Genomic DNA, 144,179 nt, shown 5'->3' with positions numbered 1-144,179 from the left:
TTTCATTTACTAAAACCCCAAGTAATTAAACCTCAGGAAGAAAATTCTGCTTCTAGAAATAAGAACTCATCACAGAAAGAAGCAAATGAAATAATGCAAACCACAATGCACTCATTTCTAACTATGCATTTAGGATATCAACAGAGGATGAAGATCCAGCTGGCTGGGGTCCAAAGCGTTGGCGGGGGGAGTAGGAAAGGGAGTTAAAGGGACACAGTTTAAAGTAAGGAAAATATTGTCTTTCTTTATCCTGTTGCACCTTCCAGTGGATTTGATCACCAAGTACAACATATTTTTGTTCTGCCCTCAGGGGCAGATGGGGGATGGAGAGAAACACTCTGACATGATTTCAGATGAACCAAAATGGTTTGGATGTGACTGGTGTTTTCCAGTCTTGCCGCAGCTAGTTCAGGCTCTTCAGTCTTTCTGTTTGGAGCTCAGTTTCTTCTGCTCATGAAATCTCTAGCTGCAGTCCTTACAAATGGGGAATGGAGCTGGGATGGGTTACACCCTGCTGCCTCACTTAGGGAGCAAAATTTTCCTGCACCAAAGCAGGACCGTCACAAGATTTTTCAGGAAACGATAGGGGAAGGCAGGCAGCATGCTGTAGCTGCACAATTTCAAACACACAAAAACTCTTCACATGAGCTGTGGTTAAGCAGAGCCAGACACACATAGCTGCACTGCATTCCAAAATACATCCTCACTCCCCAATTTGCCTATCTTTAAATAAATGCCACTTCTTTAAAGCACATTAAGTCCCCTGTGTTATAATTTTCAAGTCCTCTAGAGCACAGCTTTGTGGGGGGATGGATGGGGACAAGGTGGGGATGGTTCTACCATTTTTATGAAAATGTTGTATAGTTTCTAGCTTGAAAAGCCACTGTCAGACAAAATAAACACTCCCTCGCATGTTATTTTGGGTCATATGTTCTGCCTTCTGCTATATGGGTGTTTAAAATCCCGTTTGAGGACAGTCAGTGGGTGAAGTCACAATACAACAGCTATAATCCTCTGCTTGGTGCAATATGTATGTACGATTTTCCTTGTGCTATAACATCATGTCTGATGTATTTATTTCACTACAATAATAGTTTATAAATCAGTCTGAAAGCAGAGAGTCCAAACAAAGTCTTGGGATTAAATCTTCAACACACATCTTTTAAGGTTTTATACTTTATAGTATATTGACTCAGGCCGTATAGTATTGTAAAAAGTAGAAAAAAAACACTTCATAAATACTAACATTTTGTCAGCATTAGAAGTAGTCAGCATCTATACACTCAAGTTTTAATGACTTTTAAAATTCAAGTTATGAAAATACTTCACTGCTTTGCCTTTGGTAAATTTAATCTATTGTGTTGAATCGTGTTTTATGCGATATAGAACAAACTGAGGAGGAATTAAGAGTCATAGCACAAAACAAAGTACAAGCATCTGCAGGGATGGGCTGAGTTAATAACAGCGTAGATAGTCACCATGTGAGGGAGCACTTAGTGTCAATTTGTCAACTCCTTTTAACTGCAGTAGGCAGTAGCAATTTTCTTTTTTTTTCCTTCTACCAATCAATAACTGTAAAAAGACACTCAGTAGTCAATGCTTTGCAGGTGTTCTTTTGTAACATGATAATATTAATTAGGTATTTAAATCCCTAATTGATGTTTATTTATTTGACTTTCTGCATCAACAATTTTTTATTGCTTTCCCTTTGCAGACTTTTTACTGCTTTCTAAGCCATCTTTCTTTCTCACTTGACTGCCTCTTTTCTGTCCTTCCCTGTGTATGTGGTTAATTTTTCCACTCACTTATTCAAACTCAATGTCACTGAATTTAGGCTGTGAAAATATACATATTTTTACCACAGTATTATTTGAGATGGTTAATGTATTTGTTTATTAGTGCACTCACAGAATTATCATGTTCTGTTTGATTTCATGCTGATTTGAAAATCAGCCTAGGAACTCTGAGAAACCAGAAGAGAGTATATAGGCAGAGGCTGTTTCAAATAGGAATTAGGAAGGTACTAAAATATGCTTTAAAAATCATTCACCCACAAATATTGAAGATAGTCGGCATGTTTACCACAACATTCTCATCATGTTTAGTCATCTGGTAAAACACAGCATGGAGTGAGGCACATACAAGCACAAGCAAGAATTTCACCAATACCAATTGGATTTTTCAGCTTTAGGATGGAAAAAGGTACCATAGGGAGTGCATATCACCAAGGAGATAATTAGATTTGTGTTTTTAAAAACCTCATCTTTCACTCTTCATGTACCTCAGCACTTGCTGCTTATTCTACAAAAGGCTCAGGTAACAGAGAAAAAGAGTGACTGAAAAGACCATCAGGAAGGCTACCAGCAGCAGAATTCTTGCCACTGGCTCCAGAGGAGCAGGAAACAGCACTAGCAGAAGTCTGAGCTCCAATGGCACCTCCCACTGACTCAGGGATCGGGTGAAGCAGTGATGACAGGAACTACACCTGGCAATACCTGATTTAAGGATGATTTAGGGTCTGCCTGGTAGGAGTAGAGATCAGCATCTTCTCCACAGCATATCAGTTACCTTAAGGGCCACTTCACATGCTATGCCCAAACTAGTAGCTCAAAACAACAGAAAAATATCTTGCTTAACTATCACTTGTGAGATTTGCTACTACAGCGACTACCAGTTGCCCCTTCTTGGGCTGGCCATACTGTAACACTGGATTAGAGACACAATGACATGACAGGGGAACTCCTATGCTAATAGAAACTGGGACCCAAAGGTTGCTGGAGAGATCAAAAATAATCTGCTCCCACTTCCACCACTCTCTTTATGTCAAGACTACATAGACCCAGCTGGCAGTATGTCTATGTTAGCTGTATGGAAGTACTGTAATCAGAAACAAGATCCACCTTAGATTAGCAGTTAATTGTTTCCTTGTCACTGCAGAAACGATAACATGTTTCAGGTGAGTACCATAGCATTTTGCAGCAATCTTTGAATAGCAAATTCTGTTTTCTTCTCATCTTGTCTGTTGCTCATGACACATATGTCATCAGAAAAAGATTTTTTAACAATCTTTGCCTTCTCAGGCTAGCTATTTAAGGTCTTAAAAAAAAAAAAAAAAAAAGTATATATACTTTGAAGATACGTTGGTCATTCTACATGTAGAACAAACACATATCTGTACGTGGCTCAAACTACAAACTACATACCTATGCCAATCACATGCCACTATTCTTCCCCTGCTGCAGTAACTGATAATGTGCCAAAGACGACTGTCTAGCAGCTTTGACTTCCAAGTTTGCTATATTTCTAAGATTAATATTCCTAATCCTTAAATCCTGTGACCCTCTACTTTAATGTCATTCCGTCTTAAACAGATGACTCTAATCAACTGCGTCTCAGCACACTTCTAATCATATCAATTTTGCCCATTAAGTCACTAGATGCATTTCCTTCCATAGACCTGCTATAGCATTGTCAGCTGGTGACTCCTAAAGATCCTTTTGTCACTGTGACTCATGGCCTTATTTCCCAGCACACTGATTCTTGCCTTCTCCATCATTTCGTTTAGCTATAGGTTTCCAGCTCTCCTTGATGTCAGAACTTGTTAAGGGAACGTTTTACCAATTTTAAGACCCCTCCTGCTTAACAAATGAGTTACATTCAATGAGGTGTACAAAGGAGTATAACATTATAAATATGTCAGCTGGTGGGACAAGATTTCTAAGCCAAAACACAGCTTAGTATTCCCACAAGTCTGAGAAGCAGCATAAGCATCCTACTGCTTTTTAAGTTTTCCTGTTGTCTCAGTGAAGCCCTGCTGCCTCTCTTAATTTTTACACTTTTAAAATATCAGAAATAGCACATGGCATTTTTTGTTTTCAAGGACACACTAAGGCCTGCATTATTCTTTATTTTGAGACTAAATCTTAAGTAATTTTACAGAGGAAAAAGAATACTGTAATGAACTTTTTTCTTTACCAGCCTGAATCCTGCATTACTCACACTGGCCACAGCCACCTACTGCTGGCTCTGAAGTCTCTCAAAGCTTCTGTTAGACACCCCTTTCTCTCTGATAGTCTTGAGTTGTGTGGTGATGCTGGTAGCCACATCAGGTCTTGAGCAGTTTCAAATGTCCTCATAGTCAGCTAAGCACACACATCTGCAGCTCCAGTCATTTGCCCGGCTCCGTTGACAGCTCTGAAATGCAAACCAGAAGCAATAGTTGCATGAAAATTTATGTCAGTCAACAGCAACTGGAGTCAGAACAGTAGACTTATTTTCACTGTGCCTCTGGGAACAAGGCGAACAGCACTGAAGCAATCGCTTCTGATCCGTATTAAAATATTTTGGTCATCCTATCCTGAACCATGACCCTGCTACTGGAGACAAGGCCATGAGCCCTTCCTTCTCAGCTTCTGCTCCATGCACAAAAGGGCATCTTCCAGAGTCCTACACCGCATCTTGTACTTGTGGCTCAGCAGGCAGCGAAGAACAAAACAAAGTGTGGAAGGGCTGACACTGAGTAAAGAAGAGATGTAATGCATATTCAGAAATGTGCAATGAAAACAAATGCACAAGAAATATGAGCTGGAGAGCGGATTGGTTTAATTCCTTGGCATTTTCTGCATAACTGGAAATTTATTGCGCATACGCAGGATGGTCGTATTCCATCCCCCATCCACCCCAGCTTATCAAGCCTGGTCAGGCAGCCCTTGCAAGTCTGAAGTCAGATCAGAAAGAATCAAGAAATCATAAGTTATCTGTCCTAATTGCTTGAGCAACAGAGATTCAGGACTGGAGATAGGGATTAATAAAAACAGGAAAGGCACTTTACTGGTGAATTTATGTTAATTACAGGCAAAGGAGTTAAGGATACAATTTTCAGGTCACTGCATCTTGGCTATTCCCATGGCTGTAGGGACTTAATCCTCATCTATCTTGACTGCATATTGTGTGGGTTAATTGGAATTTCTGCATAAACTATAAGATATGAAGTGTGCTAATAAATTATGAGTCCTTAAAAAGTACTAACTGCTTAGAAAATTAGTAATGTATGAATAACTTAGTTCTGAAAGTCATACTACATTTAAGCATTTACTTTAAATCACTTCAAATTTCAGCAATAAACACCTACAAATCACTCCTTCTGAGAATCGGCAAAAAGACAGGCTAGAAGCTAAGGAGGATTAACTGTTGGAGAAAAAAATAATTGCCTTGCCGCTCCATTATGCTTCAGGCTCCTAAGACTGGGATTTACTCTGAGAAAAATCTGTTTAACACTGCTTTTGAATTCTTTGTCTTCTGATGCCATAACCTGGGTGAGAGCAGGTTGTGGCTCAGTGGGTGGCTGGGACGGACAGAAATGATCTCCTGATTGACTTCCACCTGGTGCTGTGGCGGGGGTGCCCAGTGCCCCATGGCAGGGGTGGCCCTGGTGGAGCACCCAGTAAGATGGTTCCATGTGGGGCTGCCCACACTGCCACGTCCTCCCGGCTACACCTGGGCTCCCGTGGGTGCCACCTGGTTGCCTCCCACGCTAATGGCAGATATGCCAGCAGGGGCAAGGTGTGAGGCCCACTTGCTTTTGCAACTGATGACAAAAGAGGAATACGGCAATTAGATGTAAACATTTAGTCACACCCTTCCCAAGAAAAACTGCAGACTGCAATGCCGCTTGTGCGAGCATGCCAGGAGGGAAACCTGCCACGGGGATGAGCAAGGGCTGCAGCCCACGTGCTGCCACCCTGCCCCGTGGTTCTGGAAGGCACAATGGGAGCGTCCCACGGTCATTCACTTGGGTGGGCTCTCGGAGGTGTCATTACACGGGTGAGTACTTTTCTGAGACAGATTCCCCAGGGAAGAAGCTGTTTTACTCCAACTGCTTTGCATACATTCATGTAGCAAAGACACAATCTTCTCCTGGGGCATTCATTCCTCCTGGTTTCACTCTAGCAGACAATTTACTAAGGAATGTGCAACATCTACCATATGTTAAACTTAACCCAAGGGCCAGATGTCTAGGAGTGTATTATGCAAAATCGAGGCCACAATTTAAAAAAAGTCTAACCATCAACCCTAGGGAGTCTGGTGACCATGTTCTGGAAGGAAGGTAGCGGGTTGGAAATGAATCCTTGACATTGTGTAACTCCCTGGAAGTCTGAGTGATGTGGCCCCACCTGTGAGACAAACTCTTGCTCTTTGGAAATCTGGCCTCCTTGTGCACATGCTGTGTGGAAACTAGGTGCTACAAATAGTCAGCTTTCTGGCATGCAAGAGTTTCAGGCAGTGGCACATGCTGGCAGCCAGATCATATCCATCTTGCCAGGCTGGGAACTGGGAGAAAGGGATACCCCACTGTGAAAAATCTTTCAGCTCACTTGGCAGCTGTTATCCTTATGTACCCTGTGGCTGTGCTTACTCCACTGAGACTCTGCTAGAGAAAGCTTTAATTTAACATGCACTGTTTACTAACACCTTTTCAAATCCTACTGTAAACCAAACTGTTAAATGTTTACTGTCATGAGCTGGTTAAAATTAACCCTAGCATAAAGCTCAGGGTCTAGCTTGAGTAGCTAACAGGTGACAAACCACAGACTGAGATTGCACAGAACAAAGGCAGTTACTGGGTGACTTCACCATTTAAATGCCACATTAGTAATAATTATATCTGGATGAAGTGTACTTGTTTTTAAATAACTGCTTTATTTTGAAATACTATTGTAAGAAGAGCAATTTTCATTCTGATGTGCTTTAATCTGAGACATCCGAAACACAAATGGTTTCAAACTACTTCCTTCTACCCTCATCTAAACTTCTCCTCACTAAAATGGACTGTCTCTGCATCCTGCCCTTGTACCAGATACAAAGTAATCTTCCTGTGGAAAAAAAGCAAAGATACCACAAAAATTCAAGCACCTACAGCCAGAAGACACTTCCCTTTGACGAGGTTTTACAGAGGCCTCTCCTGTTTGAGGCTTCAAGACATTTACTGCACAACAAATCCTTCTTTGCTGGGAGAACCTCCTGTAATCTTTATGCCCACTGTACTACGGGGTGTGTAGAAGGACAGAGCAGAGGCTCTGGATCAGAGCTGATGACTGCAGGAGGCTGATGGGACATAGGTTGAGTCAGACCGGCTGAAAATCCAGCCCAGAGGTTTTGGGGCAGGTACAGCCTTCGCGGGTGGCCTGGGAGGAGGCTCTGCAGCTCTTCTCCTGACACAGTGCAGGTCATAGCAAGCAGGATTTGAAGGAGAGTTCCAGCCTTGTAAATTCATGTCTGAAATTCATCATCAGGTACATGCCACTTTAGTATTTTGCTTCACAGTAAATGGATTGTTAATGCATTTGAGGCAATTAATATATTTGCAAAAGGTAAGATCAAGAACTTAATATTTTGATGTGTCCCAGAACAAACCAAGAACTTGGCAGCTGAATCAGACCTAGGATTCAATTTATCTGTCAGCAGTCACAACAAGGTATTTGAGAAGAATATGTAAGATTTCTGCAGATGGCAGATGAGGGAAACATTGTGTCTTCCACCCTGCCCCTACACATGCTTTAGATTTCTCCCCATCTTGTGGAGATTTTGTGAATCCCCCCGAAGTATCTTTCAGATACCTTTGTCCAAAATGGTAACTCTGGATGCTTGTCATCCAGTGCCACTCCAACTATCATTTGTCAGCCTTCATCATTTTCCTCATGCGGGTGAATACAAAGGTTATATTAGATGTCCAGTATAGAGCCTCATTACCTTTGCATGCCTATCCTTTAACTTAACTGAATTTTGCCTTGTTCTTGTCTATAAAAGTAGTGCAGACAGAAAGCTTCAAGCTAGTTCATCATATTATTTTTATCTATCATGCTCTTATTTATCTCCTCATTAAGCAAACCTTGTCTTTTTCATTTGTCTCCATGGGAGAGTTTTTCCCATTTCCTTGATTGATCATCTTTTTCTGATTCACTTCTTCTCTTGAAACCACTCTAATTAGTCCTGTGGTATCCTTTTTTGTCATGGAGTTACCAAAACCATGCAGCTGATGCTGCAGTGTCAACATAAACAATGACAGATTTTTTTTTCCATCACACTGTATCTGACACTCTTTTCTTTCCCTTTAATGACTTCTTTGCTCTTTTGGCCACAGATGCCCATCGAGAAACCTTCAGTGATGCTTCATTTTAAGTTTTAAATTAGTTTGGACTCCTATGAGACATCTGATTAGTTTAATTTTTCCCTTCTAATCTACAGTAGATTGCATATCTCAGCACTGAAAAATCTGTCCTATCTAATTTGGGGAGCTTCAAAGAGACCATTTTTAAAAATTCCCCTCTCTCTTCATAAACTGTGCTTTCAGCTCCTTTCCTACTACGGAAGTAAACTGGGATGATAAAAAGCAAACATCAGTTTCTTTAATACTTCTCTATTCACCTTTATGCTACATCTTCATGGTATGAAAAGTGCAAGGAAATTATGAGTTTGGGGAGATTTTTGGATAGGTTTTTAAAGCTATTTTAATGCAGACTTTTCCAGTAACTATGGAACAAACCTGTTTACTATAAGTTTTGTAAAACCTTCTTTTAGAATTCATTTAGGGACCCCAGCAACTCAATTATATTCGATTAAGTGAAGGTACGTCAACTTTTCTTTAAAAGCATGTGGCAAATAACTCTTTAATAGTTACCTAAATTAAACATATCGAGTCACTTTATTAATATATTAATGGGAAGATTCTGATGATTTCAGTACCACCAGATCATCTATGTATACCCTCCTTGTTTGATACTTCCTGTACACATCAGCCATGGCAAGTCTTCAGTAACTCATGTGTGAACAATCTGATCAAAAATTTCTTTGAGGTTGAGAATTAAGTGCTTTACACAGAATGGACCATTTGGCAGCACTTCTCATCACAAATACTCTATGAAATACTTTTGCGAAACAGCATTAGCAGGGCTGCCTAACAACTGGCCACATAAATACTTGTATCAGAAGAGTGAGTTCCTTCTTTATGTTAATTTTGGTTTTAAAAACATGACTTTGTTTTTTATTTCAGGTATATTCCACTGGTGTCCCAAAGATTAGCAAGCCCCTTAAATGCTTGCACCCATTTATTGCTGCGTCAGGAGGAAAATCTGAAAAAACATAGAAAGACGGTCACTTGATTAAGGTCTGAGAGTAAGAATGAGGACCAGAACTAGCTTGAGAGCCAAGGAATAAGAATTCATATCCTCATGTCTGTGAAAGAAACATGACATGGCCTTAGGCAAATCATTTCACATTGCTATAGTTCTGCTTCCTCTCCAGCTGTTAAACACAGATAATTTTAGTCTGCAGGACAGGAAAAAATCGTGCAAATATAGTAATTTCCACAATAAATAGATGGTGTGGTAGTGTATAGTATTACAAAACTGGCAGAGTCCTTCAATTAATTGTCATCAGGATTCTTGATAATTAGGCCTGAACTTTGGATCCCATGTGCATCCAAACCATCTTGGTCAGGGCAGAGTTCGGGAACCGTTTCTAGCTCTCTGGCATTTTCAGAGGAGACAGGACCTGGCAGCTCAGCTCTTCCGTGTTCTTAAACCACACCTGGAACCTGACAGGATGGCCCTTGGACATCTTTCTCTGGCAAGGTGCCTGATAGGTTTGACTTCCTGCAATATGAGCCCCATGTAGTAACTTGTAACCCTCAGTCATACCAGATTCATGGATTATGGAGAATAGTGGCTCCCTGGGATACTTGATAGAAGCACCATGACACCAAATGGAATTGATTCAAATAAAGCCCCCACGCTCCTCCAGAAGCACATACTCCAATCAGTCTGCGCTTACCTTTCTTGTGAGCTGGATCTACTGATTGTCTCAGATGAGCAAACTTCTGATACTGCCCAGCAGCAATTAGCTACTGAGAAGAAACATATCTTTGAGAATGTATCCTTATGCAAGACAGTTATCAACTGCTCTACACCAGCTAAAAAAAATAAGTTTTAGCTTCTTGCAGCCTAATTTAGCACATTTGTGCATGTCTAAGTGCTCAGACCAAGGGTGAAATAAAAACAGCTGCGATTCTGAGTACCTCAGTGAACTTATGTAGTCAGCAGTAGCAATGGGGACCATGAAAATACTATGGGGGTTCTCACTTCCCTGTGCTTCTATTGCACAGTTTTAGGGGAGAAGAGGGGAGCTCTGCAGAGATCTCTAGAAAGGTGGCATTGGTCCTGCTGCCACTGCTGAGTATTCCAGGTGTGCAGCACATTCCTCTCTGCCAGTTGATGCTTGTTGGGACTCACACCAAACAAAGTGAGTTTGAATCAAAAATAATTCCTTCAGAAGGAGCAGTTTCACATCTTTCCCTTTTTTCTTTTTCACAGTCTTCCTACAGCAGCTGCAGGCAATGTAGTTGTTGGTGTTGCTGCCAAAAGTCACTCAGGAGCCTATTCACTAATTTGCAAAACTGATGCTGTTTGACTGTAAGATGTCAAATACTCATCAACAAGCTGCAGCTTGTCTGCAGTGATCAGCACTGTGACTTGGAGCACCATTCATGCTGGCTGTGGTGTTTAAATGGTATTATTGAATTAAAAAGAAGGGTAACAGGATGTCAATGAAAGAGTTGCTTTTTATAAGCTTGACCACTGACTTCAGGGTTTGGGAATATGCAATAACTTCCTACAGTATTGACTTAACTAATAGGAAGACAATTCCTCCTATAAGGAAGCAATATTTTCTATAGTAATATGGAGGGGCTGGATGTATGCAATCAACTACAACATAACTACAGTTTGTTGCAAACGATAGTCTTTCAAACCAGCAGCCTCCCAGAATCAGCTTCTTTCTGGACACTGATGAGAGCAGGGAAGATTGCCCTTCAACGTGCGGAATGTATCTCTGAAAGCTGGACTGCCAAAGAAAGAAAAAAACACATGAAACCACATCTGGCTGATGATACTTATTTTCTTTAAAGCTTTCTTGCTTGTCTTATATTATTCTCCTTTTTAAAATGCATTAATACAGGGAAATCTAAAGTTTGACTTTGAATTCCACTTGCCACACTGTCTTTGGGTCCTGCACCCGTGGTATACCACTCGCTGACAGAAGTGACTTCTTTACCACTAATGTGTTGATACTTTATCACTAAGTGTGTTGATACCAACTTTATAGCTATTTATACTATTTTCCAAGTATCCTAGCAGGAAGCAACACCAACATTTTTGCAACCTATTAACATGAGAAACCAATCATAGTTAGGTTTTCCTTCCTTGATACACTAGAGGACAAATATACTTGAGGTGATTTTTAATATCCCTTCAACTTCTTGTTTGTTCATTTGGTCTGTTTATTTGTATGAAGAGTGCTTGCTTTTCATGTAATAAAACTGTCTCAGGTTTGATCATCATGTTGAAAAGTCAGGAACTCCAGAGATACAATACCAGTCCCAGATGCATTTTTTGATCGTCAGGAATTTGAGAGAAAACTGTTATTAAAATCAAGACTTGGGTACCAACTGATAAGATGGTGTATCAGCCCATATCCCTGTGTTTCCATGTAATGCTTTATGGTGACCTGGACACTTCCTCATAAGTCACAGCACAGAAGACATGTGGGCACTAATAATTTAGGATTCTTTTAGCTTTTTTCACCCAGACACAATGTGCTGCAAATATTAATTAGGTCCCACTGTACTCTTTTAGGATAGCTCAGTACTATGAAATCAGTTCCTATGTACCATAAGAGATGTTTATAAAGAAGTATCTTCAGCCACTATGGTTTTAATATTTTGTTGTAACCATCAGTTAGCACTTACTCTCTGAAGTATTTGTCCATTGACATGCATCCAGTTATACTAATGCGTATACATCAAGGTGAACATAGACTCTGAAATTAAAACTGAATAGTTAACTTTGAATACTTGAGGTGGACACCCTCCATATTTTCTGATGTGTGAATTTCTCCTATTTACTGACAGGTTCTTAGAAATTTATTTTACTGACCATGTTACAATGCATATTCAGGGTCCTTTTAAAATGCACATTACTGACAATCCAATTCAGTAGCCCATGTGCTTTATTACATATATCTATCTTTCCCAAGAGCTAGGGAGGATGTCTATGCTCTTATGGATGAATATAAATGTTCTTTTGGAGCTGACATAGGTACTTTCATTTGTAACCAATTAGAGATGCTGAACTGCCATATTGGTCATACAGTTCATGTATAAATATGTACCAAGGACACCTGTGTTGATTCATGTGTGCACTAAAAGCTGTATTTTTCTGATGACAGAAACATATTGTCATCTTTAGTAGATGCAAGATTGAGCCTTATTATTTATGCGTTAAAAACCTAATGGTTTTTGGTTTTGCTGAATACATATCTGAGTAAGAGATTGAACTTAATGTTATTTGGGTCAAATGAAAAAGATCTCTCACCAACTTGAATGTTCAAGGTTACTCTGTCCTACAAAGGCAAACTGCTATTTAAGGAAAATTGCTCTGTTTTTCCCCAGTATAAAATAAGATCATTGATCTCAATATAGATCTATAGCCTGAATATGCATTTGATTGGACATACTGTTGGGAAATTCTCTATATTCTCTCTTCTGTGGCACTGCGATATTTGTTCTATATTCAATGCTTAATATTTTTAATTAGGATCTAATTTCACCAGGATAGATCCTAATCCAGATATGAAATGAAGCATACTTCTGGGAAGAGCTAGTAAAACCACAGAAATGTGAATGGTGCTGCCTCATAGCTGTGGGTGAGTTCCTCTTGTATCTACCCTGCCAAATCAGTTTTCACAATGAGTACCTTCTAAATGGTGCTGAGAGCCCACATGCACATGGAAAAGGAACTTACACCTTGTTACAAGCACCTGGTTATCCTGAAGGAACAGAATCTTCCACTATATTTGAGATGGAACCTACAACATGACATGTTTGACTTCACCCATTTATAAAAGGTTTTGGGGAGGAGATTTTCTATTCTTTTCACATTCAACTCTTACTGCTTGCGAGGTCTGACCTGTGGGCAGCGGCAATACTTGCATTTGGCCGTCAATCTGGAATGTCTGTGTTTACCTTAGTCTCTTTCTAGCAAATAACTTTGAGCATAGCAGGTACCAAACTGCACTCTTCCTCCCACCAAATACTGTCTTCATATAGGAGGACTTGATGACTTACATCTCAAAGACTGAAGTACATGGGAAGTTAACGATGCATTTGAACAGACCTTTCCTGGGACCTGGCACTTTCTGGACACCTTAGGAACAGAGAGTGAGGTATCAGCTAGTTTCCCTCTATTTTGTAGTGGAAGAAGACTGTGTAAGAGACTAAGACATCTTGTAACCCTCTGTTTTCTTTCATGGAAATCAAGACACAATAAACCACTGATTATTTTCTGTAATAGACACATTTTCTAATACAGAAATATCTTCTTGCCAAGACACAGAATTTGACTTTTTCAAAAATAATGTTCTAATCTTATTGATACAAACTGCTACATAACACCAACTTTACACAATAGAATCAACAGGACAGGGACAGAGAGGAGGCTATTTTTATTTCTTTAGCTGCTGATGTGCTGCTGTTACTGACTATCAAGAATTAGTTGCCTTTTCTTTTCTTGGTGCCACTATACAGTTTCAAAAGTCACCACTAAGATGCTTATATACCAAGACATATGGAATTCCTGAAAAATGTAGAGAAAGAAATCAGCAGATTTCACCTCTCTTGGTTGGAGCAGAGCTTTGAAAACAAGGTGGGAAAGAGATGAGAGGGCAGATGATCGCAGGCTGGGCTGCCAAGGAGAACTAGCAATAGAGGTGGCTAAATCATCTTTAGTGAAGTGTACTTTTACATCTCACTGGGAAGTTTCTTGGAGATCTGTACTTCACTAAATTAGTAATAACAAGTAAATAACAGTCCTGCACCTTCTATGCTCTGTCAGATAGTTTCACATCACATGCTCTAAAGGAGGAGTTCTTGCAAATACTTCTTTACATAATAATTAAGGAGAATTTGGAAATCCGCCACAAAACACTGCATGCTGCTCTTACTTAAATTTACTCGCTGTGAACTCTGTTTTCAGCTATAGTTTGTGCATGAGATGGAGACTTCAGTTCCTCTAAAAATAATTTTAAAATCCTCAAGAAATCTGCATTCAGATACACTGTCTCTTGGTTTTGGGGTTCTTTCAGACAAATCTGTTCCTCTACACTGACTAGGTATTGGTTCAAGCTGTTGTCTCAAATATGGAGGACAGCATTTTCTGCAGTCTCTCTGTCTTTACATGGTTATTATCCAACATTTGCTGAACTAGGATGACCTTTTCTATTGGTATTGAGGAATATAAAGTGGATAATCATAGCAGGAGGGAGACAGAAAAAATCCATTCTCCCTTAAGGACAGACTGCAGTCCCAGTGATGGATGTATCAGATTAAATTGTCCCTACAATTTGATTTTGCCAAGCATCTGCAAAAAATTATTTATTTACTTAAGGCAGAGCTTCGAGTGTGGAAAGGGGAGTTAACAACTCTCAAAAAAAAACAGCTCTCTTAAATTCTTTTCTCTTGTGGATGTTTTCATTTTTCCCTGAAACTGTTAAAATATTTTAATTATTCGTGGAAGTACAGAGGTTCAATGTCTTTGTATAGCCACAATAATAAGTACCCAGTTAAGAGCAGGAAGACAAAATAAGAGATAGAAATGACAGTTAATCAAGGCATAGATAATTAAGAATCCAGCAGCACTGCTCTAACTTCTAGGCTGGTTGATCACTTTTCACTACGAGGGAAGAGAAAAAATTACATCTTTTACATTTGAATGATGTTTTCTAGGAAAAACAAAAGCTCATTTAATCTGTGAATTCATTACCAGAGACATAAAGACTGATCAAAGCATGGAAAAGGAGGACATTTGAGACAGAGTGGAAAAGCGTACCACTGTCTCCTTGGCATGTTACCGTGGATCAAATAGGACCAAATAGGTTAAAACAGCCAAAAGATTACCCAAGCAATCACATGGGTGATGATGTTAACGGCCAGGAAATAAGTGATTTGCAGTATGTGATGGCTGCATCAGTTGGTGAAGTACCTGCTATTATATAATTCAAGAAAAATATTCATTGAATTTTCCCTCTGTGATTTCAAAGACCATGCATTAAAAAAATCTGTATGTTTTTCACGTAGGAAATCTTGTGATAAAGTACCTTCTCCACTGCACCAAGAACCAATATCTTGCCAGTGTCCAAATAAGAGATCTTATTGATTGAAGATTTGTCTCAGTTTTGTGCTGCTATTCCTTTGAGACCACTGCTTTTAACTGCATAGAGCCATCATCTGAACACAGAGATGGGAATCACTCTTCAGCTCCAGTCTCAGCATTAACTCTGTAAATTTTACCACTTTCATAGAATGGTCTGGGTTGGAAGGGACCTTAAAGATCATCCAGTCCCAGCCCCCCTGCCACGGGCAGGGACCCCTTCCACCAGATCAGGCTGCTCAAAGCCCCGTCCAACCTGGCCTTGAGCCCTTCCAGGGAGGGGGAAGCCACAGCTTCTCTGGGCAGCCTGTGCCAGTGCCTCACCACCCTCACAGGAAAGAATTTCTTCCTTATATCTCATCTAAATCTACCCTCTTTCAGTTTAAAACCGTTACCCCTTGTCCTATCACTGCACTCCCTGATAAAGAGTCCCTCCCCACCTCTCCTGTAGCCCCTTTTAAGTACTGGAAGGCCACTATAAGGTCTCCCTGGAGCCTTCCCTTCTCCAGGCTGAACAACCCCAACTTTCTCAGCCTGTCCTCATAAGGGAAGTGCTCCAGCCCCCCTGATCATCTTCGTGGCCTCCTCTGGACCTGCTCCAACAAGTCCATGTCCTTCTTATGTTGGGGGCCCCAGAGCTAGTCACAGTACTCCAAATGCGGTCTCAAGAGAGCAGAGTAGAAAGGGACAATCACCTCCTTCAGCTTGCTGGCCACACTGCTCTTGATGCAGCCCAGGATATGGTTGGCTTTCTGGGCTGTGAGTGCACATTGCTGGCTCATAGTTGGTTTTCAATTCACTACTACCCCCGAGTCTTTCTCTGCAGGGCTGCTCTCAACCCACTCATCGCACGGCCTGTATTTGTGCTTGGGATTGCCTTGACCCATGTGCAGGACCTTGCACTTGGCCATGTTGAACTTCATGAGGTTTGCACAGGCACACCTCTCACGCCTGTCCAGGTCCCTCGGGATGGCATCCCACTACACAGCTCGGTCTCATCCGCAAACTTGCTGAGGGTGCACTTGATCCCACTGTCCATGTCTCCAACAAAGACCTTAAATAGCACTGGTCCCAATACTGACCCCTGAAGAATGTCAGTCATCACTTTATTTTTAGTCAGAGCCTGGAGAACTCCCTGAAGAAAACAAGTATTCCACAAAGGTTGTAATAAAGTATGATAGGAGTTTTGAACTGCTGTAATAGGGTTGGTAGAATACAAGAAGGAGTGTTAGTGTGTTTTGCAGAAAAAGACCAGGATCAAACACCAATTTAAAAAAAAAAAAAATATTCAATATGGGATTCTGAAATGCAATCTGAAAGTACTTCGATAGTCAAGAGATTGGGTAGATTCTTCTTTTCCTTACATGCAGCTGTAGAGGCTTATTAAAACTGCAGTGCTTATGAAAAGTACTGTGGTATATCCGATCACCAAATAGACTACAGCATCCTTTTTAAAATTCAATTTTATGGAAGTCAGAAGGAGAAGTGTCTACCCTACTGCCTGTTTCTTTGTGTTCCTTAGCCACTCTGTCATTGCGCTTCCATAAATTCCTTCTCATATTTCAACATCCAAATGTAAAGTTCCTACATAAAATTGCTTTACTGGATACCTTTATCCATAAAATATAAATATTACATACTTAGAAATTTAATTTAATACATCAAGTTCATACAAGCAATTATTTCTCCAGTACCGTAGAGAAAAGGTCAGGAAAAATGACGGAGATCAACCCTTACACCCTTGATTGCCTGAAAGAGTGGAGAAGGAGGGAGGGAACTACCTGCCTGAGTTTCCAGGAGTTCTGTCTCCACTGCTGTGGAGGTCAGGCAGGTGACAGCCATCTGACTGTCACCTTCAGCCTTCCTCTAAGGAATCAGTTGATTGGCTCCCAATGCTTTGATTTTCACTGCAGAGGTAAAATGAGAATTGGTCTTAAAAGTATTAGTCTGTGAGAAGAATAGCTGGAAAAGACTTGTGACATGATAGATTTCAGGTGAGGGGAGCATCTCAAGGCATTTGGGTGCCATCTGAACCAAAGATGACTAGACTGCGGTTTGGAAGGGGTAAGAGGCTGGGGAGATACAAATACCTAAGTGGCAGTGGGGGGAAGGGGTGTTTAGGCAGCAAGAATCAGGTCTCAGGATTTTAATGGGAAATTCAATAGCTGAAAGCTTGACTGTCGCTGTACAGGAAATAGAGAGGTTAGAAAAGTGCAACTAGAACTATTAATTGAGTTAGAGAGCATTATGCTGTTACCTGGGTGTTGAGAAGGGGAATTACATTGCTGCTGAAGAAGGAACATGTGCATCTTGTATAAGAATCTCACTCTGGTATCACACTTTGAGCTGGTGTGATCCTATTTTAAAATAACTGTGTTATGCAGAGCAGTGTCCATCCCCACAATTACATTGTTTGCCTTGCCAAACAGGGCCAGTGCTGGTCAGGGACAAAAGAATTGGCTCAGGACTTGACACAGAACCTGGGATTCCTTCCATAAATTCCTGGGACATTCCACCCCAAGAAACTGTATTCCAAAACCAAAATGCAGAAAAATGGCAAGAGACAGGTTTTAGATAACCTTGGTGGAAGTTACAATAATGCTGATTAAAATAAATACTTTACAGTTTTGGAAAATGAAGTGATTTCCAATTTATCTTCCTTCTCATACTCCCTCCAAGACTTAAATCATGATAATGATGATTGGAACAGAAAAGGAAGTCTTTCTTCTTTTTAAATTTTATGGCAGTCACTTAAGTTGCCTTAATGACACTGCAGAAATTACCTTGTTGATTCTAAGATTTGTTGCATATGATAACTATGTCAAGGCACTTCTTAGAGTAAAAGCTGTAAACAGACTTAAAATATACACTACAATGAAAAACTGGGGACATGATTGTCAGAGTTGGCATTTCATTAAAAGTTGATGCTTCATTCTCAGCTCCTATTTCAATAGTCTATCACTTCAAGTGTTACATGGTCCACAATTTCTGCTTTCTTATAGAGGATTTTATTAAGTCACTTAATAATGAAGTAGATGATATAAATTTCAGCTCCATCATCCTAATTTAATTAGTTGCTTTGCCAAAGGACTGTTGGTACAACCGGAGAAAATCACAGCCCTGCTCTGTTCCATAGCACCAGGCTGGCAGACTTTCCTGCTCATGGCAGCACCTGGTGCACTGCTGACACCCCTGTCTCAAAGAGACTGAACAAGTTGCCTCTAGGCAAGGGCATTCAGTGGGACCAAAATCCAGCCTCCCCATGCCCTAAGCAGTAGCTCCCACGGCCATTGGCATATCTCAGCAAGTACCATAGGACAGTGATAATGGAAGGGCCTATTTTTTTTTGTTAATCTGTTTTATATTTGTCTCACTTGCCTGTGCCTCAGCTTCCCCACAAAGGCAGGAGGAGTGGGCTCTTCTGGGAAGACCCAGGTCTCTGTTTTCCAGCCCTCTGCACTCTGGGGAGTGTTTGAAGACTGAGAGTAGGCTCTAGACTGGGGTATCCTTTTGAAGGGAAAATCAAAGAATTAGATATAGTTTAAACAAATCACTCTTCATGCCAAATACTGTATTTGAAGGAAGATAAACCGTGGAAGGATTTATGTTTTTGGTATGCCAGCATGATAGTTGGGTGGCTTTTTTTACACTTCCGAAGAGCTGTGCAAAACAACTATTTAATCCTCCAAAGTACATGTTAGGAACAGAAGCTGATAGGTTAATTCCAGTAACTTGCAACTTCTCTGAGTGCCTTCACATTAATAATCCATCTGGTTTTGCACTTCTCTTACAAAGAGTTTTGGTTACTGCACTGTATACCAACCAAATTATGTTGCACATTCATTATGCATGCACATATTGTCCTGGGTTGAGTGAGCAGTGGGGTTTTTTTTGGTGGCAGGGGAGGGGGCTATAGGGGTGGCCCCCTGTGAGAAGCTTCTCGAAGCTCCCCCAGCTCCAAGTCAGCTCCACCTCTGCACCAAAACTGAGCCAATCAGCTGCGCCTCTGCGATAACGTATTTAAGAAGGGATGTGGTGACGAACAGTGGGACTTGTGAGGAGTTGCTGCAGCTGCGTGAACACCAAGGTCAGTGGAGGAACGGAGGAAGAAAGGAGCGGGGAGGTGTGCTGGAGGAGAGACACCCCTGTTTCCTGTGGTGAGACGGCAGGGCGGCCCCCCCTGCCACCCATGAAGATCTACAGTGGAGCAGACATTGCTTTATGGCCTGTGCTTTTCGCCTGGATGATCAAGGTGCTGCGCCTGAAGAAGGCCGAGGTCTTGTGGGAAAAGGCAGCCCTGCTGCTGTAATTCAGCGCTGGGAGGATGGGGATGTCCCACGCTGGAGCAGCTCGGGAAGGGCTGCAGCCGTGGGAGGGAATCCAGTTGGAGAGAGTTAGTGACCCATGACGGAGCAGTGTGGGGAACGCTGTGGCCCATGGGAGGAACTCATGTTGGAGACAGTTTGTGGAGGACTGTCTCCTGTGAGAGGGGGACCACGATGGAGGAGGGGAAACAAGTTCCAGAAGCTCCCCCCACTGAAGACGTAAGAAGCGGGAGCACTGACTGCACCCACCCCCCCCCCATTCCCTGCCCCTGTGCTGCTGGAGGGAGGAGGTAGAGATACTGGGAGCAGAGCTGAGCCCGGGAAGAAGGGAGGGGTGGGGGGAAGGTGTTCTCAAGATGTGGCAATGCTTCTCACTGTCCTACTCTGTTACGTGTTAGTGTCTGTAACAAATGTATGTTCTTTTTTTCTTCCCCTAACAAGTCTGCCTTTTGCTCGTGCCCATAAAGGGTGATTTTTTCCCCATCCCAGTCCTATCTCAAACCCCAAGCCTGGCTCTCTGTCCCTTCTTATTGATGGAAGAGACGGGAGAGAGAGTGGCTGCGTGGTGGTTGGCTGCCGACCAGGCTCAAACCACAACACATATACACCAGGGAATAAAGCTGGTGCAGACGAATACTTTGACAACTTTCTTGAACAAGTAAATCTTCAGCAATTTTCTCTCCCCCATTCTCTCTCCCTGTCCATTTGAATACAGACTTTTATAAGACTTGTTTAAAAGACATGTAAAATTTAGATGTCCTTTCTGATTAAAGGAAAATATTTTAGATGGTAGTTCTCAGTACTCAGATTCTGCTGTTAATCTCTAACTTTTTTTTTTTTAAAGACAAAGAAAAGACAAGGAAACATAGCTTAAGAAACAGGTAACATGGTGAGAATACGATAAAGAGTATAAATAAATAAAACAGCAGTGGACTGAATACACATTGGGAAAAACATTACGTTGACACACAATTTCTGGCCGCCCTTCCCATCTCACCTGGTCATATTCCAGAGCTAGGAAGAGCCAGGTACAGCTGTAAATTGTCTGGATCCCCATGTGTGATGAAAATTTTGAAAAATTTCACCTTAATTACAGAAATGACCACTGAATTTTTCAGTTTGATCATGATTAAGCACAACAACATAACTAGTACAAAATGTTAACCTGCACCAGCTTCTCTTCAAATGTTACAGCACTTGCAAGGTCCTGTTTCTAAACCTTAGAGCTTTGTTAGATGTGACAGACCCATGTCGAGGAGCACCACTTCTCACTTGACTGTGGGTCCCACCAGCAGTCCCTGTCCTTTGCAAAGCTGAACTCCCAATGGACAAAACTGAGTTAAAACAAAAGCCGTAGGGCTGTCAGGGCCTTGAGTGCATGACCAGGCAATGTGCTCTTGCAGAGGTTTCACTGCCTGTGCTCATGGCCTGCTCCGATACAGTGTGGCTCGGTGACCTGGACCAGCCTGCTGTGGAGAGCTGCTAGGGGCCTCTGGTCCTCAGCTTGGAGACTGCGTCTAACCTCAGGCCCTTGCCTAAGATGCAGAGCTGCCTGTGCCAGACTTTGTCTAACTCCACGCTGTGGCCTGGGCTTCCTAACTCAACCTTGGACCTGCCCTGTCCCTACAGACTCGCCTGGTGGTCTCTGGACTGTCACCGACCCTGGCTGCCATCCCTGGGCCTGCCCCCCTCGCCTGACTCAGGTCCTGCCAGGATGCCCCATGCTCGGTGCGGCCACTGGCCCTGCTGCCTCGCTGGCACCTGCGGCTCCCGGCTCACCCGCCCTCGCAGGGCAGCCCAGCCCTCGCTGCTCCCTGATAGATACAGCTTGTACACAGTTGCCTTCTAGAAAGCTCCGAGTCTGGGAATACAGCCAATGGTAAAACCAAACACAAGATGTATTCTCCCTCTCAGGCAACTAACTGCATGTGTGCTTGCCCCCCTGGTCTGTGATGAATCCCAGAAATAGCCCATGAGGGAAAGTAATCAAGGTATATGGAAGAGTAAGGAGTGTTATCATAAAGATGTGGTGGGGTAAAGATGAGAGATCATATATTCTATAGAGTGCCAATACTGTTGGAGAGAATAAATGAGTGCATGAACACATGGACTTTCTTCAGTCCTAGAACAGAATCACTAAACCTCAGGCAAAATACAGGTAGGGAGCAACTACTGAGAGTTTAAAACCTTTAAACAAGTTGAGGAAAAAGGGTAATTGGGACTTTGACCTGTGAGGCACAGATGTCTGACAGCAAGGAGGGAGGCAGAGAAGCTGTCAGGGCTGTAGGATGTAGAGAGTCAGCGGCTCTGGAACAACACCAGGCACAGTATGGCAAAACTTATCTGTACTGAATTTATTAATTTTAATAGGTAGTGAGACTATGTTCTGCTCTTCCTAGACTCATCTCTGGAAAGCAGCCTGGGATGAGACTGAGAGGCCAGTGCTGCAGTGGCTGTTCCCTAAAAACATTCTCTTGAAGGCAAGGGGTGTTTCTGTCCTTGCCAGCTGTCCCTAGTTCTGACCTGCACCCATCTCCAAGCTTACTGCTTCTGCTTCAGAACTGAAGAACTGGTGACCTAAAAACTTTCTTCTTCATTCCCCCAACAGCATCAATTAGAATGATAAGAGATTACTCCCTCCCACAAACTTGTTTCTGAGAGCATAAACATATGCCTTTAAGCTATAGTCTAACAAAACGTCTCTGACTCTGAACAGACGATAAGTAGCAGAAGGATGTACACATCCACCTGCTAAAAATAATTCAAGCTTCTGCAAATTGCTTAGATAGCTGAACTTATAAGCAATGAGTAGGCAAGAGTGGGAATTAAAAATTAACCTATGAATTTAGAAACTGATGGTCCATTTGCTTCTGATTATAGTGTACCTGGTCCTGTCACCTGGCTGAATGAGTGGCAGCCGCTTTGAAATCAGTTTGTCTCCTTGCAGTTTGGGGCTGCTGCTAAATGATGCTTGGTGGCATTCTCTGCAGAGAGACTGGAGACTGATGGGGTGGTGGAGTCAGAGACCATGTTGATTCTGCAGCTGGAGGGAGCCTGTCTGTCTGCCTGCGGTATTGTTCTTCTTCCATTAAGCAAGTGGTTCTAGCATCCAGGCTAGTCCGCTTGGCAACTTTCAAGAGCATAATGTTAAAAATACTTTAAAACTTGAGAAAACATAGGCTCTTTCTGTTACGAAATCTCTCATTTGAAAGTAGTAGTTCTTTCGGTTTGTCTGGCTTGCCTCTGCAAGTGATATAAACTTCTAATTCATCAAGAGAGTGGAAATGCCACCTGAACCTTGCTGAGGAATATGAGATCAGCGGAAATACAAATCAATACAGGTTACTTTCCTGATTCATAATGCGTGTGTCAGGTTGCAATTCCCCTGGCTGAAGGCAGCCTGCCTGATATATTTATCTAGCACTTGAATCAGTGCCCAGCTCTGCAGAATCTAAGATTTCCATTTAAAAGTATTAGTGAGTTTTGAACCCTGAGGCTTGTTCAGAGATCTCACATTGTTATTGGGGTGCATAGCTGTTTAAATATGGTTGGATACGAGCCCTAAGAAAACAGTCCTAATGGTGATGGGGATTGAGCAGCACTATTTCTAGCTCTGGGTCCACCACAGTCAGCAGGGGCAGTTTCTTGAAGGATTTTATCATTCATATGCTGATGCTTCACTTGTACTGATGGCAATGAACCTTAGGCACTAGGGCTGAGTCTTGCTTGTCTTGTGGGTAACCTTTATGTTCGCTGCAAATATAACTGGCAAATCTTTTGTTTGTTTGTTTTTAAAATCTGAAATATTGGTCAGATGGGGGTAAAAAACATTTAAACTGATTTAAATTCTTCCCCCTGCATTTGGACTAGTTCATATACCAGTGCTTCACAGAAGTTACACTGTTGGATAAATACATTGCCAGAATTTCTAAGCATTTTTGAAGAGGACTAGTATTATCTGCAGTGCAAATGGTAATTTAAGCAAACAAAACCAAACCTATTTTTTTCATATCAAGAGAAAATCTTGTCTAAGCCCAGAGTAGTTAATTTACTTTCCAGACCAGAATCTAAGGCACTAATCAAAACTATAAGTCTTTATTATTTGATTTAAGACATTTGGCACACAAGATCTGAATCTAAAAAGTAAACATCTTTTCTAATTTCTGTCTCTCTATGTATGCTGTTGTTTAATGTTTCAATACAGCATTCATATAGTGAATTCTATCAGAGAATATCAATAAATATGCACACAATTAGTGTGAAAATAAACCTTTTCTATTGCTTGCTTTATTAAAAATAGTAGCATTTTATTGCAGCAGCAGAAGTATGTCTTGCAAATGTTATAACTCCTACATATTTTGAGTTTACATATTGTACTGTTTCAAGCAGTGAAAAACACTCTTATATAACTTTAGAAGTGCAACAAGGAGACAACATAAACTTGTTCCTTTAAGGGAAAGACAAGAAAAAGCCCTTCATGTATTGTTGCTTGGTGTGAGTCTTGGGAGAATTAACAAAAAACTACTTGTACTTTATTCCTTGTCTGACAATGCAGCAGAGGAAGTATTAATTTCCTTTCCCATTATTAAAGGCTACCATGTTTCTGCCTATTAGAGAAAAACTATCAGATATAAAAGCAAGTACAAAACCTGCTTGGTCTTCCTTCACCATGGTATTAATAGATTCTTGGAATACATTCAGATATCTGTTTGCTAAAAAGCTTGTAGCAGAGAAAGGAGTTCCTGCCCTTCAGTTGAGGTGGTGTAAATGACCATAGGAAAGTCCTTAGCTGATTTTAGTGCTTCAACTTTCTTTCTGGATGGCATTTAAAAATATATGAGTATTTTTAAAGTTTCCATGTGATAAATGGGGCCTACTTAGATGGCTTACAACTTAAAAATGTCAGTGATTCCCAGTTGAAATATTACTGCCACTGTTGATATGGAAAATTCATTTGTTCTCCTTGTTTTATATTAGAGGATTTAGTGGTCTTGACTCAGTTCTGCAGCAAACCATCACTCTTACATCTCATTCTGTACATATCTGATCTCCATCCTTTCTAGGAGCTGGGTAAGGTACAATATGTTCCTCTTACTGTCTCTGGCTGGAGATGACCTTATCTGTCATCACTGATATCTGTGATGACTTATTTCCATTTTTGTCTTTTTTCAAAGAGGCACCTATTCCTAGATACTCACCACCTTTGTTATTTGAGGTTTTCTATTTCTTTATAGGTTTGCACATCCCATCTTTTCTTCTGCCTCCAAATTCTTCCATTATTAGTACTTTAGTTTGGAGTTTTTTATCAAAAACATCCGCAGGTTACCAACATTCATTGTTTGAACTGTTAAATTATACTTTGCATTATTAAATAATTGAATATGGCATCAATGAAACTGAATCTGACACTGTTTCACTACAATCCCTTTCAGTATGGATGGTATTACTTTAAAATGGATTAAGGGAAAAAGACAACCAACTTTATTGTGACCTCCTCACACTTGTGCCATGTAAACTGCAACCTAGAATATTTATCTAGCTAAACAAGTTTGACTTTGTCAATAAGCTGCTTAGTTGAGATACTCCTTTTGCATCCGTTCCAGCAAATTCAGAATATTAAATTATATATTTTTGCCATCAACATAAACAAATCTATGAAAGATTTTACCCATGCTTTTTTTTTTTTTTTTTTTGTCAACAGGACATACTCTTTTGTCTCCACTGAAGTTGTGTCCATGACATATCACAAGCCTCCACAGTTAATCTGATATCACAGAAGCTAAAATGAGGCCAATATAAAATTTTAATAACTCTTTTGTTTGCTTTTTAAATCCACACATAGCCTGTAATTTTTATTACATTTTTCTCTAACATCTTAAAGATCAGTGCTCTGCTGTCTTTTTAAAAAAAAGTTGACAGAGAGGTGAGGTCATGCTCCAGAATTGGTAAGTGGTGCTTGGCACTTCCTGACCCAACCTGTGCTAATGGTCTTAGCTTTGAAGGCTCTGCTCTTCAGATATGTTTTTGGCAATCACAGTCCACATTTTGTTCAAATCAGTATCTGGTTATTTTTTTGATCTAACCATTATTTATCTGCCTGCCTTTCACTTTTGCTCACTCACAGAAGCAAAGGCTTTCATGGCATTTCTTTGGTTTCTGTGTATTAGGTATTGCCCTCATTTGTGCTGCTGTTGTTAGAATCACCTGCAGGTTTTCCCAGATTTTGATCTCTGCTACCCTTCTCCCCTCAGGGTTGTGCTGGTTCTCAGTCCCACATGGAACATCAGGGTGTTTTCCACCCTCTACAGATGTCTCCCTAGAGTGGACAACTTCAGTTGTCTCAGCATGTCAGCAGGCTAGCCAAGATTTTGGACTACTGCAAGACTGGGAATGAAGATTTTGTTCACAGTTCCATCCACAACCCAATCTGCTGTAGGAAACCAAAGCAAGTTCCTAAAGGCACACAGCTTAGACAGGTTGCATATTCCCTTATAGTTCCACTTTCCTTTGGTTAAAAGACATTGCACTCATACATTTCAAATATATGTGTAGCTCATTGCTCAAGTCTTTGTAACACAACTTTGTAGTAAACTTATTTTAAGTAAACAGTATCTGATGTGCATGATGTGTTAAAGAGTTTTTAGTTACTATAGGAAATGAGGTGATACTCCAAGAGTAACTCCTGTTGTCTTCTGTACTGTCAGATATTCAGTTGTCCCAGAGCTTCCAGCTGCCCCATTCTTCCCATCAAATACTATTCTTGCCTTTTGGTTGTTACCCAGCAATATTCTCCCTATGTCCTACACATCCCAGTGAGCTGTGACTGCTCCCCTTGCTTGTGGCATCCTCCTCCCATACACCTCTCTCTGGTGCCACTCAAAGATCACTTCCCAGAACTACACCACTTCAGCTGATGCTTTTTGTAAGTGGTATGACCTGTACCGGTGCTTTCATATCAGCACTATGCCACGTGTCGGTGTAATCACTGGTAAGACAGAGCTGTGCCTAGGCTAGGACTTGTTTACCAACAGAGAGAAAACTGTGCTTTACTGGCACCACTTCCAAATGTGTTTTCCTCTATATTGGCAAAATTAGGCTTGTATATTACTACAATAAGCACACTTACATAAGCACAGCAAACAGAACTAGTAAAAGGGTGGTTTCTGCTGCTACAACTAGTTTTGTAGATGCAATCATACTGTCCAGATTAGTGGCTCGGAGCTCTGACTTTGCTGTATTTGCAGAGGATGCGTTACAGGCTGTAACAGCAAAACCTGCTTATACCTGGGTATAATATATTTCTTGGCACGTTATGCCTAGTGGTATATTCTACTAAAGGTAGGGCTTTTATGGATACAGCATCTGTGAACAACGATGTCTGCTTGGGGTGTTTTGTTTGTTTTAATGATATGCCAGTAAAACTTAAAAAAAGGTTGTGCCTAAACAGCCTAATTTCTGTTTTTTTGTCTACTAAAAGCACAGTGTTGATGAATTTAGGTTGCTGTCATTCATGGATAAATTAGATTTTAAAAGAAATCATAAAACCAATAACGGATGCATTAGAAAACAATGTTGTTTATATCGCTACATTTAAAGCCTCCTCTTCAATTACACAAATGGTGCGAGACACAAAGCAATTGTTAAAGACCTTTTAAAGAAGACTAAAATTTAAACATTTGAGTCAACAAATGTTTAATACTGGGAACATTCAAGGAGATTATTACTGTACGTTCTAGCTTTTCTTACAGATAGGAGAGAAAGTAATTAGAGTGTTTATGAATTTTAAAGCACTTCATTGTTCTGAGGAAGAGAGATTTTTCTTTAGATTTGAGTTCTATTTTTAATTCCTTTACTGGCATTTTAATCTTCCTAGAGTGGAGACTACTCATTTGTTGCCGGATTTTTGTTTCAGACATTATTCCATAGCTTGTCTTGGCATCAGGAAGCTTTGTAAGCTTTAATAAATAGGAAACGATGACAACTTCTGACCTCTCCCCTTTGGGTAGATCACCATGTTTCAGCACTTTATTAGAGTAGAGGGAATTAGAGCAATAGTCAGTTTTCTGAATCCAAATCTGAAGCTATTCTGACAGTATTTTTGCTCTGCTCCGTGACTCTGGAAATTAATGGTGGGTATGGCAACCACTCCCAAAAGAAACACTCAAGACTTTTTGATGCTAAGCCCACGTTGCAGGGCTGTGAGCACACCAGCTGGATTTGCAACCTCTTTCCCAACTCTTAGGTGTTTCACTGTCTGTACTCAAGACCAGCTCAGACATGGTACTGCTCTGTAACCTCCGATCAGGGTGCTGTGAAAACAGCCAAGTTACAAGAAAGAGCTATGAGAAGCCATGCCTGGGTCCTCTGCTGTGTTCGAGCTCAGGACCTTGCCTGTGGTCCTTGCCTCAGCTATGCTGTACCTATGCTTCGTCCTTGCCTGAGCCTACTATGCTGTGGTAGTGCTCACTCTTGTACCCTGCTGATCCTGACCTTGCCTTGCGGCCTGGGCTTCCTAACTCAACCTTGGACCTGCCCTGTCCCTACAGACTCGCCTGGTGGTCTCTGGACTGTCACCGACCCTGGCTGCCATCCCTGAGCCTGCCCCCCTCGCCTGACTCAGGTCCTGCCAGGATGCCCCATGCTCGGTGCGGCCACTGGCCCTGCTGCCTCGCTGGCACCTGCGGCTCCCGGCTCACTCGCCCTCGCAGGGCAGCCCAGCCCTCGCTGCTCCCTGACATGGCTTGCTCAAGCAGGAGCTCTTCATTAAACAGCTTGCTTTCTCAAGAATGACCTAGGTTGAGGAGCTCTGCCAGTCCCGTGAAAGCAGAACAAGCTGCCCTGAGAGATAGGAGCCGGAGCATTTTATAATGCTCAAGCTGGACTGAGAATCTTGTTGAATTATTTGAGGGGAAATTTAGCCAGCAGCTCTGGACAGTTTAATTTCTCATTTGCAAATCATAATGCTGTGAAAAAAGCATAAAATATGAGCAAGGTTTATTTTGTTTTAACTGCCATTTTGATTTCCCAGAAAGCGCTGCCCATAAGACCCCAGGTTTTCCGTCACAAAAAAAAATTTTGGAAATTTTAAATGTAATCACGAATTTTTGTTTAATGGTTTGGTTTCATATACAGTCACACTTACGACATTTAGATTAAAAAATTATTTCAGCTTACATCCCCAAAACTAAAAGGAAAACATTTTAAAGTGTTTCAATCCCAAGAACTCAAGCACTTTATAAACATTGATGAATTGTTTGTAACTTTCCAGTAAAGTATGAACCATTCCTTCCATGATCCTATAAATAGAAAACGAGGAAAGGCTAGGGTAATTTACTGAGATGATGAATAGTCTTTTATAATTAAGGCATTTGCTTTGGACTTAGCATGATTTCATGACCATCTAACAAAGCTAAAACTGTGCTCCTGCTTAAATGGCGGCATAACCCATTCCCCGCTATTGACAACATTTTTTCTCATGTCTCTCCTGTTTATCCTCACTATCACTTGTTTGGCTGCCCAGTGAACTAGCTAACGTTTTCAGCTGAACCAAATCAAGAATTAGCTGTCAGACAGATTAGGTCCCTGATCTTGCTGAGAGGCTGTGTGAAATCCCATCTTCAGAAGATATATGTTATATTCCCAGTTTTTCTACAGACTTCTATGACCTTTAGCAAATCCCTTAAAATTTCTGTTTCCAGTTGTGAAATCAAGATAATTATATTCTCCAACCTTTTGGTATGTGAAGATTAATTTATTAATATGCATGAGATGTTCATATGTAACAGCAACGAAAGCCATGGAAGTTCCTAGATCAACTCTTTTATATGTTTGAGTTTTATCCATTCACAGCTACACAGTTCATTCTTGCTAAAAGCCTCAGTAAGCCAGACACCTCCACAACATCTTAAGGATATTAAACTGGAGTTCAAAAGCAACAATAATCTTTAGTCCATTGTCATCTTCATGGTGACTGTGTTAAATTCATTCAAATCATCACAGTGGAAATTATGATTCCTGCAGGTTCCAAAAGGCATTTGTTGCAAATACAATAATGGCTCGTGTGTCCATATTCTGAATACACGCACAGTTCTGAATTCTGAATGTTTTAAATGTATAATTGAAGAGGGTCCCAATACGGAGAGTGGCCCGAGTAACGACAATCACCCCGATGCGGCTACATGTCATCCCCCTTTATTGCCCGAATCGCTGGGTTATATCCTTTGCACAGCAAGCACCCGCTGTTCACGCGCCCCATACCCCTGGATTATTGGTCATAAGCAACTTATCACGCACCCAAAGGCAAACTGTGATAGGCAAGCATCTTGCAGTTTGCTGCATACTTGTGCTTAGCTTGGCCAGATACATAGCTGAGAAAATTCCTCATTAACAGATACAGTTCCTCACAACACAGCCCTTCAAGGTCATCCTCGTAACACAGGTGTTGTTAGCAGTCTGATCTCAGGCCTGGATTGTCCAAACCCTGCAACAAAATATCGTGGCCATTCTCTGTCAGAAATTCTACTACATATCCCCCTTTTTCTTTTTGGGTAATCCAGGCCTGTTCTATTAAGCGCAACATTGCTTTCTTAACACAAGATAATAAACATCCCAACACTAAACATACTACTATTATTAATATCAAGAGGGATAGAGCCTTTTCAGTTAACACTTTCAGCCACCCTGTTCTGCCAAACTGACTGAGCCAGTCCCCAATGGGATCATCTGTTTCTTTAAGGTTATGCAACTTGTCCTTTAACACAGTCAGTTTTCTATGAATTGATTCAGAGTGGTCTGACAAGTTCATGCAACACATACCTTCAAAGTCCTCACAGCCATGTCCCTGTGCAAGTACTAAAAGTCAATGGCAGCACAGTTTTGAAGGACTGCGTGATTAACACTACTTACATCCTGTGATAATTCATCTAAAATTTGACTAGTGGTATTTAACTCATCCTTGGCCCAACATGCCAGTTTTTTAAGGGTGGTCATGGCTTTGGCAGCTGAGGCTCCTGGGAGAAAAAGGGAGGCAAAACCTATTTGTGTCCTGGTCCAAAATTCTGGGTCTCCTATATCCTTACAATTTAACTCGTGGATATTCCTTTTACTTCGGTTTGTATTCTCTTTCCAATGTAAAAGTGATGTTAAATTTGGGTGAAACAATGCTAACTTCCTGAGATAACATGGTCCTCCATGAGGATTTGCAGGGACACCATTCCAGGCCCTATCCCCACATATCAAAAAGATACCTGGTGGTAGTTTTCAGGCCGGTATTCCAGTCTGGTTGCACCGAGTATAGGTTTCCATCGAGACATCCTCTATCTTGAGGCTAGACTCTAAAGTTGCCCACCCTTTCCTATTTTGATTTAACTGAGAAAGACTGGGAGGTTCAAACGTGACCCATCCAGATCAACTTCTCACAGCTGAGGCGTTAAGGCACCCTAATAGATCTAACTCCTCCGGAGGGGATGTTAAGGTTACATTTAAATTTTCTATAATGCGTGCCTGCCACCCTCCATCCCGCTGCGACAGTCAGACCTGTCATCAGAGTTGCACTGGCTGTTGCGAAATTCAATATTGATACATTTTTGACATATCCCATAAATTCTCCGGGATGCCACACTGGGGTTCCAATTAGACATGTACGAAATGGGTCGCTGATTTAAATCAAGTGTTAGAAACACATCATATCCTGTTGACCCAAAACCTGTGTCTCCTCGAATGTCGGAAGGACCATTCAGAACTGATTGATGCAAGGGATGTTTTGACTCTAAAGCAACAATTTGAGCAATTTTACTACCTTTTGAAACGGTTACCAGTGGTTGTAATGCATATGCCATAATTTGGATTTGACCTGTTTAATCTGCATCAATGACACCAGGGAGCACAACAACGTCCTGCTTTCCCGTGGACAATCGACCAATTAATAACCCACCCACTGGGAAACTTCTAGAAAACAAAGGTCCATATGCTGTGGTTGGTATAAGCGTCACAGAAGTACTGGTTAATGTGGTCTCTACTGCTGTTGTCACATCCACTCCGAGGCTTCCTGGGGTTGCTGGTGTGTGGTCGAGTAGGAAACCTGGGGGGTTGAGACCTGGACTTGTGTTGTCGTGCGAGGTCCCTTCACGCTGCGCCTGTCACTTCCTGACTTTCTGCAGGCCATAGTTGCATGAGTATCTGTATTGCAGGTATGGCACCAAACAGGCTTGGTGCATCTGTGTTTCCAATGACCTGTCTCACCACAACGATAGCATGCACCCGTGGTCTGACTACTTTTATCCAGCTGCCTCTTTGGCTGTCCTCCACTACTTCTCAACGCAGCAGCCATTGCCGTAAATGGTTGATGAAAAGTTTCCTTCATGGCTGCTGAGAAAGCTGCAGCTTGGTTCAATTGGTCAGCCCGAGATGTTAACAGCAACATGTCATCTACCCCCGATCCTTGCGGCAGTGTGGCTATTAGGCGCTTGGTGGTTGCATTACTATTGTCAAAAGCTAGTGCGCAGAACAACTGTGTCTGCATGCCCTCAGTGAGTTCCAGAGCATCTTTCAACGCCCCATGGAGTCGGTCGACGAATTGGCTAAATAGTCCAGTGGTCTCCTGTTGCACCGTTACATATGATGGTGCTTTCTTCTTATCTGGTACCACTAACAATGCATGATGAACCAATGATTGTGACTGCTGGTGGACCGGAGTCGGCAGAGCTAATTGGGCAGCTGTTGTCAAATATTGTCCGTCCCCAATTAGCATCTGAGCTGTCACTCCATATAGTGCATCTCCCTGTTGTCGGGGAATACTGGTTTCTGGTACCGCTAGTCTCTTCCAGTCTTTCCCACAACAAAAATTGTGATGATGATAGAAGTAGTGATGCTATCTGCTTACTGTCATTTGGACATAAAACATCGGCTGTAAAAATGAACTGTATAATGTTTCTTGCTGCCTCAGATCGTAGCCCATAAGTGGTCACAGTTTGTTTGGCCTGGTTCAAGATCTTCCAATCATGAGGTTCCCAATTAGGACCCCCATTCGTTGTCACTACTGGGCAGGCCAACGCTCCAGCAGCATACCAGTCCCCTTCTAACAAGGCATCACGAATCACGCCACTCCATCGGGACTGAGCTAAAAGCAGAGCTGGTTCTAGTAAGGGTGACGGGAGTGGGTGTGGTGGGGCTGACAGCAGCTCTTCCTTTTCTTGTAATTGTAAATGCAGAGTTCTGTTCTGTAGCTTAACTTCTGTCATTTTCTTTCAAGTTGTTGGACGTTGTCACTGTCCTTTACTGATGTTTGACTCTCTTGCTTTAATTCGGACATAGCCGCTGTCTCACTCTCTGAGCCAGACGCTGCACCGCATTCCGCGGGCACTCCCCCCTGTTCTCCTGCGCCGCCTGATTTCTCTGCCGTTTCTTGCGCGGTGGAGCAAACAGGAATACTTGGTGACATGCCCTTAATAGAGTAGAGCTGTTGATTAACCCCGAAGAAGGTGGCTAATCGTGACGGACGATTGGTTTCGGCAGGGACCGGTGGGGATGGTATAGCACCGATAGCCTCCGTAGCAGCAGCAGCTACTTTCTTTTCTGCTTGCATCTCCCCCAGAGCTTTTACGATCATTCGCCAGACCACCCCTTGCTGTCCTGCTTCACTGCCTTTATTGCCTCCAGTGATAGTCTCATCCCACAATAAATCACCTACTTCGCGCCACTCCTGTTGGCTAAATATTAGCGAGGGGTCACTCATTCTGACCCATTTTCTAGCCCACTTAACCAGATCGTGGACATCTCCTTCTTTTTCACCTCTCTTAGAGAACATACTAAGAAGCAGTCTTATTGCCGCGTCTGTTTCCATCGCGGTCTTACCTCCTGGCAAGGGTCAGTCGGCCAGCTGACTCGGTTGCTCACGTCTCCTTTTTGCAGCAACTCACTTGCTCACCACTCTCCGGCTCCCAAATCGAAAGTTCATTCGATGCTGCGGAGTCTTCGATCCGTATTTAAACGTCCGACTTCAGATGCTATACAGCATCCTAGTCAATCTGAGGGTCCCTGTTCGGGTGCCAAATGAAGAGGGTCCCAATACGGAGAGTGGCCCGAGTAACAACAATCACCCCGATGCGGCTACATGTCATCCCCCTTTATTGCCCGAATCGCTGGGTTATATCCTTTGCACAGCAAGCACCCGCTGTTCACGCGCCCCATACCCCTGGATTATTGGTCATAAGCAACTTATCACGCACCCAAAGGCAAACTGTGATAGGCAAGCATCTTGCAGTTTGCTGCATACTTGTGCTTAGCTTGGCCAGATACATAGCTGAGAAAATTCCTCATTAACAGATACAGTTCCTCACAACACAGCCCTTCAAGGTCATCCTCGTAACACAGGTGTTGTTAGCAGTCTGATCTCAGGCCTGGATTGTCCAAACCCTGCAACAAAATATCGTGGCCATTCTCTGTCAGAAATTCTACTACATATAATCATTGGTGTTCTATCACAATTGAGATAATGAGCCACTGGTGCTTATGGTGCTGGAATGAACTAGTCATTTTTAAGCTGGTGATTTTCAAGTTCTGGCTGGCTTAGTAGCAAGATCAAGTTGACTGTAAAATGCATTCTCGTGGTTTCATCCGAAAAACTGGATGGGGAGGATGTGAAGACTTACCTACCTTAACAGTGGTTCCTACCATGCAATGCTAGCCGTGACACTGAGGAACGAGCTCTGTCAGGACTGAGGCTGCATCTGCTCTCCAGCTCTGCAGAGCAGCTCACATAGGCTCTATTATTTTAAGTGACGTCTTCAATATGCCTGTCAGGGCCCCTTGCATTCAGAGTGGTTGAGACAAAGATGTGAGGATTTCCTGCATATGTGGCCTGAAAAATATGATGGACAAATAGGAAAATACTTAAGAAAAAGGTTTGGTGTTCACATGAAAGAGAACAGTACTTCATTCTGTTTCTAATAGAAACAGTCACTAATCACAGTGGCCTGTACTGAGGCACTGACTGTACCTACCAGAAAGGCAACGGAAGTTTCTATTGCAAGGACCAGTAACAGCTTGGGGAGTGACATATGAAGAAATAATTAAAAGGCCCGTTTGATTATATATGGTTACTGGTTCAGCAATCATTAATGGTTACTGGTTCAGCAATCATTAATATCCAGAGCACAAAATCTTCCTATCTGAGTTTAAGGAGTAAATTTGCTGAGTGGAACAGCTTGCAAAGGTTTACAAGGGCGGGGGGGTGGGAATCAAAAAGACAAAGGCATCAAGGCCTTCAACCTAGGAAAAAAATGGAAGTGGTTTATTTTGTAAGGTCACTATGCTCTGATAGCCATTAACTTCAGTGAGAGTTAGTAAGAACACAGCTGACAATGACGTCTGAATCAAAGATTTTTCCAGTGTATTAAGATGCTTTCTGTAACGTGAATTGTCAAGAAGATTCTCATGTCTTCTGTGTGAGCAGAAACTAACCCAAGCTGCAAGCTTTGATGAAAGCAAGCATTCTAGTGATAATAATGGGCATGTTACCTATTTAACTATGCATTCACTAGAACAGAAAGGGAGGTTGAAAGCATTTAGTCTACTCCCATCAGCACCAGCTGCTGTTGTGTCAGCCTTCGTATCTCATGATGTTGTTTAAAGCACAGCCGTCCCTCACTGCTACTGAATTAGAGGCTTTCAAACTTTATGTACATAATTGCAGAGAGCTGTGCTATACCAGGTGATGGTCATAACTTCAATATTAGGCCATTTTTGGGGAGAGATGATGGGTTTAGTTTACTTGTTTCTCTGAAGTAGTAGAGATAGTTCCTTCTCCCTCTGGTTTAGTCTATGCTAGGTTATATGGCTGTTTAGGTTGCATGTGCTGCCTTTCTACTCAGAAAAAAAGGAGTGGGTGGATGGTATCCCTTGTGCATGCTACTAATGTATGTACCATTGTTTATGAACTCCAGTCCTCCTGCTTGTCTTTGACTTTATATAGGTATGTTTATGTTTAAAGCTAATTAATTGCTCTGAAATGTTATTGTAAGCACCAGTGTTATTCTTGTCTAAATCCTTCAAAACTAGAAATGAAGTCTGAGTTATTTTGCTCTAAACTTTCTCCACCCCCCATCTGCAGAGGGTACTGCTGGGGACTGTTGAAAGATCTGAGTATTGGCATAACTCTTCTCCGATGGTGGCCTGCAGGTTTTAAATATTGCCAGTTTTGATTGTAGTCTGGCCATGTAAAGCCTTTTTCCACTTTGGAATCAATCATTTGGCGATTGGACACAGTGACCCAGAAAATCTCTTGGGAGTTCTATGTCTTCACAAAGTAGGACAGGCCAAACCATGTTCGGACAGGACCATTTTGAACAGTCTTCAATCCGGAGAATATTGATTTTAAGTGAGCCCTAGCTCCTTCTCTGGAATCTACAAAATCTGCAGATTGCTATTCTTTTCAGTGTCTGAAAAGTCTTGTGGAAGAACGAGTGCCTGAAACGCTTCCAACAGCAAAGCCCTTCAATACTGCAGGGCTCTCCTCCTCCTCCGTCCCCAGCAGGGGATCTGCTCCCAAAGGCAGCTTGGCCTACCCGCACCGACCAACCGCTTCAAGGTCTTGCTGTTGCTTTCTTTTCTATTATCTTATCCGCCTCTGAGGCTCTGATATTTTTCTTGAGTTGTACCCTGAACGCACGGAACATTTCCCACAGCTCCCACTGTTTTTAAAATTGCTATGCTGGAAAGTTCTTCCTGCAAAAGCTGCTCATTTCAACAAACTGCACAGTACAGGTACACTCCAGAAATTCCCTAAGTTGTAGGATTAGTGGGACAAAAATTACTATAATGGTATCAGATGTAAACCAGCAGTTTAGAGATATGGCAGGATCATCACAGAAATTCATGGCTTAGGAACTAAAAACACCCCCTGCCCCCCTGCTACCACCCACAACTGAGTACAGATGGAAAAGTTGGCTGTTTTCCATCAATAGTGAGTAACCCATTTTTCTGCGCTGATTGATTTGGCCTGTGATGTTGCTGTATTACTCATTTTTTTTCATGCTATTGCTGGCAGAAAGGTCTTCTCTACTAACAACAAGTTTGTCTAGTCTTGGTGTTAAGCTTAATATTGAATGACAATTTAATACTTCCTCCTCTAAGTCTTGCTGACCTTTAGTTTTGTAGCAGATAATTTCTAATGTGTGTGTATGAAAATATTTTAATTACCTAGCTTTTAAAAACAAGATTGAGAGGATTCATTATTTTAGCACAAAAATGTGCAATATTTTTTTCTATTATTAAGGGTCTCTATACTGAGCTTAACTATTGCATATGAGAAAGTGGAAGTCTAGTGTACCAGTGATTCTGTATTTGCAAGTTGCTGATCCATCTTCTGATGAAATGTTAAGCAACAGTGAAGAGTTTATACTTTCCTCAGCTTTCTCAGCAACACAGAAGTAACTAGCTTTCTTTTTTTTTTGGAGTAACTTTTTATCAACTTTAAGTCTTCACTGAATAAGCTACACAAAAGTTTAGTTAGTAAAAGAGGGTTATCCTGAACCTAACTAGGACTGAATAAAGTATCCAACAGGTTTTGTTATGTGTATCTTTTTGACTTTAAATTACACTTTATCATACTTCCTAACAATTTATGAGATTCAGTTATGCTTTTAACCAGTGCTGACTATGAAAGTTTTCCTGCTCATATATTTTAATTATTAGTTCTAGTTACCTTAAATTCCTGCTGTAGTAGGAAGTGAGATTTTAAAATCTATGGAAATCTTTTCCTACTCCTCTAACAGATCTCCATAAATCTTAAAATACAAAGAATTCAAAGTCGGAGTGAGACTATAGACGGCACAAAGAGCTATTTTCTAAATTATCTCATAGCAAATAAAATCCTGCTATTATACAGACACTGACACTACTACAAGGGTGAAAAGGAACAAAATAATTCTGTACTAGCATTAACAGCAGTTTCATGGAGCAACAGAATTTTACATCTCATGTAATGGGAAGCAGTAGAAATGTTTAATTATGATTCTTATTTGTTTAGACCACTTGGTTCTGGTTAGCCATGGGGAACATTTCTAAATTGTGCAGAGTCCTTCTCAGTGGCAGGAGGTCAGGCAGCGTCCACGCTGAGGTGATGCAACGCAGCTCCGCTGCTCTCCCTGGAAAAGGCCAGCTCGTGTGAGGCGGCGACTGCACCACTTTGCAAGACCGCAGCCCTCATGACTGATGAAAACAGATGCTTTTTTTCGCATCCTCAAATTTAAATACAACTGGTCTCGCAGCAGCAGAGCTCTCGGCAGTCAGCCTTGGACGCTGGAGAGCAGTGCTCCAGGGATGCCGGTGTGCTTGTGTGACCGGCCTGGCAGGTGTGCTCCCACACGCCCGCCGGGCGAGGGGGCTTCCCGCCGCCCAGCCTGGGGGTCTGCCGGCACACGCTCAGCCCGCCGCCCACGGCAGGACCTCGCAGGGCTTCCAGCCGCGGAGAGCCGCCCACGGAGCCGGGGGGGTGAAGGCGCAGGAAAGATGGCCGGAGCCGCAGCCCGCCAGCAGGCAGGTTACGAGGCGCCGGGGAACGCGGCGAGCCCCCAGGGTGAGCGGGGCCGCCCCCGCCGGGCAGCCCGCGCTTCCCCTCAAGCGGAGGCGCGAAGGGAGGGCGGGGGCGGGGGGTGCGACCACCGCGCTCTGCCGGCGCCGCGCACCGAGACGGGCCGGGGGGCCGCCGGGCCCTGCCGCCGCGCTCCCTCTCCCCTCAGCGGTGCGGGGCGAGCGGCCGGGGCCGGCGGCGGCGCCCGCCTCTGCCTCCTCCCCCTCGGTGCCCTGCCTCCTCCCTCCGCCGGGCGGCCGGCTGCGCGGGGAGGGAGGGAGGGCGGGAGCGGAGCCGAAAGGTGTTGCTGGAAGGGAAGTTTGAAGAAGGTCGTCGGGTGCCTGGGTGCTCTGGCAGCATCATGGCGGAGCAGGGCGAGTCGCCGGTCCACGTCCAGCCCACCCAGCCGGCGCCCGCGCCCGCCGCCCCGGCTGTCGGCTGGCCCATCTGCAGGGACGCCTACGAGCTGCAGGAGGTTATCGGTCAGTGGAGCGGGGGAGCGGGGAGGGGGGCGGAGGGTGCTGCGAGGCGGAGGTAGGGGATGCCGCGGCGGCCAACCGGCCGGCCGGCTCCGGGCCTACCGGCGTTCATCCTCCCGCAGGCTGGGGCTCGCTCACTGCGGCGGATGCGCCCAGCACTGCAGTGGCGCCGCCGCCGGCTGCTGCAAACTTTATCCGCCCGGCAGCGGGCGGGCGGCGCGGCCCCGGGGGGCGGCGGCTCCTTCTAGAACCCGCCGCGCCCCTCCCGGTGCGGCCCGGCCCGGCCCGGCCCGGCCCAAGCTGCCGCCGCCCCCCGCGCCCCTGCCGCTGCCTCGTCATCCCCGGCACCGGCGTCCTGACCCGCTGGTTTGCGCTGGGACCTTGGCAACTCTGCATACGCGCTCTCTGGGCTTTGTGTGCCTGTAGACCTGTGTGTCAGTGGATGCACACATGTGCATGCATCCGCTCACATTACTCTGCATTTTTCCGGCGGTTTCATGGGGAAGGCAAATCTCACCCTAGATCCGCTACTATTGTAGTGACTTCCTTTTATTTATTTATTTTTTTAAAGTACATATATTTAAATCCCCACATCTTCTCCCTCACTGTTTAATCTTGCCCCCATCTTCTCATACCCCTCGGCGCAGCTCCCCGTGCCAGTCGGTGGCACATACGGCTGGTGGGGGATTACAGCTTTATTTCACCCCAGCCAACCTGCTTTTGTGCCGGTTTGCCATGTGAGGTTTAACCCATCTGCCGTTCCCCTCCCCACGTCCCTGTGGGGAGGGGGCTTTCTGGTAGTGCGCTTCAGTGCTTCGTTCATGTGTCCAGCTAATGAAGATCAGATGTGTTCAGTCTCCATCCCCTATATTTGGATTGGATTATTTTGAATTTCACTGTGTGAAAAGGTGACTGTTGTTAACAGCGTGGGTGATGGAAAGTTTTTGTCTCCTGACCTAGATGTTGCTTGTTGCTAATGAATTACTTTGGGAAGACTTGCTTTTATTTGTATCCAACATTTTACAATACTGCAGATGGCAAAGGCCAACTTCAAGACTGGGATTGCTATTCCTTATGAACGAGGCCACTTAAATCAAGAAAATCCAGTAGTTTTGTCTGCTGATACTGCTTGCTATCTTCAGTATTACACAGCAATTGCTAATTGTTGTCAGGCTGATGATAGCCTGAACTTCGTGTTATTGATCTGGGTTGTAAATTGTGTGTACTCTGCTTTGTCATTAAGCTTTTTATTTTCCATAGGCAGAAACAAAATAGTACTACTTCCTTAAAATGGGATGGCTTTCTGTTGACCCAGGTGGTGCCTTTGTGTTTTTGTTTGCACTTCCTAGGCTGTGAAAAGGGACTATGGAGGGATGAGGGTTCAGGTCCCTGGAGGTGGCTGGCTTGAACCAGACTGGTGCTCAGCATCAAGCAAGTGCTGCTGGAGGAGGCCCCACCATGGGCGTGAGTTTACTGGCCAGAGGACTTTGTCTTACTCAGTCTGGGGAATAGAACTAAATTAGCCAAATGAAAGCAATTCTACTAGCATAAGATGTATCTTTGCTGAGGAGTAAATCCCTCTTCTAAGGTAAAAAAGGCCTTGAAGGTGTTGGATTAATCCATATCTAGGGTGTGACATGAGTCACATGAGTTATTTGAATAGTAGTTCTTTTATGTTGCAGTATCTGTAGAATGCCTGGGTGAGAGTTTAATTTAGAAAATCCTTTCCACTTTTTTCTTTCCACTTAAAAGGTTATCTTTTGATACATAAAATATATTTATAAATATTGATATATAAGCATACATCCACTGTACAGGTGGATGCTAAATTGGAGTAGCAAATGACCTATCTGTAGAGAAACGTTATTGCTAGTTAACTACTGGTGCTATTAAGTGTTGATATTATTTAACTAAAGTGAATGCCTAGTGAGAAAATTGAGGTCAGGTTATATTGAATGAGGTTCTTGGACACACTGAGCTTGTGTGACTTCAGTTGAACTTTCACTAAGCTTCGGTTGCTTACATTACTTTCAAACTCGCTGAGATTTTTTTTTTTTGTACCACTTGACTTAAAAATCTTGTGTTTAGTCAAATATGTCTTTTTTTTTTTATCATTAACACCCTTGATTTGTCGTCTTATAGGAGACCCACTATGAGATTAAATTTAGTCTAGATTCTATTAAAATTAGTAAAAAAACAAACACAACCTACTCCACTTCCTCACCCCCCCCCCCCCCCACCCTTATAAATTCTATGCTTTTGAACAAATGTGGCTATAATTTTGGAGATGGTGGATGAATGTTGTTGTTCTTCGTGAACATAGTATGGGACTCTTAAAGCATCTTTTTTTATACCTGAGCAAGGGGAGAATGATACAGTCTGAACTTGGGTCAGCAGCAATTTATATCCCTTTGCAGCAGCCATGGCAGGGTTAATTGCATTGTGAACGTGAGTAGTTACCACTTACTGAAACAGAGCCCTTCACCTCTGGAAAGCACTACCTACATCTCCCTGAGGAACTGGGTAGTGTCTTCAGGGATGGGTTCAGTTTCAACAGCCCTTTGCCAGTTAAATGAGGAAAATAACAACATATTGAAGCATCTTTGTGGGCTTTGGAGGAGGAAAGGTACACAGGATGAGGTATACCAGGATGGCCAATCACAACACTTCCCAACAGAATAGGCTTTATGGTAACTAAAACACAGATGCTGAATGACTTCAGTGGCTTGGTTTAGGGGGCTTTTAAAAGTTTTGGTGGTGATCATAAAATGACCATCATTCAGTCACGTGGGCTGTCTTCATCCCGTGGATTTAGTAGGTTGGAGAAGTTCTGCTCTTTTTCTGTGTGAGAATGTGACCTTTTCTTGTTGCTCATCTGTGTCTAGCCAAATGCTACTTTGAAAACCAAGGCCACATGATATAGATTTCAGCTTTGGCGTCCTTTGCGATGGATGGGAGATTCAAGTGTCAGTTAAAGAGAAAATGCTGGCTTTAAGGAGTGCTTCTTATGAGATATTATTCTATGTTTGCTTTATTTTTAAGGTGGCTAGCCAGTTCTTTGTAAACTCTTGGTGTGCAGTTTCATGATACATTTAATCTGCTTTAACAGGCAGCTGTTGAAAGGATCGCATTGAACTGACAGAGAACTAGCTCTTCTGCTGGGTTAGTTTTCTGTCAGATCAGGTTCCCTGTTTGACTTGCTGCATGGCTGCGTGATTGATAGATCTGATGCAAGGAAGAGGCTCTTCCTATTAATGCCTATATACAAATCTTTCCTGGAGCAGGAAGAAACAGTTCTGGTTGCTACCTGTAAACGTATAGGTTAGAGACTTAAGAGGAGAGGAAATTCTTACATTAAATCAGATTGATATGGGCTGTCCGTACACATACCCATTTGGAAGTTAGAAGTGGATTGCTACCCTAGGATAGGAGGATCCAAAGCAACCTTCCGGTTGGAGTTACAGAGATAAGAAATGTAATTGCTACTAAGGGAGAGCCAGATTTAATTTAGTGAAGACCTGGGAGATCTCCTCCTATGATTTTAATGCATTAAGTTAAAATGTGCGGTGGATTTTAATGTATGTGTTGGGCTTTTCTTCTGTAAGATGGATATAACTTAGATTAAAAAAAAAAAGCTAATAAAAGCAATGCTGTGAGAGATGTTCTTATTCAGTTTGGGTTTATAACCAAGTATTCTGAATAAAATAACTGAAATAGATTTCTCTGAATTTGTCAGTTACATATGTGAGTTTTTTTCCTCCTCAGAAGCAATAAAAATCCTCACAGAACAAACGTTTAAATGGTAATCAATGTAAAAACCTGAAAACTGAATAGTGCTAAAGTTGTATTTGTACCTTTCAAATTGTAATGAGCTCTACATCACATGGATGAGACAAAGCAGCATTAAATCTAGGTTGTTTTGCTGTTGGTGTTTTTTTATTATTATTGTTATTTGTGGGGTTTTTTGTGGGTTTTTTTTGTTGTTTTGTTTTTAAAAAGGTTTCTTAAATTGATATGAACAAGTGGCTTTGACTTGTTTTTGGAAAACTACATTGGAGTTGATGCTCTTCTGCTAGATGTAACTTAATGTCAGCCTGTGTTGATAATTGTGGAAGGAAGATTCTGTTACAGAGAAGCAGTGGATTATCTCGTGATTAAGCTGGGTGCTAGCTTTCATTATAAAATTATATTTTCATCTTTCTTGCTGCAGCTGACTTGGAAAATTAATTCGGCTAGAAAACAGCCAGAATTAATTGGAAAATAAAGGGTTACTGCTGCATGATGGATTATCTGTATTGCCTGCAACTCATAAAAAACGTTACCTTAGTTGAACTGATGCTTTCATCCAGTTTTGTCTTTCTAACTTTGAGCTCAGAAATATCTTGTGGTTTGTTGCCTCATAAGGCGCAGTGTTGCTAAGTCAAATGTGTTGGGATTTTGAGTATAACAGGTTACCATTCGAGACTGTTTTGATTTTATAGTTCTTACAATAAGCAGCCTGGGAGCCACTGTTTCATGAATGGCTCTGGGGTCTTTGTTGGTGTTTCTGTGGAATGTTATTTACTTCGAGGCCCCCCCCCCCCCCCCCCCCCCCCCCATGTGTATTGCTAATGGCTCTTTGTCTGACAGAGAATAGACTCTCCTATATTTGTTGTAATCAGAGATCTTTGACTTTGTAGAGAGGTCTCTGATTATGATGCTTAGGAATTGATGTTCAAGTTTGTAAGCATGGTGTACGCTGTTTTGAAAAGCCTCTCTATAGTTAGAGGTAACATTATAGTTCTGTGTTGTACTGGTAATCAGACGCTTGTGTCTCATTCACACATTTCAAAATTTCTTACACCTTTACCCCTGTACTTAATCAGGATTTTTTTTTTTTTTTGAGTGGAAAAAACAGTTGAAGGGCTTTCTTTTGCACTAGTTTTTATGTACATGCTGCAAATTAGATCTGACTGTGCTCAGTGAAATACCACACTAGCAACTAAAGCTATGGTAAACTTTGATATTTGCTCTTGCAGAGATTTATTTCAAACCCCCCTAGAATTCTTGCATAAGAGGCTGCATAATTTGATAAGTAATACTTAACACTACTGAAGATCTTAATTGTGTAAAAGAAATATGTGCCTGCCTTAATTATACTCCAAAGCAAATTCTATTCCGTACCAATAAATCTTAAAAGTTACCACAGCAGCCTAAGCATGTTGTACATGCACATATTAAATATATCCTTCATAACATTAACCATAACTTAATACAACTGTAGCTTGACAGGAAGAGTTTATTATTTTGTAAATTAAAATTTTACATTTTGGGAAATAATTGGTCAAGATTTTCTGTTGTCTAATAACTATCTGAAGAAACTGTAGAAATGTTAAATCCCTATTTAGTATTTTAAAAAGGAGTGGCTTTCAATTCAGTTGTCAGAGTAAAGATGGTCATGGTGCAATTTAAAAATACCTTGTAGAACACTCACAGTGCTGTGCTGCTAATGAGGCTGTTCAGAGCTCGTAGTTGTTAATTATTCGCCTCGTCTCCGCATGATAGTAATTGTGTTGGTGAAGGGATCTCTGTCTTGGCTTTTTTTAAACGAAAATGAACTTTCTGCATTAGAAGTTCCCTGATTGGAGACAAGGCTGTAGTTTTCATTGCTTCAAAGAGGTTAGGCTTTCTAAGTGATTCAGTGATCAAACTTTGTTATATAATTTAGTGACTTAAAAAAAAAAAATTAACTCATGCAATTGGAATTCAGACTTGCCAGGAAGAAGATTAATTATTTTACAATAACCTGACTGGCATGAAAATAGCAAAAAATATATATTTATCCATAACTTGCTTTGAGGTTCTCACGATTGCAAGTAACCAGCAAATAAAGCTTGTTTTAAAGTTAATTTGTTAACTGGAAGGGTAAAGGAACACGTAATAAACACATCAGGCAGTTGGCTGGTGCTGTGTAATGATAATTTACAAAAAGTATGCTATGCTTTTCTGCTTTTGGAATCTGCCTACCTCCTTTATGCTTGGCCCTCCTGGCCCTATGCTTTCTCTCTCCCATCCAAGTTCTTCCTACAGATAAGGTCCAAAACCTGAGACCTGGAAAATCTTGGCTCCACTGAAATTGCTTGAGTGCTAGAAAAGGAGCAGTTCTGCTGGTGAGCGTGTAGAAATTTGAAGGGATTGCATGATTTTAATTCTCACTAAGGCCTAAAACAGCAAGGCTTTGCATCTTCAAAGTGGAACCACTGATTGTTACCAGGATGGTACTGTGATGGCGGGGCCCAAGTTCAGGCCTGGCAGAGCAATTTTAGGTTGGGTTGTGTGTTGCTCTGAAACATGAGAACTGGTTTACTTGTTAGTTTTTTTTTTTTTTTTTTTTTTTTTTTTTTGTTTTTGTTTTTTTTTTTTATTTCAGTGAAGAATCGCTTTCCCATAGGTCAGAGACAGTTTTTTTGTTTTGTTTTGTTTTTCCAGAATCTGCTTGTCAAATGGAGCTTCTCTTTGTTAAATGGAAACAAAACCACATCTGTTCTGATTGGCTTGAGGGGAAAAAACAGTGAGCTCTCCATGCAAAGGAGATGTGGGTGGCTCATATAGCAGCTACATGTGCAGGCCATATTTCATTTCTGTGTGACCCTTTTGGTTCTCTCTTTCTTCCCCCTTTCTCTCTCACATAATAATTCAGAACTATAAGGCAGCAGTAGATAGAAGCTGGGTTTATTTCCAGTAATAATAACAATTCTTGGCATTTAAAGAATGGACCTTAGAAATCAAGGTGTTAGTTACTCCCGTTAACTTCTCGGGTTTGCTGAAGGCACTGGGATACTGCTGAGCAGCAGCAGCAGAGGAGCAATCTGCTTGCAGAAGTTGGAAGATAAATATGTCACTAGGAAATTTACTGGTGTCCAAAATTAAAAGTGAGATTAAAAACATTTTTTTTTTTATTTCCCCGTAAAGGAAATCACATTTGACAGAAGTGTGATTTTTATTATATTTATTTACCCTGTGTAAATAAATAATTCGCTTTTTTGGATACATGGATTTTTCCTTATTTTGCAGCACTGCCTTGCTGGTAGGATGAAATTCTGCCAGCTCTTCTAGATTTCACCATTCCTTGCTAAGTTTGAAGGTCTTTGGGTGTGCATAGGGGTAGCATGGTTGAAGCTTGTGAGTGTAAGAACGTTATCATCCAGCAGTGGCAGAATGAGCAATGCTGGGATAAAATCTTTGAGAGAAGAATTTGCTTTAAAACTTGTATTTTTCCTTCTTTTATCAGTCTCTATATGCATCATATGAGGTTCTCTCTGGTTGTGTGATCAACTCCATAATTGAAGCAAGCAGTACATGTTTGAATGCTTGTCTCTTGCCTTCTTTTGTGGGGTTTGGTTGCTGCCCTCCCTTGCTTTACCCTAGGCTTGGGTGGTGGCAATGCAGCTCAATCTTCTCTCTGGCACCTGCTTCCTTCCTCCTGCACAGTGCTTCTGGCTGGAGCTCATGCTGTGGTATTTAAGGTGTGCCTAAAAAGATGTGAAACCCCACCCCTGCCCTGGCACAGAAAAATGTAGCAATGAGAAAAACCAGGGAGAGTGTACAGAGAGAAACCAGCAATCATGTGGTACCTGACAGTGCAGGAGGAACCTAATTTTTCCTGAAACTTGTCAAGTCTGTTCCTTCGAGAATCAGTTGCCTTTCAGGAGAGGTAGATAGTTGGGGGGATGTCAATAAAAGGGAAGCAGCTTAATCTTCATGGAGAAGTGTGTATACTTCCTGGCATTTAGGTAGACTTCAGTTGACTGGTGACTGTTTTGTGAAAAGTTTCTATGGCAATAGTGAGATGCTGACAATGCTGATGGAGGTGGTGGGCTTTTAAAGAGTCCCTCTGAACACTTCCCAGGTGTGATTTTCCAGGGCTGTTAGTCTTGCAGCTTACTCCTGAGAAAGGCTCAGTGAAAAGTTTGAACAGTGTTCTTTGTTCATTAGCTGAAGCATTAAGTTTGTGGAATTGGTGAAGTTAATATTTCAAGTCCTTTTCCCCATGGGTATTTGACTATATATGTTCTTTACTCAGTTTGGTTGAACCCACAGCATGATAAATTAGCTGTCTCCATGCATCCTTTGTCTTTATGATTAACGATTTCTGAATCATTTTATTAGCCTGATTATTCCTGTGGATGTCTAACGGCCTCTGAGGTATTCTGTTCAGAAGTAAAATATAGGTGAAACTTGAGGATGACCTGTAAGGCTGGTGTAATGATTATGTTACATAGCTTTTAAGCTGAGCTATGCTAACACACTTAAAGAGAATTGAGGATGAGGAGCAGACTGAAAATTGGAAGCTTTTCTGTGTTCCTAGTCATGCTTTCAGAAGTAGTGTGAACTTAAAGGTCTCAAAGGTCAAGATCATTGTTGAATGTCTGAGGGTTTTCTTAATAGGAGCAAATAATTACAAATGTAAGCAAACTATGTGCCAAGTATACCTGCTTCAGGGTGGTGGTACAAAAACAGTTAATTTAACAGACCAGAAAAATGTTGTGTATTTACTTGTTGATCATGGTTTCTGTCCCTTAGGAGTAATACGGACAAGATCATAAGCTTGAGCTATTGCTTTAGACTTTCGAGAATAAACATATTCACATTCAGAAGGATTACAACTCACTTATGAAGTTGCTTTTCCCTTCTTGTGTCTTTGCTTTGAAGACATTTTATTACAGGGACTGAAAATAAACTTGTAATTTATTTCTGTTAGTAGTGTCTTGTGCTTCCAGCCTCTGATCCACTTCAGACTAATAATAGGAACTTCATTAAATTAGATTAGAATCACCTGATGAACATTTAATTATACGATAGCTTTTATATTGCTACAACTCTTCCAATTGTTTTATGAGAAGCAGGCTGAGAAATTGGTAAGTTTTTTTGCTTGTAGTTTATGGCCATGATGGACTCAAATTCTGTCAGGCATGTTTTGTTGGTGTGAACTAGCTGAAGATGCTTTGTAGCTCAACACTGTGGTATTAATTGGAGATCTTCATGGCAATTCAGTAGTGATACTGCCTTTGTTTTGGTAGACTAATGTTCTTCATTCTCAGAAGAGAATGATGCACTACATGGTGACATGCGGAAGACTTGGAAAATACAGCATTCATGGTATTAGAATTGTTCCAAGTGTTTACTTTCAAACTGAATGAGAAACAATAAAATATGCCAACTAAATCAACACCAGCATTTGTTATAGTGCTACTTCAGAAATGAACAATAATTCTCTTTTAACAGATTTTTTTCTAGGCAGGAAATCTGGTTCAGCGTAGCAAATCTTCAGTTTATCCTGCTTGTATAAGGTGGAGTTAAGCAGAGTTCTGTGGAGTTCAGATGATACTCTGGTAAGGTAACTTTTGTTCCCACGGTGAATATGAGATACCAGGTTCTCATGTAGTTATGCAGAGCCATTTCCAGTGTGAGTTTTGCCTTCCAGATGTCAAGATTTATGTGCATATTGAATAATGGTTTCTGTATTGATGATGAAACAACAGGAAGAATAAAATGATTGCAATTGATGTTTCTTTTCGGAACATATTTTAACTAAAAATTAGACTTTGCAGTTTATCTTAGGGGGAAAAATATCTGGCCATGTAATGTAATAGAGTATTTAAAGATTGCAACAGAACATATGATAGGAAGGGGGTTTTGGTTTTATTTTGCATTTTATTAAGAAGAACTGTTTCTGTATTAGAAGAGTGCTAGAGAAAATTTTCCTTAAACCCATGAACTTTGAAGGAAAAGCTTTATTTCTGAGGCAGTGTCATGCGCCTATATTGGGTATGATAAGATGCCATTGCTGACGTAGAATATGATTGAAATTAACTGCTAACGTTTTTCTTCCTTAATACCAAAAGGTAATTTATTTTTAATTTTGTTTTTCATTATAGATCTTTGTTGTGTAGACATCTGTAGCTCAAAATAGCTTTTTCTTCCAGATATATTGTTCGGAGTATGTTACTCCAGGGCTTTTCTTTGTGGTGTTCTGAAAACTCACAGCTGAATGAGTTTTGTACAGACAGGCAAGAAGGAGATGGGAAACAGTGGAAACATTAGCCCCACTGGTTGTGTCTCAGCTTGCACAAACTAAGCCTGTTCAGGGAGTCTCTCTTAAGAGAGATTTTCCTCAGCTTTGTACTTCAGGCATGAGCCTGCAAAACTTAAGCATGACCGTGGCCACAGGGATGATTAAGGGACTGGAGCATCTTTCATTTGAGGCTGAGAGCTCAGACTATGCAGTCTGGAGAAAAGAAGGCTCAGGGGGATTTTGTCAATATGTAGAAATACATAATGGGAGGGAATGGAGAGGGAGCCAGGCACTTCTCAGTAGTGCCCACAGACAGGAGGACAAGAGGCAATACGCACAAATTAAAACTGATGAATGTCAGTCTTAAACAAGAAAACTTTTGCTGTGAGGTTGATCAAACACTACAACCGGTTGTCTGGAGAGTTTGTGGAGCCTCCATCTGTGCAGGTACTCAGAAACTTTAGCTGATGCTGTTAGAGCAGGGGGATTGGCCTAGATGATCTCTAGAGGACAATTTCAACCTAAATGATTTTGTGACGCCATGGTTTGAAAGAATTTTTGGTGGTATCTGTGTGTGAAACAGCAGAAAAATACTTGGTTGGGGCTTTTTTCTTTCAAAGAGCATCTTAAATTTAGGAAGCAACTCTGATAAAAGTGACCCTGGTAACAGAAAGGTAGTTTTGAAGAATATTTATGGATTACAAATTGGTTCCACATTGGAATTTAATTAGTATCTTAGTTGTGTCTACTTCTGTAAATTTCTGGTGAAATGGGAGCAGATTAAGGGAAGTGAATCAGCTAATATTGAGGCCTCTACAATGTATTTGGGTTTGGAGTTTTGCTTCGAACAAGATATACACTCTCTCCTTGGATCAAACATCCTGGCTGTGTTTGTTTTTCGAAAGTACCTAAAGACCGGTTTGAACCATTACATCTTTTAGGGGTTACAGCATGTTTCTGCTGGAGCAGAACTTCCAGTTCAGGTTCCTCCAAAAGGAGTTTATTTTGCACACACAAGAGCCACTCTGCAAAGCAAACTAAAGGTCTGTGAGGAAGATCAAGGAGAGGGTATTAACTTCAAAACAGACCTGTTTGCTCTAAACCAAAATGCAAATATACAGACAATCAGATAGTATTAAGTTCAGGTTGGTGCTCTTTTTTGAATTTCCCCCTCACTTAAATTGCTTTATCCTGTGTCAGTTATTTCTGTGTTTTTTCTACTCTTGAAATTTTTAATTTCTTTTGTGTCTGATGGGATACTTTACCCTTGAGTAAGAACTGCATCCTGATACATGTATTTCTAAATTGCATTGTTGGTCTTTTTAATACTTGAAGTATTACTGTTAAGATTTTCCTGTGAAACTCTTGTGTTGACTGTTCACTCTAGGATAAAACTCTAGACATGTGAAACAACAAATTTAGATACAAAATTTTTTAAGGGAAGAATGATGTCAGCTTTCCCTTTCTCTTCTAGGTAAGCTTCTTTGGTTTAAATTGAGATTTATTACCCAATGTTCTTTTGCTGTGCAGCTGACTGAATGATAAGGAAGTTTATTTTAGCAGATTTTTAAATGAATGTAGAAAAAAAAAAAAAAGCTACTTTTTGTGTTGTATGTGTCTGAGTGAATTGTTTATGCTTCTTCAGATCAACAGAGGAAAAATGAAATGTCCCTGCTGGTATACTTTCTGGAGAGCTAATTAGGTAGAGGAGGATCTCTCATATTTCTTGCAGAAAACCCCTTTTCTACAAAAGCCCTGGAGATTTTGCTCTTTCTTTTTGATAACAGACAGTTTGAAGCCTGTGATTAAAAAAAAAAAAAAAAAAAAAAGTGTTAAAAAAAGTATATTGGAAGCAGTGATGTAAAAAGTACACTTTTGGATTATCCTGATAAGCGAAAATGTATTAATCTCCCAAAATGTGAGCAAAATTCACCTATGTTTATCAAACCCTGTAAAAACAGAAACTGTCATGACCTCTTACAGATGCTTCAAGTTTTGTTTTCGTGTTTGTTTTTTTTTTTTTTCAGTGTAATGCTATGAATGATGAGGAAAAGGTTTAAATGTATTAAAAAAAAAAAAAAGCAAGACCTAGTAGGTCATTGATCTAGTCTTTGACCTAACCATAGCATATTAAAACAGCAACTAACTGTCTCTGTTTCACACAGATGTTCTTTTGTATGGTTTTTGGTTCTGTGAATTTGATGGCAAGTTTTTTTAGTTACAGTTGTATTGAAAAAATCCAAAGAAAGAGGTTTATGTTATTACCTGAGAATCTGACCTACATTGTGAGGATGAATGGATAATAACATGAGGGACAAAATCCATTTTAGTGTTTGTAATAAATTCTTAAATCAAATTGTATCCTTTACTTCAAGAGTTTCTTATGCCTTTCGTTGGGAAAATTCAGAATGAGTAGGGATTTGCTGGGTTCATTCATGTCAAATACAATGCGTCCACATTTCCCCTTATCACCCGGCGGCCCCAGTGTGATCGCAGGACCGGAGCTGGCTCCTGCCCGCAGTGTGCCGGCCGGCCGGGTGGCTGTGCAGCACAGCTGTGCTGCCGGTGGTGCCGCAAGAGCAGCGGAAGCGTGGGTGAAAAAGCCTGCTGCGAGTTCTTTGGCTGCTACTTATGAAGATATTTGAGATGTGGAGCAGAGCAAAAGGAATTTAATCTTGAGTAGTATTTATAATACGAGGTTTGCCTAGACAGTCTAATTTGAGTTGCTATAGTTCCCTTTCAACTTCTTTATTTAGACAACTCATCTATTTTAAATGACAAGTCAGGGAGAAGATAACACCTGCTAGAAGTGGACTGCTATTGTTTAGGTTTTCTTTACCTGCTGTGGTGCTGACATTTCCTCGTCATGGGCTGCTAATGAATGGGAAGATGCTCTTATACCAGATCTGGAAATGTACCAGGCTCCCTGTGAGCTCTGCAACTAGCATGTAAGAGGACTCAAGGCCAAGGAGTACTTAGTTAAAAGATAATTTTGGTGATGACACACACAGATGGGCATTAAACTGCCTGAATGCCTGGCAGCATTCCACTTTCCTTTGCAACACATCTACACCTTTCTTTCAGTGTCAAGTACCAAGGTGTGTTTGGAGTACATGCAGTTTTCTATTCAAAGACAGGCAAAAGGAGAAGCATTGTGGTTGCTGTCTGTGTTTCTGAAACACTTATAGAAGTTGATCCTCAACTTCGTTAGCACCTTGTCTTACCCAGAAGACTTGGATTCCTAGTAGTAAGGGGATAGATTTAATCCCAGCGTGAATTAAGAACACAAAGTGGGCAGGAATTGTTAGTACATTGTATTTATGCGATTATTGTGAAGTTCTTAAGAACACAAGCATTTATGTCATGTGAAGATGGAGAGAGAAATCATGAGTTCATTTTCTGTGAAGAAGTTTCAGAAAGATTTAGAGTTTAGTATTGTGGTCTGAATGAGTTTTAATGAGCTGATTTATAATTTATTTTTAATCAACGGAAGTAATATGAAAGAAAATGAGTAATACTGAAAGATCTCTAGAACATTGTGGGGTAAAAGCTAGAAAACAAAAGAAATTCAGGGTTCTTTGTTCTCTATTTATTAACCAAAAGTATTGCTTTGCCACCAACAGAATTGATTCTTTCAAGAGTGAAGAGACTAGTTCTGCACAATGCTCCCATATTCTATGTTGAAGTAGTGATAAGTTCATAACTCTTATGTAGTAATGCTGGAAACATTGCATGCAATATACAACATATGCAACATAGCTTTCAAAGATTGTATACAAGCACAGATGCTTTGTATATTACATAAAAAAAACCCATCTTTTTGAGTGGAAACCTAAGCTAGGTTGCATTTGTCAGGCATGGTTTGTGTGCACAAGTGCGTTCTGCTCTATGCAAAAGGAATCCTGCAGTTACACTGTGTATGAGCTGCATTTAAGAATTACCTAGAGGACTCTGTTCTTCAGAACTGGATTGAGAGATTAAATAAAAATACTTTCATAGCTGCTTCATTTGTTTGCACAGATTTTATTCTATTTATTACTGGCTTCTTTTACAGACGGTTACAATTTAGTTTTGGATTTGAGGCTGACTTAAAATTTCTGTGCACTAATCAACTACATTTAACGTGAAGTTTCTATATGTTAGGGGAGCAGAAGAGGTATGTAAAAACATAGTTGGTATAGGTTGGTATGTAAGAGTTTGTACAGATTCTGGGATAAGGTATTTAGTGTTCTCCAATTATGGCTACTGTTTAACCCTTCAGATACCTAGTCAACAAGAAAACTTTTTCATTTTTTCATTACCAACAAATTACATTCTTTTCTTCAGGGATTAGGTAGAACCACTGTGGCATTGGGGAAGATGTCTTTGGGTAGAGTGTCTGAAGGGACCTAATGAATGCAGAAATCTTTGAGGTTTCTGTTGGAATACTGTAGGGTAACACTGAGCTACTAAAAAAAGACTTGGTAAATCAGTATGGGGTAATGAGGTTACTGTCTTCTGTTTTTGAGGAGAAGAAAATTGAAAGGAATAGTTCTAGATCTATTTTGAATAGAGTTACTGAACAGTCATGAATGAGTGGAAAGTGTCAGACTTTTATACCTAACAGGGAATAAATGAAGTATTGCATGCTTGTATGAAGAAGGATGTGTGCGTGTGTGATGTGTAAGTGATATAGTCCAGCCATCTCACCCTGCTGTCTGTCTTTTGAGACTTGACCAGTAGAGGGTAGATAAAACTAAAATGTCAATGTCAGTTGATCACACTTGTTCAAAGTTCTGTGTGGGTTAAGTTCCTGTTTAAAACAATAAAAAATAAAATAAAAAAGAGATAAAAATGCATTTATGTCAGATTTAGAACAACTTGAAGGAATTTACTCAGGTAAGTTTAAATCTTGGGTGAGTATTTGTGTTGATGGGGTTTTCACATGCTTTCTGTGAAGCATGTGCAAAGTGGAGTGCAGCAAACTGCTTTTAGGTTATATCCTTTCAGAAGAAGTGACATATATAATAACTCTTGAGAAGATTATTATTGCATGAATCCAAATAGTTAAAAGCAATTCTAATGGCTTTGCTGCTCTGAGGGCAGGTTTGTTAGGGAGCGCATAGTTCATAGCATGAAGGAACAGGCTGGCTGTGAGGGCATGCTTACACTAGAGAGAAGGATGGCAGCAAGAATGTGAGGGCAAGATGAAACTCTCTGACTTGTTGCCTGTTGTGAAACGGGAGTAGTAGGCATTTTGATGCGGACTGAAATGGCATTATTTTGCTGCTAACTTGAAATTGGCAAAGAGAACTTGGCTGTAGCAGGAGAATGACTTTTCCAGTAGTGGAAAAACCCCATCATTCTTACAAAGCTGTTTTTTTGAGTCTGACCTCTGGTAATCCTTTGTTTTGTTCTTCTGCAGGAGGCAGCTGGATGTAAAGTCTTCATGGTTTATGCAGCCTGAGCTTTCATTAGGCTAGATCAGTTTTCTAAATAGAGACTGGATGCTAAAACCTCTCTGTGCTTTGGTTGTGGTGTAGTTAGTATGTTCTCTGCTGTGAGGGTTTTGGAAGGCTCATATGGCTCAGCATAAGAAGTCATGCCTTCTGACAAGAAATAGTTGACTGTCATCTATGCAATCATTTTCTGTGACTGTAATTTGTTATGCTAAATGGTTGTCTGTGACAATTTTGTTTCACTGTATGATAGTGCATTACTCATGGAGTCTGTTACCTCTTGACTGAAATGCTTATCTGGATAGTCCTGTTTGTAACAGCTACTGCTCTGGAACACTTCATGTTTCTACTTGTTTAGCAGACTAGAAAAGGACATCCTTTTTATTGACATAAAAGGAATCTTCTGACCACATGGAGAAGCTGCAGATTTTCCTCATCTTTATCCCTCTTTTTTCATCTTGTGAGCCAGAGGAGAGGGGAACATCTCTGAAGAGGAAGGAGGCATATAGCCACTAAGTGCTCCTACTTCAGTACTCGAAACTGCTTTTTCAAACTAGTTTTATTGTAGGTCCCACTGAAAATGCAGGCCACACAGATTGCCTTTACTATCAAAATACTGTATTGTGTAGGGTATTCAAAAGGCAGGAGAAAGAAGAAACCAAGTAGATTGGGTTTATTCTAATCATAGAAAGCTTTTTGCATTGTCAGTGCATCATATTCTTGTGGTGAAGAATATCCCATTGCAAGTCATCTCTCTCTGAGGAGAAAACACAGGGAAATGCACTGAAAGGCTTTTCATATAAATAAACTTTGAACTAGTTTATGTTCTAAAATCTGGCATCTCATCCAATTTCAGTAGGCAAAAGAGGAACAGATCTTCAATTTAGGCATAAGGATAGCTCGGGATTAATTTTGTAAGCAAGTGATATAGTGGGGTGGGGTCAGGGATGTATATGTATATGAATTTATTTTAAAGTGAAGATCTGGTTGTTTCCTACAAGTAGATAAAACTACTGGCATAGATGAAAAAGATGCATCAAGGAAAATCTTGGTCTTTGTTCCTGTATCCTTAATAGGTAAAAATTTGGCTACTTCCCCCTGCCTCATCCAACAGTTGTCTAGCCAAAGTAACGAAAGGATATGTGTCTCAATGTCTGCTGAATGAGAACTTCATTAAAGTGATGTAAATGAGTTTTACTTGAGCTGAATTGTGCTGACTTGGTGGTTCCTTCCTTGGGATGTCTTATTTAATTTTTAAAAGCTCTCTTAATTCTTTTATTACTTACATTATTGGAATTTTTAAAGGCTTTGTTCTGTAGGCAGACGGAACAGGACATGTCAATATTTGTCTGTGACCGCATCCTGAAAAATCATGACCAGTTAGTCCTGTTGAGACTTTTTTTTAAGATGAGCTCAGAATTTTGTAATGAAATTCATACACTGCGTTAAAAAGCTTTGTGATTTGAGTGAAAACGTCATGTGAACAAACAATACATGAAAATAGCTAAGCAAATAGCAATTAAAACATGGACAATAACTTTCAGTCATGAGGTATTGTCGGTGCTGTTTTCAGATGTGCAGAGGGAAAAGCTCTCAATTGTTCTTAAGTCGGCTGGTAACTGAATCCACATTTGTAGAGCTTGACAACAAAAGGCTTTTTGTTCACAATTTGTATTCATCTAGGACATGCCAATTACTGAGCATAAATAGAACATAGTGTATGAGCAGGCCAATATAGCATGTTGCTCAATTTGTGATTTACCAGAAATCCATAATTTCTATTAAAATATTTAGAATTACAGGTAGAAGCTACCTGTTGGGGGATTTTAGATTTTTGCATGAGTGAGCACGATGTAATTACTTTGAAGAAGCACACACTGCTGTATTTGTGGCAGCAAGATGTGAAACTCGGGCAAAACTCTTTCTGAATAGTACTTGCAATAATTTAATTAATTTAATGAGGCAATACTGACTGGGGCAAAGCCAGTGGGTGCTTGATAAAAGAAGCAACAAGACCTTTTATTCCTGCTGTTTACAAAGACAGCATACTAAAGAAAATTATTCTAATGCTGTCCTTGATACTTGTTCAGATCCACTAACCTTTGTTACTTATCAGTGTAGTTGTGTGACCGTATGTGATTTTTCACGTCAAGTATGCATGACTAACTTTCTCTGCTGGGCCATTCAGCAGTGTGCATCTTCTTACTGTTAGTGTGATATTTGTGCCTCCTGTGCTCTTTACAAGAATCAGCATGCTTTTTGTAGGATGTTACCCTAATCACTATGAATGAGCAGGAACACAGGTGAAACTGCAGAAGATTTGGAATATACAATTTTACTGATATTTTTCTCTTCATTGCTTAGTGGGAACAAAAACCTGGTTAAACAGGGACTCACCTGAAAGAACAGAAAGAGATAATATTTGATAAAGCACACAGTCTCTGCCATTATGCAGAGCATAATGTTTTAAATTGTGTTAACTGTATAAGACATGTTCTTTATCAAAACACATGTGTCCAAAGACAAGAGTGTAATGGTTCCTGAACTGTGAAATGCATTGAGCTGCTGGGTGTGACTTGGTAAATGAGCATATCATTTTAAATTGTCGGCTTGGGAACTTTTTGTGGAGTATGGAACAGAAACTGAGGTTTTTCTTCTCCATTTGAGAAGTGTGCAAACTGTCCTGCTAGTGGAAAGGTATGCATGTGGGGAAAGCACTGAAAAAGAATAAACAGCAGACTTTTAAGTTCTTCATTAGTGTGGGGTTCTTTTGTTGGTCACTGGTTTAAACTCCTGTTATATTAAGACTGTGTTCCTTTTCTGCCCTTCTTCAGGTAGCGGTGCTACAGCAGTTGTCCAGGCAGCACTATGCAAACCCAGGCAAGAACGTGTAGCAATAAAGAGGATCAACTTAGAAAAATGCCAAACCAGTATGGATGAATTACTTGTAAGTAAATCAGAGGGGAATATATTACATGGAGACTATCTTCTGTTTTAATTTTGTTTTTTGCTTGATACAAGAGTGAAGGTAGAATTTTGTGCAGATTAATAGTGAGAAAAGGATTTGAAAATAATCTGAAAGAAATATGAATTTCCCCTAAAAATATAGTTTACTAATGTATATTTTCTAATGCCACAAAATCAAGAAGTACAAAGTTGAATCTTGGGATAACCAACTGTTGAGAACTGTGGGAGGAACCTTACACCTTGCTTTTTGGAGACTCAGTTTTCAAGAGGTTACTTTCTGATTGTCTGTCTTCTCTTATTAATGAGGAAAGATATGTTTTTGTTTGGTTAAACACTGATTAAAAATATAAAAGTAAAATTTAGTATGTCTCCTTAAAATGTCTAAAGCACCAAACCGTGGCAAAAACTAGTTCTTGGATCATGTTATAATGATAACTTTTGAGGGGAAAAGTAGGAATGGCTACACTGCCATCTACACAAGGAAACTCTTGTTAAAGCTAATAACACTCATTTATCCAATAGGCCATAACAAGCTACTTGAGGAAAACTGTTTGTTTGGGTCACTGATCAGAGGAGGAAGGGACTTATAAGAGGCCCTTTGTAAAAGGGTCTACAAGAGTTTTTCTTCTGCACTGGATATGGCAATCCAGACAAAGTTGCAAAGAACTGTTAAAATACAAAACCTATTACTTTCTAATGGTCCTAGTCAGGTGCTTATAAGACTAATGCATATTTATATATAGGCAGCATAACACGAGTTGAAGGACACAAAACCATTCTAAAAGTGAGAACACTCTCTTCTGTTCCACAGGTTATACTACTGCCTAGAGACTGTGGGCTTTTTCTAATGCAGAAATTCCTGCCTCTGAAGGAAATGGTCTCCTCAGCAGGGAGTTGCCAGTGCAAAAGATATCTTGAATTTGATACAGAGGGTATGGTCCATCCAGTTTCTTCAGATAAAATGACTTTTTCACAGTGGAGGACCCAAAATGCTCTTCCCCTGGTGATTGATGGCATTTGCCTTCAGTTTATGTAAAAGCCTGTATGAGACATTGTTGTGTTTTTTAATAGAGGATTGTGGTAGTGGAAGCTACCTCTGAAGTAGTGAGACTCTTGTCAACTAAAAGCTCAAAAAATAAATTCTGAGCTGTGTTTAGAAAGAGAACAGCCCAAGGTGAGATGCAGTGCATGATGTATTAACATCTATAGTCCATAAAGTACATTTATATAAACCCAGAAATACTAAACATTGTAATGTAAAATGGTCAAAAATTGATCTTTTTTGATTAGAATTTGAACTAATAATGGGAATTAAAAAGTTACAGGAAACAAAAACAGACAAAACTGCCAAAAATATGCAAGAGATATTCAGGCGGTCTAGAGAAATGACTGCAGTTAGTTACCAGCTTGTGCAAAGTTACCATAGCAAGTGCTTGATTATTTTTACTGCTAACATGTCTCCACTGTCTGGCAAATGAGGCAAAAGGTCTTGAATTTTTAGTCCCATATTGCTTTCTTTTGGTATAAAGACAACTATCTATGCCATCTTTTTTATTTTTTTGACATAAGTCAATTTCTGCTTTTCTGTGTTCAGATTTTGTATTTCTTTTTATTTGTTGATCTGTTTTGATCTGAACATAAATTCTGGATTTCAAGTTCCTGGTTAGGAGGGTTTAAAAAAAAAAAAAAAGCCATGTATGATTCCTTTTATATGTGCATACACACATGTGCATGCATACGCATACATTTTTTTTTTTTTCCTGTAAAACAGAGATATTTAAAAATTTTGTTTAAAAAATAGAGATGTTGTTCTGGAAAAGGGCATCATTAACATTTAAAACTTTTGTTACAACCGTACTAACATTTGTATTTCAGTTGATAATACTTAGAATGCTCATATGTTTTGGGTTGTTTAACACTGGTTTTGAGTCTGCTCAGTTTTCAATCACTTATTTTTCTGATCAAACAGCTTCCATTGACACAGGGATGTTCTAAAACTGCCTTCTGAACATGCTGTTTTGTAAAATCCTGCTGCTGAGTGCTTACGGATGGTGTGCAAAGGCACCCTTCACAAATTCTCAGCTGTGTGGTCTTCAGAGAATTGGACAATGCAGCAAGCCTGGTGCCCACGTAAGCAGATTTAGGATTTGGGCCAGTGTCAATTAAAACTAAAAGGCAGTGTGGGAGGGAGTTTAAATAATACTAAGGTTACACAAACTGCCAAACTCCTGAAATTCAATACTCTGTTTCCTGCAATGTCTTGCGTCCTCACTATTGTAAGCTAAATGTAACTTAACCCCATGAGCCAAGAAAAAGTTCCTGTCCTTAGTATTGTCCTGAGTGGGTATCTGCCCCCGTCCGCTTACCTCCAGTTTTTTTAAAACAAACAAACCCATCAACACTACAAACCAAAGAATACAGATTTTCTAAACTGTTTGCACTTCTGCTCTGGATAGCCCTTCGAGGTAGGCTTTCTGGAGGAGCAACTTGTGTGTTATGCCTGACCCCTCAAACAGCCATGCCCCGGGTGTCCCTGGAGGAGGCCCTGGGGGAGCACCCACAGAGCTGTGGCACCTACCTGGTCACTGGACCCCCGGCCCTGTGGGCGCTGCAGCTGAGCATCGAAAGGAGCCATTTCACAGTTGCTTATTAACTGTGTCACCCACCTGCCCTTAGGCAGACACACATTTTTGTGCAGCTGCTCAGTGAAACCGGATCAGGAGTAACCTGGCTGAAAAGAAGTTAGGTTTTAACCTGGACATATTTCCTGATGCAGTGCACAAACACTTGTGCTGGCACAAGGGAGGGAGAAGCAGAGGGGTGAGGAAGAGACTTTAATTGCTGTTGTGGCTCTGGTGCTGTCGAATGTCTAAAGTGACATGAATGTGAAGAAGGTTTCAGGGCATCCTCCTGGATGTCCTGCTGCAAGCTTTTCCTCTGACAGTGTAATTCAAGTGAATGCTTTTCTCTCTCACCAGTGCCTATCACGGGCATCTGTCAAATAACTGAAGTTTGTGGAGGCTTACCATTTTGTGTGTCAGAGGGGCTCTCCAGAACTGCAAGTCTGAAATTAATGCTTTCCTGACCAAAATTTAATCCCTTATCTCTCATGGAGTGTTTTCTGTTTGTTTATTTTTGTTTTGCAAAGATTCTCTTTGGAAAAAGTCACCTAAGCTGAGACACAAGGCGCCTTTGACCATGGTTGCTGTGATAGCTCAATTTTTGCCTGTGAGTTGATGTAGGCAGACAAAATATTCAAAGCACCTTTCAGCAGTTAAAGATAGTGAAGCTTACCACGGTCAATTAGTTACATTTTTGTACTACTAATGTGTAAGTAAAATAAATGAGATGTATTTTTTTCCCAGTACTGGCAGGTAGACTTTTTGAGCCATTGTTCTATTACCGGCATAGGAAAACAATAAAACACTATAAGAACTGAAATAGTAATCAAGAGTTGAGAGAGTTACAGTTAAGATTTGGTATGGATATCTGAATTAAGAACCTGAGGCAGTAATTTGACTTGTGTTTAAGCTGACACGTCTTCTGGGAAAGGGAAATGTGTCCCACATATCTTTCTTCTGTTTTCCACTTACTGTCTCCTGGGGCAGGGAAAACCTATTTTGCAAATTGCTGAGTTATTCAGGCTCATTGCATGACTATCCAGGCATTCATCATTCTGTGGTTCAGGGCTCAGAAGTTGTCTAGGGAGGAGGACTTTTGACAACAGGACTAGCTGAAATGTGTGTTAAGCTATGTCCTGACTTAATAGTCACCAGCAGGCATCACGAGATTAAATCACAGTCTTTAATACTTAAAATTAGCTTTATTAGAAGGCAGCTGTGATCTCAAGTGCATTGCAAATAACAACAAAAAAACTGGCTTCAAACACTTTCTGAATTGAGGTAGAAAGTTGAAAAGGGCATCTGTGGCAGCTTTAATCAATCGAAGCGGGACCACCATGGTGATTGTCATGGTGTTGGTGAGTCAGCATCTAGCAAGGGCCACCTGAAAGCAGTTGCTTTTCAGGGAGGGAGGGAAGGTGGGTAAGGTTGGGTTTTAGCTGGATCGGCTCCATGGCTTGCTCACCCTCTAGGAGTATGTTCTTTAGCACCAGGGATGGATCAGGACTGTGTGGTGGAGTTTAAGTTGTGAGATCAAACCCTCTGGTACAAAGGAGGCCTAAATGCTTCTACATAAATGATTGGCAGGATAATGAGAGCTGCCAGAATGGTGTTAAAGAACAATTATGTGAAAGAGTGAACTCTGCTTGAAAATAACAGAGAAAAAGGACTCTGCTTGAAATAACAGATACAAGGCAGTCATTCTTAATGTGTATGGCTGTGTTGTGTCAGAGATGGTGTTACTTGGTAGTGCCATGTCATGCATCTGTTGGTGACTGTGCTCCTCTGGTCAGTTGTTTCCTCTGACTTTTGGTCTGTAACATTGCTTTTTCCTTTTCTACTTCTGTTTGATTGTGTGTCTCTGGTGTCCACTTGGCCATCCTACAGTAGCTGAGCCAGTGGTGCTATGTCTTTTGTCTGACAGCTTCCTTGCTCCTTTCCTACCTGCTCCCATTCTACTATTTTTATATCCCTTTTGAACAGGAAAGGCAGTAGGTTTTGATCTTTCCTTGCATTTTGTTGTCCAAACTGTACCCACACCTTCAGTTCTTGGAGACTGCTCATTCTGCATTGCTCACTCTGAATTTGGGACTTGATCAGTAATTTCTTTGCTGCTGTCAGAAGAAAATTGGTGTAGTTATGTCTGTATCTCCTGACCAAACCTCCCTTCTGTTCTTTGAAATAATGTTTTGTCTTGCATGCAGATGTATAGGTAAATTTAAATATTTTGGTGCCTTGATGCATATTCTGTGCATACTTCAGTTCTGCTATAGTATTTCACTTTGGAAATTAAACTTTCTCTCTATACAAGCAGAACTGATAGCTGGCTATGTTATATTGGGCTTTGTATTTCTTACAGAAAGAAATTCAAGCGATGAGTCAATGCAATCACCCCAATGTGGTGACCTATTACACATCTTTTGTGGTGAAGGATGAACTTTGGCTGGTTATGAAGCTGTTAAGTGGGGGTAAGCTACTGGTTTTACTTGTTTAGCTGCAAGGACATTGCATGATTTTTTTTTTCCCCCTAATATACTATCTTTGAATTAATTGACTTAAACCAAGTAAGGAGAGGGGAGAGAGACTACATGGGATGAACGTTTAGACATAGGTGTGTTATAACAGGAATGTGCAAGCTTAAGAAGTTTGTTTATGTATACTGATAGTACAGGCTAAGAATTACTGAGACAAATTCTGTTGATCTTACTACTATAATTTTTTATTCTGAGTTGATATATTAAACGTCTCTATCAAGGCTGTTTAGGGAAAACTGATGAGAATTAAGTCACTTAAGCCTTTTTTTGAGCTTCTCTAGAATCCACTCTTATTTTTTTAAAAACTGTGTATATTTCTGATTTCATAATGAGTGTTTCTCACTCCTTATTCAGGGAAGATTCTTCCTAGGACAGATATTATACATATTATGTCCTTTTTATTGGTTAAACTAACCAAGCACTTACTACAATTTTTATGATGATGATTAACGATATAAAATTCTTATATGTTTCTGGAAGAGGAAAAAGGGACAGAATTGAATGTGCTTGTAGCTTAAACAAGTGAGGCTCCAAGGTAAGATGTGGTGATTCTGGTTGCTCCACGATGTTCTTCAAGATTAGTCTTGATGGCAGCAGAATACTGCACCATCATGCTAGAAAGCAAGGATGGGAAGTGCTCATAAAATAATAGCTATTACGTCACATTTGGTTTGATTGTTCAGTCAAAAGCAAGCATAGACCCTGAGAGAAACCAGTGATTCATGACAGGAATTTAATGTGAGCTGCTGAAAAATTCTTGGATAAAAAGAAAATGTTGCTATTAGATTCCTTGAAATTTATAATAACTGAATTTCGATGTCAAACTGGGCGTCACTAGGAACGTTGTCATCATTTGTTTACAGAGAATCTCTCCTTCCAGTCCTGCAGCTGCATGTATACTCTACATAATGAAAACATGAACAGTAACCTAAACTGGATAATAAACTAAAACCTTTGTTGTACATGTGTGCTTAAATGTGGGGATACTCTTGGGTTTTTAATAAATGGTACCTTAGCAAGCTGTTAGCAGATCTTTCTAATGGATCATTGAGTGTTACAGAATTCTTGACAAAAAAGTGTTTCATTTCGCCTTTGAATGCGGTAACGGTGTGCTTTAATTTGAGAGCTAGTTACATGAGGTCTTTACATATGCATGCAAAGATTTAAATTGCAGTAGCATAGAAAGAATGAAGAAATACAACTGTCTCAAGAATCTGATACAGTAATTCTGTACATATGTTTTTTTCTTTCCTGGATCTACAATATAGGCTCAATGCTTGATATAATAAAGTATATTGTCAACAGAGGAGAGCACAAAAATGGTGTCCTTGAAGAACCCATAATAGCAACAATTCTTAAAGAAGTTTTGGAGGGCTTAGACTATCTACACAGGAATGGGCAAATTCACAGGTAGGAGCATATACACAGTGAAAAGCATTTTCAAAATTGTATGTGTAGTTTGTTGATACTGGTCAGCTGCAGTTGCTTGGCTAAGCAAATTGTGTTGCCTGCTTCACATACTGTAAATGCGATCATTAATTATCAAATGATAATGCTTAGGATGCTGTAATCTTGACTGCAGTTCATCACTCATACTTAGTACTTGCCTGGTCTTTATTCTGTCTGTCTCTCTTATAATTGGGATAGGTCTGTGCTACACTAAGTATTCCAGAACTGTGGTCTGTACTCCTGTGCCTGCTGGTATTCCAAATACCTAATCTGAATCTAGTTTATGTTATATAGTCTATGACTTGGTTATTGTGCTGTACAGTAAACCTGTAATCTTGAGCACTGCTGTATAAATATGAAATTTATTTTTTCCTGGTAATTGGTAGTGTCTGTTACAACTCCAGAGAACTCTCTTTATGAGCATACATGAAGTTGGGATTGGTACCATGGAGCTCCATCTTGGTGTATATACATGTAGTAATTGTTCTATATATTCTCTCTCTGCGGACTTCCTCAGTGTAAATAGTTCAGATCTCCTGGGGTCATCTATACATACCTGCTGTAGCAACTCACAGTTTGGTTCCACTGTTTGGGTGTTGGAAGTGCTGTACTCTGAGCTCCCTAATTAATTATACTGAGGTGAATTTGCCTTTTAAGGAAGGTACCTACAACAGGTTCTCTGTCTGTTTCAAGCATTAACCTTTTATCAGGTAATCTTTTGCACAAAAAACGTATTTGCTGCAAACGGAACTCTGGGAACAGGGTAGTGCAGATGTAGCACAGTAACTGTTCTTTATGTGTACTTCTTTTCTTATGTGTCATATTATAAATATGAACTGCCTCTGATGTAAATCAAGAACTATTTCCTACTTTTGCAGAGAGAAAATTGAGATAAATGGAGAAATAAAGAATAATTATCTTGACTTTTGGTCTGGAATGCCAAAGATGTGCCTCAAACCTTAATTCCTAGTTTTCTGTTAAGCTGATACATTGTTGTGGAAGGAGCATTCATTAGCTTTTAAGGATAACATGACCCTTTGAGGTTGGATTTGGCAATTCCCCTTATCTACTCTTAAAGGACCTTAAAAAAGATAAAAAGAGAGAGATCTATTTGTTACATCTGAGATTTCTTCTTTTTCATAGCATCTAGTTTGTAAGTTGTGCAGTACCACAGAAGTTCTGTTCAAGACGATACAGTGTATGTTCCTTTTCCCAAGTATGTTGTAGGTGAAAGCTGTGGTAGTTCAGGGAACTCTGTATCAGGTGGTATTTGCCAGTTGGAGATACTTCCACAATCATTCAGGGATTTTGTTCTGTTGTTTTGGCACATTCTTGTGTATGTATAAGGAAACAGGCTATGTTACCTTTCAGTGGCAATGTGTTAGTTATTTCCAGTACATCTTGGAAAGATTGATTTGCTCAAAATCTTATGTTTGTTAAGGAATTTTTGATGGATTCAGTGTCAAGTAACGTTTTGTCATGGTACCCTGTAGCAAAATATGATTGTTATTCCTGAGCTTTAATTGCTTCACTGGGTAGGAATCTACAGTATATTTAGCTTTCTTGAAGAGGGGTGTCTTCTCTGAAGAGATCCAAGAGAACTTTTTTCGCTTTTTCTGTTTCATTAGTGGTGCAGTTGGATGTGAGAAAGCACTCATTCTTGCCTTAAACCTCTGAAAGTTCTCAGTTTGTGAGATTATATTTGTAAAAGGTGGTAAACCAGACTTTGGACGTAAATATGACTATTCTCAAAATCTATCCCTGAATTCTGCTCATTTTATGCCAAAGCTGAACTTGGGTCTTTTTATACAAGAGAGAGTTTGTGAGAGTTTGAGTTTCTCACTCTGTTTACTGTAAATCAGTGACATCTCATACTCCGTTCCCGTTTCTGTCTTTTAAAATGTAAAATGCTATCTTGTGAAACTAATGAGTATGCAATATTTATTTATTTCTTTACATAAAATGTACACATATGTACTTTAATACTAACCTCTGTTTGTACATTCTAGAGATTTGAAGGCTGGCAACATTCTTCTGGGTGAAGATGGCTCTGTACAAATAGCAGGTAATGGCAGTGGTAGAGTAATGGCTAAATAAAAGAAAAAGGTAATTGCCGCTGGATTAGGGGCAACAGATACAAATTCTTCTGTTGACATTTAACCATTCCTTTTGGAGTACTGTAGCTGCAAGTTATCCAGTTTCAGATTTCATGATTCATGGTTAATGATAAAGGATTTAGAAACTGTTCAGTATTTTTCTGTGTTTCTTCAAATATATAAGGAAACTTTTTGATGTTTCCTTTTGAATGTTTTTAATGTTTCCTTTTGAATCACTCATGTACCTTAAACAGCTTGCAAGTGGTAGCAACTCATATTTCTGTTCAAGTTTATTTAATTTATTTCTGCAAGTGACTGTAATAGTGCTTGGAGATTCAAAAATCTGTACATAGTGCCCTTTGTGAGGGCCTTGGCTATAACTTGTCACTGAGATGCACGAGAGATATCTCACTCAGAATTATTTTCGGCATTTCTGCCATTGTCTTGCAATGGTATTGGTTGGATACAGTTTAACATCTTAAATATCCTCTGAATGTATCTATATGCTTCCTGAGTGGTAGTCTGTAATTAGTTGTTCTTCATAAGAGCTTAAGTACTGAGCAAGAGCTCATATCCAGTCTCTCAAGTTAGTATCAGATATCAGGAAAATAGAGTGAGCAGGTGGTGACACCTGCTCCGCCTCTCCCAGCATACACACAAGCCTTTCACAGTGTATAGCTCGTGACCCAGTGATGAAAGCTTTGTGTTTAGTAGTCCATGGTAATAAACATGGATATAGCCAAAGGTTATTTTTTTTAATATAAACAGTGATTTTGAAATACTGTATAAATGTATATTCGGAGGGCTTTAATATGCCAGTTTCTGAAGTCTGTGAAACTGGATGGGAGAAGATTGGCTGACAAGTAAACCATTTACTATTTGGAGCAGTTTTAAGTCTTCTGTTTTGAGTTCAAGACTTTTTAAATATGTAGTCAATTTTACAGACTTGCATTTTTATAAGATACTTAATATTTATTTATTCACTTGATTATACCCTACAGTTGTTTTCACTTTGCATAGCGCTTAGGGCAACTACTGAGATTCTAGGTCTGTGTTGTTCAAGTATTTTTAGTTCTTCTCATATTGTAAAGGAATATGTGTCCAGAAAACCAATTTAATTAAAAATAATAACTAAAAAGTTGAAAGATAAAATCTCATGAGCTATCTGAAGTAAAGCTATTGACCCTGGATTATTACTTTCACACATAATCAAGTCTATTCTCCCACTAATCAGATAACATTCAAACAGCAGCTTCATGTATCTCTTTCTAGTTCAACTCCAGGGCTTGGGTTTTTGACCTTTTCATTCTTTTTGCTGTAGGCATCTTAAGGAGTAAGGCTATAATTGTGCTGCTAGGGTATTTGGTGCATGTGGGACTGAGAAAGTTCAGTGGACGGATAGGTATGTGGAATGTGTCTTTCTGTGATGCATTATTTCAATACCAGGTTATTTCCAATCTTCGGGTGAAAAGAGCAGCAGTGTCAAACTTGTTTCTTGGTATGAGGCTGTTCTGTTTGGGACAGCTGAACATTGTATATTAACAGAAAGGCAATTTTGGATGTCAAAGAGGCTGAAATTCATCCTTTTTACATCTTTTTTGCCTTGACAAAGTAAAATCTGCTTCATCTTTGGAAAATATATACCTGATAATTTTGCTTCTTTTTATTTGTTATAAGAACTTGGATTATTTTGACTGCTTGTTCTCCTGCACCTCAAGTTTCTGTAATGAAAAGATGTAACCATAGCATACACTGCTAAAATATATGAGGTGTAGTATTTGAAGACCCAGTTGTCTGTTAGCATTTTGGGGTTCTAAGGGGCTATGGCTCACAAATGAAGCTCAGCCCAGTGTTTCTCTGACAAAAGATTTTGTGCAGATATAGAAGAGCATAGATTCTTCAGAGAATTAGGATAGCTCTTCAGAGACCTCTGATTATGGACCTTGGAGCTTCTGCACAGAGAATCTGCTCAGTTTTTGGTGGGAAATAGGAAAATACACATCTTTTTGTCTTGTTTAAATTGGAGAAACTTATTTTTAACGTACAAAATTCCTCTGCACAGAGAAGGAAACTTTTGACTTATTTACAAATACAATCTTAAATAGTCACTGCAGTTCCTCAGCTCTAACATTTTACTTAAAACTATTGGGATTGTAACATCTGGTGCTTTGGGCAAACAAGATGATTGGTACTTGATCAGGGTTTCAGACTTCTAAGCCTGAATTGCGTGGCAAAGGTCAAAATATCAAAGAAACCAGTAAAGGAACAGGTATGTGAGATGAGGTGAGGAGCATATAGCAAAGAGCAGTAGTACACAGAGATTAGTGGAAGTGTAGAAGGTATGGGCTGTATGATGTGTTTAGTCCATACAAAAATGACAGTTTCAGTAAAACATGTCAAGAAAAGAATGTGCATTTTGAAGAATCTAGGCCAGAGATCCTGCTCTCTGGTTTTGTGCATTAGGTGTCTGTGTGAACTTACCCATTGCACCAGTGATTCTCAGGATGTTCACTCCTGTGGTAATCCATACCCACAGAAATGTTTGGAAAAGATCTGGTTAAAAATAGGAAGAGCCTATGTCTTCCGATACTCAAGCCAGGTGGAGGAGAGACATTTATCATGGACAACTGTTTGGCAGCCCAAGCTTTTCTTGACCAGCCCCATGCTTGCAGGAACTTGATACTGAGTTTCTCGCCCAGTCTTAACCCTAACCCAACACATGGCCTTGGTTAAGCCTTAGGCTAAAGTCTACAGCCACTGTCAAGGTGAGAAATTTAGGGACAAATTGGTTTTGCAGCCTGTGCCTTCTTGCGGCAGCTGCTTTGCAGCTCCACTGCCATGGAAGTGGCTTTGTCTTTCTCCCAAGCCTCATCCTGTCCCTAGGGCTTGGTTTTGGGTGAGGCTTGGCCAAGAGCCCCAGCCCTGGCTGAGGTGAAAAAGCTGTCAGGTACAAAACGTTTTTGCAGCCTTTGCCTTTCCTTGCAGCCCAGCTCCCTTGGAGACCATAGGCTGCTTCTCTCTCCCAACCCTGTGTCTAACACTAACTCTGGATGTTGGTCTTGCCAGAGGCTTGACCGAGTGCCCAGCCCTGGCTGAGGTAAAAAAGATGTTAGGGAATAAATGATTTTTAGGCTATGCTTATTTGGGCAGCTCTGTTTCCTTTGATTTCAGAATCCTTTACTAATACAGTTAAATCAGGGCTCTTCATTAAATTTATCTTTTCTTTGGTATTAGCTGTGACTTTTGGTGCCAAACACTGTTGAATTGTTCAGCTCCTTCCTTGTAATACATTTCCCTTTCCTCTTTATGTAACTTGTTGTCAATAGTACTTTGCCTCCTATGTGATAGAAAGCTTAGACCACTGTAGGTCATGTCTTCTCTAAAATAACCTGTATTTGTGAAAGCTATGTCTGAGATGGGAAATTAATGTATTGTTTCTACTGAGTAGCTATCAAAGTGCTCTTTCTATCTGTAAGCATACAACAATGTGTGACTAGTATTATAGTGAAATGTTCGCTTGACTTAAATACTCATCACAATTTTCTTAGTGAGGTGTTGCAATATTTCATTTTGAAGCTGATGTAAGAAGAGATTTTACTTAGTTTTTGAGTTTTTTCCTTTTTTTTTTTTTTTCATTGTCCTCCCTTACCCATTTATATCTGTTGTTTGTTGTTCTTTTCAAAATTTATGTTAATAGGGAGGAACAGCAGTAGGGGAGGAAAGATTAGGTCAGGATTTCAGCTGTGTATCCAAGTTCCTGAAAGGATCTGTGATCTGTGTACAATTGTCCAATACAAACTATTTATCTTTGGTATTGAAAGGACATAAATTATTTTCCATATCTCTCCTTTATGAATTTATTTATTTTTTATTTCTGCCTATCCAGCCTTTACTTATATACAATAGTTCCTCTTCAGAAAACTCACTAATACCAGCATTGATTTTTAGGGCATTAAAAACTTAGAAGCAGGTGTTTCTGAGGCTGTTCATGCTTTTCAGAAATACAAACAAAACCTGTCTATTCTATGACATACAGATTTGGGAAAAAAAAAAAAAAGTTTTTATTCATCAGGCAAACTGCAGGAAAAATTAAAGAATATTGCTTGAAGCTTGCTTCTTACTTGTCTGCCATATTTCTGTGTGTTTTAGTGATGTAGAGGAGGTCCAGAATTTGAGTCTGTGTTGCTTTATGGTTGTTTAGTGGAGAGTAATGATAAAACTACATTTTTCTGTCATTACTATTTTTTTTTTCCAATGTTAAAGTCAGGGAACAATAGGAAAACTGTAGAAAAATAAAAATTGAAGTAGGTCTATAGTAAACTGCTTGATTTCAGTATAACTGGATTGTAAATAGCACAGTCTAAAATACTCTTTATATAGCTCTATTAAAGATGACAATATTTCTCCACACATTGGTAATCTGATCTTCTGTCTTCCATTTATCCTGTACCTCTCCCATACAACTGTCACTGATGTAGTAACAGGTTAGCAGAAAACTAAGGTGTTTTGATATTTTGGAATTTGGGAAAAACTGTTCATGTCCTGGCCTGCTTTAAAAAATATATATTGTTGATCACTTCGCTGATTATCTTTGACTTGTCAGATCTCCATCAGTGTTTAAATTATATATAGTATCCCCTCTTGTTCAAATTGCATTCAAATTTAGTAGCTATACAGAAGCAGCTCCTTTTGAACAGTAGCTGATGCAAACCTTTCAAACCTTGGCTCAAAATGCACATTTGGAAACCTTAAGTGACAGATGTACTGGAGTCCTTTGTAACCTTATTCAGCAAAGCATATGCTAGGAGGTTAAACTTGAGGGTGTCCTAGTGCAGATCTCACCGATTAAATGCTATGGACTAGATGGTAGAGTGTTAAGAACAGTGTGCCATGAAACAAAGTTAAGCTCAGAAGTGGAGTGTTTCTGTAAATAGACAGTTATGAATTTACTTAATTTCTAAAGTGTAAAACTTTTGCTGTGTTACTGGTAGTTTAACAGATTTTGACTTTTTTTTTTACCTTTCCCAGATTTTGGCGTTAGTGCATTTTTGGCAACAGGAGGTGATGTTACTCGTAACAAAGTAAGGAAAACATTTGTTGGTACTCCATGTTGGATGGCCCCTGAAGTAATGGAACAGGTATTCCTAATGTTAAAAAAAAAGTAATATTTTCAGTCTTTGATTTTTGGAACTTGAGATGTTGCCACCTTGTTTTTCCTTTCTGGTTCTATTCCAGGTGCGAGGTTATGACTTCAAGGCTGATATGTGGAGTTTTGGGATAACAGCCATTGAGTTAGCAACAGGAGCAGCACCTTATCACAAATACCCTCCTATGAAAGTAAACGTCATTTTGTATTACTTAATACCATCAACTGTATTACTGATGCTGCTAGATAGATAGTGCTACTTAATTTTCAATAGCAACTCGATATTTAAATAGATGTATTCTGTGAAATATTTTTTCTGTTTTAATTTCTGCGTGTTTTGAATTGATTTTACTTACACTACCTCTTTGTTTGGGTTTACTGTAGGTGTTAATGTTGACACTTCAAAATGACCCTCCCACCTTAGAGACAGGTGTAGAGGACAAAGAAATGATGAAAAAGTATGGCAAATCCTTTAGGAAACTAATTTCATTATGCCTTCAAAAAGATCCTTCTAAAAGGTAGGTCATTATCGCCATGTGCAGTAGAATTATTTTTTTAAATACACAGGCGACTTAAAGTTCTTGTATTTAAACAGGATCTTTAAGTGTATGATTTGAATTTTGTAAATAGCAGCCTTCAGTCATCTTCATCTGGGGAGAAGAAATTGCCTCTTAATTGTCACATAAATTTTCTTCTTCTGGGTTGTTAACCTAATTTATTTGTACTTAAATATAGTGTTGAATTAAACTCTGATCAAACAGAAGTCCTTGCTCTACATCTTAATTTCTCATCTGAGGCAAGATACAAATCTTGATATAGTGCATAACTCTTAACAAGACTGTTCAGATTGATCAGACAGAACTGTTGGTAACCAAACATATCAGTCTCTTGGCTTATAAAATAAATTAAAAATACATACATGATTTTATGCTATTTTTTTCCCATTTTGTGACATAAGCTTAGTATTGCCTTTCACTTGGATATTTCCAGAGAAAATAACTTACGAGGTATTTACTTTTTACTGTGAAGTTAGGGGCTCCAAGCTTGTTTAGGGTTTTCCTCATGTTTATGTAGGCAATGGCGTGGCATAGTATCTTTGTGATTTGTTCTTTCTTGCTGTGTTTTGTGAATGGGGTAGCCAAGGTGATGAAAATATTAAACATCTATTCCAAAACTATTGTTGAGGTCCCAAGTTCCCAGAAGGATTAATTTATTTATCCTTTTTCATCTTTATGCAGATCCATTTTTGTAGGTGTCTTTTACTAAACAGTTGGAGAAAGCACATTCGAAATAATATTATTTCCTAAGAGTATTTAATATATCACTTTTTTTAAGAGTTTCAGAGCTGATATTTCTGGGAAGAAAGATTTTCTGAAAGAGCAATCCTGATTGAGTGATGTGTGGGTCTTTTATGGTGTGTACTTCTCTTCACTGATGTTACACTAACTTAAGTCCAGGATATTGTAGGGAGTAAAGCTGAAAAGGTGACAGCAACAATACTAAAGAACAAGTATAAATAAGAAGAAAAGATTGTGGCAACATCTTTATTCTTGAAATCCTTCAAATTATTTTTTTTTTTTCACTGAAGGATCATTTGTGTACTGTTTTCAGATTCCCAAACCCTTTAAAATTGGTGGTCTTAGTAGCAAGTCCTGATGCTTTAAGCTTAACACTGCAGTTTGGCTGCTTACAGATGAGAATGAAATGTGTTCTGGATAATGAGGCTTCTTTTAGTTTCCAGTGTCTAGCAATTTCCAGGTCAGGACTGAATTGGTATGAAACCATGAGAAGTAAATAATTAAAATGGTTTTCCTTATCTCATTGAATACATAATGCTATTACCTGATCTGTAGTTATGACATCAATGTTGAAACATTAGTGTTTAAACTAATTATGCTAATTTATTGCACTGACGTTTTAAACACGTGCAGTAGTTTCATACTCAGGATTGCCTTGAATTGAACAGTTAGACCAGCAGATAGGTGATTAGACCTGTGTGCCAGTTACCTTAGCTGAGGAGTGAGGGTCTGTATATTGTGGAGTCATCTCTGTTTTTTTGTGTTTCCTCCAAGCCAGCATTTAGTTTTGCACAGAGATACCTCCAGAGTAGTCGTGTCAATTGTGGAAGAAGTGCCTGCTCTTTGTGACTTACTGTACGACTGGCATTGTACTACTGTTGTCTCAGACCATGATGTTTTTCTTTTGGGGATCTGTGTGTGGGTATTTCTCTCTCTCTCCAGTGTCAAGGATGCTGCTTACAGTGCTCAGCTGCAATTCACTGCCATGGCCTGTGTGGAAAACAGGCCCAGGAAACATGTCCAGAAGCGTCTGGCATAATTAATGGTAGAGGAATAGAGAGCACTAGTTTGGATAAAACTACTAATAACCTAGCTTTAACTGTGCATATCCCTGTTATGAGATGTGGTAGTACTGGAACACTGAAACTTGTCTTAAAGTTAAGAGTTAATTTGAAATAGAAGTTTAAAACTTTGACACAAAAATAGCTTTTATTTTTAAACATTCCCCTTCCTTTTTGCTCATCCAAGGTTTATGCGTGAATTACTGCTAAACCTGGTGGTCTCCACAATACCACTAATAAGACCTGCTTTGTTGTAGAGTTTGGTGCTTTGGAGGGGAAGCAAGTAGTGCTCCATGGAACTACTGTTTGTGTCTAAATTGGATGCTTTTTGTTGATGTCAGGAGCTGTTTCATTATTTCTAGTGGGAGTGAACTGATGTGTACATACACACTACTTACTACTACTCTTTTCACTTACTCTTCAGATGTGTCCTCAGAGAAATCAACTAGATCAAATTTCTTTGTTTGTTTTTGAGACTGAAATTTTCCAAATTGAAGCTTTCCACTGTCTTATCTAGTTTGTGTTATATCCAATCTCTTCCTTTAATTCAAATGGAAAACTATAGCAGATGTTGCTTCTGTTCATTTAGAAATTATGAATCTTGGAGATTTCAGCTTCCTTAAATTTAGCCATGTGAAAATTAGTCTTGGATAGTGGTATGGGCTCCGAATGGAAAGGATGAAAAGAACTTGGAGAATTTTATTTCATCCCAAGAGGTGCTTTGCTTTCTCTCGAGCCTGCTTCAGTACCAGTGTCTGTCTTTGGCTAGATAGGTAGCTTTTTTGATCTCTGAAGCTACAAGAGACAAATCCTGCTGTTAGAATCGCTTTAGTAGTTGTGAGATTGTGCTGACCTGCTGAAAATGTCAAAAATATAAACTTGGTGATGATGGGAAGAGAGAGACTTGAACAGAACTGCAAGTAAAAGTGAAATGTCAAGGTTTCGACTTTACCACTGTTGCTTTCATTTTTATTTGTCCATTTGGTTGGAAGGTGCTCATGATGACTCTTTTTGGTTTATGCATCATGTTAATAGTGTCAGTATAGTTTCTTGTGAATACCTGCTGACATCAATGAGGTAAAAAAATGCCGGTAGCAGGTACTGATTCTACTGTTTGGAAAATGTAATTATTCTTTCATTGCTGTGGAGCAAAGTTCAGTTGCATTCATAGTCGCCTGGGGAAGAACACGATACCTGACTCTTTCTTTTGTTTGCTTTAAAATTAAAAAGCATTTGTGTTGAAAGAAAAAGGGGGGAGGGGTGGAAATTGGCAACTTAGAGACTGATTTTTTTTTTTTCCTTTTTTTTTTGGTATTTTTGCTGTAGAGAGGCTTAATTTTTTCATGTGTGGTAAGTGAGTATGTGTGAATTAATTCGGTAGCTTTTATCATTCATTCCCCATTCATACAGTACTAATTCAAAAGTATTAGAGACGTACCATTTAACTAACGTCTTGTACTGTATTCACTGAGAGGGGTCTTTGTTTTCTGTTCTAATTTATTATTGATCTTTCAGGCCCACAGCAGCAGAACTTTTAAAATGCAAATTTTTCCAGAAAGCCAAGGTAAAACGTTTAACCCTACGAGTAAATTTTGCTCTGCCTTAAAATCTACATGAAATTTTTTCTTTTGTTGTATTGATTTTTAACTTACCAAATGTTGATTTTGCAGAATAGAGAATACCTGATTGAAAAGCTTCTCACTAGAACACCTAATATAGCACAAAGAGCAAAAAAGGTGAGTGTATTCAGATCTTTTTCATGACTGGTATACAAGAGAAAGCAGGGACTGTTCAGTTGCCTTACATTTTAGTTGACTGTCTAAACGATTATCTTATGCAGTCCTTCAAAGATAGTGACTGTTGAATGGTTTCTGCAGCCTAGCTTTCTCCAGGAAGCCTTGAGGCATTTTCACTTCCTTTCAGGCCTTGCCTAAATGATATATGGTATTTGTCATCATACATGATATGATTTTTTTCCCCGCTCCCTTTTAGAAAGCTACAGGTAAAATGGTTGTGCAAAATAAAAAGTGATCTGCAAGCATATAGGTTCATAAACTGTAGAATTCATTTCTTAATTGATCACCTAGAGAAAGGGTGAAGATACCATAAATTGTATTTATTGAGGACTGCCTGGTTCTTTGGATTATTTCAAATGTGATGTCCAAATGTGTGGAAATTGGCTCCAAACTCTGCAAGAGTGCTGCAGAGTTACTCAGACCAGTGGAGCCTTATCCTACAGGTGATGGAAGTTAAACCCTCAGCTATGGCATATGCTGGTATTTCTGTGGTGACTTTGGCACTTGTGTAAATGAGCTTACCAGGTGATGTGCAGCAGAACTGAAAAAAAAAAAAAAATCTTAATAGGCTTAACAGGTAAGTATTTTAAAACTTAAGTATGAAGCAAGCCATTGTTCACAAGAGCTAATAAACAGGAATGAATGTAGGATCCAGCTTATCGTGTGTGAGAAATTGTGGCACTCCCTTTCTGTGGTGACTAAACTCACCATGTCTCTTCATTATGAGGAACCAGCTCGGAGATTGCTGAGCCTCTGCTGCTGACAAGCTAGTGTGCTGAGTCCAGTTTTCTAAAAGCAGGCTTTCTGGGAGGATGTTTTGGGGAGCATCCTTCAGGGAAGGAACTGTTTCGGCCTTTGTTGGCACATCAGTTAGGCTTCAGTTACCTGGACTGTCACTTGTAAGATTTTTCTGTTGTCTTTGTGGATATTGGTTCAGCATAATTCTACAACACTGAAATGTTCCAACAGCTGGTGGCTTATACTTGGAAGAGACTGTCAACAAGATCTGAATGCTTTAAGATCCTTCTGATCTTCTTTTAGGTGGAAGTAATTTGAGAAATGAGTGGCAATGATGGGACTTTGGGAGGTTGGAGTAGAAAGCTGGAATGAGAGGGCTTGTAGAAGGGGTAGCATGCTGAGCAGGTTAGCATCTGCAAGGTACAGAGGAAAGGTAGAAGTACTTCAGTTGTTTGGCCGTGTGGTGGCAGCAATGCCCATATAAAAAATTATCCAGCCGCCGGGGCGGGAGGGGGGGTGGGGGGGTGCGCAGAAATCGTTGCCGTTTGTTTTTTATGACTTGGGCCATACATGAGTAATTTAAGCATGTTTCCAATACCAGCTAGGTTTCTGACAGAGCATGTGCCTCATGCAGTTGAGCTCCCACCTGTGCCCTGAGGTCAGCTTTACAGACTGTATGTCAACTCCTATATATACCGACATATACTTATTTCTTTAAATAACTTCACACCTGGAATTGCAAAATGAATGTATGGTAGCCTCCCATACACCATCAGAAATAGTTTTCTGAATGACTTTTTAGACAATTATTTCTAATTTGGAAGAGGAGTGATTCTTAAGAAGTCAAAGCTGCACAGTGCTAGACACAAATTGATAGGCCTTTTAACTACAGCATAAATGGAAAAAATATTTAGGTTTTAACTAGTGAAAATGCTAAGCTATTTATATTTTTAAAGGACACAATATTAAATTTCATTAGGGACTTAAAACTTAATTCACTTGTTAAAACTTTGCATGTAACTGTTGTTTTAAGATACTATAAAACAGAAATGTATTTTCATATTAAAATTAGGGGTTTTTATTTAAAAAAGATTGTGTGAGTAGAATTTGGTTGCTCAAACATTAGCATGTACAATGTCTAGGAGGTCACTCTTGGACCAAGTAACCCCTGTAATGGAAAAAAGAATGTCACTAGGGCAACAGAAGGGAAGGAGCTGGTGTCATCACTGCTTAAATTATCTTCTGTAGCACTTGGTGTGAAATGCCTATAACTAATGATCTGTAACACCGCTGCTAGCACAGATGTCCGATCTGTCCTGCAGTAATTTAATTTTTCTTGCATTTACCACATACATAATTACTTTGCCTTGTTGCTCAGAGCTCTAGCCTTAGTTTAGTTTTAATTTTAAATTATTTTCTCCTGATATAATGTGCTGATATTTTGCTTCTGTCTTTACAGCTTATACGTGGCAACTGTTTTGGCTAAATATGAGTTCAGGTCTGTTTGTGAAATCCTGAAAGCAGGGACACATGGTCTTGTATGTGTGAGGAAAACATTTGATGCTGTAAAGATGTGTCGTGTTTTAAAACCCAATTTGATGTTTAAACAACACCTACTTTGTGTGTTTAAAATACTGTTTACCATCAGAGTTACAAACTACATATTTGTCCATGTATTCCCCCTGTCCCAATGTTTCTTTCTTTGTTTTTAATTCTGCTAATTTTGAAATGATGCCCTTCTTCCTGGCCCAATCCTAGTAATTAAAGATAATTCTGAAACACTCCTGGAATTGTCTAGGAGGAACATGTCTTGCTTATTACTGTGCAGAACCTGCTTAAGTATATACTGGTACTGATCCACAGAAACTAGTGCTAAACCGTGCAACTTTTTCCTGGAAATTCTGGGTTTCATTAAGGTGACTACATACTTGTGAGAGCATTGCTGCTGTCAGGAAGAACTGGAAAAAAGGCTGTGGTGAATGGTCCAAGCTCAGTGCAATATGGTAAGCAGGGGACACACTCTGAAGCTGCACTTCTGTCATTGACAGAAATGTGAGAGCCCTGCTTGCAGCCTCTGCCTTGTTAGGTGGTGTGATGGTAGAGCAGCCTGCCCAGTCCTGCTTGGATCAGGGCTGTGTACACCCCAGTTATACAACAGCTTAGCAAGAGTTTAGATACACTATTTATTAGCACATGTTGAAGTAGTTTTAATTTTGAACTGAATGCTAAGTCATTTCATTTGTGATTAGCATTGCTGTATTGGAATAGAGGAAATTGGAAACAGTTTCCAGTTCCACAGTTAGTTTTGCAATCTTGTCACACTAAAAAATTAATTATAACTGTAAGTACTCTGTATGCCCAAAGGCCCTGGGTCAATTTTGCGGTTTTATAATCCTGTTTCTTTAATTTTGAAGATGTTTTGCATGACTGCCACCTCTACAAAGTGAACAGAGAAAAACCATGTATCTGCATTTCATTTTATTGCTGTCTGAAGTGCTGCTAGTAAAAAAAAAAAAAAATCTGAATAATAATTGGGCTTGAATTCTGTTTTGGGGAAGGTAGTATAGCTCTGCACTGTTAATAGAAGCTCTTGAGCTCAGAGTTGCAAGTTACTGGGAAAAACCTGTGACATTATAAAGAGATGGTTAGTGTAAATGATACCAGTTTTTATTAAAACTTCAATAGAAATACCCTTACTGATGGGTTGGAATTCTACTTCTGTAGTACAGCTAATTTAGGGAAATTATCACGTTACCCAGTAGAAGAAATTAACAACCCCCTACATTTAATGAGGAAAATATCATTAGATCCCAGATTTCTTGGGCAGCTCTAAGAGTTGCCCTCAGCAAGACATACATATGCAACATTTCTTTGTTTCAGTAATGGATTTAGTCTGATAGATACACCTCATCAATAATGAGTGTTAGTGCAGCTGGACTCCAGAAAATCAGAGCGCAACGTTAGTTTGAGCTCAGATTATTAAGAATAATGTATATTCATTGCTATGGTTCTTTACACTTTAAGAAATGCTTATTTCATTATTGCTGATGTATAAAGAGAAGGGACAGGTGGTATACTGGAACACTTTTTCTGGAAAACAGCAGTTGAAATGGAAGTATGTATTTGGCAAGACTTTGTGTGTGGGAGGCCCTTCCATCACTGAGGATTAATTGTTCTGTTTACCCAGAATGCTGCTACAAATGAAAAAAATTGTACAACTGTTTTTATATTGATGGATATTACTATAAAAAATAAAAGATAAATTGGCCTTCAGAATATGTTGGGCTTTTTGTTTATTTTCAAGAGGTTGTTGCAAGTAAAAATTGAGACACTTTTTCCATAAAATGTAAATTTGACAAAAATTCATGTAATCAGAAAGTGTAGTGCCTGTGTTAGTGGATAGTAGAAGTGGAAGGTGTTTTAAGGGGCAGGTACATGCAGTTGAATCAGCTTTGTTTTAACATTTCAGATAAAGAAAAAGATTGCTGTCAGCATTTCTGCCAGGTATACTTAAATGCAGTTGTGCCATAAGATACAAAGAAATTCATACAATATATGAGTTTGTAATTCATATAGTATATGCGTTTTTCTATCCTTTTATATGATGCTTTTACCCATCTCTGGAGTTTGTGAGGCTGAATTTTGTGCCTCTCAAATGGAGCTACTCTAGTACGGAATAGCTGAGCTTTAAAAGAAACTATGGAATAGTTGACTCAGCTGAGTGTCTTTTGTACTTCAGGTGGCCATAAGCATTTCTACAATGACTTGCATTACTTGTTTTAGCAGGATTTAAAAGCTCACATGTGATTCATCTTAATCATTAAAAAGTAGTGCTCTCCTGTATTGGATAGTGTTTTCCAGTTCATGGGCTATCATGATTCAACTTCAAAATCCATTAATGTGGTGAATGAGTCACTGCCTTTTGTGTAACAGCATTGATCTGCTCATTAGCTAATGTTATTTTCGTGACCTGTTGACTTCTTCAAAAATATCTAGAACATGGACTAACATGAGGTTGGTGTATAATGAGACAACTTTTCTGATTAGACCAGTAGCTTTAGATATTTGGCATTGATCTAAGCTGTTGAAATTTTCAGTACTGGAGGATGGTTTCGTTACTGTGAAATGCAAGTGTAGTCTATTCTTAAAGGTGCTGTTGAAGGAGTCCTGGTTAAAGACTCAAGACAAGATAAAGGAAGTCCAGGTGCGTATGATGCTGGTGGTAGATTCTTTGATCAGGAATTAAGTCTTGTAACTAACCAGAAGTTAATTCTATTTTATTGTTCTGTTTTTTAATGATTTAGTTTTCTGACTCTTGCTGAGAATGTGCAAGAAGGTGCTGGTTTTACGTATTTGCCTTCTGAGAAACAAAGCCTCAAACACTTCACATGTATGACATCTAAAACCAGATGGCCTCTCTTGGAATTTAAACTGTGTCCTGAGTTGAAAGTGACTCAGTCGAATTAGTTGTTATTAAATCTGTGCTGTGTCTATAGGCCAAATCAGTATTTTGTCAATGCAGGCAGCTGCAACTGGCTTGCTAGGGTCACCTTAGTGTCACAAGGTTTCCCACTGTGGTCTCTTGAGCAAGGTGGTAGAAAAAGCCTTTTTGCCTGTCTTTGTTCATAAAAGTAATGAGGAGTTCTGGGAGGATGTGGAAGTGTGTGCTACTTGTCATTTTGTACATTTTTGGGAAGGTTGTCAGGAAGGTTGTGCAGGGAGATGAATTACAAAGAGGATTCTGGAAATGCAAGGTGGCTCAGAAGCAGTGTCGCCATCTGTTACCAATTGCTGAAAGACTAATGGAATAGCTGTGTTGAGAATTTTTGCTTCTGTATGGAGAAGTTAAATTTTTAGACTTCCTAGTTCTAAAAAAAATAAATTGAAGCGGGTGGCAGGGGGAAGATCCCAGGCCCAGCACTCTGAAGAAAGTGAAAAGTAAATAAATTTTCCTGGTTAGACCTTATGGAGCTTTTAGATGTTTAACACAAAAAAAAAATTGCATGCAATTTGTTTTGGCACTGATGAAATTCTTGAAGCTCCTGGGGAGAACTGCAAAGGACGTTCAGGTGAAGCAGAACATCCTTGAGATTGTGCTGCTCTGTGGCATTATGGGGGACTTAATTTAGCTGAAAAGTGCTCTTGGCTCAAGAAGTTAAAATTATGGCTGTATGAAAACTTTAAGGTTTTAATCAGAACAAGTAGTTCAAGGCTTCCTTTTAAGCAGCAAGATGGACTGGAATAGTCATAGTTCATACGCAGATTCCAGTTTCTGGTTAGCACTGAAAAGCAGCTTCACAAGATTATTCAAACTGCACATCTGCAGTTTGAATAAAGTAAAGTTTACATAGTATATGAAATAAAAGGGAGAAAACATCAACTGGATTACAAAGATATGTAGATCCTAGCTGTGCTGTGTGGGTCATAGACAGCAGAGGGCAGCTGTATCTAACGCACAGTGCAGCAAGCAGGGTTCAGTCCTTCCTCAGCTGTGAAGACACACAGACTGGGAGAGCATTGCTCAGTTAGAAGCAGCTCTAGGTCAGTGACTTTAAATGCTATAGCCTATTTGAATGCATGCTTCTTGATAGCTAAGTAAAATATAAACACTGGGGTTTTATAAAATCGGATTTAATAACAATTTCAGGTTTGTTTGTTATTTTCATGTTAATTTGGAACTTTTTAGAGAACTGCAGTCAAATTTTCATTTTGATTGCCTTTATTTCTTTTAAAATGTCTTGAATAAGCTTAGGTCTCTTGAAAATCTGTATGGAATGAAGAATGTATATTACAGTGGTTTTTATTCTGTGCATAAATAAATGAAAACCTTTTAAAAAATAGAAAAGGAAACAAAACAGAATTTCACCTTCAAATGGTATTTTCAAGCCTTTGAGACTGAAAATAAGTCAAAATAATAGTAAATTCTTCTTTGAATTCTACAGTAGTAGACTGTTTTCCTAAAAAATCTTTAAGGTGACCATATTGCTGGCAGTGAAAGAATAGAATCATTGAATGTTCTGGCTTGGAAGGGACCTTAAATATCATCCAGTTCCAACCCCCCTGCCATGGGCAGGGACACCTTCCACCAGACCAGGCTGCTCAAAGCCCCGTCCAACCTGGCCTTGAGCCCTGCCAGGGCGGGGGCAGCCACAGCTGCTCTGGGCAACCTGTGCCAGGGCCTCACCATCATCACAGTAAAGAATTTCTTCCTTACATCTTACCTAAATCTACCGTATTTCAGTTTAAAACCATCACCCCTCATCCTGTCACTACACTCCCTGATAAAGAGTCCCTCCCCATCTTTCCTGTAGCCTCCTTTAAGCACTGGAAGGCCTCTATAAGGTCTCCAGGCTGAACAACCCCAACTCTCTCAGCCTGTCCTCATAAGGTAGGTGCTCCGGCCCCCTGATCATCTTCTCTGCCTCCTTTGGACAGGCTCCAATAAGTCCATGTTCTTCTTATGTTGGGGGCCCCAGAGCTGGATGCAGTACTTTCTCCAGGTGGGGTGTCAAAAGAACAGAGTAGATGGGGAGAATCACCTCTCTTGACCTGCTGGCCACACTTCTCTTGATGTAGCCCAGGATACCCACCTTACGATGAGTCTTCTACTGCTGAGTAATGAAAGCTTTATGTGAGGCTGTATTTGCCTTCTTTCTTTTCCTCTCTGGTCATTTTAAGCAAGTTAAACAGCTTGGATGATGGAACTGGAAGATGCTTATTATAAATAGAGGATCCAGTGATCTCTCCAACAGAAAGTCTTTTAGTAGTGATTCACATTCCAGATGCCCATTTATCTGAGTAGCCAGGAAAGATAAAGATCCAGATCTTTAGAGCTTCTGGTTATCTTTCTTAATCTTCCGGAGCATCAAGTTACTTCGCCAATTTCTCGATTTCTGATTGGCTTCCTTTGATTCCTGCAGGTACCTTCTTGACCTTAGCACCTTAATTTGACTGGGGAGGTGGAGGGGACCAGGCAGAGAAAAGAATGAAAAGAGCCTCCCTCTGCATATATGAATTAGGCATTGGGTCATGCCTGATAGCCCATTTGAGATTCCTTGTTTTTGAGGTGAAGTGTTGCTTTTGAGAAACAGTGCAACTCCTCTGCACCATTAATTGAAAACATTTTCCTCAGCACAGGTACACATTCATGCCTGAAAGGACTATTGTTAAAATGTGAATTAAAGAATTATTTGCAGTTAATAACATTCAGTAATGAAATTTATGTAGTGGAACTAATAAATGCAGAAATAATGTCTGAAAAGCAAAAATTATAGTGAATAAGTAAACTTGCATATTTGCCATGCTACTGGGATTTCTGCAAAACTGGAATTTCTCAAAACAAAATCAGGTTCAGATTTTGGAGCAGAAGTAATAAGTATGTTGCAGTATGTATGTAAAACTTCATGGTTTTAGAAAGCAGAATTAAGAGTGCAGGGAATTACGTGCACTTGTTTACAAGATGTTTATGTGACAAAATAGTGTCTCTAGTTTGAGCTGCTACATTTCGCTGTCTCTGAACAGTACTATCCCTGCAAGAGAAGACTTGATGAAAGACTGAAAGGAGGAGGGTTTTGGACAGGGAACCCTCCAGAGTGGGTGGAGAGTTGGTACACTGAGCATCTGTAACCCATTTTTCAGCATTTCCTCTAGAGATGCAGGAGTGTGCTTCCTCTTCTCCTCTCCCTTCAGCTTTTAATAGCTTTTTCCTCTCACTGATCAATCCATTGTATTCCATTTCTGAACTGTGAGTGTAGGTAAGATTTCATGGCAGTCTTCTCAATTGTTGGCCCTGCCCACAGTCATCATGTGCACATAATACTGTTTGCTATTGGCTATAAAAACAAACCAGCGTCATAAATACTTAAAGAAAATGGTGGGGGTTTTATGTGTGGGTTTTTTTGTTTGTTTGTTTTTGTGGTTTTTGTTTTTGTTTTGTTTTGGTTTGGTTTTGTTTTGAACAGATTTCTGTTCTTTGTTGACTTGTGCTGCATTATCCTTTAAAAAAGGGTGCTCTTCAAGAACCAGTTGAGAACTGAAATACTCCTATTCAGTGCAGAATTACCAGTCTCCTTTTGCAGTACTCTTTCAGGAAAGAAAATGTAATGATCTTGCATTTCTTGACTTTAAGTTGCAAGTGTAATTTATTCCAATAGTGAGTAGAAGTTGTAATTTACACAAAAATGGTGAAGATTCCTGTATTTCCAATTCATATATGACTTAGGTGCCTTTTCAGTTTTTGATACTTCTGATACTTCAGTTTTTTTCATACTTTGTACTGCGTTAAGAAAGAAACAAATATTTACAATTTTGCATCAGCGACTCAGATTTTTCCATATTGATTTATTTCATTGAAGGTAATTACAAATGTTCCATAAGCATGACATTGCATGCTTCAGAGCAAATAAACAGCTGCTTTGGAAGGATGTGCTGGGTAGCTCTCTCTCTATATTTTAATAATACCAACAGATGTTCAGTTTAAATTTTTGAAGAAAACTATTGTGAAATCAAAACATGACTTATGAAAGCTTGAACCTGATGTAAATGAAATATTACTGGCCATTATTCTAATGTGAAATTTTAAATGAGATAACAGTTTCTCTCAGTGTTGCCATGTTTTGCAGACACCAGTTGTATTTGACTTGGAATTGAAGGATTTGATGTTCCTGGATCTTTCTAGTGAGATAACAGATATATCTATATCGATATAGATATATGCACACCAGAATATTCTCTGCTCTTGTTTTTACTGACTCAGGATATACCATCTGAAGTTCTAATGACACCTCTTCTCCCACAGTAAGGTCACCTTGGAATACTGAAATTCAAACCCTTCAGACTGAGGCTTTAGAGCATGGGAGATGAGTACACAAAATAAACGAAATAATGTGTTTGCTTTCTAAGTGCTTCCCTATGTTCTTCAGTCAAAAAGTTCTGTTGTTTCACATATGGAATATACATACCAGAAGTGTCTACTGACATTTTTCCGGAACTGCAAAGCCGTAAATCATCTGTGTCCTTTCAGTCAGCAATTTGGACAAAACCTAAGCATGGCTGTACAATGTAGAGAAGCAGTAACCATTAATTTGATGTGGAGTATGAATGGTAACTTCTGTAAATTTTCAGGGTTCGTGACAAACCTTATCTATCCTTTTCTGCATACATGAATTTTTTCCTCAGGAGAGTTTGTGTCATGTGGTTGTGGGCAGTGAAGTAGAGGACTTGAATCTCTTCATACCTTGAAAGGTGTAATGCAACCAACCTTCACAGTTCTTGCAAAGGAAAGGGGGCTTATGTAGTCCTTAGTGATGACTTGCACATCTCAATTGTTATCCTGAGATGGGAGTTTAAGATTATTGGCCTTTCAGAACCAGACACTTGCAGTTATCCCAGAACTAGTTTCTATGCCAGATTAAGTTCTTGCTGTCGAAGCAGTGGCTTATGCCTACCTGCGCTTTAAAAATGAAAACCAAACAAAAAAACCCCAACCAAACAAAAAAACCCCAACCTAACAAAAAAAACAACCAAACAAAAAAAGACAAAACCTGCCCTGTTTCATATTCATTTGAAACACATAAAATTCTGCCTAACTTATTTTCCAAGTAGGAGAAAAACAAAGAAAGGCTAAGAGGAAGGGTTTTTTTCCCATGATTGTATTTGCAGTATCCTGAGTGGCTTAAGGGGAAGGGGTGCTAACACCACATTACTGTGATATCTTAACACCTCTTGAGTCTTACAAAGCAGAAATGCCAAAGTGTTATTTTTAGGAAGGTAGTGGTGCATCCCATTAATAATGATAGTGTGCATAAGTCATGGTGAGAAGAAACAAGGTCCCCAGTTGCATAAAGCACATTCAGGTTTACAGAATTTTTGTGACTCGCATCAGAATAAAAATGAGAGTTTGCATTATAATGAACTCAGGAGAATTTAAGAATAACCAACAGTGAAGGGATTAGGATGTTCACATGACCTGCGAGACTGGAGTAGATGGGGACTAGTCTTGTCTTGAGGAAATGCCTCAACTATTGAACAAAGGATGGTGTGTACATGTGGGAATTCATGCTCTTGGCCTCAATTTTTTTTTTTTTTTGTTGTTTTCCAAAAATATGATTACAGTGTAGGTGTTCTTATGCAAAAAGACTAATGTTCTTTTTGCATGAATACATATATATATTTTGTGAAAAGTGACTTCTCCATGGTCTGCTTTTTACCTCAAGTGTTAAGCTGTGATTAAATGTGTAACTGTTTTAAGCAAAAGGCTTGTGCCGTGGTTGGATAAATGTGATAATATGCTGATTTCCTTTGTTGCATTGGAATGCAAATAAATGCATGGGGTGAGGATTGAAATTTGGTTTTGTATTTTAGGAAACATTCAGGAAAGGTTTGCAAGATGGCTAAAGGTAAAAATTATAAAATCTGATTGCTTACAGCCTTAAGATGTGTATGGAAGGAACTGGTCTGTTTTTCTGGAGGGAAAAATACACAGAGCAAAATGTGCTAAAACCAGAACTGTGTTCAATAATGTTCTATTTCTCATCACTGTTCTTTCAATAAAATAACCGGCATAGTAACTGACATTGTAAATACTTCTTATGAAGTTGCATGAGAAGTGAAGTTCTGATTAACCAAAAAAAATAAAAAAGATGTAAGAAAAAGGGGGTTAGGGGGAAGGGATTGGGGATCCAGAAAACCTCACCTTATCAGTTATCAAGTAATACTGGCACTTTAAAGAGTAATTCAGAGTATCTCTTCTGTAAGAGCTTCTGGGATCTGTGTAACAGGGGAGTCCTGTCTCTTACAAAGAACCATTACTACAGTCTTAGGGGAAGGTGAAGATATATAGCATCAGTTGACTGGTCTTTCTCTTTTCTGCCTGAAAGTCAAATCTGGGCTTTTATTAGGAGAGACTACATAAAATAAAAAAGATGAGGTGTTTAAATAACCACCTTGTCATTCCTGCTCTCTAGGGCATGTGGGATTGTGTATATCTTGCATACTGTACTAGCAGATATAGCTGAAGGGCATCAGTGGTAAAAGAAAAGACAATTTTATCTCCAGAAAAAGCCAAGCTAGTTGATTTGTTGGACTGCAGTATTTCCAGAAGGATGTGTGTGTTTAACAGCAAAAAAAAACCAAACCAAACCAAAAATACCACAAAAAACACCCCCAACACTCCCCCCCCCCCCCCCCCCCCCCCGAAAAAAAACAAACCAAAAAAACGCCTGCCTTCTGTAGATATGCAAATGCAAAATATGGAGAACAGCACTGACTGTTTTCTAGTTAGAGATTAATAGGAAGCAGTGTCAGGGTTCCACAAAGATTTTTGCAGGTGTGTTTTAAATGATGGGATCTACACATATGAGCCTCATCAGGAATTTAGGAACAAATTAGAGCCCAAATGTAAGTTACCTATGTATGGTGGGCAGCAAGGCACCTTCCATGTTTGAATGTTTAATGCTCAGTAATGCCATAAATTTTGCTTACACAAATGCATCTTATTTATCATACTTTAAGTTCACCATACTCTTTTGTGGAGCAGAGTTAAGAATGTAATAAACCTACCCAAAACTTCATCCACAATATTCAGTTGCCAGAGACTTTAATAGGAATAACCCACATAATTGAGATAGTATGAAATTCAAGATTACAGGTTCAGTCATCGTCTTGTAGAATGAGGAAAAGACAATAGATGCATAATATTACTCTTACTGTACCATGTACTGTCTAGTGCTGTACCATGTATGAACTGCAGTAATGTTTTACGCTTGTATGCGTTGGTATCCCACGGCATGTCCTTTTTATAGTTTTTAGAATTAGTCACTGTAAGTGGGCCCAGTTCTTCGCTGTTTTGAGTAGTTGTGAATAAGGAAGTAGAAATATCTTAATATTCAGAAAATGTTTATTCCCTTCTTTGTCACCCTACAAAAATAAACTTGTAAAGAGACTGCAGAAGCAAAAGAATCTATGATGAATAATAGATTTTTCTTTCCCCAGTCTCTAACATCTACATATAGCAAGCACATCAGTGCCTAGAAGACAACAATTTATGTTTTACTTCCTTATGCTGTAGCCTGCTTTTTATCAAGCTTTGGGAAATGTGGGCAGCTTCTGTGTTCTGATGCTGGAGTTCTCTCTCTGTCAGCCTAATTTGGGCTAACCTTTGATGGACTGGATTTACAGTTGCCCTGTTCATCCGGTTAAGCAGACATTCTCCTGGAAAGCTGATGCATGCTATTGTTGGCTGGGAATGTTAAATTATCTGTATCCTTCTTTAAAAGGGTGAGGACAGATAGTTCTGTCAGCAGCTTAATTTATTCTTAAATCTTTGTAACTCTGGTGTATACTGGAGTGAGCCTGAACCAGCAACAACATATATAACAATAATAATAATATAATGCTTAATATTTTTGTGGTAGTAATTTTTTTTTTTCACTCACTAAATTGTCCAAGCATTCTCTGTTGTAGCTGATGTTCATAATGTTTTTCTTCCACAGCTATGATAATGTTGGCACTGGCTTGTTAAGTTCTTCCTCCTGCAAATTGCTTTTGGTTGTAGATTGCAATGTTCTGAGCTGGTTTTTTTTGTTGGGTGCAGTTTAAATGCCAGTCATTCAAATTAATCTTTTATTCCCTGGTGCTCTTCTGAATTATGTGAAACATGTTTTCTTATATGTGTTGTCTTTTAAGACTGAAGACTTTCATTGTTTTCTTTATTAGCTAAAGTTATGATTCAGTTTATTTCCTATTTTGGAAGGAGCATTTAGGTTTTTAAAACAGTAAAATCTAAATTAGAATTGTTTTAACTTGTTTCCCTTTCCCTCTGAAACATTTACTGAGAGATATGATCCTAGCATAAAAAACTATGTGCTGTGTATTTTGACTAAAGCTGATGGAGAAATTGCATTTGTATAGCTACCACATGCAATATAAAAGAACTTACTCCTTATTTTTGCAGAGATACAAGAAATTTGTTTCAGTTGCATGTTCTGTCTCGGATTTGATTTGTGGCCTTGGGTAAAATACTTCATATGTCTGCTGCTTTATTTCCTTATGTAAAATGGGAGGCCCGTATCAGGAGAAATACATAGAATATTCTCAAATGTTATAATGCTGTAATATTGTAATCATTGGGGTGAAATGCAAGCATGCTGCCCTTGATATAAGTCTTCTAGTAGTATCTCAAATGACAACCAGTAATGAAATTTCAAATATTTACAATATTCCAAAGACAATCTGTGTTGTATAGTCTTGCTAGGATCAGTGTTAAGACTGTTGTTCTTCCCTTCCATTTGCCTTTTCTTCCCTGTTTATCCAGCACTTCAGAAACTAATTTTGGTCATAGGCTAGTATCACTCAAGACAACTCCTCCTACGCTAGCTTGTAAAAAAACTAATGAAAGGTCATTTACCATTTGGTTGGAACAAACCAGTCTGGAGCAAACTGGATCTGAATGAATGTGGAATTCAAACTACCTGTCACACTAATTGCTAATGGCATTTGAGGATGAGCATCCATTCTCACGTTGTTGGACTTTTCTGCTAATTTCAGCACTGACACAAGAGAGATTGGGAAGTTGAACTGAAGTCCACTGATAATTTCAGGCTTGCATATGGAGGTCTGCAGATATGTCTTCCCTCCAGCAGGCAGAATCATGAATTTACAATCAGTATGTCATTATGATAGAAAACGTGGTTGCAGTTGCCAAATAACGTTTAAAGTCTTAAAAATCTCCCATAGAAAGAAGGCACTTTAGCTGTCTATGTGTAGTTAACAGGAGTTTGAGATAGTATGAATCAGGAAGCACACAGTGCATTTTTGAAGGACAGTTCATATGAGGGTGTCATGGTTGAACCCCAGCCAACAACTAAGCGCCATACAGGTGTTCTGTCATTCCCCACCAGTGGGATGGGGAAGAAAATCGGAAGAGTAAAAGTGAGAAAACTCATGGGTTGAGACAAAAACAGTTTAAAAGGTAAAGCCAAAGCCACACACACAAGCAAAGCAAAACAAGGAATTCATTCACCACTTCCTATTGGCAGGCAGGTGTTCAGCCATCTCCAGGAAAACAGGACTCCATTATGTGTAATGGTTACTTGGGAAGACAAATGCCATGACTTCCTTCCTTTTTCTTCCCCCAGCTTTATATGCTGAGCATGATATCATATGATATGGAACATCCCTTTGGTCAGTTGGGGTTAGCTGTCCCAGCTGTGTCTCCTCCCAACTTCTTGTGCACCCCCAGCCTGCTCGCTGGTGGGGCAGTGTGAGGAGCAGAAAAGGCCTTGGCTCTCTGTAAGTACTGCTCAGCAGTAATGAGAGCATCCCTGTATTATCAGCACTGTTTTCAGCACAAATCCAAACCACAGCCCAATACTAGCTACTGTGAAGGAAATGAACTCTATCCAAGCCAAAACCAGAACAGAGGGAAATGCTATACTTGATTGTAAAATAAAATCAGAAGAGAGGTTTATCTGTTCTCTCAAGGATAAAGTGTCATTGAATCTCATTGAGAGTTGATAAATAGGGCATGAAGTCTGGGTTTTCTTTGTTTCTTGATCATTGTATACTGTCCTTTGAGAGCTGTGCAGTACTCATTCCGAAGTTATGTCTTCAAGTCTCCAAGATAAGCATGGTTTGAATTTCCTTCCTTCTTGTCTTCAGGTAATTCTTTTCCCTCCCAGGGTAATATTAGAAGTTGGGTTGAACAGTCTGTCTTGCATATGCTTGACACTGTTTATTCACATTAGTTTCCTTTAACACTTTATTTTGAGGATAGAAAAACTTAATGTCCATACTTGTGAAGTGTATCTTCAACATACATTTCAAAAAACACTTTTATTGAGTAGAGCTGGGAGTCGAACTCTGTCAGAAATACAAGAGATTCTTTAACTGAGACTCGAGATGCCCTCTGAGGCGTTTGTCGTGTTGCATTGTCTGTCAGAATTGGAGTAGAAATATCTTTGCTGTTTGAAAATATCTTGATGGTCTTATTGCTGCCTCCGTGATCTCTTCAGATCTGCTGCTGTTTCTGTGAGTTTTTCTGTGGGTTCCTGCAGTGACCCAGTGAGGCTGGGATTATTGGCAAAGCACAGATGAATACTTTGTGCAGTGGTGAATACAGCTTTCTATAACATTCTGTCAGTAGCCATCTAGTTTATTTTTTAGATAACAGTTGAGTGTTATGTAGGCCATCAAGTCACCATGAACTCTCCTTATCATTTCTATGTAGTCATTTTTTTGTTGGCCCATTCCAGTGTTTTCATTAACCTTCTACAAGCTGCTGCATTTCAAAGAGTAGCTTCAGCTGCCCACTGCCAAGGGAGAGAATTTGCAAGCTTTGCCATAGGGGACTACAGTTGGATGGGAGAAAATGGGATAATCTTTTCTCTCCCTCTTCTGCTGATGGGCAGACTGTAATGTTTTTGCTACAGATGCTTGACACCTGAGGCACAGATTCCTGTTGTTGTGTTGCACAATGTGAGTGCTTAACGTGCTACAGTTCAGTACATATATGTATATAACTATTCTTCAGCAAAATACTTCTGTGTATTGCACACCTGTTCTTGTAAATTGAAAGGAAACAATTAAAACAGTGAAGTATGTGAGAATGTCATCTAGAGAAACACACTCTTTGTTTCCACCCTGATGAAGATGCATTTCTAACAGAACAATTCTGGCACCAGTGATGCTCAGTGATTGCTTATCTTTGTTTCTTTCTTTCCTTTTTTCTTTTCATCTCCTCACAGGCCTGTTATAATGGCCCTTAGTGTACTTGCTGGAAAAGGTTTTTCGTGTGTTGAAGGTTGTCTAGGCCTGTAAGGACAAATGGGATATAGAGCTTTACCACATCTGTGACGAACACTTCAAGAGTAATCCAAAAGGTCAGAAAGACTTGATTGTGATGAAGTGTAAATGTTCTGAAGGTTTTAGTATAGCAACTTGGCATACCTTTATAAGAATGTACTCGCTTTAATTCTGCTGTGTTTTTTGAGATGTGAAAAAAAGGTTAGGGCACAAGATATGTTGCATCCTAGGAAACTAGGAATTGGGGTGGCACAAAAGACAAGTGTTCGGTGGACAAAGAGAAGTGTTTAAGAAGAATCTGTTTATTTAAGGGACAGAATTGCTTTAATTTTATCCCATGTTTATCAAAAGGTCTTAGGACTTTTAATGTTATTTAAACTGTCTTTGTCTTGATAAAGCAAACCTAATATTAAAAAAGGATTACTAGAAATAGGTGGCATACATAAGGTGCTGAAGGGTTGCTTTCACACTTTTTCATTTCTAAGCAAAGGCATAACTGGTCAATGCTAGAGCTTATTGGATGGATTGATTGTGACCGTTCTTAAACTCTTACAGATGATACTAGTCTAATAAACTGTAAGAACATTGCATTGGGTGCTGACTCCTACAGCTGATTCATATCTAATGTGGTGCTACTGTGGTCTCCAAACTCTACAATTGTCGTTATAATGTTTAGATGCTTATCCTAGATGCATCCCTTGTGAAAGTAATATGTTGATATGAGAAAATAGCAAATTAGTTTTTCTGGAAGTAAAATTGTCCTTTTTAGTTAAATATTTGATACTAATGAAGTATGTATCAACACTATAAAATGTTTCTTTAAGCTACTGTTCCTGTTTCAGAACATAAAATAACAGTATTATGGTATTCATGTTTTTTGTTTTGTTTTGTTTTGTTTTTCTGTGAAGAAGAGAGGTATATATGTGAGAAAGTAGCATATAAAAAAAAAAAGTACTGGAAGCAGGTAGTTTGACTTCACACCTTCCCCCCTCCCCCATCTGCTGATGTATAATGTTAAGTGTATAAATTAATTCTTGATAAAAAAAGCTGCAGAGATATTTAGGAAAAGGTGGGGGGTTTTATACCAAAAAGCCAACAATATTTTTAATTTTTCATGTAGGAAGGCAAGAAGAAAATACTGAGCCTAATACTGAAAGCCTAGTATTTGGGCTGAATAAAATAAGATGGAATAACAAAAGATTGTGTGACAGATTTTAAAGAATTTTAACTGGCATGCTCACAAAAGGTAATGAAGGCAAATGTATGCTGTGTCTGGATATATCTGCTCCCTGTTGATATTTATGTCTCTCGCTTCTTGGGAATTTACAATGCTTTCTTACCACAGATGATTGGGGCAACTACTGAAAATGATATTCCAGCTCCTCCTCTTGTGCAAGCTCTAGTGCTTGTGCTAGCTCATGAACAGCTAAATTAAAAAGCTGATTTGGCTGCAAGCTAACTGTGTTCCATGTTAATTTTTCTATTGTGTTGTCTGCACAGCTGTAGGAGCACAAATGAAAGCTTGAGGAGACTTGGTGTGACAGGCTGTGCACTCCAGTCATGGTGCTGCATTGTAAGGGTTTTAGAGTACGTGATTTTGAGGGTCCTGAGGGATTGCTGCTGCCAAAACAAGTTGATCCAGGTTCCCTTTCACTGCCCCTTTTGTTTCTGCCTCTTTGCTTACAGTCTTTGCTATTTGACCTCAAGATGGGCTGATTTAACTTGCAAAAAAACTTGTTCAGAAAAGAAAAAAAAGACTAGTTTTTCTCCCAGGCTGATGGGTTGAATCTGCTCACTGTACCACCAGGAAGGTCCTGGTGCAGCCCTGATGGATGTCTTGGGATTGTCTCTTCCTGTGGTAGTAAACTAGTATATTGTCTCAGTTGTTTTATGTTAGCTCTTTGAAGTGGCTCTCTGGATGTGCCAAATTCAAAGCCTAAAAAGCTTTAGCTGTATAATGTAGGTTTTATTCCTTTACTACTTCTGGTATATTTTTTCTTTTTATTAATGTGAGTTGAACATGGTAAAATGCTAGCTGTCTCCTAAAATACTTCACATGTGTTTTTACCTATATGCATTTTAATGAATGTGCTCTGGAAAAGACATTAGAAAAACTGAAGAGAAGCAGCACTATGCTAGTTTCAAGTGTGTTATGATAAGTTTCTATTACAACAGAAATTTAAGCTAATATATTTCCATCCAATCTGTGTTATTAGAGTTATACAGATGTATGATGAATGAAGAGACAATTAATTTATTTGTAGACATGGTGCACTGCTCTTGCTCTGTCGCACACCCAGGGTACATGCCCTCCCTATATGACTGAGTCTTTGTGGCTTTAACCAAAACTGAGCCTAAGCAGAGCCATTGTTTATCAAAAATTGTGCAAATTAATTTTCCAAGTAATGCAAGTGTTGAGCACACCCATCAATAAAAATATGTCATAGACAACAACTTCACATTTTTGAAGACTGAATAGGTTGGGTACTTTGCTCTAGCTGAAATTACGATTTCTTCCCTGTGAATATGTGTGCTGGTGGCAATCAGTCTGATTGAAACAGAGTATAAGTCTAAACTTTTGTTTTTCTGCCTTCAGACACCTTTCAAGAAAATAATTTAATTTAACACGATATTTTATTTTGCAGTAACTTATTTTCTTTTCCTTGAGCCATTTGTTTGTTGCTTATTAAAAGGCAATCTATTTAAAAACTTGAAATGCACTCCATCTTCATCAGTAAAGCTTTCCCATAACTCTCTGCCAGCATCATTAAGCTCTATTAAAATCATTCTAGTGAATCTAGTTAGAATAAGTCTTCAGAACAACTGAAAATGGATGCAGAAGAGATTTTGATTAGTGCATGAGGTAGTGTGTGAATGTGTCCATAAACCATTCTATTCAATTCTGTTTGAAAAACATGGTTTTGGTTGTGGCTAGTGTCTTTGCATAGGTTGGGAGAATCCTTCTGTTGTTAAACAAAGGCCTACATCAGCACAGTTCCTTGGAGGATAATAAATTATATCCACAAACACTAAGAGAATTGCCTGCTAGATTACCTTGTATCTGTGCTAATCCCTGATGATGAAGAGAGTAAGAGCCCACTGATTGTGCCTGGACTGATTACAGTTTAGTAAGAAAATGCTGTGCTACTGGTTCTGCTGACTTCTGCTTGGTCTTCCCTCCTAAACACATGCGAGCTTCTTGTACCTGTCTTTGAGGCAGCTAGAACTAAAATGGGTGCATTAGGAACCTTGTATGAGAAACAGGGAAAATATGCAGAATTTGTCCCTCAGGTGGTGGAGTAGGATAGTCCTGGTGTTCTAAACAGGTTTCCCCTCTTCTCAGATAGAAAGTAGGACAAAATACAGAGAAACTGAGTAGGACACTTGTATTTGGTTGTGCAGGGGAGAAATGTAAGGGAGAAATAACATTAGGACTGAAGAAGGTACAGAAGTGTGCTGAGGTTCTGGAAACTTCACCCTTTCTTCTAGTTTAGTTTTATATGTGCAAAAGGGAAGGGAGAGGAGCAGATGGGTGTTTGGGGAGTGAAGAAGGAGAGGTAAACAGTGCAGACAGACACCAATATACCTGCTTGTATATGCACAAGGTTTTGGAAGTAGGATTCTAAGTTCATACTCACTCTTGCTGTTGTGTTGTCAGGCCAGCCAGCTCCAAATTTTGCTTGGACCAAATCTAGTAGAGAAAAAGCTTAAGTGCCCAGCTCTATGAAAAGCCACTGGAAAAAATCAATTTGGAAAAATTGTATCAATATCTACCTTGCAGAGTTTTCTAGAAGCTCATGAGCTCAGACTTCTGGTGTCCTATACTGTTTTCATGCCACACATTTTGCTGAAGGTACTACCTGATGGGGTTTAGAAGCAGCTGGAATGTGTCACATGCTGCATCTCTCTTCACACTGTGGTTTGCAGCACCTGGACAGGTTTAGAGCAAAGTTAATACCAGTTTAGTCTTTATAGAAGTTTCATTATGTTGAGAAAACAGTAATTTTTCTAGTCAAAAATCAGAATTTTTTTTTTTTTTTTTCTGGGCTCTTTTTTTTTTTTTATGTTATTTTTGTTTGTCTGTTTGGGTTTATTTGTTTGTTTGGGGCTGGTTGGTTTTTAACATCTTCCTGTTTTGTGAAGTAGCTGTGCTGGCAGAATGGGTTTCCATCCGCCAACAGCCATCAGGATGGTAGAACCAAGTTCATCAGTGTTCAGTATACTTCTGTGCAAGACATCAAAACACTAAAGAAAGCAATCTGTGAAACTGAAGTTGAACCAGGCTGTGTATGTTACTGTGGATACTGGCAAACAAGATGTAACAATTTTGAGCTAGGGCGATCTAGCTCATAATTTTTTAAAAAAGTTATTTTTGTTAGATGTTTTCTCCAGCCTTGTTCTTGGCCTGAAACTGCTTTTTTACCAAGTTAGTTCTCCGTTTTCTATGCTGTGAACACTTAATGCTTTGTTCCTTTCATTCTGTTACCAATGTAAAGAAAGCCTAGTTTCCTGAATAACTTTATTCCTTTTTTATAATTCAAAAGGATATGCTTTAAGCTTTACAAATTTATAGTGCTGGGGAGCTTACCTGTACGAGCATTTGAAGTTGTGCAGTGGGAACTGTATAGCAATTCAGTAATGTGAAATAATTAGAGAAAGCAATTCTAATCTAAACACCAGTGGGGCTGCTGTTTATTGTGCTTTGCTTCCAGCCATCTCACGTGTCTCATACCAAGGTGTGGGAAAAATAGTTGGGTGGTTTTTTGTTTTCCTCACATAGGCTGAACATGATCCAGGGGAAAACAAGCATGTTGTCAGGTTCTGAAAAGAGCAAGATGGCATTGGAAGAGGATTTGATTTTCAGATTTAGCTGCTGGATACTCCTATTAAGCCTTGTTAGACTGTTTCATCTACAGGAGTTTGCATGCCTGCCTGCCTTCTCAGTCTGCATACAGCTACTTCTTTTTTTCTTTTTGTCTTTTTTAGTAAGGATAATTTTACTTTTAACATATCCTTAATGTCTTTACACATTTTAAAGCTTTTTAGCAGACAATTGAAGTTTTTAAGACTTCCGTCCCAAGAAGAACCTTTTCTGGGTAACTTCTGCTTCCTTGGATGTCTTCCTTTCATTTCAAGGGTTAGTTTGTAGCAAGCAGTTGTCGTCTACCTGAGCTTGTTCCTAAGCAGTTGTGAAATATATACAAACCCTGTTTCCCTATATGAATTTTGCGTAGTTTAGCTATTCCCACTGGCTCAAGGGTGACCCCTGAGGTCAGATATTATTCCAGTATGCTAGTGATTCCTCCATCAAACTAGTGAAAACATACAGAATAAAAATAATGAAGAATTGCTTATTAACCAGAACACTGATAAAGACTAAAAATGCCTTTGTAATGGTGAACACTTAATATCTTGGTAGGTCAGACGAGTACCAGGTTCCAGTGGCCATCTCCATAAAACAGAAGATGGGGACTGGGAATGGAGTGATGATGAAATGGATGAGAAGAGTGAGGAAGGCAAAGCTGCTGTTTCTCAGGAAAAGGTAACTTTTGTTTATTCCAAGACATTTACACTCTGCAAGATGGTCTGTCTTAATTGTTAGTATTTCTGAATCTTTAATGCATAAAGCTGCATAGCTCATACCTCACTGCATTTGTTTTCTAGTCAAGAAGAGTAAAAGAGGAGGAGAACACAGAGGTAAAAATGTCTTTATCAACTTCTTTTTTCTTCCAAGTGCTTGAGTGAAGGGATTTCTTTTTCAATTCTGTTGTTAAAATGTGAATTGAGGTGGGGGTGCAGTTCTGCAGCCTTGTATGGCAAGTACTTGTGAGGATAGAGCTGTATGCGGTTGGGCCTGTAACAATTAACTTAAGCACACAGTGGATAAATGGATAGGAAATTTAAAGTCATATTATGTTCGTGCCCAGGAGAATTGGTTAAGATAGGTAATTTGACTGGTTTTAATGAATCTTTGTAAGTGGATCATGCTAATTGCTGTCTAATTCTCAGGGTAGTGATGGCTGTTTTGAAGTAGCCAGTAGATCTCCAAATAATTTTTCATTCTTGGAATTTGTATCATGACATGTAGCTTCTAATTTAAATGCTTCATCCCATATACAGTAAAACAGTTCAGTACTGTGGCATAGTAGATTAATTCAGAGGAATAAAATACCATATTGATTTTCATGGTGCTGTGCTGAGAGTATGGGAAGCATCACTGCTGTAAATAATTGCTTAATAGGATTACTGGCTTAGAGCCAAAGTGCTCTTTTAAAATTGTCTATACCTTGTGTGGGTGACCCTTGCCACTTCACCTGCAATTTTAGATTCTCTGATTTTCATTGGTGTCATAGAAATCTTCTAAAAGACTAACAGCTTCCTGCCAGGTTTGGTCCTGTTAGCTCCTGTGATGACCCCAGTCTTTCCATTGCAGAGCTAGTTTACATAGCACTTCAGCTTCTGAGGTGTCTTATGTAAACTGAGTACCAAAAAAAAAAAAAAAAAAAAGGACTTTCACCAGATAGTCTTTTTATGTCTTAGAAATGGAGAATTCTGCAGTTTGTGACTGAGTTTATACAGGTAATTTTTATTATTAATTGTTTAGTTTATGAAGGAGAAAAAAGTCTCTGCTTAAAGTCTTCTGTTGATTTTATTTATTTATTTTTTTTTTAATCCTGCCCCCTAAATGCTTCAGAAGATGATTTAGAACTGAGACTAGTGCAGCTTGTCACTGTTGGTGTGCATCTGTTTGTCTTTGGGCTGCTTATTCCTATACACTGAAATAACAGGTCTGTAAAAGATGCAGAAATAATAGTTTATATGGATGTAAGGAACCTAATTGAAGGAGAAAAAAAAAATATACTCCTCTTTTAGTGATTAAATAATTTCCCAAATATTCATTAACTTTTGTCTAAAATACACATATAATAAAGTATAGATCTTGTGTAACGCTTTCTTTTTAAAAAAGTAGCTTTAATGTGGAAAACTGTTGGAAAACAATCAAATGAGATTTGTTATGCAAGTCTTTGGTTTGGGAGGACTTGACTGTGACCTTTGAACAGGATTCTGTGAGTGGCAACAATATACCAAGTTGGGTATGAAATTATAGTAGGGTAGAGGACCCTGAGGTACTCTTTATGTAGGATGCACTTTTGCTTAGGACTTCATTTAAGTGTTAGTTGAGGGCCAGGGAGGATATCCTAGTGTGAGGGAGGAGTAATAGTGTAAAAGATATCCATATTTGTGATTTTTCTTTGTGAAAGACATTCTCTGAGCTGTGATGGCCACTTTGATATGCTACTAGTTCTTTGCAGATGGGTAGATGCAAGACTTCCTTAACAACCAAAACTGTTACGCAAAGATAATGTGAGTAGTAGTTTGGTATTCTCACTGTGTGCATATTATTTAATAGGTTATTGGAGCTTTGATGCAAAGTGGATTAAAAGCTCTTATATTCAGTGCTTTAATGCAGGTCTTATAATTTGTATCTCTGTAATTGAAATATGGCAGTTTTACTGGTATCAGCTGTATTTCAGACTGTATTACTGAAAGTGTTTAAAAGGTTTTTGAGAGTTAGAGGATGTGTAAAGTATTCTGTGCTAACTTCAAACTGTGAGCATGGCAAGTATTTCAGGATTCTTTTTTTCAGTTTGACATCCTTTATAAGACTTTTTGCTTTTTTCCTTAATAGTCTCAGCCTGCTGTTAGTGACGAATATAGTGAAGTTCCATGTGCCGTGAATCTTGTTTTAAGATTAAGGTAAGAGCTTCTTCTATTTATTTTGGCATTCCTTTTTAGTTGGCTGTATTATTCTTGATCTCCCTTGTTACTTTGATAATATTAACATAAAATAAGTGTTAACCTCTTTAATCTCCCAGTATAACCAGTATGAATAGTGTTTCTGTGACTAATTGCTGTCTTTTAATTGCTTACTGAAATAGTGTAAAATGAAAAGCAGAATATGAATGTGGCTTCAGGCTAAGTGTACCCTTCATTAAGTATTTTCTTTCTTTTTTTCCTTGCAATGCAGGATCACAGTGAGAGATTTTTAATGAGTTTCTTTCACACTTCAGCAGTCAGCCTCTGACAGAAATAAACCATAGCTGTATTACAAGTTGCCTACTCAGAACATTTTTCACTGGCAAGTTTGATCAGCCACTGTGGAGAAGTGACAGATATTTTAGAAAATGGATACAAATATGTTGTCTGACTTAAATTTATACATAGTTAAAATGAGTAAGATTACCTTTAATTAAAATCAGTTTATAACTAAGATTTGAACTGTTTAATTATGTGGTCTAGTTCTTGGATAAAAGTATTTTTTCATAAGAATCTTTGGTAACTTTGTATGGATTTACAGCCATTTTTCTTAAGTCCCTAACTTAGTTAAAAAACTTACTGCCACTCACTTTAAAACTTGTTTACATCCAGTTTGTATGGACAGGATATCTATGAGAGGTTGTAAACTCTTAATTATCGCTACAGGGAAAAGTTAAATGTTACGAGTTTATGATAACAAAAAGATAAAAAGTCAAATAGAGAAATATTTACAAAATTACAACCGATATGTTACAAACAAATAGCAGATTTATGCATAACAAGTAGCTTTAAAAGTGACATCAGAAACTGTTAGTAATCAGAAAAAAAAAAAAATACACAGAATGAGTGCCAAATTCCAAGATCTATTATCTTCACTTTTCTTTGACTACTTTCCTAGTGACAGCTGCAAAAAATTGCGTGGCTGCCAAAGGTTGTTTACTGAAGGAAGGAGTAATAAATTTTATTGTGGGGAAAGAAAAGACTTAGAGATTATTTGGAATTGCTTTAGTTGTCCAATTTACATAGCTGCCCAGTTATGCTATCAATATTCTTTTTCATCTCTCTGCTGACAGACAGGTAGATGAAACCGTTTACAGAACAGACCAATTTATACTGCTGTGTGGATGTACTAGTGGGTGCTTTGGGTATTTTTAAATTACGATGAATCCTATGGAGTGATTAGCTTCTACCCAGTTACTTGGAGTGTTGGGATATCATCGGGGTAAACATTTTAGTCCTGCAAGTACAGCGAAATGTCAGGATTATGCCTTCAGTTTTCTGCAGCTCTTAAGCCAGAAGTGAAGGAATATTGATCATAGGAGACTTGAGTTTCCAAACTCCTATTTGCATGATGAACTTTTGTTCTTGTTAGGGATCCTCTTATTTCATGGATGAAAAAATTCTCTCCCCCTCCCCTTCCTAAAAGCAATTCTGTAGTAACTAGATTAATGTATTACAGTTTTGGAGGTTTAGATGGTTATTGGTAGAGAGAAAAGAAACAAAAATTTCAATTCTAGGAACCAGAAATTTTCCTTTAAACAAAATAATTTTGAACAACAGATATGCCCTGGGGACTGGGAACACTGTTGGCGGTATCTTGGAAAAAAGCAAAAAATTTGATGCATAATTTTGGAGTTTTGTTAATTTAAGATGACATACTTTTAGAGAAGAATGCTCTGTGGTGCAAACTCCTGACCCGATGTGAACTCTGGCTGTGTCCTCCCTCAATGGTAGGAGGTGGGCTGAGTTATGCATCTTTGCACTGTGTGTCTGGGTTTCCTTCTGGCAGAAACCTGAGCATGTGAGTAGGGTCAGAGTTAGCACATAATCACTGTGTGTGTGTGTTACAGTTGGGGGGAATAGAGGAGCGTGGGGTATACCAAGCAGCACTCTTTTCCTTTAGTTGGGCCTTTGTGAAGTGCGTATTTGAGAACGAGGGCTACAAGCTCTCTATAACTCTGCCCAGTGGTGTAGATTCAGAGTTAGTACTTAAGCATTTCTTTGTATTTGCTACTTCAAAGCCAAGACATACTTTTTTTATGAAATATTCACAGAAATTCAGGGCAGCCACTGGCTGGCTGCTATGTATGTTGTGTTTAGCAAGGTACCTCTGATGGCTTTTGAATAGTTGTGCTTCCTCTTCACTGTTGACCCCAGGAGGGCAACAGCTGAGGCTGATGTGAGCATGGCAGGGCTGTGCAGTCTGCTGAATACTTGTCAAGAATTATATTCAAATGTCTTATTCTTCAGTAAGTTAGCAGAAAACTTGTTTGGGGAAAGGAGCTGATGGTTATTTGTTAACATTTAATAGAATTCTTAGGGTACTTCCATTATCGTATTACCTGTGGGGAGTTATCTCAGCTCATTTGCCTGTCAGTGTCAAGTATCTGTCAGTATATTCTGTTAAAAAGCTTTTCAACATTGACCTTACGGGAGGCACATTAATAGTGGCCCTGGCCTGGCAGTGAGTGGTTGCACCCAAGAGTAGACAACTCCTGGGTTCTGCATTTTTGGGTCTAAGTCTAGCTGCAGTGAGCAAATTCAGAAAAGCCAGCTCTGGAGAAATAGTGACTGTTGTAACAGCGTAGTGCTGATTTATGGGCATAGGGTTATCTTCATCCCTAGCCCAAAAGAGTCTTGATACTTGGACCTTACTGCTCTGCTACAAAGGCGAGAGTAGTCTTGAGGCTGGCATTCCACTGAAGTGTTGACAAGCTTGTACCACACCAGCTAATGTAAGTAACAAGCCACAGAAATGCTGGTTTGGGAAGACAGTAGTGTTCAGAATATTAAAATGTTAGTGCTTAAACTATTGCTGTAATCTATTTTGCACAAATTCAACTGTTTTTTTTGTTGTGTTAGTAGAAGGGAAGTTGTATGGGGTTCCTTCATAAAAGTCTGAAAAATAAATTTCCTGTATTGTAGGATGTAAACCCGGAGGCCCTCAGTCACTCATGGTCAGTCCTGGGTTCCAGAAGAAGCCTCCCTCTGTATTATAGCCAAATGCAGCTGTCCTTAGGCTGGGATCTTTGCAGAGTGAATTAGCTTACATTTAGGGCAGCTGTATATGGAGAAACATGCTCTGGCCCCTAACTGCTCTCTTTTGTTGTAATTTACTTACTAAGTAAATGTTTTTTGAGCATCTGAAAGTAAAAATACTGCTAGTTTTGGCATTTGCAGTGAATAAAAGCAGTGTAGATGACTTGCTTTGTGTCACGCAGCATTCCCTTGGGATAGTAAGGTAGTAAACAGCTAATATCCTCACAGGGATTTCTGCATTTACCCACCTCCACTGCAGATTTAAACGATTCTGTTGATGTCTTTTGGTGAATTGATCATTAAGTCATATAGCTGATAGAGACTTGAGCCCATCAGAGGGTTTTTATGGGATTTGTTAAAATGAACCATAAGTTGTGAACCATATTATTATGGAGCAAGTTAGCTACAGTATGAGGATAAAAACAATTTCCTGTGATGTTTCATCTACTACTATTATAGCTTTTAAAGTAAAGTATGGCTTGATATTCAGATAAACATTGTGAACATTAGATGCCAGACTTGAAGACTCAACGCTCGGTATATCATCCAAAATGTTGGATGCTTTTTCTTTTAAAATAGTTCACCCGAGGCAATCAAATTATATAAACTGCAGTGGCTTGATGAGTTCAGAACGCACTGGTTTTAGATGCTGAGAATTACTGTTTAAGAAAAAAAAAAAAAGTTCAGTACTGATGAAATGTAAAAAATGTGGGTAAAAATGTAAATACCAGCAAAATAGAAGATGAATTGATTGATGGGGAAGATGAGAGGGGAGAGGAAGTAAACACATCAACAGAAGGCTTGGGAAGGTTTCATTCTTCATTGCTTTCCTTTTGTTTCCCCAGAAGAGGGACATAGGGTAAGGGGACAGCAAAAGGTGAGCATCTGTCATAGTTTAAGCTCAGAGGACAACTGAGCACCATGTAGTTGCTCACTCCTCCTTTCTCCCCCAGTGCTGGGAAGAAGAAAATAAAGCAAAAGGGTCCAGAATAGAGATGAGGACAGGGAAGGATGAGTCACCCATTATGGTCACAAGCAAAAGACAAACTCCTTAGGGGAATTAAAAAGAACATAAATTTAATTCAGACACTAACAACAACACTTAGTAGACTGAGTTAGGACAGTGAGAAGCATTACCACATCTTAAAAACACCTTCCCCCTACCCCTCCCTTCTTCCTGGGCTTGGCTTTGCTCCTGATTTCTGTTCCTCCTCACTTTCAGTGGCACAGGGGGCAGGGAGTGGGGGGTGCAGTCAGTGCTGCCTCTTCTTCCTCCTCAGGGTGGGGGGAGCTTCTTGCATTCTTCCCCTGCTGCAGTGTTGTTCCCCTCTCACCTCTCACAGGAGAGTTTTCCACAAACTTTCTCTGATACGTGTCCCTCCCACAGGTTGCAGTGTTCCCTGTGCTGCTTCAGTGTGGGTCATCCCCATGTGTTGCAGTCCTCCCAGCACCGAACTACAACAGCGGGGGCTGCTTCTTCCCATGGAGCCCCAGCCTTCTTCGGGCACAGCCACCTGCTCTGGTGTGGGCTCATCCACAGGCTGCAGATGGGCATCTGCTCTACCGCAGACCCCCGTGGCTGGCAGGCAGGGTGGCCCTGCTGTTTCACCATGGGATCAGAGGGGCTCTGCACTGGCATGCCTACCCCTTTCCTCCTCCTTTCTTCCACTGACCTCAGTGCTTGCATAGAAGTTTTCCTCACCATTCCTCCTCACAACTCAAACTCCTCCTCCCAGGTTTCCCTTCTTGCAGCCACCATCACTAACTGGCTTGGCATTGGTGCAGAGGTGGGTCTGACTTGGAGCCAGGGGAGCTTCAAAAAGCTTCTCACAGGAGCCACCACTGTAGCCCCCTCCCCTGCCACCAAAACCCCTGCCACTCACACAAACCCAGCACAGCATCTCAGATGGGAAGGAACACCTTACTGTGTGATGGAGGCTGGCTCGGCTAGCATTGAGGGGAGAAGGCATTTCCCCAGGGTCCTCTGGCAAGAAGGGTTGGTGGAGAGAACACCGATGGCACTTGCAGTACTGCTGTCTTTGGCTGGAGAGCTATCTTGGTTGCAGAGTTTGTCACGGAAATTGATTTTGAGCCTGATGGGCAGAAACAACATAATAGGAGGCTTGGGAGTGTGGGTCAAAAGGTTTGAAGAATAGTGCCTGAAGGTTTGGGACAGGGCAAAGCCTAGGGATATGGTCAACCTTCAGCAGGAGTGAGGGAGAAGGAATTAAAAACAAAACAAAACAAAAAAATGCTTCTTTGGCTTTCCCCCCCCCCCCCCTTCTTTTACAAGGAGGCTATGGTACACCAAAACCCATCAAATTTTATAATATAGTTTTCCATTTTTTTCTTAGTACTATGTTCCAAAAAAGGTTAGTAGTACCCATAAAAAATAAAAATTACCTTCCCAAAGGAGGAATTCTGGCAGAAGAATCATGCATTTCAATAATTCTTTCACTGGATGGTCAGGTTCTGTTATTTTTCTCAAGCAGAGCAGGGTTGGACTTATTCAGTAATTGAGAATGGAATGCCAAATTAACACCAGTCTCTGTTTAGTGCAAATGCCTTGTTGTGGATGAGAAGCACAACTCACATGCTGAAATAATCTTTAAAGAATCCCATGGCACTCTTTATGCAAGTGCTGGTATTTAACTCTATTGTTCTGGATGATTTCCATCTTGAGTGTCTTATTTTTCTGTCCTTAACTTGTATTTAATGCCTTTTTGTTATAGTTTTCTCAGTGGGACTAACTTGTAAAGATATTCTCTACTGCCAGAGTTGCTTATTCAGTTGGAGATGACAATTTCCAATTTATTTGCTATCTTTTGCACTGTTGTGTTAGAGTATGTTGCCCCAGAAGTGAAATTAACAGCAGTGTGTTTTAGGTAATTCCATGAAAAGCTTTTGAAAGGCTCTGTAGTATTAAATACTTAATACAGACCATTAGTATTTTAAAGCTTAAGTTTAATTAAGAGATTGTGCTTGATTTTTGCAATGAACTGAAAATACTGGTTTTCAGTTGTTGCTTGATCTGTTGCCATGGTGTGTAACTACGACCCAGACTTTCTGTGCAGTCGTTGTGTTGAAATGCTGATGCTTCTGTATCCTCAGCCTCACAGAGGAATTTGAGAGTGGAGAGGAATGGAATTTGTAATCCAATTTTTTTCCTGTGAGGCTGTGCACACCGTGTGTCTTGGAAGCAGACCCTGGCAGGAACTCTGCAAAGAGAGGTTTAAGGCAATCGTCTGTGATTCAGTCCTCTGATGGTCTGTTCATATCACCAGGGAAAGGGGGGTGGGGAGGAATAATCACCCTTGATTTGAAATTTCCAGTCTAACCATCAAATTGTTAGTTACAGATTTAGGAAGGTCACTGTCAGAGGGTTTGACTATTTAGATTAATAACAGAGACATTTCATGTTAAATTAGGAGACTTGTTAATGGTTAATAGTTAAGAATTGCAAATTATCTGAAGCAATCTAAGATGGTTAAATTAGCTCCTATGACAGGAAGATAATTTACTGACAGTAATTTGGAATGTCCTAGGACTTAATTTAATACAGTTCCTGTGCAATAGATGAATTAAGCCTGTGGAAGAACAAAAGAGGCGAATGGAAAATTTTTACTTGATGCACTAGTGAATGTGATACTTCTGTTATATTATTGTGTATCTTATTTAAAATAGCGTGTAGAGAAAATGCTAAGGCAGAATTGTGTGTAATGGCACTCAGATCATGTTACTTACAGATAAATGTTTGTGCTTATCTTCATTTCTTACAAAAACATTTCTTCAGCCAATATAATCTGGTTTATCACATTTTGAAACTGTCATTTTATCCTTTGAGGAATATATCTTCTGGGTAGCTGGACAGACAGATACAATTCAGAATGACAAGTCCAGGGAGTAGCTAGTAGCAGGCAGTTGCTTATGCTGCGCTGGAGCTGGAGAGTTGTTAGGACTGAAGTGAAATGTGATTTCCTCTGTGTGCCAGAATGTAGACAGTGAGGGTATCACTCCCTAATCTGAGCTGAAGCTCAAGTGTTAATCTTCTTGCTTTCATGTAGGCCTGATTTTTTTGACCTCTTTCTTACAAAATTTATTTCATGTAAAGTTACATAAAAAATGTACTTGGCTGGAGGTACCTAGAAGAGCTACTCTTAATGTTGTTAATATTTAAATTTGAGGCTTAGCTTTTTAGCAGAAAAAAACACCCACCCTATAACCAAGCAAACCCCAAAATTTTTTCTGGCTAGAGACAGAATGAGTTTGATAATTGGCTCAGTACTGTAACCCAGAGTTCTCAATTATCTTTTTTTTTTCTTCTAGATTTTTGGTATCTTAAACTTTTATCATTCCAGTCTCTTTTGTAAGAAGTGGGTATGGTGTATATCCTTCACGAAGGACAGATATTTCTCATAATTTTTGCTATATAGAATGGCTTTTGTTCTGCAGTGTATTTAATGACAAAATCCACAAACAAACTCCCAGCTGTGTGGTGGATTTACAACCAAAAAGTGACAGAACTTCTCTATAGGCTGGGAATTGATCCAGTAACAAACATCATAAACAAAACCATTTGTAGAATTTTTGAAATCAATGTACCTGTGATTACAATATTGAGCACTGTCCTATATTTTATTTTGCCATCACATTTAAGGCGTTGCCCTGGGAATTGGGGAGGTGCTGGGGACATGGTTACTGAACTGAATTTTATTTTCACAGCATGGAGACTTCATTTAAATAACCTGTTTAATCATGATTAAATCATGACTGAAATCAGTAAGCAGGAGCCCTTGATTAAACTATTGATTCTAATCCTGCTTTCTGTTTGTACGTCTATTATTTTCTTCAATGCTTGCTCTTTAAAAATGGTAAATTATGCATTTCTTATTCACTACTTAAGGATATTTTTATGCTTTGCTGTATTTTTATTGAAAATAAGCACTTAAAAATTTATTTTAATTATGACTTACATAATCCTGTATGCAATTGCTATACCATCGGTTACTTAATAGAGAGCTGGTATATTTGTTTATGAAAACAACTTTTGTGTGTAAAATTGATAATTATTTGGCCAAGGAATCAATATATTGTTTCTGCTTATTAAATTTAGGTTATCAGGAAGATTTGCATGTCTAAATATTTAGATGGCAAGGAATTAGGCATTTAACTTGCACAGCTGTGATTGTAAATTATGCAGGCAATTGCATGTGAGGATGTTGCTGCTACTGAATTTTTTAAATCACTAGAACATTTTTATTCCATTCTGACTTTTTATTGTATTACTTACAAAAGAAAGGAAAAAAGAGAGGGAATAAAAAACCCCGAAGAAATCCAAACACCACCCCCAACCTCCTTTATGTTAAAGGAAATAGTTTAGAGCTTGAATCGACCTCAGTGTTACAAGTAGTTTTATTTGTATTATTAATGCCATGTATATCAATGGTCAACTGTAATATGGCTTACATTCTGATAATTCAAAATTTAATTCTAATTAGGTTTTTTTGTAATACTTTTAAAGATAATGCATTTACTTTGAGAGGCCACACTGTTTCATCTTCATCCATCTGCTTTAGAGTTGCCTGTGAATGTGGTGACATAGTACACGAGGCAGGGTTGAAACCGTTGTAAATAATTTTCTTTGTGTCTGCTTGTTCCCACTTAGTGTTCTGGTTCTCTTTCTTTCCACTTTGCATTTGTGGGGGGTGTTTCTGGGACTGTAGTGGGTCACTATAAAGCAGTCAGGTTTTGGCCAGTTGGTTTGTGACTTTTTATATTTTTGTCGGGAAGGCAAAATTTTAACTGAACTTTCATTGATCCTGTTTTTCTCCACAAAGCAGTTGTCATTGCTGCTGTAGTGGGGCCAGTGAATGGCTGCAAGAGGTGCACTGGAACACAGGTGGGACAGAAACTTAATGTATGAGGAGGCTTTGCCTAGTGAAGCCTATTTATTGTAAAGCTACTTTTGAGAAAGCTTGGCAGGAAAGCTAGATGAAACCTTTGATGGTATTAAAAGAAAGCTTAGACTATTTACCATGCTTCCCACTCTTCTTGATTAGCTACTTGGGATCCATGAATTTTAGATGGATGATATGCAGATTGTCATTATTTTATGGTGGCTCAAATGTCTTTCTGTTTTGCCTACAAATCACCTTTGGTTTTGATGGTAATGTACTGATAGATCGTCAGGAGTGAAAAACTCTGAACCAATGGCATTGAAAGGATGCATGCATCGACGGAATTTTTGATTCCATATATTTAAAACAGTCTTTGTTTTGGAGAAGGCAAAAGGGTTCTCTGAGCCTTCCCTCAAAGCCTGTTTTGTACACTGGGGACTTGCATGTCTCTATAAAAAACAAACAAACAAACAAACAAAAAACAAAACAAAACCAAAAAGCAAGCAAAAACAAAAACAAAAAACCCCAACCGTATTTCTGTAGAACTTGCTGCAAGTCTTTTGTCTTGATTCCAAGAATGAAATCACTTTTCTAGAGCTCTGTTCTGAAGTACCCCTAGCCTCCTGTAATGATCTGCCTTTCACACTTTCTGATTTAAAGAACTGAAATTTTGCTTTAAGCATTATGGCCATTTTTCAACACTACTTGGGGAATTTGTCACTGGACTAACAGATTATGATCTCTCTTCTTGTGCACCAGACACGCAGAGGCATACAAAGTAAGGCTTTGAGTGATTAATCTGTTAGTTGCTCTGGTATCTTTTATCAGTCAGGCAGATGGCGTATCACTTCAGTCGCACAGCTAATACAGGTTTGACTTCCTTAAACCATGCACTGATCAATAATGTTTGGTATCAAGAAATACAGAGATCTTTCAGAGATATACTTGAAGGGGGTAAGTTAAAGTATTGGCAAATCCAAGCAAGGCAACTATAACTACAATGTGCTATAATGTTTAATAATGTTTTATAATGTTTTATAATGTTTTGTTATTGAAATGCTCCCACTGAATACTTCAGGGTGATTGTTTTTTAACATTATTGATGTCATCTGTACTTAACTTCAGTTCTTTCTAGGAACAAGTCAGTTTTAGATAATTTCTGGTTTTGACCAAGCATTGAGATTTTACCACATTATCAAATTCTCAGTATAACCGTGTAGTGCTCTTCACTGTATTTCAAGTACTTGTTAAAAATATTAAAAATATGAAAAGTTTAATCTTTACCAGTGCTTTTTTTAAAAACAGCCTTTTGTTCTAATTCAGGAATAATTTTAGGGAAAAAAAATTATGATTAATATTGCCCTCTCTGCAGCAACAAAACTGATAGCTCTCTGCCCAGGTTGTTTCCACCTGCTGATGCATGAGAGCAGGTGGGAAGTATGAGCCTCAAAAAACGTGATGCAAGTGAATACTGCTTTTCACTGCCTATGCAGAGAAATGTGTATCTGAGAACTGACATAAGAAAAATATTGTTTCTTCCAGAGTTTGCTGTTTCACTTAGCTGGGAATGAATGTAACAAGGGAAAAAACTGAAGGTCTTATAGCATTCTTTTGATTTAGCTTCTGGCATCAGCAGCTGCAGAAAGAGAGAAGACCCTATTGAAAAACATGCTTAGGTATAGATATACCTAAAATGTCTCTAGTTCTAATGCTTCTATGTCAAGGAATGAAGACTTGGACTGTGAACCAGTGGATGGAGAGGAAGGACTTAGTGTTCACGTGTCACTTCTAAAATGATAAACATTGTTTGCAGACCTGCCTGGTGGTACTTGCGTGTATCAGCTAGTTTTCTTGTGTTTCATCTATTGCATGACCTGTGCATTTTCTTAGTTTTACTATCATATCCCATCCATTTTTACTACATTGAAAACACTCTAATTTATTTTAAGTCTTAAGCAATTTGGGACTGTTCAGGTATGGATAGAACAGCTGAAAAGTCCTTTCCTGCTGGAGGAGCTGTTGGCTACCCTGGAGCTGAAGACAATGTTCTTAGCTGATCTAATTGTGACCATAACAATTCACTTGGTGGCTGCCTTTTGTCATGTACTCTTGCCTTTTCTGTATGGTAGATGGCATACAGATGGTAAATCTTTAACAGGTAACAGCTGTCTCATTCCAACAGCTTAACAGCCAAATGACGGTGTTTCATTGTGACATTTGGCTGTTTTTTAGTCTCAAAAGCATCATTTGTCTGTGTTTTGCCATTAGTATTGTTGCAACCTCTTGAAGTATAGTGATTAACAAGTGTGTTGTATCATTTTAGGGATCTGCTCTTCACCTAAGAACATGTGAAGATTAAATGGTAGCGGCAGCCTTTTATATATTTAACTTTTGAGTCCTGTAACTTGATCGTGAATCATCATACACTGAACATATTTCCTTCTTTCAGTAATGTATATGGAGGGGTGTAAGTTGTAAGCCCATGGAATTTTTGAAGAACCACTGAATTAAGTGGTAAAGTTTTAATGGACTTCAAAGACCTGTGTATTTCAGGATTACATTTTACTAATACAGAGAGATTTTAGTCCCATTCTACTTGGTGGCAATCTGGAAGCAGGATAGACTTCAAACGTATTTTACCCCTACCAGAAGTTAACAGAAATACCCTTCCATTTAATCTAAAATTGATCTGAAGTCATTAAAAGTAAGTTGAGAAGAAACGTCTCTGTCCACAATGCTGATCAGACATGATCTGCTTTTGGTAGTACGGTAGTGTGTAATGGACGAGCCTGGATATTGATTAGTAAATGACAGCTGAGCAAGGAAGAGTTAGAAAGGAATTTACATAAACATGGTGAATCTCAGGAGGCTAATGCTTCTTTACAGTAGGTGCTCTTTTCTGTTGTGTTTATGTGATCCCACAGGAGCTTTAAAATTCTGATTCACAAAATTACTTTAATAAACAGACTTTCTCTTATTACTGCATTGGTTTTCCTGTGTGCAAGGTACCATGACTTCAGAAGGAAAAATAAGGGGAGAGGATAGAATCACAGTGAACTGTGGCTTTTCTAGGGGTAGGACAGGGTTCTTGCTTTTCCTGCCCTAGATGAATGGATACATTTCCACAGCTAAAGCATATGAAAATTGTAAGGCAGGGAAAGTAAAGGGACAAAATATTTAGGTGCTAGGCCAAACCTCCAATTTGGGACCAATGGATAAATTCACCTTCAAAGATTCTACTCCCACATCCTCTTTGCAATACTGAAAGTGAAGTGCCAGTTTTGTATTTCACTGTTTTGTGTATATTAACTGTGTTCTGTAAATACAGTTGAAACAAAGTTTTAATTAATCAAAATTGAGATTAGAAACACGTACTACATATCTTCAGTACAGCTACTTAATAGACAAAACTTAAAAAAGGGTACTGCAACACTTAATCAGGATTTTCCTTGAATCAAGCTCTATAGCTTGCCACAGAGTAAATTCTGCTATAATTAAAACAAACAAACAAAACCAAAAAAAAAATCCACCAAACCAAAGAAAACCCCAACCACCCAACTTTCTGGTTCCAGAGAGGAGTACATATTCTGCTGTTGTCTCTTCCCCTAGCCAGACTTGTTAGGGTTTGACAAAACTAGCCATGGACAAACTTGTCAATTTTAGGGAGCGCACACTTAATGCAGATCTTTTTAACATGTAGATCAGTTCTGTTGCTGAGTCATAACTAGTTATGATCTGAAAAGCGGATGGAAAGATAAGTGCTCTTCTGACTTTCTCCTGAGAATGTTTTCTTGCCTGTGATTTGGTTAATTGGACCATTGCCCCCCTCAATGCTGATTGGGCCCTGAAGGTGCAGGGAGCATCTCTTTTACCAGCCAACAAGTGGTGCAGGCATTCTGGCCTTTTAACGACCTCTCCACATGGGCAAACCAAGGACCCTTGCTCGAGCAGAACTTGCGTTTTGCTGACCATACCATAAAGCATAACTTTTGGCTTTTCAAAGTTAGGGTTTTTTGGGGTGTGGTGGTGGTGCTTTGTTTGGGTTTTTTTTTGTTTGTTTGTTTGGTTGTTGTTGTTGGTTTTGGGTTTTTGTTTGTTTGTTGGTTTTGGTTTTGTTGTGTTTTTTTAATATTTTCACTCACTTATCGACTGGTGATGTCCTCCATGTTCAAGTGGAGCTCAGGAAAAAGAGGATGAAAGAAGATATGTACATACAGATACATCTTCATTCTATCTATCTAGAATATATACAGAGACATGGATATAGATAGATATGTCTTCTTTCATACATGTAAAAATATATATATTTAATTTTAATCGTGCAGAAATATGGAAAAATAAGTGAAAGAAAAGGTAGAATGTGCCCTAAGCCAGAGCTGCAGCATCTGTATGTTGGAGTCTGTTGAAGTAGGCTTAGTAGTGAAGAAATGGGCTAATAAGAGTAAATACTCAGTGCTCCAGGAGAACTCTATCTTCTGCTGCTTCCACTCATCAGTCCATAGAAATAGCAGAGAATATTTCTATGTCCTGTTAGGACTGGGTAACCACAATACAGAAAAGTTATGTACTAAGGAAAAGAATGGCTAGCATCCAAGATGGATAATGTTGGTGGAGAACAACGTACTTTTACATATGCAAGTAGACAAGAATGGGGATGATGAGAACTAAGATTTTGGATTGGTTTTCTCTTTGAGGTATAGGAAAGGATGATTAAACAGTTGAATTAAAAAGTAGCATTTGATTAAGAAAATAAAGTTTCATCGAAGGCGATGTATTTCTGAAATGCCAGTGGAAGTGACTATTAATTGAAAGCATGGATGTCTACACTGTCTGTAGTATAGTCTACATGGTGCTTGCAGTCTACGTGACATAATGATGGAACAGGTGGTGATGGGGAAGTGCCTGTGATTTATGGTTTCTAACTCCATCTGAAAGAAGAGAATGAAAAAAAATCAGGGAATCTTCTGCTGTAACTAATCAAAATCCATAAATGATGCACTTTCCATGTGATGAATATGCAGTCTGTCCTGTTTCACAAGTCAGCTGCTTTGATTACCATTCTGTTATCTCCTGTGTTCTTGGACACTCAGCTCTGTATATCAGTCTACGTAAACCATATGTGATTATTGAGTAGCTGAAGTCTGAAAATTCAGTGAACAATGCAGAGACAAAACCTGTGTGTTCTTACACACTTGCGCACACCTTTCATTTGGCTTACCTTATTTGAGAAATTTTTTTATTTTGGGAAGGAAGATACAGTTACTTAGCTATGGTAAGATGCATCTCATCCAGGAATACGGACTCTCCCTAAGGGCTATATGGAAGATGCTGAAGCTCATGGGAAATAAAAGCTGATGTTTTAAGTAACTGCATAAGTAGTGGTGGATAAGTTTGTGGAAAACAAAAAAGTAGTAGGAAAAAAATTAAATCTGCTGCTTGATACATAATCAAGCTATCCCAACATGATTTAGATCTTAAGTTTAATTCCAATATATGTAATTTTCTTGAATCTCACTTACATGATAGATATTCTGCGTTTAAGGACAAAAGATACAACAGTTAATGTCTCCAGTTTACAGCTGTATCATTGAACAAACATGATTACCTATTTTAATTCAACAATGTAGATCTTTTGTCAAGTGTGTGGAATATAGCTAATTGATTATAGCAGGATTAATGCTATCATTAGGTAATTATTTGAAAGGCTTTGTCTTTAAATGTGAATACCTGAAATCTTTTTTGTGTTTTAGGATTTCTTCAGTAGAACCATGTCAATCTCAACACCTGCACAATGTGTTTATTCTCTAATCCTGCTTTCTATAAATATCAGCATGGTTCTACAAATCATTTGCAAAAAAAAACTTTCATAAAGTGTAGAGTTTTAAATTCTGAATCTACTTTGCAAGAAAGATGGCTGCAAAAACACCTTAGCATGGTGTGCTTTGGTGTCATCCTTATTCAAAGCAGTTCTGTGGAATCCCTCCTATTGGAAGTGACTGCATAATGAAACACATCCTGCAGGAAATTAATAAACTGCAGTGTGCTACAAAAGTATTTAAATTTTACTACTTTTTGAAAGAGATGGGGTGTTTTTATCCATTATAATCAAGGTATATTAGTCTGTAATGGCACAGAGCAAGAAGCAAGTAAGAGGTATTATAAGAGATGGCAAAAGGGTCTGAGTTTGCATTTTAAAATAGAAATAACTTTTTCACAAATGCATTAGAGAAACTAGGGACCATTAAGGAAGGTTGAAGAAGATAAAATTATTAATCACAAAGATACTAAGTGCCTTTCTTCAAATTCTATTTCTATTTAGCAGAAATAAAGTCTGTGTGTGCTGCTGCATGATAAGGGTGTAGTGAATATAAGTAAAAAGAGAACTCCAGTGAAACAAATGAAATGCTGCTTGGAAACTCTGCCTACAAATAAATCAACAAATACAAACAGTTGTCACCAAAGTGTATCAAGGGAACTAGCAAACTAATTTGCAATAACAGTTGACAGTAACTAGAACCAGAGAAGTGTCTGAAGACTGTAACAGAGCATGAGCAGCTTTTAGGGGAGAACTTGAGTGCATCTTATATTTGGTGGAATATATAACAGAATAAATAATTTATGGGAATCAATAAATGTCTGGAAGGTAATGGAACCGTAAGCAAAAGCACTTACAGGCTTCTAGCAAATTAATCTTGCCAAACTTCCTTTGTTTTGCTTTCCTGAAGAGTAGTGTACCGTTAAAGAGAAAGCAGCAGTGTCCTCAGTTCAAAATAGTTCAGAGTGTGACAATTCCTGATAGCAAAGTTGGATGCCTGAGTCCACACCAACCTTCCTTGAATTTTCACCTTCACCTAAATAAACAGATTTGCCTCATTAACTTTCTATTTGGAACATTCTGCAATTTGGAGACAAAGTAAGATACACCCTATTTGCATCCTGTTCAAGGAAAGAATCTGTTTCAGGAGCAGCTGGTCTTTCACACGGCTGTATCAGTCTGTTAGAAAGCTGGTAATTTTCATGAAGGTTCATAATCACTTTACTGCCTTTTTATATGGTGGTTGTTCTACTTATGGGAGGTCTGTGGAAAGATATAATCTGAGAGCCTAATGTATTAATTTTGAGATAAATAACTATAACAGTGCAAAATCTACAGAATTACTTCTCAGCTGGTTTTAGTGTTTGACTCTATGTGGAAAAAAATATGCAGGCTGGAGCAATTCAGTATAGCTGGTAATGAGAAGCAAAACTTTCTGGTTTACCTCTGCAAAGGTGTGAAATAAAGTTTTTATTCCCATGATTTGCTCTTCAAAAACATGAGCAGGAAATGAGTATCTAAGTCTGAGCTGTGTTCCACATTCAGTCAAAACATACCTTAAGAATGCTAAATTCCTGTGCAGCTTCTCAAGTTTGGAAAGCAGCAGTTTTAACAAGCTTATTAGATACCATAAATTTCAGCAAAGGGAAGCAGATTGTCGAAAGAGAACTCAGATATGGGTTGTATGTTGATGTTTTGGAATTTTTTTTTTTTTTTTTTTAACACAAAGCCATCCAGGCTTTTCTTGGGGGGGGGGGGAGGGAGGGAGAGAAAGAAAGAACTGCAATTCGTACTAATTCTCTGTTTAAAAATAGGCAGTTCAATATTCCATATAATGGCAGCAGATTCCACTTACTTCTGTTGTAGAAATTTGTAAATCTGTACCTGGCTAGCTGCGTTATCTGCAGCTTTGTATTAGTGATCTTAAACTCCAGTAGTTATTTATTTAAAATACAATTTTGGGAACCTAAAACTCCTTCACCTTTGAAGTATTCGGTATATTCAGTAAATGAGTACCTTTCTTTTTAAGCACTGCATGTGGCATACTTATTTTTCAGGGTTTGCTGTCTTGCTTTTATCTGTGTTGCCAATCATTTTGGTTTTTGTGTTCCTGCATGTTGTTGTGTTTTGACTCTATAATTTTTTTATAAGTATTTAGCAAGTGATAAGTCACAGCTGAGTATGCCTGCCTATTGGATTTAGTTTTCCCACAGCAAGACTTCATGGCCTGGTACACTGAAATATGAGCTTGCATACAGTTTCCTTCCTGAGGAGAAGAATAATGGACTGCAAAACACATTCTGTTGCTATAAGCTTTTCAAGTGGATTGAGCTATTCATTGGAAAAGGAGTGTGCTATGGCAATTAAGTTCATCCCTATGCTCAGTGAGCTTGCCATTTCCAAAAATGAGATGGACATCTATTTTGTGAAGAGGCTAATGTTTTATTGATAGTCGAGATTATTAACTAAAACTGAAGCTGGAAAACGTGCAAGGAATGGAGGTTTGGAGCACAGTATGAGACTGTAAAGGAATTCTTTATTGTAGGTATTAAGTCCCTTATGACTGTGTCATACATTGAACTGGTTAAAGCATTCTTTGTGACAAAGGGGAAGGCAGAAAACCTTTGAGTTTCACACTCCACTCCTTATTTTATGTGTATATAGAACCTTGCTGCTGAGACAATGGTGGTCAGTGAAAGAAGTTACTGATTTCAAAACAGCTTTATAAACACTGCATCAAACACTGCTTTTCAGCATTTAATGTTTGCTACATACTTTGTCTCTTAAACAAGCATCTCTGTATACATATGATCTCAGATAAGGAGCTTTAAGTCTAAGTGAGTATTTTGTTACTCTTGGAGAAGTGGTAATACATGTAAGTCACACTATGTTGAACTAGTAGAGTCAGTATGGTAGAGTGTCTTTTGAAGATGAAAAGGCAAATGTTCATCAGAGGACCTTATTTTATTCCTTAGGTTACCAAAGGCATTTTTCATTTAAGCATATATTTCTGTTAGCTTTCCTCAAAATACTGCCATGAACATGTGGTGGAGTCTTTCCAGTCTGGGTGCTTTGGGGGAGCAGTGTTTTTCAAGTTGAATAAATTCACACTACAGAAATGCAGTTGTCAATGCCATAGGTATTCTCTGGGTGTAGGAACTGAATTAGTTGCTCAGTTCTTCATTACAGTTTAATGTATACTCTGAATGTTTTTCAGGAACTCCAGGAAAGAGCTTAATGACATACGGTTTGAGTTTACTCCAGGCAGAGGTAAGGCTCCTTCAATTGAATTATTCTCTTATTGCTTAAAAAAGTATTTCAGAAATTGATTACTGCTTATGGTTAACACAGACTACTTCTCTGGAATGTTTCCTACTGTGCAGAGCTTTACATTGAACTTCTCTTGAACAAGAATAGCAGATGTATGTAAATTCTAGTAGCAAGGTTCCATAATACATAGTATATATTAGAAGATGTGATCCACAGTATACTTTATCAATTTCATGTCTTATTGAAGTGATCTATGTGGTATATAAGATCATGCATAGCAATATTTATGGCTTTAGAATTTCCATTTTCACTTTTGTGAAACACTGTAGGAAACGGAATATAGTAGCCATAAAAGTGTATGTGGTGATGGTGGTAATATTTAAGTTTTTCCCCTTTGTAATAAAAGAAGTTCTGTTAACAAGTATGAGTGCACGCCAATTTTCAAATGCTGTCTTCAACTGAAAGTTGAGTTGCATCTCTAGCTTTGTTATCACCAGAAAGAAATTCTGGTGTTGAAACTTTAAACTCAACTGCATGCCTGTAGAACTGTATTGGCTTTCCAGTGCTAAGAGTTTTAAGAACTTGTAAAGTTACTTTTGTTTGAAGAAAACCAAATACTACTGGAATAAAATGCACAGGAGGCTGATATGTTGAATAAGAACATATCATCCTTGTTAAATCGCAACACTTTGAACACATTTCATATTTCTCAGAAGTCAGTATTCACTATATTTAGAATAGCCATCAAAGAGCTTCCACCTAAAAATGAATCCAGATTGGAAGAGGTGTCTCTCTTCCTGTAAATCATAGTATCTTTCATGTGTAGTAGTTCTGTGTATGGATATACTATTTGTTGTCTACCTGCTTTTCTCATTGATTTTGTCAATGGGTAATAATGAGAGAGATCTCTTACTTAATTTGGTACAGAACATTGGTTTAGTTGCTTGTCAAACGAATTACTTAAATACTCTCTAAGCAGTTACATAATCCATTTGATAATTTTGACTTGGTCGAAAAATAGAGGATACACCATACCAGGACTGTTCCTAGTAGTCAGTTGCTGAGGCAGTGAGAAGGCAGCTATGATTCTCACCTCCAGAGCTCTCCAGAAATTGCGGCTACCTCAGCTATATTGTTTTCCACCTGTGTTTCTTGAGGAAATGATGCAACTTTTTGTAACTGCCTCAAAGCATGCGCTCCATGCAGCTATTTGGTGTTGAGGCCATATTACAGTTGAGACATAGCTGGAATTTGGGCTTGTTCCTGCTGTTTCCTCATACTTACCTCTAAGCCTTCTAAAGCCTTTTTCCAGGAGCAAGTACTACTCAGAGACTTAGGAATTAACCCACTCAGGTGGAGCAGTTGATGGAAAATCAATCCAAAGCTTTAAATTTCCTGGGTCACAGTACTTAAAAGCTATTTTAAGCCTAAAGCATAATGACTGTTCATGTAACTCCTTTGCCCCACTGGTAACAAACAAGAAAGCCCGTATAGCATGTCTTTGTCTAGATATGCAGAACAATAGAGGGGATAAAGAAAATGGTGAAAACCACACTAACCCATAGTTTATTTTCTTGGTTATGAAGATACTGATTTTGTAAACTGTGTACGGGTATGTGCTTCAATAATAGAGGAGAAATGCTTGTGGCCAGGAAAGGTCTGTAGGGGGTTTGTGATGAATCAAATCATCACCTCATGCGATTTGCTGTGCAGAGGCTGATAAGATAATTATCTTTTTTTCCTCCTAATTAAAGATAATTTTGAATTCAAGCCTGCCTCCATGGATGTTTTGGAACTTAGATATATTTTTGTTAAATTGCATTGGATGACTGATACTTTCTGTTGTTTTTGTGGGCTCATACTTATTCATTTCACCTTTTGGACAGACACAGCAGATGGCGTTTCTCAGGAGCTGTTCTCTGCAGGCCTGGTTGATGGCCATGATGTAGTTATAGGTAAATTACATTTTTGTTTGCAATTACGCTCTTGTGACAAGTTTGTGTTAAATGGATATGAAAAATGTTTTCTCTAATGCTGGTTTTCACAAAATCCTTTTTGTCCTAATTTTGCTCTCATGTATGCGTAGTTCAATCAACAAGCTGATTTTGATACCAGTCCAAGGATTGCTTTTGGAAGTCAGAACTCTTCAGTGGTTTGAGAGGGATGATATAATATAGATCTCCTGAAGGATTATTTACTATTCAGTGATTCATCATTTTTGTGTTAACTTAATTTTTTTATTAAACAATAAAATGATTTTTGGTAGGATTTTGCAAAGTGTGCTTTGGCAGCCCTGAAGTTAGTAAGTATTCTGCTTGGGTTCATGGAAGTAGAAGCAAGCCAGAGTTCAGTATCTATGGAAATTTCACCTGGAGATTATTTCTGTGGTAATAAAAGATAATCAGAAATGTTTTCTGTCTGCTGAGGGGAAAGATACTTCTCTATTTTCCTTTTCTGTGCTTCAGTAATTTTTAAATTTTTTAAAAAATGAAATTCAGTGCCTGGCAAAGATGTTTAATTTGGAAGTGCTTGTTTCCCTGCAGTTCCTTCTCTTCTTCTGGTTGCTCAAGACCAGTAGATACATAGTTACCAAAATTAGAAGGGCGGCTAATAGATGCTAAATGTGTGAGAACTGAATTGAGGAATACTAGCAAAACAGTCTTTGTGTTGCAGTCAAAGTAGTTAATTTCAATTGGTTCACATATCATTACCAAACTCAAGGATATGGAGAGTGTTTTACAAATCTGTAAGTTTATGTGACTTGCCTGGAAGATTGACTAAATGCATTCTCATTGCATTTGTAGGGTAGCTAAAGTATTTCAGAGAGAAGCCAATACTTTTTGCTTTTGTATATTCAGAATTCAGGTTGATTCTAGCTGATCTAATAAACAAAAGCTCCACCTATGCTTTTATTTTAATTTCTAAAGAAAAAGTATCCAGGGGAGGTTTGCAGATGGTACAGCCTAGCAGATGCTCTTCTCTAAGTCACTTCTGTTGCATTGTTACTGTGAAAGGGTTTGGGAAAGAGGGGTAGTTTGGCCTTAGTTTATTGCCTTTTAAACATCCAGTATGAAAAATGTTATTACTATACTGCTGCTGATGTTTTTGCTAGAATTTTCATTGCCACAAGATACCTTACTTCATTTAGAAATAATAAATAAATATTTTTTTTTCTGGCTAAGAGAAGACTTGCTATCTGTTAGCTACCCCACCTGCCTGGGCAGTCAGCTAGCACTCTGTTGCACAGAAGTCAGTCACAGCTTGCGATGCTGTGGTGCAAGTCCTGCTGGGACCCAGTGAGACCCCTTTTCCCTGTTTTGCTCTTCCCTTTTCCCATTGCTGCAAATCTCTCTTCCAATGCAAAGTGCCAGTACTTATATGGAAATGGCACCATGAATGGGATTAGTTATCATCTTACAGGGGGAGTGATGGGGAAAAGGCAAATGAAGATAGATATCCCTTATGGCTTTAGTGATGGGACTTAGGTCCCTGAAGAAGCATGAATATTTAAATAAGTGAGGTTTTCCCTAGCAGGCTTGGTTAGAGACACTGTATAGTTAATAATAAAAGTTTATTTCCTTGCTTAGTTTCTGCTTTGAATTGCATTAGATTTGGATTTTTACCACTATGATGATGTCCCTTTGATTCTTTCCTGTTTATCTTTTTATTGAGGTATTAAAAGTAAGGAAATAACATTTATTGTATATAATGAAAGCATTCAACTTTAAATTTAGTTTCATTAATTATAATCAGTTTATATACTCATTTTTCTGTAATGTTGTAACTTATGTCAAGTTCCACAGGCACAAATTCTTGCATGACGTTATTGTACTATAACTTTCACTTGTGTCTTCTTCACCCATGAAATTGTTCAAGTTTTCAGATATGTTTGGACACTGTTACCTTCCTAGAAAATGACTTTAGATTTCATGTTTTACTGAAAGGCAAGTTCTGCTAAATGTGATTTTATTTTTAATTAAAAAAAAACCAAAGTTGGACTTAAGTTGGAATAAGTTTGTGATTTGCTTTGGGTAAAACTGGCCACATGTTGTATGGGCATGGAATAAAACAACTTGCATGCAAGCAGATTAATGCAAATTTCAGAATTTCACTGTAGCAGTGAAGTCCTAAGAAATATTTCAGTCCCTTAGTTTAAAGCAATAGGTCATATAAGAGAGCAGATGGTGCTGAAAATGTAAATCTGCTTACAAAATTAATTTTCTGTGTAAAGTTATTTTGCCACCTTGTTCACTTAAAAGGTTTAAAATCTTCCTATATATGAAGAGGAAAATAGCATAGAAGATCTTGGTTAACCTTCTTCACCAGAAGAACTGATTCCATTAGCTTCCAGATTGAAAGCAGGTGATAAATTACCTTTCACTTTTCAGCTGAAGCATGCAGAAATTCAGCCTGTATAACAGGAATTAAAATGAAGTTCTGAGATAGTCTCATAAAAGTTTTTCCTGTAGTTTCTTTTAATGGATGTTGGAATGTGTAGAGGCTGGGAGAAGAAGGGTGAAAATACCTATGCTTGTGTTGAACTCAACAATTTGTTGGCGTAACAGCTGATTCTCTGGAAGGACACTTGAATAGGAGTCAGCAAAAGCTGTTCTGGAAAGTACAGTCATGGCATACATGCACTTGAAGCCGTTAGTGGGGACCAGCTGACATAAAAGTTCTATAGAATTTGCTGCTAAGCATCAACACGTTTCACCTTTTGAGTCTTGCTGAATCTGCTTCACTTAACACAGGCTTCCCAGGAAGATTTCCATTCTGATAAGCAATAAGTTCAGCTACCTGTTCTGCAGAGAAGCACAAATCCCATCTTGCATGTTCAGTTCTGGCTACAATTGACTGATTTCTGTTCTTATTGACAGTAACACTGTTTCACAGGAGGTCCCTGGCTCAAGGGAATCGGTGCACAGAATTTTCTTTAAAGGCAGACTAGACTTTGTGTTTGCAGAGGGGAATGATTCTTGGAGCTTATATGTAGGCATTGGTATCTAGCTGAGGTATTTTTATGCAGTACTGAAATAGCTATGTTTAAATCATATGAAAAGTCTGGAATATTTTCAAAATACATGTTGAGATTAAATACACCTCTGTGTATATATGCAATATATGTCTATTAGTTAGTAAACATTAATCTAGTAATCCTTTATTATATTTTTGATATCATAAAGGAAACTCATATCGTCAATGCTGTTGAAAATCACATAGTTACAATCCTAAATCACTGCTGTATACAGTGTGCATATAATTTCAGTGAAGTCTTATGCTGTCGTTAATTGTCTAGAGGCCTTGCTTAAATTTCAGAACCTAAAGGTGTATTTACAGGTACTAATTTGCAGCATATATTAAAAAAAATACTTCCCTTCCTGAATACTGCTTAAATAAAGCCTTGATATCCTTGCCATTAAGAAATGTGCAGTTACCCTTCACTATATTAATGTACCTTTATTTTAGGTATTTTGGTCAAAAAGTGTCTGTGAATACCTTGAGCATCATGGAAGATGTATCTTCACTTTTAAATACACCAGATATTAACTACTAGTAAATGAATATCTGTCTTTGGTGTTGGAGTCAGACCCAGGTATCCACTCAGCAACCAGAGGAACAGCTTTTAGTCAGTCAAAACAAAAGCTTCCTGCTGAAATGCCTAATGTGGTTAGAAGAACCAGCTGAAAACCCAATAGATTGTATTTTGGAAGTAGCAAGCTTTTTCATCAACATCTTGAGGATTTTCTTAGAAATATGAATACAATAGATGGCATAATAGTTTGACTAAGTGTTTTGGGGTTGTTGGATTATTTTGGGGGTGGGGTAGGACACAGAATAGCCTTTTTTATTTGGTGCAGTTATTGTGGTAAGTAGACTGGACTTAAATAGGCATCTAGAGTAAAAAATAAGTTAGTCGTGGCTGTGGGTGGGTTATTTGGTCATGAGTGCAGATAATATGTATGTGACCAAATACGAGGAATGTTAGACAGCAATATGTATGTTTCCCAATTAATCACAGTATTAAAGCATTTGAAATTGAAACAGCTGACTGTCTTACAGTATCGTGCCTGCTGATGCCAAAGGTACTTTCATAGTAAAATGGAAAGATGAAAAAAGGATCATCCCTCTTTGTTAGTATACTGTCTGTAAGAACATCTTAACTCATAGGGACACTGATAATCCAATTCACAGAAAAGCCACAGAATTATACAGAGAATATCCTTTTGCTTTACTTGCCTTTGCTCTGCATTTGTTTACACCTAGTTTACTTTGCTGTCTTGTCAGATTAATCATTTTTGAAATGGAATGAAGAAATGCCTTTTGTTCAATTAATTCCATCTTATCATCTTACTGTAATCAGAAAATGGGATAGTGTTGCACGAGTAGAAAACATTGTGTTAATTTATGTCCTCAAAGAGCAGTAATGTTGCTATGGGTATGTGACTTGGATAGCACTACCCATTTAAAGACAGCATAAGTTTGTCATTTAGTATCAGTTTTGGTTTTTCTTGTGTCTGTTTATTCTTGTTGTTCAGATTGACTAAAAGACCTGGATTTTTAAATGTGTCATGTTTTTATATGTTCCAAAGCTCAATTACCCATAAACTTGCTAATGAGAAAATGCCTTTACAGACCTTAAGAGTTAATTTCAAATGATAGACTCAATACTTTGTGTTTACCTTTTAACATATTATCGAGAACGGGAACTTATAATGAAAACCTGACTGTAGTTTAAGGCATTTTGTAGAAACTCTTGTGCCTTCAACATGTGCACATAACTCCACATCTCTTTTAGCAAGATATGCACATGCATTTCGGATAGGAGAATATCTCAGAAATCCCCAAGGTTTAACTAAGGACTTAAATATTTCAACACATCTGGCTCATTTAGAGCTAATGCACTGAAGGGTGACTCATAATGACTAGACTTCTGGGAGTTTTGGAAGCTTGAGGTACACCCACAGGTAATCAAGCTTTGCGTCTAATTGTGCCTTCAAAGTTATTTTAGCTATATGTGTCGTACATAAAAGGTGCACTTGAGAAGGTATATTGTGTGAAACTGGCTGGTTTCATGCAAGTTCCCACCTTGCTGAATTTTCAATGTGGTAGAAACATAGAGGCTCAAAGTGAAAAGAGCAATACTGTGTTATTTGAGTAATTACTGCTGCTGTAATGATGGTTGTGGCAGAACTGTAAATATGTGATGTAAGAAATTATCCAAGTGTGCAAATTATTCTCTACACATAAATGTGTATTCATTTATCACAATAAATGGGCTAATATTATAGCCATGATCAAGTAAATAATAATTTTTAGTCACTTCAAGAAAAAAAAAAAAAGGATAGAATTGGCAGTTGCCTTCAAAGTAAATTCCTTTTTTTCAGGATGCAGCCCACCAGTTCCTACTTAACTGTGTAAATGAGGAATAAATCCATCTGTTTATTAGTGGGATTAGTTTAGGTTTCGCCTGATGTAGTAGGAGATAAACTATTAGGCCTGAAGTGTGTTTCCTGCCCTCATAGGTCTGAACTGTAGTTTTGACATCTTTCCTTTCTAGTTAAAAAAAAACCCAACCTGTAAATTTGAATCAGAAATTGCAAAGACAGCAATGTAAGTAATGTTCCTCTTTTCAGCAGTAATTTAGTTGCTGTTATTTGTTTCCTTGGCATTCACTTCTCTGCAAGTGGTTAGTATGTCAAAATAAGGATTTATTGAGGTTCTTCAAACTAGAGGTAGTCTATTTCAGAACCTAACTCCTGCACATCAGGGAGTCTTTTCTAAATATGTTTTTCCTTGTTTCAAGTTTCAGATATAAGGTATTGAAGTAGCCTGGCTGCTATTTCATCTTTTTAATAGTTTTGTCAGAACAGTATCTATAATTCATAGCAGAACTCAAGACAGGAGGAGGTGTGAGATCTGATGGGGAGAGGAGATTACCAAGTAATAATATGCACAGCGGAATGTGACCTGCCTTATTTCTGCATAGACCTATATTTCAACTTTAATGCAACACAATGAAAGCATTTGTTAGGACTGTCTTCAATATATTGATGACTATCAAACTGTTGTCAAAACCTTCGTCTGAAAGCTAGCACTTGTTTTCTACATTCAGTCAATGGCAAATGTTTTTTTTTTCAACCTTGTACTCTGACTCATTCTTGTGTATAGAGAATTTATGAGCACAATTTACTGTAATATCTCAGGGTTGTTAAATATCCCTACTAGCAATGTTGGGCAGCAAGTCTAAATTTTTATTTTAAATGATCATTTGAGACTATACTGAGGTTTAGAATGTTCAAGATCATAAAAATTCTTTTCTTAAAATGGAGGGGAAATTGTGAAATCTGTACATAGTCGTCCCTCATCTTCCAGGATAATCTACCCACTTAGACACATGTAGAATCAAAGTCTGAAATAGATAAACATTTAAGTAGCCAAATATATTCTACTTACCTTTTAATAGCACTTTGTTTTGAATGTGCAGTGGTTTGCCTAAGTGTTCTTCACATACTCAGGGGGAGGGGCAGGGGGGGAATCAGTCTGAAATGTCAACCTTCTATTTTTTCATAAGTTTCTGGAAAGAGGTAAAATTTGCCAGTCATATTAATAACCTAATCAATAAAAATAGTTATCCCTATTTCAGCCCTCACAGATTGTAGAATGTAAAACATTACCTTTGGATCAGATATCCATACAAAATAATTGAGAATTTGGAAGTTTAATAATGTGTTATTGGAACTGAAATAGGTAGATTTCTAGCACTAACTTATTTCATTTTCCATTTTGATACAGTACTCTTGTTTCATAAAATATACTGCTTCTGTTGGGTGGGAATTTTTCTATCAGCTACCTAAAGGAAAACTAAATGTTGTATATTACTGTATTAGTCCTTGGTTTTCCAATATTTGTCTATGACTCCTCAGTATTAATATTGCAAGTTAATGGATGAAAATGTGAAGACATTTGAGGTCTACTATTATTCCATAAACTCTTTTATTTTTTTCAGTTTGAGCAAGGATAAATATTTAGTCCTTATTTGTCTATAGAGGTCAGTCAGGAGTGTTGACCCTGATGTCTCTTCCATGCCTTTGCCTGTTGAATAATACAGCATAACTGGTTAGTTGTTAAAGCTTTGGTCCCACTTCCTGTCCCCTCCCTGTCCCCTTTTTTTTTTTTATTTTAGTTTCTGAAACAAGCTATCCTGATGCCAAATTGATAGTTGATGTCCTCAGAAATCTCTAAAAAGATGTGAACTAGCATAAATCTTGGTTGTCTGTATAGAATAAATTAATTAATACCTAAGTTAAATCAGCACGAATTTTGATACTCACTAGGGGTAGTACAACCTCCACCTATGAGTACTCTGTATGTAATTTGAAGTATTGCTCACCTACTTTCTTCACTATTGCTGTATTTATTTACTATTGCCATTCTTTGGGAGCTGAGGATGGTTTTATTTGGTGCAATTCTTCCTCATGCCTGGTACTTTATACACACATGAAATAGCACACATTCCTGGGTTTTCCAGGTTCACAATATTGCTCAGAACCCGTATGAACCACAGGGCTCAAGTTGTTTTAATAATTACTTTAAGCTGTGGGAATTGCCCTGTGAAATTGTAGTCCCGTTCCTAAGGATGCTGTAGGAGACCTTTTTCAATCTCCCAGTGTTCCTTTCAAGATAGAACTGCTTTGGCCTTCTGTTGTCCTGTAGCTGTCCTATTTAAACTGTGTTTTCTGACTGTGAGGCTGCAAATCAGACTGTTAAATATTAAAGTATCAAATGCTGAAATGGAGGTAGTTTCCACTGTCTTTATCTACAACTACTGATTCAGCAATGTATGTCAAGAATTCAGACAAATTTGTGAGCCTTAATCTCCCTTTGATAAATTCAAATGACAGCCTCTTCATAAATAATACATTTCTAGATGTTTTTAATGGTTCTGCCTTATCAGTGTCCAGTAGCTTCCTCAGAAGAGAAGCCAGGGCTTGCTGTTGATCTTTCTATTTCTTTTTATTTCTTTCTTTTAAGAACCATGTCTAGCTTCTTGCAGGCCTCTAGCAATGAACACTTGTTAGTTAGCTGTCACAGATCTCAAAATGCTTTAATATTTCCCTTGCTACTGTTCTCAAGCAACATAAACAAAAGGGATTTTATGACTAGCGCCCTGAATGGGTGAACTAATGGAATCACACCGCACTTAAAAGACCTTTTTGACCTTTCTTTGAAAAGCCTTTCATGCACAGTTTGTGAGCTATTAGATAATATTAGACAATAACAAGAAGGTCAGAGATCTGGAGGAATTGTTACCAAGAGCTCTAAAGGTTGATTGCTTTGATTGTTTGCATAATATACTATAATCCAGTGCTATCTAGGTTTTAAAACTTAGTTTTGATTTTGTTATAAACTTGCAAATGCATGAAAACCACCGTGTAGTATGAAATATAAATGAATGTATATATTGCAATAAACCTCTTGCAATGTGTGAAACTGTCACAAGAGCGTGTATAATAAATTCAGCCCTTTGAAGGAAAGCCCTACTAACAGCTGAATTTTCAGGAGTGATAATTCCCTTGAAGAGTATCCTGCGTTACTCAGGCATCCAGCTTCCTAAGACCCATACATGAGAATACAGCATTAATCCTCAAATCAGCAGACTACCAAGGCAGATAATTATGTAGAATTCCATGTATCAGATGAAAATGGCAAAATAACTCCCTGCAGTTGGGGAAGAGGTGATATTTGAAACAGTCAGCAGAAAAACCAATAAATCTGTGGAGCTTTGAGTTTGGTCTTTCTAACAGCAATACTGTTGATGAAGTAGGGAGCAGTTGAAGGTTGCTATTTCTTACAGAATGAGTTTTGGACCACATAAAAATTATCTCACTTTTCACTTATTAAAAATATTTTTCATTTTCTCAGTGCTTATAATTTTTCATGGGTTTTTTTGTGACAGTAATTTTTGTGCCTGAATAAAGTTTTCCCTTTCCTCATATCTGAATTTCAGGATTACAATATGCAATAGCTTTGCAAACTGTTGAACCCAAGCATACTGTCAGAGGTTCCCCATCCATTTTTTTTCAAAATGGAAGAGCAGATGAATCATTATTCTTTTGAGAGGACCCCAGAAATATCTTCTCAAGCTTTAGATTCTGCTTGTGTCTGTGTTTATGCCAGATGGCTCCGGCTCAGTTGGCTGGGTCAGCATTGTACTGGAAATAGTTCTACTGTACTTCATATAGCTTTATTTACTGTCTCATTAATTTTAACTTTTCCAGAAGCTTTCCCTATTCAGAAGCCATTAGGGTTAGGTTTCATGCTGTGTTAAGAATTTAAAATAACTTGGCAGAGTCCTGTCACATTACAGGAGCAAACCAGCTATTTGAGACTGCCCAAAGTATGGTTATTCTCATATATTTATTTGTGATCTTGAAAATGGCCTTTATTGTTCTGTTACCTTAGCTTATATTGATCACTTATTTAAAAATTATAACTGATGTAGTTGGCCAAGATAGTCATATAGCAGACAGTGATTTGTAGTATATGCTACATAACTACAGTCCTCTCGCATGAATATTTATGTGGGGTTTTTTTATTTATTTATTACATCTGCAATTAGCAGCCTGTGTTGTGTATATTTATATGCTGGGTTTGACCTTTTATCCTCTTGCATGTTCTGCAAGAGCAGACACTTATTTTGTCAGAGCGGCACAACCATTTGTCACCGAGCAAAACCTGCAAAAGAACCTGGAATGATTTGTGGTACATAGGTTGATTATATGTCCTTCAGAAGCTTTCTGAAAAAAAGCGGAACAGCACCTCATTTATTGTTGTAAACAACAAAAAGCCTGTTGTGCTAACTGCTGCTAACATTTGAAGAGGGCTTTTGCTCCAAGGCATGATTTGAAGTGTACTCTATTTACTTGCGGTTACTGCTGGCAAAGGTTTTTCCATCTCCACTTAATTTTTTCCTACAGTTATCTTGGTCATGTTTCTTCTTCTGACTTTTATAGGAGCACGGCCATAACATCTTGAGAAAACACTCTGTGAAATAAAGTTGAGTCTAGTATATCCAGGCCTTGTAGAAACAGTGAATTCCCGACAGGATTTGAAATTGTCAATTAGTGCTGCTTGCAGGCAAAGTAATCTACTACGAATTCCAGAAGTACAACATCCAAGGCATGACTTCAGAGTACTTCAAAGAAAAATGGGTTTGTCAATAGGAACTGTAGTATACTTAACTTGGAGATAAAGTGTGAAGTAAAATCCAGAGACATATATTTTACAATGCTCTTCACTTTTCCAACTAATTTAATATCAATGGGGAGAACGATTCCTACCTCTCTAGAAACTCCTTTTCACTTGAGGAAGAGCATTACTGTATTAAATTTACTTTATTCACTGACTTGCAATAGTAGGATTGTTGGGAGCATGTGGGAGGGAGAGATGGTGAGAGTGGGATGGTTATTTTCCCCCCTAGTGTGTGCAGATGTGGTTGGGTTCATCTGCATTTAGAAAATTTAGGCTTATTTTTCTATTTAGACTTATTAAAAGTTTGTACATGAACTGTACTAGGACGGTTAGTGAGTTTCAACCTAGTAAATAATTTTTCTTGATGAAAAGAGCCTAAATTTAGTAGCTGGGGGAAATGTTCATCAGTAAAGCCTCACAGAAGTTCCACTTAAAATAATTGTTTTTCTTTCTTGTCAGATGTGATCAGTAATTCGGAATAGGGCTGAACAGTAGCAGCAACTGCTTGTGTGTGAGAACATTCAGTGTTGTGAGCATATGTCTGGCATGAATTTTTTGGTGCCTTTCAGGAGACTCTGCATACTTAGTGGCCCAAACTGTTTAGGTTTAGTAAATGTTTAGAAGTATGTTCATAAGAGTGCCAAGTCATTTATATTTAATGCAACCGATAGCTTAATTTAGTTGCATTTAAAGTAGGACAAATATTCCAATTTTGAGGATGTCTTTACTGTAATTAAGATGGAATCCCCAAACTTTTCTGGAGAAATAACTGGAAGGTACTGCAGGCTGGGTTTCTGAAAGGACTTTCAACTGCTTGGATGGCTTCTGCTGCATGTGCTGCAGACTCTTATTTGTAAAGAAGTTAACTAAACGAGAGATGCCATGGACAGCTGAAGTTCACAGGTTACTGCTGTTTTTCTAGATGACTATCAGGCCCCAAAAGATTCCAGTTGCCAGCTGGGCCCAGATCTTCGAGGTGTTCAGGTGCAGAGAGACATGCCCAGTGCTGTGTACTTATTGAGGTCCTAGAACCTTTAGCTTGCACTAAGGTGAAAAGGATAATGGCTGTCTCATTCCTAAAAAAAAATAAGCTATATTTTAAGTAGTTCCCTGAAATGTAGACTTAGGTATCCAAATTCAGACAGTTGGCTCTAATTGCTGGCCTTGCAGCCTAAATAAGGACAAAACCTAGCAAACCAAAAGCAAAGAGTTAGAAAAATTAGAAAGATGCCAACAGGACTGTATGGTTTTGCTATGTAATTACACACACATATTTGATTCTTGGTTGATGTTAATTACTTATGCTTTCAGATATTGAAGAAAGAGCAGGCCTTTGAGGGATTCACATTCACGGTAGCTTGATTGAATGGGATTAAAGACATTATGTTGGCAAAATCATTTTTATTGCCATTTTGTAAAGATTAGAAAATGTAAAACACAGAGTACCAAAAGTCACAGGTGAAATGCTAGTTTTACTTGAAAAATGCTGAATGTGAATAATTGAAATAAAAAAGATCTCTCTGTAGGAAATTGCAGATGTGACTATTTCTTTGTAAACTTGTTTTCTAATATTATGGACGCTTTGCAGGTCTGCTTTCTTGTTTTCAAGTGTAGCCTGAAAACATCTGGTATTACTACTTTAAATCTTCCTAATCTTCTGTTTGATTAAGTATGTCCCAGTCTAGTTATGGCCCATCAGAGAAGCAAAAATAAAGCATATTTCATATGCTTGCCTCTGATGTTTCTCTAGCATTTTATATGTTAAAGTTTTTGGCTTGTGTTCATATTAAAAGTAAAGATAGGCAAACAAATAAAACTGTGTCCCTGTAGCCCTTTAATGAGCACTGTTCTTTGAAAAGCAGTTTTCTTGAAGAATGATATCCATCTAAAATACCACTCCTTTCTGTTATGCTGTTTATTAAAAAAAAAAAAAAAAAAAAAAAGTAATTAGAAATAACTATTTACATATATCACTAGTTTATCTTTTGCTCTTTTTACTTTGAAAATTGTAATTTCTTCTCTGGTAAAAAATAAGCAGGAAGGTTAGGGTTTTTTAAGACTTTAACACTGCTTGTGAAGTCCTCAGTGCTGCTTCCCACTGTATGATAGTTCATTAAAACACTTGCTGATAATGGGCTGCTGTTTGGGAGTGCAGAATAACAACTTTGCCAATAACTTTGCCTAAGGGCAGCTGGGAGTTTATTCATTCAGGCGAAATAGCCAAGCAGCATGCTGACCTGCCTTAGTTGTTCTACAACTGCTCAACGTGAGATGAAAGGCTGCTCCTCCTGAAGATGACTGTGCATTTGAAGCTCATCTTTTTGTGACATTTTATAATAAGCGAAGTTAGAAATCTTTGGATTTATGACCCAACTCCTATCTGGATAAGCTGAAGCTGCTCTTGAGTGCATGATCCTATTTTATAGATTTTTAAGACACAAAAATGGAAATTATTCTATCCTGGCTTCAGGAGCTTTGAAGCCAAATGGTCCTTTTTGCTTACGTATGAGGTTCTAAGTATTAATGGTAATGAAAAACACTATCTGTATACATGTATTTTATTAGTTAGGAGGTATTGGAATAAAATTGACTTCCTTTTTGTGGAAGTGAATCATGTGATTAAAATAAAAACTATTTGTAATGACTAGAATAAAGAAGAGTACGAATAATAAATCTTTAAAAACAGACTGACTTTCTATTGTAGTGCCTGTAGTTGAGTTCATTTAACTGTGAAGGTTAATTATTTCTAAAAAATGTTCTCTACAAAATGTATCTTGTGCCTGCTTCTAGGGCTTGTTTTTAGTTTTAAACACCCGTTCATCTCTGGTCAAATTTGTAACGTGTATAAACAATTGTTGGTGCCATTTCAGTGGTATAAAGAAAGAGACCCAAAAAATTTTAATTTGCCTTTAACAGTGGTAGATTGGCCTAATTGTTTACTTCCCATAAACTAATCTTTCCTGTGAGGCCAACTTCTGTTACTACACAGTGAATCATATAAGATCAGGCAAGGTAGGAGTCAAGAATTTTATTACTGTGATGTTAGAAGATGGAGGAAGTAGGAACCTGAGTTTGTAGCAACAGGACATTGAACATGCAAGTGTTTGCTGTATATCTTCTACCTTATGAAGTCTGTGGAAAGTATTATTTATGGAGAACATCTGGTTTCTTGCTTCTTTGCTTTATGGTACTTACCTACTCAGTGTACTAAGAAATGTCTGCTACTTAATACCTGTTTATTTCCTTTTTAAAATCTTGTCTAAACAGCTCTGGCAAGCATGGAGTCTTTATCTCAGGCTGAGGTCCTGTTGATGACACCTTGTGCTCCTAAGTCAGTCTGGAACAAAGGCTCTCAGTGCTTTGGTCTGAGTTAGCTCAGGATCTGTGATGGCAAAGCTGGGGAGCAAGTTTAGTAAACATACAAAGCTGAAAGCAGCAAATTTTTGGTCAAGATTAATGGTAGCAATATTGTAAAAAAAATAGACCAATTAAAAGTACGACCTTGGTGTTTTGACAGAAGAAGGGTTTATTATTTTCCTGCCCCTTCCTCTGTTTTCAAGGAGTAAATTATTTTCTTCCTTCTACTTCTGTTACGGCATACAGCTTCCTTCTCTGGACACTCAGGCTCTGTAGATCAAGTTAAACTATTTATTGCTGTTACATCATGAACCTCGGTCATGTTTACTGAGGCAGTAGTTTAAAGATCAGCTCTTTTTGTATCACACCTATTTTTGTTCATTTTTCTTTTGGTATTGAGCTATAACAAATCCCCAAGAGTCTGCATGGGTACTAATGCTAGCCCAAAAAGGGACAGAAGCACACACATAAAGCCACTAGTAACAGAAGTTAGAGGGGACAGTGAGCTCAGCCTTCTTCTGGAAACTTGTGTTGATGGTGGCTCTCACTATAGCAGAAAGGTGACATCATGACAGCCATTAGCTTATCCTTGGCTGTGTGATTCTCCCATTTTCCTTGCAGATGCATTTGTGTGATTGTTAATTGTTTATAGAGTAGACTCAGCCAAAAATCAGTAGTTATTTTTTTCTGTCATTTGGTTTTCAGGCAGATTTTTCCCCTAAATCAGTTCACATAGTGAATCAGTGACTGCAAAAGAAATGAGGCAGGATTTGTGGTATTCTAACTGCCCTCTGACTTTCAAACAACAGCTAGAGAGCAATTAAATGATTCAAGTGGTAATTTACAGACATTTATGTGTGTAGAAGATTAACATGAGGCTTGATGCCATGTGGAATGGCATTTTCTGTAAATCATGTTTTCTTCATACTTTATTTTACAGTTGCTGCTAACTTACAGAAGATAGTAGATGATCCAAAGGCCTTGAAAACATTGACTTTTAAGCTGGTAAGTAAAAGCATGAAGGGAAGAAACATACTCATTATCACAGTATTCACACAGAGTCTGGATTTTATCTCATTTACAGCTATATTGCTGAATAAATGTGTTGACAGCTAAGATGATTGAAATTGCCATGTGTGAGAGAAAAAACCTAAACCCTATTTTGACAGGACATTAGGGATATGTACAGTCACACACCTCCATAACTGGGCAGGAGGAAGGAGGTTCATTCACATGAGTTCCAAGGAAGTCTGAAGTTTAGGTGAGAAGCTGCAGGGAGAAAACCCCTGGGAACAATTGCAGAAACAAGTAAAGCAGAGAAAACTGTAGTTGTTAGGTTAACTCCTATCCACTCCCCTTCCCTCAGCTCTGTCCTGGCTGAAGTGTCCTCTGCTAACGGTCATTTTGTTCCAATCCCATTTTTTCCAACACCTGCCACCATTTTTCTTACATGTAGGTCACCCTCTCCACTGCTTGCTTCTCCATAGTTCTTCCCTTCAACCTTCTTTCAATTGACCCTCCACACTTGTAAGTTGATCTTGCTTCCACTGTATTTCATTACTGTTTCTCCCTCACCACCTCTTTGTCTTCTGTATATACATCATCAGACCCTGGTTTTGGGCCTGGGACACATTTATGTGCTGAATTTTGTGCCTTGGACCATGGGTCCTAATTTTGGTCGATTTTGATGCTATCATGGTAAATCTAATTTAATATTAATACATTTGCATTGCAGACACTTAATTTAGAATTGATGTGCTGTATTTGTTTTTATTTCTTGCTAAAATTAAGTTGAGAAATTTGCATACCTAAACCTATTGAATGATTAGCTATGTAAATACCAAACTCCTATCAATTAGCTTTCAGCACCCCTTGCTGAGAGTGACTCAGCTGTGTATGAACGACTAGACTGAATGTCTGTTAGATAAGCAGGTCTCCAGAATCACAGCTTTGTTTATAAAAGCAGCTGCTTCAGATGGGCTGTAGAGAGCCATTTTTAGAGAGTGACCTAGCTGATAATAATGTATCAATTCAGGATTGTTCTTCCCATGTAATTTTTTAAATACAGATTTGAGTAGTTTTAACTGACCAAATCATTTGGTCTCATTTTTCTTCTATAGTCCAGTAAAATCACCAGAACTTAAACATTTATTTTGAAAAGGGGTTGGGGTGGGGGAATAAGGACATCTAGTTCAAATTGTTTTGTTTCTGTGGCCCTTACTGTCTAAATATAGCTTGAAGGCTGATGCTTCTCTTTTTGCAGCTGATCTGTGTTCTTCCTATCTAAACATCTGACTTATCTTTTTTGTGTAGTCAGTGGCATCTCACCAAGAGCATTTAGATACATAGCTAGTCCAAAGGCTCTGTAGAAGTCTGGGTTTCTAGTTCACACACTTAAAATAGAGGCTTGAGATTCCACAATGTAATATCCCCTAGTATCCAGTTAATGTTTATATACGTTGAAAACAAATCCACCTGAAAATCTAGTCTGGGGTATTTCTGTGATTCAGATGGATTTATTGCTGGGGTGCAGTCAGTGTCAGGGTATTTCAGATTCCAGTGAGTGAATGCTGTTATAATCCTACTCCCTACCGTAAGCACAATTAATAGACAATCCAACAGCAATGTCTTTGTTCCTTCTCAAGGTGGGTTCTATCGGCTGCATAACAATTCCTGAGGTTAATTTTTAACCTACATTTCTTCCTGATATTTTTAACCTAGGCTTCCTGCATTAGTTCCCTACTTCCTGAGAAAAGAACACAACCATAAGAAGTATCCTAATTTATTCTTATCCTTGGATTAATTTAATATATGTCCCATTTCTGTATTGTGTAGTGGAATTGCTAAATGAATTGTTGCGTAGGAGAACTCTGTCATTTATTTGTATGCCCTACCGAGTCTTTGTTACCTCCTAACAAGTTCTCATTGAATTTGAGAGCACTTGGATACACCTTGATCAAAACACATTTTGTTGGTAAATATTTCATGGAGATTCAAAGTCTACACTAACTAATCCTATATCCATTCAGAGTATTCAGCTGAAAAGTGCTCTTTAGCCTAGGATTAGTTATTAGTTTGTGGACAAGGAATCTAGTTAGTATCTCACTGCTTGCAGATTGCTTTTGCTGGTATTTTGCTGGTATCTAATATTTCTATTCAAACAGCAAGTATATTCATCTTTGGGGGGAAAAGAACAACTTACGTCTTAACCATTTTTGTCTTGAATTATTGCCAAAATGGTAAAGAAGGTTAATAAAGTGAGGTGCCTGGATGAATCCGTCTTTAAGGTTGGATCTCCTTGTTGCATATTCTTTTAACAGTGAATCTTTGATCTTACAATGATGTCATTCTGCAGAACATATATAGTATTAAACCTCCCTTAGTTGTCTTGGCTAACACAGAATGATGACTTTCCTGCAGGATCCAGCTGCCCACACTTTGGGAAGGAGGCTGCTTTAATACACAAGTAATCTTGGCAACACTCAAGGAAACACAAAATTATTGCGCAGCATAATTTACATTTTATGTAAGGATTTTTCATATGAAAAAGGGAGGAAATAATCATTAATGAAAAAATGCATTCAGTCACTAAAGTGAATTGCAAATACTAAGAGCTCTTCTTCTATGTTGCAGTTTGTGTATAGTAGTTGTACTTAAGCTGAGCACAAAATATAAGCTAATAGGCTCCAGGTGCATCGAATATTGGACAATATTGATAAGGCAGGCATTTAAAAATCTATATGAATCCAGATATGTCACTTAGCATGGCTTTGAGGAGATTGATAGCTAGCTAGAGTGTAGAATGATGTTAAATAGTATTAGCTCTTTTTATCATGATATTTTAAGTGCAAAATTCAAACTCCGTTTTATTTAGTAAATTCCCAATCCAAAAACCTTTGTAATATTTTAATAGTAACCAATGATGAGATCAGACCTTTAACTTGCTGCTTCAGAGGAGTAAGACCCGTGAAATGCATTCTGAAGAGAGAACTTCTGTTCTCTGTGTCTGGTCAGAGCAAATTTGAAGGAGTAACCTGATTTAATGCTTCCACAAGTATAAAGTGAGTTTATTTTTGATCATAAAAACTCAATGGATAATGTCACTCGTACACCTTGTGTACATGGTCTGAGAGCTCTTTTCCTTATATGGCATATACATGAACCAGTTCTACCAAAGTGTTCAACTGCTGTTAGTGCATAGAAGAATCAAGAGCATTTCTATAGGATGAACCAATTATTCTGACAGCTTTGTTGGGGATATGCCAAAGAGTCTGAAGGCATCTGTCATAAGTAATTTGCTATTACACACTGTTCATCCAATTGTATTATTATTTTGATTTATCTACCATTCAGGTGAAGGATGCATAAAAGACTTTATTTAAAATGTAGTCAATTCTGTCCTACAGAAACAAATTTTGTATTTAAAAATCAAAATATAAAAATATTTTGCCTGCAGCATGTGTAATTTTTTTAAAGCAGGTTTAAAGAAGCAGTTCAGTCCTGAGCAAGGCTGTTTCATATTCTTGTGAAAAATGAATTGATTACTTGTGCCAGTTTGTACTGTGAGAGACTTTACTGAAGAATCTCAACTATACAGTTTTAAGTACTAGATTCTACTGCCAGAAAGGAGCTGTCCTTTTACAATTACTAATATTTACTCTTCATAGACTGCTTTAATGTCTTGTTTAAAAATTCAGTGGCTCAGTATTCCAAACAGACTTGATAACTGGACTCATGAGACATTTGGTGTCTACAGCACAGGGGTAAAAGGTGGAATCTGTACATGTAGGTTATTTGCCCTTCATGAGTGAAAACAGCACGCTCACATGAAAAAGCAAATTTGGCTCCAGTCTGGAAAGTTTGGGTTAAAGAATTTGGGTCTTTAAACGTTAATTTCCCATTATTTTTTTCATCATTTTTAATATTGATTAAAAGAGTTTGTTAAAATTAAGGATGCAGTTGGCTGACAGTGACGGAGGATACACCAAGCGGTATGAAAGCTTTCCTTCAAGCAAGCTGTTTGCTGACTAGGAGATAGGGAAAATTTGTAGCCTGGCTGTCATCCTCCCTTGTGCATGATTTACTAAACATTTCTGTTTGTACTTGCAGGCCTCTGGCTGTGATGGCACTGAGATTCCCGATGAAGTGAAACTGATTGGGTTTGCTCAGTTAAGTGTCAGCTGATGTCTGTCCCTTGACCCCAAGGCGAATTGTGAGATTGCGAAGAGGCCAGCTTAGATGCAAAAGAAAATTAATGCACCACACACCGAGTTCTGCTTCATTCTCTAGCAATTCACAAAGTAAGAACAAGCAAAGCCCACAGCTACACCGCTGCTGCTAACATTCAAAATGCTACTAAATGTCTCTTAGCAGTTGATTTGGATTCCCCCTAAGTGAAAAGCCTGTGGAAATGCACTCAGGTGGCTGTATTTATTGGTTACAAAAGGAATTTTCTATCAAGCTTACTTATTTCATAAATTTTGAGTGATACTATTTTACCTGTACTTGTGGTTGATAATACTGCTTCTGTTCTGTTATATTTAGAAATTAACATAAATATAAAAGTTAAGAATTATTAGCCAAACTTGAATTCTAGTTTTAAAACTGACTGTGAATTTTATTTTTCATATATTTATGCATTACACATCCTAGTAATAAGAAAACTATTTGACTTGATATGTGCTATTTGCAGCTAAACTCCCATTATTTAAAAAAGTTTCAGGTATATCTTCGAAGTATTTGGTAACTTCTAGGGTTTTTTTGAAATTAATTAATTAGGCATTAGCAAGCTTATGTTGGTTGTGTGTCTAAAAGCCAGTCCACAAACTGATTGTCAAGGGAGTGGGAGGTGCCTTGCAGACATTAATGTTTTAAGAATGTGCCTGAGGCTGCTTAAATAAATAATCTCCACTTTCTAGAAGTACCATGCATATGGTACAATATATATGAATATATATAGTTATCTGACCAGGGAGGGGATGTACAGTAGCAAAGGTGTTAGAGTATTTTGACTGTGCTTTATTGGGGAGTCTATGACCTAGAACTACTTTGAACTGTTGTTGTTAAGGTAGACTGCTTACTGTGTCCATCTCTGATCCTACTTATCCTTAATGATAGAAACCAGTTTCATACAGGTGATAAAAACTTGAAGAACAGAACTGAAGCTTTATTTAAAGTTCTGCAAAATACCAAGGTGGAGTGGAAATAATAGGGCTTTGTGCAATGATCAAGTAAAACTGTGTTACAAAGAAAACACTTCTGACCCAAGTAGTCTTATGCTTAACCTGTGACATAGACGTTATGGAGCTAGCAAACCTTAGAAAGACTTTCAAATTTGGAGATGTGTTTCTCAGAGGTTACAATTTAAACTACTTCCTAGCTAATCCTAGATAAGCGGCAGCTCTTTAATGTACCGAAAACGGCAAATATATATTATTAAGAGAAGTTATTTATAATGCCTTGTCATAATCGTTGAGGTGTTCTAGAGCCATTTGCATACGACTCAATGTAATCCCATCCTATCCTACTGTTTACATGATGATTACTCCAAGATGACTGCAAAGGTTAAAAAAAATAAAAGTGTATTGCACAAACAGATCTGCGTTTTGAATTTCCATGCTCTGTGTGCATGTTGATGGCTGTGTGGCAGAGTGATGTTATAAATGTCTGCTGCCCTTATTTAGTTCACGAGCAGCATCTGGGGGAGGAGAAGGGGAGAAAACACTGCTTGCTTGCTCATGGGAGAGGATTGTTCTTGCCTGCTTCCTTTGCAAAAGCCATTTTTAAGACTCCCAAGGGGCTTGTACTTCAAGAAATCGTTTGGTTATTTGGGGGAGGACCTGTACACCTGTGGGATGCTGGTTTGGGTGGGGAAGAGGGCGAGGGGGGCCCAGGGCAGGGCCGGGGCTGACACCTGCTGCCCCCAGCCCAGCTGTGGGGCTGGTGGCCACAGCTGAGGCTCGTTGGGGCCATTCAGGCCAGCTTGGGGCGATTTGGGCTGTTAGGGTGGGGAGCCCAGCCCTGGGGCTGGGTTTCGTTAGTGTGGCAGGGTCTGGGTGCCACATGGTGGGGTGGAAGGGCCCAGTGCTCTGGTGGGGTCTGGCCTGGTGTCGGCTGAAGATAACAAACAAAAATGGTAAGTGTGCTTTTCCTCAGTGACAGTAGTGTGTCCTTCTGTAGCTTTGGGTGTTTTTGCAGATGTGGGTGTAGCATTACTGATGATCTGCCTTGGTATCTGTTCCACATCAACAGTATCTTGCCTCAGCACCCTATGATCTGCTGTTCATCTCTTGCCTTACTTTAGTTGATGCTTTGTCTCGCTCAGCTCGTGCATACGTTGCGCCTGTGTCCCCAGGGCCAGCCAGAGGAGGAGCTGGGCAGGGGATGGGTGGCAGCCACCCATGGCCTCGGGGCAAAGGCTGTGCCTCCGGGCTCGCACCCATCTGCCGCAGGGGAGCCTCTGCTTTGGCTGCGCCGGCTGAGAACAGAGGGCACTGCACCCTGTCTGATCTGGGGGCCAGGCTGCAACTGGGCACCTCATTACACATTAGGTGCAACCTCTGTGTGGGAGTAAGAGTAAATTAAAATGTGCCTTAAATGTGCATCTATCAGTGAAATGGTTGATAACCTGCAACACTGTGATGGATGGCTGCTGAGGAGGACCCGAAGGAGTTAAGTTCAGAGCATTGCTGTTTTGCTACATACGTTAAGGTATGCTTCTCCAAACATTGCACCAGTATTGACTAATCTACCTGCAAAGTAGTTAGCTGGTTAGCTTTCTTTTTCAGGCACAGAAATGAACGTTCAGGGAAGCTTGTTTTCACAGCTCTGTGAAAGAAGTGGGAATATATAATTGGATGGAAATCATGTTCCACTTGCTATACGCCTCCCCAAAGGCTGGGGAAAAGGTGTTGGGGTATGAGTAGCAACTGTCAAAGTGCTCATCTGCTATACTGGTTGGGGCTGCAGGAGGTATCTAAATAAAGAAGAATGTAATACTTTAATTGAAGCAGTGAGCAGCATTGTACCAAGATAAAGCTGTAACAGTTGTTGCTCACTTGCAGTCTGAAACAGAAACATGCCAATGGTTCACTGAGCTCTCTTGGTTCAGTGAGACAGCAAATTCATGCAGCAGTGTTACTTATCACAGCTGTAGGGGTTTGTTGTTTTTCTTTTTTCTGTTGCTAAGTTATTGTGAATAAATACAACATGAGCAAAATGAGTTCAGAAGAGCAGTGATCTGAAAGAAAAGGTAGTTAAAACTTTAGTGTCTGTTAAAATGAAGTTCATAAGTAGTTTAGTCTTGCAGCTATATACAGGTGAAAAAGGATAAAAATATACAGTAGGTTGCAGTAGAAAGTAGTGTGCAAGTGATGATAGAGTAGAAATAGACAGCAAATGTAATGGGCATTTGCTGGCTGAATACTATATTAACATCCTTTGTTAAATAACAAGGGAAAAGAGAAAACCAGCAACTATTCATTTATTCATGTTTACTTGAAAAGCATTTAGGAGATGGGTATAGTTCTCACGTATGACAGAACTTGCCCCAAAGCAGTTGTATTCTTGTTAGAAAGGGGATTCTGGACAATACTTTGGGCCTGTTGCTGGCTGGGGCACCTGCCTGTTTGAAGGAAGAGTTCCCTAATTAACAAGGTGAAGCTGGAACAGGTGAGCTACCATATAGCTGTCTCTGAGGCCAGGAAAATTGGGCTTAATTAGATGGTTCTAAAAATATAATCATCTGTAGTGTTGATTATATGCCAGTACTTGCAGCTGGGCACTTGCAGGCTCTGTGGGCTGATAAAAGTCAATGTGGAGCCAGGCCTGCCAGTGTGCTCTGCTTTAGTGTGCTGAAAGTAGCTCTGTGCTATTGACTGAGATGGAAGTCAGTCGACGAAGTATAGTTCTGTATTATTTTCAAAGTGTTAAAAAGGATGAATATAAACATAGAATTTAGCTCAGTATAAAACCAGGTCTGGAGAATTAACTGGTTTGTGCATGTGTAAAGGAGTGGGAGAGGGACATTTCCAGCCGTTTATCTCATGGGACTCTAGCGGGGGCTGCAGGCCAGGAAAGCTGCCTCCTACTTTGACAACGTATGGTTTTCATGCCAAGAGAACAGGAGCACATGTCTCTTTCCTCTGACAAGTGCTGACCTCAGATATTCCCACTGACATATACAGAGGGTTGCATTCAAACTGCAATACAACTAGCTAGTTGTAATAAATATTTTTGTTTTCTGGAAATATTATCCTATGTGCTACCGCAGTTTCCTCTATAAACCTCCCTGCCCCAGAGCACACTTCTGCTTTGTGCATGGAGGTGGAAGGGGGAGCAGGGAAATAAGCCAGGAAACATCATTGAATTTTCTCTCCCGCACATTCTCTCGTGAGATAAAGATGGAATGTGTGCCTTTTCAGCCAGCTTGGTATAATTTTAAATCTTCAATTTGGGGGCTTCCAGAGCAGTCCTATAAAATTTGATTGTGGGGCATCCCTTCAGAATGTTTTTAAACACTGTTATTTCTCTAAGAGGGAATGCTGTGTGCAGCTTGTAAATGGTGTGCCTCCCCCTCATGCTTTTCTTAATCAGAGATTTGTTTTCCTTTTCACCACCTACCTCTGCATAATGAGGTTGGATGGTGAGATTGGCCTGTGCCTGAAATCAATTAGCACTGATGAGGAATCTGACACAGACCTAAAACACTGCTAATTGAGTGCATTGAAAAATGCTGATTTTTGTTTAGCAGGGAGCAGAAGATGCTCTCACTCCCTGCCTCACCCCATCCCTCCCCCCAGTGTTTCTTCAAAGCAGCAAAAAAATATGAGATCTTATTGATAACAAATAGGAGTTGGTATATTTTTTCCTCTGGATCAATTGTGATACAACTTTATTCAGTAAATTTCTGTGGGTTTTTCCATTGCATCAAGTGGGCAGCCTTTCTACCTGGCTGCAATGTACTCAGGCATGTGCATGCACTAAGAATGCTAATTACTGTAAAATGAGAAGTTGGAAAAGCAGCAGGAGCCTACATCTTCAAGTTCCCTGTGCATGTGTTCTGCTAATGAGCTGATGGAGCAGTTGGATTTACTCAAATGAGGCAAGCTGGTTTACTTATGTTTTATTAGATAGTGGTCCAACTGATGAAATATCCAGGCATGTTAGCTGAGCATTGTGACATTTTAGTTACTCATTTTCCCTCAGTGACTGAGAGTAACATTACAGTGCACATAAAAACGTGGTTTTATAGCTGCTTCATGATTGTTAGACTGATGCTCGTCAAACTGCGTGCATAGTCATTGTAATCTGAGATGTTGAACCAAACTCAGTAGTTCTGAATTATCTGCTTCTAATAACATTCAGAATATGGGCAATGGTGGATCAATGATCAATTACAGGGACTTGGAAGAGTGTATGGTAAGAAGGAGAAATATTTAATTTTCACTGCATACACCAATAGGGAGGCAATCTTGTCCTTTCTCAGGACGTGAATATTTTGCCATCTAATTTTCAAATGTGAATTTGAGAGGCTGTGCTTGTTTATTGTCTCAGTAGGGTGTAGAAAATCACTTATGCAAGTAGATGGGTTTACGTAGAGTAGCAGCTATGAGAAATAGAATAGTGGATGGAAAATACACGCCTCTCCTTTTTTATTTTTTCCAGTAGTTAATAATTTTAATAATCAATGAAAGCCAGCTATCTTTCAAATATGAAACTGTAGTTATTTATTCTTTTGGAAAGAAACTAAATGGTTAATAGTTTTTTCATACATGTAATAATTCAGATTCATTAAGGGAAGGTGCTGTTCATGCATAGGAGTGCTGGGGCTCTTTAGATTTACTTTGAACAAAAGGCTTTTCTAGTTTTGTCATGTTTACTCTGCATCTGTAGACCCTGCAGATCTAGCTTTGTTTCCTTTAAGGACGATCAAGGTATGACATCTCAAAATGTAAAGGAATTTAAGGTTATTTTGGTAACACAACTGCCCCTTCACATAAAGGTAGCGTGTGTGGCTGTCATCAACAGGCAGTTATAAATAATGTACCAGAAGAACCTGTGTGTCCAGTGATTTTGAAGAGGTGGACTCTCTGCTACTCATGT

General features: G+C 39.0%; 1 protein-coding gene across 5 annotated transcripts; it reads left to right on the top strand.

Annotated features, from left to right (window-relative positions):
• Positions 1-37,471: 37,471 nt before the first annotated feature.
• Positions 37,472-139,671, top strand: STK39 (serine/threonine kinase 39). 5 transcript variants are annotated; one of them, XM_033007895.2, is made up of 18 exons: positions 56,982-57,068; positions 57,900-58,020; positions 59,058-59,218; positions 62,069-62,177; positions 63,512-63,653; positions 65,702-65,757; positions 70,817-70,926; positions 71,024-71,125; positions 71,319-71,452; positions 74,809-74,857; positions 74,964-75,029; positions 97,048-97,170; positions 97,293-97,325; positions 99,319-99,386; positions 117,415-117,467; positions 119,354-119,422; positions 134,017-134,081; positions 138,186-139,671. In XM_033007895.2, exons 3-18 carry the CDS (start codon positions 59,099-59,101, stop codon positions 138,258-138,260), a joined length of 1,374 nt encoding a protein of 457 aa, XP_032863786.1. In that variant the 5' UTR covers positions 56,982-57,068; positions 57,900-58,020; positions 59,058-59,098; the 3' UTR covers positions 138,261-139,671. The 5 variants fall into 5 exon arrangements, with proteins under 5 accessions (XP_032863783.2, XP_032863784.2, XP_032863782.2 ...); XM_033007891.2 differs by lacking the exons at positions 57,900-58,020; positions 59,058-59,218 and adding an exon at positions 37,473-38,632 and having other exon boundaries at positions 56,956-57,068; XM_042784300.1 differs by lacking the exons at positions 57,900-58,020; positions 59,058-59,218 and adding an exon at positions 39,992-40,093 and having other exon boundaries at positions 56,956-57,068.
• The last annotated feature ends 4,508 nt before the right edge of the window (positions 139,672-144,179 follow it).

This window comes from Tyto alba, unplaced genomic scaffold (assembly GCF_018691265.1).
Source record: "Tyto alba isolate M040663 unplaced genomic scaffold, T.alba_DEE_v4.0 Super-Scaffold_7, whole genome shotgun sequence".
Taxonomy (NCBI): Eukaryota; Metazoa; Chordata; class Aves; order Strigiformes; family Tytonidae; genus Tyto; species Tyto alba.
This window is presented reverse-complemented; position numbering and strand designations above follow the sequence as displayed.

Bases quoted from the DNA above. Each gene is read 5' to 3' on its own strand.
- STK39 (XM_033007891.2), top strand. From the start codon at position 38,512: ATGGCGGAGCAGGGCGAGTCGCCGGTCCACGTCCAGCCCACCCAGCCG. The intron at 99,387-117,414 runs GTAAGAGCTTCT...AATGTTTTTCAG, and splicing joins AATCTTGTTTTAAGATTAAG to GAACTCCAGGAAAGAGCTTA. The intron at 119,423-134,016 runs GTAAATTACATT...TTTATTTTACAG, and splicing joins TGGCCATGATGTAGTTATAG to TTGCTGCTAACTTACAGAAG.